This window comes from Acinonyx jubatus, chromosome D4 (assembly GCF_027475565.1).
Source record: "Acinonyx jubatus isolate Ajub_Pintada_27869175 chromosome D4, VMU_Ajub_asm_v1.0, whole genome shotgun sequence".
Classification (NCBI taxonomy): Eukaryota; Metazoa; Chordata; class Mammalia; order Carnivora; family Felidae; genus Acinonyx; species Acinonyx jubatus.
This window is the reverse complement of record NC_069391.1, coordinates 19537655-19679902: the sequence shown is the minus strand read 5'-3', so window position 1 is coordinate 19679902 and position 142248 is coordinate 19537655. Positions and strand designations below refer to the sequence as shown.

Here is a 142248-nt window from a genome sequence, read left to right as displayed (position 1 = left end):
GTTCTTTCCTCCCTTGAGAGCTAGACTTGCAAATATAAGGATTTAATTAGATGTTCCTGGTTTCCACTGGAGCCTATCTGATTGCTTCTATTATGCTTGGTGTTGACTCTAACTCTCAAAATGGAAATGGAAAGTGAAAAGGAGAAAACAGCCCACTAAAATTAATAATTTTCTGAGACAGGCATTCCACTCTGGCCACAGATTCCAGTCTCAGAAATTATTATTAAAAAAGAGCTGAAACTAAAGCCAGTACAATTTACAACCCTCACCCTCCAACCTCTAGTCAAGCCAAAGCAGTGGGATCAGGTGGGCATGCAAATCTGACCCTACAACATATCCTCCCACCTTTCCCCGCCCTACCTTCCAGAACTTTCTCTCCACCCAAAACTTTTCAAGGGCTCCTGAGTGGTTGGCAGCTACACACTGCAGACTGGGAAAGGCCCAGGTCCAGAGAGGTAGGAAGGGCTTCAAAGACACAGAAACAGCACAGGTACAGTCACCGAATGTTAAGTTCTGGGCAGGGACAGCCAGTGGGAATGGCCAGAGATGAGCCTGGAAAAGCTGTAGAGGCCATTCATGAAATTCCTTACAAACGCAGAATTCGTGTGTTTCCTTCCTTAACTGCCCAAGTGTCATTTCCAGGACTTGGTGTTTTCCTAACTGTTCTACATAGAACATCAGTGAATACCAGCTGCAGGCCCCCACTGCAGATCCAAATAGAGCAGAATCCACTGGGGTAGGGTCCCCACCCTGAACTTGGATCAAGTGCCCCAGCAATTTGGATGCTCACTCAAGTTTGCAAACTGCTCCTGTAATTCATGGAAGAGTATATCAGTTAAGACCAAATCTGACTTCAGCAATAGGAACCGAGATGCAGTTACTTAACCCAATAGAGATTTCTTTTCTTTGCGTAACAAGAAATCTGGGGCTGCATGGTCCTGGGTGACTGTGGCTGGTTCGGGAAGTCACTGACTGAACAGGCTCCCTCTAGCTTCCTGCTCTACCAACATTAATGGGTGACTTTCCTCTTCCTGATGTCCAGAGGACTCCTCCTGCAGGCATCAGTCTGTGTGTCAGACAGACAGAGGGAAGAGAAAAAGGTGATTCGTACAGTTGAACACCCCCCTCCTTTTTTATCAGGAAAACATGGTTTCTCTACAAGCCCAGCCCAGAGACTTTGCTTACATCTCCTTGACCAGAACCTGATCACAAGCGTCAAGGGAGACTGGAAAGTAAGATTTTTAACTCAGCATATGGCTGCCTCAAGCAAAATTGGGATCTATCAGAAAAGAAGAGTGGGGAGGAGCATAAGGTTAGGAGGAAGGAGGTGTTTAGGGAGCCATGGAGATGCAGCAGCAGCAGGATAGACCCACAGGTGGATTTTCATTCATCCTCACCAGAGTGGAGCTGGGTTGACAACAGGCAAGATTGCAGCAGAGCCACCAGGGGGAGGGTGATGATGACCGGCACAGGGCCGTGGCTGTGTGCATGGATTCAGGAAATACTTACCAGATCAAATTGACAAGACTTGATTGTATGGGATCAGAATGCGAGAATGGGCACGATGGTGGGTGATACAGGGTAAAGGAAAGGAGAAAAAGGAGCTACCGAAGGTGTCAGTAAGTTTTCTGGCTTCAATTCCTGGAAAGATGATGCCATTCATAAATGAATTTGCAGCCACAGAGAGGGGGCCATTTGGTTTGGGACAAGCTGCATTGCCCAGAGATATGAAATCTTAGCATATTGGGTGAGAGTTCAACCCCTGAGAGCGAATGAAGTTGTCAAGGAGCATAAGGCAAGAAAAGGAGTGTATACAGAGCTTATGTAGCTCACACCGAGGCTGCCCAGGCCTCCAGACGAAAGTAGAACCATTCTGAATCTTCCTTGAAACCTTTGGCCATCAGGGAGTGGAAGCAGAATGCTCCAGCTTCCAAAATCCTTCCCTCTCTCTGGTCCAGGGAGCCACCAAGTGACTGCCACCCCCCATGGGGAACTGTTTAAGATCTTGCCCTCCTTTGGAGTGGAAAAACAATTCATAGTATTAGCTAACTGACTCAGACCAATGTCCTAACTACTTTATATATCTCCCCTTGTTTGATTCACACAACTGCTCTCTGACCTTCAAATTACCAAAGAGGAAACCAATGGGGAATACCATGGCTCAGGAAATGAAATGACTTGCCCAAGGACACACAGTTAGTCAGTGACAAAACCAGTAGGGGCAAACCCAGTTCTGACTCCAAAGTTAGAACTACCATGTAATAAACTTTCTAGCCCTAAGCATTTTCTACCATGAGTTCCGATTCGTTGTGTCTTTGTCTTACTTAGATCCCCTCTTGAACTGCAGATGTCTGAGAATAAATTATTTCAGACCTTTTCTTAATAACTGTCGAATAAAAGAATCAATACAAGCCCTAAACTATGGCCCTAGGTTTAAGGGCAGACATGCTCCCTGAACATCCTGGATTCTTTCATACCCCCTTAAGCCTAAAACACCCTTTGGGACCAGACTTCATCCTTTTCAGTGCATAGATATTTGTGAAAATGCTGTTCATGATTATCTTGCTTTCAGAGATGAGAAAAAGGGCAAATGCCAGTTCGTTAATGAACTGCAGGTACCTTAATGAGAAACCAAGTAGTCACTTAATGTACCAAGTAGTCACTGCTGATTCAAGCGTAAAGATTTTAGTTCTTAGGACAATAAAGCTACTTTTCTTACAAGAGATAAAGCGGTGCAAGGGGGTTGGGCTGTTGCTTCTTAAGACTTGTGCAGGTGTTGGGTTGTGACCTGCCTCAAATGCTGACTTTCCCCAGGTGTCCAGGAGGACCCCGTCAGTGTCTGGTCCATGAAGAGTTATGACCATTGCATCTGATACCAACCACATCAACCCTGAAGGAAGCTGTCTGAAGGCCAGGAGTGGGAAATTAAGGGGGTGGAGGGGCTGAGGCCACTATTTCCTTTGATTCAACTGCATGTCCCAAATAGGTTTGTTTCCTTTTCTTGAGAGCTGAGTTCTCTGTCCCATTTGCCCATATGGTTAGCCTGGGAAGGATTGGAATCAGCCTTTTTCTTTCCTGCCTTGAATTCCTCTAGCCAACTCAGAGACTGACCTCCAGACTCATATGAATTAAACTCTGGTTTGCTCTTCAGAATATCCTTGTTACATTAATTTAGGAAGCATAATAAATCTGGAGTGAGGTATGTTTGCTGCAAATGCTAATTTGCTCGATGAGAATATCAATTAGATCTCTGAGGCATAGAAATTATGGCTGTTAAAGATCTCAAAGGTCATTCTTAGCTTGCTCCCAAGTAAGAGGATGAGTAGTTATCTGCTGGAGAGGTCTGGAGTAGAATAGTAAAGGTACAAATATATAATACCAATGAGGTGTCAGTGCTGTGCTTGAGATCAAAAAGTCAGGAGTTTCACAGATCCCAGAAACCCATCTATAGATCCTACAGTGATGGGAATAGTAATAATAATAATAATAATAATAATAATAATAACAATAATAATGAAGAACAACAACAAAGAGAGAGGGAAGCTAACCACAAAAGACTCTTAATGATGGAGAAAAAACCGAAGGTTGGTGGAGGGAGGAGGGTGGGGATGGGGTAAATGGGTAATCGGTTTTAAGGAAGGCACTTGTGATGAGCACTGGCTATTATATGTAAATGATGAATCACTCAGTCCTAACCCCTGAAACCAATACTACACTCTATGCTAACTAATTAGAATTTAACTAAAGATTTGAGGGGCGGGGTGTGTGTGGGGGGGGGGGGAAGAACAGTGACAACAATCCAAGGAATGGTAGCTTCTACTTATAGAGCAATTACTATGCATTAGATTCAAGTATTCATGCATTTAATCCTCACAACAGCTCTGAGACACAGGCACTATTCTTACTCTCATTTTACAGGTGAGGAAACTGAGTCCTAGAGAATTTAAAAGAGTAAGTTTCCCGGCTTCTACTTCTGGCCCAACTGGAGTAACAGGGATCAGATTTACTCTCCCTCTTGAAATAACTGAAAAACCAAATGACAGCTCTCCAGACTTTGGGTATCTGTGGAAGGAAGGACAGTGAGCCCTGAGGGACAGGAAACAAATCAGGCAAGCTGCAGGCATGCTCCAGCTCGCTGCCTGGGGAGTTTCCAGTCCACGGTGCCGATACGGGGAATCCAGCAGAGCACAGCACATTCTTGAGCCCAGGACAGAGCACCAGGAGTCCAAGGAAGTCAAGGTGGCTCGGGTGTGCAGGGTAGAGCACCAGAGAGGAGAGCTTCACCGGCAGAGAACTCTGGACCTCTGCAAAGGGTCACTTGCAAGTATTCAGTTCACTGATCACTGCCTGTGTGTGAAGAAACTGAGTCTTAGAAAAGACCGCAGAGAACAGGAGGAAGCATTGCCTGCTGAGAGTTCACCCGGCACCACCGGGACTAGTTCCTGATCCCTACAGCCAGTGTGGGAAACTCTCAGCACACGTAGGGGCGGTTAGAGGGCCAGGAAGGGTATTGCCTTGGTAGTGGGGAAAATTAACACTAGAGTAAATACCGCTCTTAGCAAAGAGCTTTGTCTTAGCAAAGCTTAAAAGGAAGCCCTGGAAGGATCAAACTGCTTCCACATCCCAGAAAACACACCTCAAAGATACATTTTAGAGATACGTAACTGTGGCTGGGCCAGAGAAGATGTTTAAGTGGATGGACTAAATGTGCAAAAAGTTTAAAATATATATATATACACCTTTACCATTTGTGGTAGTAAGTGTACTAAATTAAAACGGGATCTATTCAAATTTGTTTGTTTGTTTGATACAACAATGTCCAGCACACAACGAGGTAAAATTTATGATGTCTGGCATCCAGTAATAACCAGCCGCCCAAGAGCAGCAAAATAAGGAGAAAAATCAATCACATGTGACCCAGAAATGACATCGATGATAGAATTAGCAGATAAGGACATGAAAACGGCCATTATAACTTTATTCCATATGTTCTAAAAGCCAGAGGAAGGGTCAGACATATTGAATAGATCCAAGGAAGATATTTTGAAAAACCAAAATACCCCAAATGAGGTTCTAGAGGTGAAAACCACCATGTCAGAGGTAAAAATACATCAGGTGGGATTCACGGGAAGTTAGACGTCAGACATTAGTGAATTTGGTGGCACAGCAGTAGAAACTATTTGACACTAAACAAAGAAAATGTAACCTGATCTGCAGGATAGAAAGCAGGTCGCTGGTTCCCTGGAGGTGAGGGCTTGGGGAGGTGGGAGGGGCACTGGGAAACTTGGGGGGATGGGTGTGTTCATTATCATCTCAGCTGCTGCGGTGATGGTTTCACATGTGTTTATGTGTGTCAAATCTCATAAAATTGTAGCTTTGAGCATGTGTAGCTTATTGTATGTCAATCACGCCGGCATAAATCTGTTACAAAACAAGTTTCCAAAGGTCATGCGGCTAGTACATTGCAGCCTGGCTCCGGTAGCTCAGCACTACTTTATATTGCAAGGTATCTACTGCTATTCCCATTTTATGGATGAAAGAGAGTCGAGGGGATGATGGGCCTTCTCCAGCCACACAGAGGGTAAGTGACAGAGCTAGGATTTATATCCATGTCTGGCTGACTCCAGATCAACTGCTCCTTTTGTTTCACGGTCCACGTTTCTGCTGTTGACTTGAAGTCAGCAGACCCTACGCACACAGCCTCTGCTCTCCCACGCGTCTCTGGGTCACCTCCTCCTCGCTCTGCACCTCTTCCTCCACGTACAAAGCCCACCCTGGACTCCCAGTCCTCACCCATGGATCATTACTCAGCTGCCTATTTTCTGTACCTGGAAACATGGGAACAAATCAATTTGTAAATGCCTGGACCAGAGTGGGGCTGAGTAATTGCCAATGCATCTTTGTGAAAGCAAGAGCTTGCTGGGCACTTGGAAGGCAGCCCCTGCCTGTTTTAAAGAAGTAGGCAGTCTGAATGCAGACAGACAGACGAGCATGCGTGCAGCACCTAGCATCTAGGGAGCCCTTTCCCCTCTCCCATCTCCTTCCGTTCACGGCAGAATGAACATCTGACCACTTTGTCAGCAGATGCATGAACTTTATACAGTCGGAGCTGTTAGAAATGAACCCTAGAACCTAACCACCTGGGTTGTACCTGGGGGGCGGGGTTCATTACAAGAGAGGGTCCAGTAGAAGCCAGATGGCTGCTATCAAACCTTATGCATGGGGTGGAGGCCCGCCCTGACGACTTCAGAGGTCCCTTCCCAGGCAGGCAGTGTGTAACAAGAATTCTAAGCTTACACTCAGAACGCGCGGTTGCTATTATATGTGAGGTTGAGGGTGAGAAAGGATCTCTGTCCTGTTTCCTGCCCTGCCCCTGTCCTAACTCAGCACTTCCTGACCACTGGATTGTCTCTACCTGTCTGGAGCAAAGCTTTAATCACCATGTAAAAAATGTTTTGGTTATAACTGAGAAAAGATGCTACTCTGTATTCTCCGACCATGCACCTCTGAGTGGTTATGAGATACAGGGCAGAGCAGGACACGCCTCTCCCCTTACTCTAAGGATACATTTAATAGAAATCTGAATTGTGTGAACTAGAAGTGTGGCGATATAAAACATATTCATTAAGCTTTCATACTGCCTGCAAAATTTGAAATGATGCAAATTCCCATAAATTGAAAGAAAAAAAAAAAAAAGCACCGTGGAAAGAATGATTTCCAAACTGGAAAGGGACTGGGATGAGTTGTATTCCAGGTTTCTTGGAATTTTGATTCATGGCTGGTAAACTAAAGTACCCATTTTCCTTGCCCAGGATTTGGGTCCTGAATCACGTGAGATCTTCAGGAACCCTGTCCCTTGCACTGCCCTGTTACAGGTGAGAAGCTAAGGCCAACATCAAGCCAGCTCGAATGAGGTGTTGTGTATTTTCCAGAACATGGGAGAACTTGGCTTCCAGAGTAGCACGGCCCAATAGAAATATAATGTGAACATTGTATGTAATTATACTTTTTCTGGTAGTCATATTAAAAGAAGTTAAAAGAAATAGGTGAAGTGAATTTTAATGAGATATTTTATTTTACCCAATATACTCAGGATGTTATTTCAACATGCAACCAGTAGAAAAATTATTTTTGAGATACTTTACCTTCTTTCTTTTGTCCTAAATTCTCAAAATCCTGTGTGTATTTTATACTTAGAGCACATCTCAACTCAGAATGGCCACATGTGGCTGATGGCTTCCATATTGCACAATGCGGGGCTAGAATATTTATGGGCATGGTCAGGGCACTAAAGAAGTTTAGTTGGTGAGGGGCATAGTTGCAGGGGATGGTGCCTTCCAGGAAACAGTGTGTTAACTGTCTCTTTTTTTTAAAATTTCTTTTGTGTTTATTCATTTTTGAGACCGAGAGAGACAGAGCGCGAGCAGCGGAGGGGCAGAGACAGAGGGAGACACAGAATCTAAAGCAGGCTCCAGGCTCTGAGCTGTCAGCACAGAGCCTGATGCGGGGCTTGAACCCACAATCTGTGAGATCATGACCTGAGCTGAAGTCGGACCCTTAACCGACTGAGCCACCCAGGTCCTCCTTGACTATCTCTTTAATGATGCTCTAGAATGCTCTCCCATTCTGGCAGCCATCGTATCATAATTACTACATTTTAAGTCTTTTCCCACCATGTGGTCTGCCCCAAACTCCAGTTTTCAAAGGCATCTCCTCGCACAAGGAGACTGAGAATCATTGGATATATTACACAAGCCGCAAGTCAGTTAACTTTTTCTTTTAACAATAAACCCCCCATCTGTAGAATGGTGATAGGCAAGAATAAAAAGGATAAAAGAAGACAGCTGATGTGAGCGGTACAATTTGATTTCATTCTGAATGGTTACAATCATATTCCTTGGCTTTATTGCTGAGTGTATGCTTGTGTATAATTTCATCTTTCATCGGAACTTCAAAGCAGGTATTTGAACTTAAAGCAACCAAAACATACCTTAACAAACAACTAAGCCAAAGGAAAAAAAATCCACAATTGACTACATATATTTGTTGAACCTCCAAGAAACCAGATCCAAATATTAAAAAAAAAAAAAATTACTTTTTTTTTTTTTTGAGAGAGAGAGAGAGAGAGAGAGACAGAGTGCAAGTGGGGGAGAAGCAGAGAGAGAGGGAGACACAGAATCTGAAGCTGGCTCCAGGCTCTGAGCTGTCAGCACAGAGCCTAATTGGGGGCTTGAACTAACGGACTGTGAGATCATGACTTAAGCCGAAGGTGGATGCTTAACCAACTGAGCCACCCAGGCGCCCCAAACCCAAGTATTTTTGAGAAGCTTAACCGAGAATTGAACCAATCCCTGCAAAACAATAACAGCACTAAAACAAAAGACCCCATTAGTCATTTCCAATAGTCTGATTGTTTCCTGTCCCTCCTCTCTGCTGCGGACCCCAGTCACAGACCCTGGGCCAGGGTCTGTACATTCACCACAAGGCTCCTTGGAGGCATGAAAAAACACTATGGTTCTGGAGGAGGGGTGAGGCATCAGCCAAGTAATCATTATTAGCTTATCATGTGGATGCAAATGCGCATTTGGGGCTTGTGTGTTTATTTCTCAGAATGTGCAAAAAGGAATAATTTCAGAGGAATTTCTAAGCTGCCAGGGCAGGGCAGTCTGTCCTTAGGCAATTATCACAATATGCTCAGGTATGTTGACTGAGAATTTACTTAAAAGAAGACGCTCCAAGTGAGAATCCATTCAGCGGTCTGTTCCACTCTGTCCTGCTCAGAATCAGATTATTTCCTTCCCATGTGAATGATAGGTTATTATTATGTACCCAGGAGAATATTTGAAGCTATGGAACGTGGATGTTGGACAATATTTCACTCAATGCAATTCAATGAAGAGCAACCAGAGTGGCTATGCTCAATCTCCTTTGCATAAATAACAGCATGTCCAAGCACTACTTTCTTAAGGATTATTCTAGGTACAATTTTCATGGGCTTTGGAGGCGGGGGGGGGGGGGGGGAATGCCTGGTTCATACATTAGTTTTTCTCCTTACACTGTATCTTAGTTTTTCTCTTTCTTTCTTTCTTTTTCTTTTTCTTTTTTTTATTTATTTTTGAGACAGAGAGAGTGTGAGCAGGGGAGGGACAGAGAGAGAGGCAGACAAAGAATCTGACACAGGCTCCAGGCTCTGAGCTGTCAGCACAAAACCCGATGCGGGCTCGAACTCACGGACCATGAGATCATAACCTGGGCCGAAGTCGGACACTAACTGACTGAGACACCCAGGCGTCCAGTATCTTAGTTTTTCTATCAGTAAAATAGGATAATCACGGCTGCCCAAAAAGAGCTAAATAGAAGTCATGTAAGTAACTTCTTGGCACACAGAAGGTGCTCAATAAATACTTTTCCTTTCTAGTTGCCAAGGCAGAATTCCCCTCCCAAACTGATCTTTCAAGTAATTGTTGGGTATTTTCCAATTGGCACTGCAGATGATGGAATTTATTGACCCTATATAAGTCATGACCAACTATAAGTTATAGCAGCCCTCGAAATGCTTTCCCCAGGCTGGTGTCCAATAACCAGACTAGGGGAGTTTCTGTTCTTGGCCCCAGATTGGTATGATACCATCAGTGGTAAGATACTATCCGTTCCCGTGACTATAATGTCAGTGTGTTCTTAGAGGCTGAACAATCAATCAGAAAATAATGAGGAATTAATGGGACCTGTATGTGAAGATGCAGGCGTATTACTAATTAACTCCTTGGAATTAAAATTCTAGAAGTAGAATGGTTGGTTATGAGGGGCTGCACATTTAAAAGACTTTTAGAACGTGTGACAATGAGCTTAAGAATATTCCATCAGCAGCGGATGAAAGTGCTCCCTTCCTCATAACCTAACTACAAGCAAGTATTGCCATTTTTTTGTGCTTCCTAATATGAAACATAAAGTGGCATAGTGTTTAATTTGTAAGGCTTTGTTGGACGTTTTTTCCGTGTGTTTATTGGCCATTTGTGTTCATTCTTTTCTGTTTGTGTTTTTAGCCTAAGGTCCTCTGAGGTTAAGTTTTTCCTTATTGGTTTATAAAGGATCTTTGTAATATAGATAGATTAGCTCTTTATCATATCTATAACAACTGTTTGTTTTTTTCCCCAGTGTGTTATTTGCCTTCTAAGGTTTACTATTCTGTTTTTCAAAATTGCCTAAAAAGTAATGAGCAAACATTTATCCATCCAATAAACATTTGCTGAATGCCAGCTATATGCCAGGCTCTGTGCCAGGCATTGGCATTATAAGAGAAAAAGCTCAAATCTCTGCCCTCGAAGAGATAAGAGTCTAGTGGAAAATGGACTTTTTTTTAAGTGCCATGAGCACCGTGTGATAGTTGCTATGGCCAAAGGAAATACTGGGGTCCCTGGGTGCAGAGTGAGGGCATCCTAACCAGTTGGGAGGGGAGGAAAGGATTAAGGGAATGCTTCATGGAGGTGGTGGCATTAGAGCTGAGTCTCGGGGCGCCTGGGTGGCTCAGTTGGTTAAGTGTCCTACTTCTGTTCAGGTCACGATCTCGCGGTTTGTGGGTTCGAGCCCTACATCGGACTCTGCTGACAGCTCACAGCCTGGAGCCTGCTTTGGATTCTGTGTCTCCCTCTCTCTCTCTCTGCCCCCTCCCCTGCTCATGGTCTGTCTCTCTCTCTCTCTCTCAAAAATAAATAAACATTAAACAAAATTAAAAAAAATAAAAATCTGGGTTATTTCAATAGTAAGAAGGGTGGAAGAGAGAATTAGAAATTTCAGGCAAAGGATGTGGCTTTTCAGCTTGAAAGAAGTATTCAGAAGTAAGGCTGGGAAAGAAAATGGAGCCCAATGTGGCAGGAGGGAGTCCCTAGCGATTTGACAGGCAAGCACTGAATGCTTTAGGAGGATGACGCTGGCAGCAGATGGATAGCCTGGGAACCAAGAGACCAGTTAAGAGCTCACTGCAACATTCAGGCTGCTCTGGGTGGTGGCGGTGGGGACGGAGAAGAGGGATTGCAGGGACATTATAAAGGTCAAGGGACCTGAGGGATTCAGGTATGGGGTATGGTGATGCTCTTAGAGAATCAGTTTAGGGAACTGGACAGTTGTTCCTGGAATCCAAGGTCAGACTGAGCCTTCAAACCATGGGACATCTTAACTAGCAGAGCCCTTAGCATTCAGCGTGGTAGACTGTATGTGGCTACAAATTCTTTGACATTCTTCCCATTGACAGGTGGCAACTGTGTGTTCTCCACTTGAATCTGGCCAGGCTCTGTGGCTACTGGGCCAATAGTCCACCACACCACCGTGCCAGCTTCTGAACTCAGGCCTTATGACTCTGACAGCTTCTTCTTCTCATCTGTTGGATGAGAACAACTTTTGGGGCCCCAGCAGCCCCATGGAGAAGCACACATGGAGCACTATGAAGTCCCTGGTCAACAGCCCCACACGAGTTCCCAGCTGACAGCCAGCGCCAACTTGCCAACCATGAGAGTGAACCATCTTGGAAGTGGGTCCTTCAGCCTCCATGGAGCTTCTTCAGCTGAAAATGCCTGGAGCGGAGATGAGGTGTACCTTACGAGTCTCCCAGATTGCAGATGCGCGGGCAAAATAAATGATTGCTGTTTGTTTAAGCTGCTGAACTTTTGAGCGGACTATCACACAGCAATAGACAAAGGAAAGAAAAAAGCATCTACCAGACAGGTGGCAAGCTAGGGCCAGAGAGCCAAATTTGGGCCATTGCCTTTTTGTTAATAAAATGTTATTGGAACACAGCAATGCCCGCTTATTTACATATTGCCTTTTTCTGCGGTTGTGCGTCATCGGAAGAGCTGAGTCGTTGGGAACCCCATGGCGCACAAAGCACAAAATATTGACTATCTGGCCCTCTGCAAAGAAAGTTTGCCAAACCCTCAACTAGTCTCTCCGAAAGAGGCCCAAGGAAGAGAAGTCGCTGCTCAAAGTCTACATTCAAGTTAGGGGCAGAATCAAGACAAAGACCCAGGATTTTTAAATCTCAGTTCTGTGCTATTTACATCATTCCACTAGGATTTATTAAGCACCTACTCCATAGTAGGTGTCGAGCTACTAGGGTGAGGATGATAGGCGTCACAGCTGCTCCCCCAAAACACATAACCGGTGCAGAAGAGTAAAGAAATGGCCATCTAGAAAAATCTATAGTAGAGATGAGCACGGCATGTGAGAGAAGGCAGAGCAGGCACTTTTCATTCCTGCTATGGTGTCTGGGAAGAGTTCCTGCATGCCTTCCCAGCATCTGCTCCCCCGACTTTTTATGACAGCACCTTAAGTTTCCCTTAAGAAGCCATTGCCATCCTGCCAATTCATGTGGTTTGAGTGGAGCTGAACTTTCCTTTCAGCTCCAGGCCCAGCCACTGTGCTTTGCTCCGAAATGTCTAGAAGACACAGCTGCCAATGAGATCCCACCCTCAGCCTTATGCTGGATGTTCTAGGACAAAGAGAAGTGCTTTCCTGGAGAGGCTATGCTGGCAGCCCATCCACCTGGAGCCACAGGGACTGTCTCTGCCGCCATATTGGGTGGGCCTGGCCAAGATCAAAGCCCCCGAAGAGGAAAGCAGAACCGGGAGCTGGAGAAAGATTCCTTAGCTATAACTCTGGGCGCTTTCATCAGTGCTCAGAAATATCCTTTTTTTTCTGAAACCACACAGACTCTGCCATTGTAACTGAACAATTCCAGTGGATATCGTGCTTTTCCCCTAGGCAACCACCACCCAGCCCACTTCTGAACCCTTCCCTTCCCCACGTCATCTCGGGTGCCTGCTCTCTGCAGCCCCAGCCTCCATCTAGGAGTGCAAGTTTCAGAACCAAGCGTGCCAAAGGCACGTCTGAGAGGAGCGGAGCCAACTTTGATAATGAATTCCTGAGCACTGTGTGAGCCATTCCGTGGTTATTCGAAATCCCATTCAATTTTTTTTTTTTCTCCAGTGATAATAAGTGCACTGTTTCTGGTATTGTGTCTGTCAGCCGCTAGATGACAGAGGTATTGCCAGTCAGGATCTCCATAGACTTGTGGCTCTGGGAATGATGCCTCTTGGGGGGGAGGGGGGTGCTGGCAGTGCAGGGTGACACATGCGTGCGAGCTTGGAGGAGCTAGAAACAGGAGATCCACTGCCCTCAGAGGACCTGGCTGAGGTCTGGACCCCATTGTTTTGAGAGATTCTGGCTTCAGAAGGCCTTTTCTTTCCTTTTGAAGTGGGGACTGCCCTCGAATGGGCATCTCCTATACAGGCAGTGGAGCAGATCTGGGTTGGCTCAGATCTTGGACCTCCAGCACCAGCTGCTTCAGAGTTTCATGGAGAGCTTTCGAAAAGTCCAGGTGCCCGTCCCATCCTCTGCAAGATTCTGAGTCAGTAGGTAAGGAGTAAGCAATCCTGATGTTGACAAATCTTTCTGATTCTAGGGGCAGCCATGTTGACAACCATAGGTATGAGATGTTCAGAGGCCAGAGTCTGACTCTTTCCTCTTCTTGGATGCCTCTCATTAGTCCCCCAAGGTGTCTCTCCTCCTGGCCTCTCTAGATCCTTCCCAGAGTTACTTTCATGTGATCAGAGGCTGTTGGGAATAATAGTAAAAACCAGCCTTGTAACTTTCCCTTTAAGGAAACCACCTGAGAACCAGACATGTTTCCCAAGATAGTGTTACAAGATCAGGGCTTAACCAGGGTGCAAACCAGAGAGGCTGAACAGGGGAAACTCTTCTGTGTCTCGTCTCACTCTGAATTATGGGGGTGGGTGCTATCCTCCAATTAGCTCACTCAGCCTCCCAAAGCCGACTCAGCAGCAGCCTGTTCTCCATCCTGATAGGTGGGAAGGAGCTGCCCACTGACGGAGGAGAGAAGAGGGGCTTCTTTCGGATCCCCCCCTCCTGTGTATACACTTTGGGCCATCAGAGGCCACTTGGAACTTAATGGGTAGGTCACCAGCCTCCAGCATCTATAAATAAATTTCCGTTCCCTTCCCCAGGGTTGTGGTAAGTCTGGATGGTGAGTACTGCCTCTACCTCCAGCCCACCTTCCTCCCTCTGCCCCTGCCCTCAGTATTCCATATACCCACACAACCGCTCACTTAGAATCAGCTCTTTCCAGTCCGGTGTGTCAGCAAGAGTGAGTGATGGAGCCCACAGGCCATTGTTCAGGGGAGGATGGTGGTGAGTCATGGTGAGAGACTCTTCTCAGACGGTGCTGGAAGACAGAATAATAACACCCTTTGGACCGGCCTCTTAAAATAGAACAGCTGGAGTCTGTGACCATGGGAGCAGAAGTGGTAAGATTCCAGTGTACTGGATGCTTGGGTGCTCTGCCCAGTCGGGTTACCTTCCTTGTAAGACCCTGGCTCCTGGTGTGCCCCTGGGTAATTGGAGAGTGTTGCCGCAGGCCATTTGAAGCGGGGCTTCCAAGACTTGGTGTTGCAGAAATTTTTGGGATTCCATAGAAACCAAGGACACACCCTACCCAACCTTCATATACACATTTATGTAAAATGCTTCCTATAGTTTCCGGGGTTCATGGAACACTCATTCATGGTCTTCTGGCAAAGAGCTACTGGTCTATGGGTTCTATTTGTTCACTAAGTCTATGAAATACTCTTCTTCCAAATTCTTCTCTCCATACCTTCCATAACACCAAACTTTGTTTTGGTTTGGTCTGGTTGTCTTTTACTCACAAACATTTACGGGGGGTGGCTCCAGCAGCTTATGGGAAGGGCGGTATTCCTGGGAGGGGGAAGAGAGGAGGGGCTTGCACTTGGGATGTCGGCAAGAAGGGTGCAGACATTGCAGACTCAGGGGCACTGAGGGGCTGACTGGTCAAGGTTGGCCATTCCAAGCCCAGTGGCTTTCCCCACTTTCCACCCTTCTCCCTGGGATGTAGTAAGTCCCAGGGGTGAGTCACCGTATGTCTAAGGCAGCCCGGGCAATGTCATCCCTCATCATGAGTGTTTCTGGCTCCAGTTCTGGCCAAAGAGATCAGAGGGGAGGTGTGCTTGGGGCCCTCCCTTCCTAGAAAAAAGGCAGAGCCTCTGAAGGAAAAACCTTGTTGTTTGTGCCAGTTCTTTCTTCAGTGAGATGTTGGTTTGAGGACTTATATATAACTGCTATGGCCATAGTGTGACCTTGAGATGATGCGTGAAAATGGAAAAAGCCAAAAAACAGAAAACAAAACAAAACAAAACAAAAACCCTAGCAACTTAGGAAGGAGGAGCTATAAATTAGGAAGAGACTGGGCTCTTGAAGGATTTCATTGACCTTTGACCTACCCTGGATTCTCAGACTCCTAGTCTTATGAAGTACAGTAGCGTCTGCTTTATTTAAGCCACAGCTGGATGGGTTTCCCGTTATTTGTAGCCAAAAAGCATTCTGAAGGGCTGCAAGTGAACAGTCGCAGGTCTTTAACAGGTCCTGGTCCACCACCAGGGCTCAGAAAAAGAGGGGATCTACTCTAGCTGGAGGTGAAGGATAGACTGAGGAAAGCTGGAAGGAGGTAACAACCTTGGGCCAGGCCAAAAAGATTACCTCTCCTTTCTCTTTCATTAGATTAGATTGCGATTACTGGTGCCTAACACAGGCACGTGCTCAATAAATATTTGTTGAATGAACACATAAATATGTATATGAACGAATGGGTAATTCAATTTTTAAATGTTTATTTATTTTTGAGAGAGAGCAAGCGGGGAAGGGGCAGAGAGAGGGGGACAGAGGATCTGAAGCAGGCTCTGTGCTGACAGCAGCATGCCTGACATGGGGCTCAAACTCACAGACCGTGAGATCATGACCTGAGCCGAAGTTGGATGCTCAACCAACTGAGCCACCCAGCTGCCCTGGGTAATTCAATTTTTAATGCAGGACCCCAGAGCTCAGTGATGTCCCACCTAATGTTTCTTGGAGGCCTCTGTAGAGTCTCACATATGCTTCCTAAGAGACCTGATTAGCTTCAGCCCTCTTCCCTGTGAGCAGGACTCTATGGCAGATGTGTTAACAATGTCACTTGCCATGATACTAGATATGTGTCCTCCTCGGAGTATGCAAGTCCTCACAAATCTTACTGAGAAAAGATGGAATGGGATAGATCCACACCCTCTCCAAGAGATAGAAGAAGGGGACTGAGGGAGGTGGATGTGGTTGGCTTTGTGGACGATGTAGCATTTGGTCAGGGAGACCCTCTTGTTCCCTCCCTAAGACTAAGACAAGCACAAGGCTTTAGGTGGGATGTTTGCCACAAAGGGCATTGGCGTTTTTTTTAATGTTTATTTATTTTTGAGATAGAGAGAGCACGAGTGGGGGAGATGCAGAGAGACAGGGCTACAGAGGATCTGAAGCAGGCTCTGTCCTGACAGCAGGGAACCCCATGAGATCATGACTTGAGCCAGAGTCGGTGCTCCACTGACTAAGCCACCCAGGTGCCCAGGGCACTGGCATTTTGTTGCACAATTAGACATCTATTTAGCCAGCTGGTTTGCAAAACTTCTCATCTACTACCTGAGCAGAGAAAAGAAAATCATGAAGAGATGGCAGAGTCAGGAGTGATCAGATAGAGAGGGTGCCAGAAATGTGACCTTGATTTCCTCCTTCCTAGGAGCTAAAGAAGATGGAGTCCACACCTTCACATGAAACATGGTGAGTGGTGCCTGAGGACGTGTGCAACATGGAGCCTTGATGCATCTCAGGGAGACACGTGACCCCAGGATCACTGTTGCTGTTGCTGAGGGGGAAGGGCGATTTTCGATTTGACATCTGCCACTCAGATGCCAAACCCTTTGTCTGAGACTTTGGGTCTTCTAGAAGGGGTTAGAATGAAAACTTGAAATGGCTGTCTCTAATTCTCTGTCAGCAACTGGGTGTCCAATATTTCAGTCTTATTCTGACATTAACTACCCAGAGCTAGACTCCATACGTTTCAGGGTTCAGTCTCATGAGATTGACTTCCCTTCAGACACCAGTCACAAGTCTGGCGGGTGCGGATTGCCACCCTCCTGGCACGTAGATATGTTCACCAACCCAGAGGCTCCCAAATCTCACCACGTTGGGGTTTTAATGGAAGTTCCACTTTGTAAGTTTTAATGGAAGTTCCATACTTTGTAAGTATGATTGATTAATCATCCATTGGTGATTGAACTCAATTGGCAGCCCCTCTCTCTTTCCCTCTCTTTTTCCAACCCGAGGGGGTCCCAGGCTGAAAGTTCCAACCCTATAATCATATGGCTGGTGTCTCTGGGGACCAGTCTCCATCCGGAAGCTCTCTAGGGGCCCACCAAGCCTCACCTTATTAGCATAAACTCAGCTGTGTTTGAAAAGGGGGCATTATGGATAATAAAAGATGCTCCTATCACTCAGGAAATTGCAAGGGTTTTAGGCTCTCTATGCTAGATCCCAGGGACAAAGACCAGACATTTCTTACTATACCACAGTTTGACCAAATATTTATTAAGGAGTGTCAACTTTGTTGGAATATGAATAGGATGAGTGGAACCCCTTGAGAATAAGAGGGGTCACATTAACCAGGACTACCCTGGGTACATTGGGGTGTGTGGTAACCTTAATATTTTTTTTTTTAACATTTATTCATTTTTTGAGAGACAGGGAAAGACAGAGTGCGAGTGGGGGAGGAGCAGAGAGAGAGGGAGACACAGAATCCGAAGCAGGCTCCGGGCTCTGAACTGATAGCACAAAGCCCGACGTGGGGCTCGAGCCCACAAACTGTGAGATCATGACCTGAGCCGAAGTCGGATGTTCAACTGACCGAGCCATCCAGGTGCCCCAGGGATGTGTGGTAACCTTAATACAGAAACAGCTTTATTTCTTTCAGTAGGAGCTTAAAAACTGCCGTATACCTCTCCTTCCCTCCCTCTCTTCCCCTTTCCCATTGAGTGGTGGTCCCATGATTTCACTTTTTGTGAGATTCTTCAGTTTTACCCTCTCCTTGGGTCAAAGCCATCCATGGCACACCGGCCTCTGAAGGTACAGGGACACTGGACCCCCTGAACCCTCAGAGCAGCCTGGGTGGGTTTCTGGGGTAGTCAGATCTCCTCACCAGTTGCCTTGGGCCATGAGTGATTAATAAATATCATCTTTTTCTGTAAGGTTTGGAAGCGCTTCTTTAGGTCATTAGTAGGGTCTCATTTTGGTGTTTAAGATACACTCTTGTTCATGTAATTAACTCCCTCCAATTCCAAATGCAATGAAAAACTCTCCTGCTTTTTCACAGGCGGGTTCAGGAACTCCCTCCGAGCAGACAGAGCCGTGGGCTTGTCAGGCAGGGGTAGCCCTGGATCTCAGCTTGCCATCCCTCCACCCCACCCCCTGTCTGGAGACAAACCCATTCACCGCTGAGCGGAGCACGGCAAGACTGCATCTGTGCCACAGAGAATGTGGGAGACCCGCATTCCCTGGAATGTGCTTCACTCAAGAGCATTGTTCAGGGGGTGCTCTCTCTCCTAGGAAGCTCCTTGGGGACCCACTGCCGGTACAGTCAGTTCTGCCGTCACATGACGTGTGCTCCTGAAAATCCCGGTGCTATAAAAGGCAGTGCAAGTGCAAACCCCAGGGCCAATGGTGAAAATGGGCTTACGGCCCAATGCTCAAAAGCTTTTGCAGGGACACATTAATAAAAAGAAAGGAACCTGATAGAAATGATGTCACAGTCTTGCATATATTACGTTGTTAAGAAATACATGAATGCCACATGACGCATGGCCCCTTACCTTGAGGAAGACCTGAAGCTGGCTTATACAAGTGAGGGAAAGCTTGCGAGTAATGGTCAAGTGGTGGGAGGGGGTTATCTGAAGCCAGAGGGGCAGCTGTAACCCTGATCTGGGGGAGAGCTGAGGCAGCTGGCGATGTTTGAAGCGTATGCTTGCGTGCATTTTGTGTAATCCTGCCAACAGTGTTGAATTTAACTGGAGTCCTACGATCCTGGGAAACAGGGATGACGAGAGAACCCCCTTCTCCTTTCGGTGTTCCAGAAACAGCTCACTGCAAAGAACCACCCTCCTCATGTGACTTAGAGAAGACTCCCGGATGACCCTTTGTTAACCTGCGGCAAGGACACAGACCCTCCAAATTCCCTTTTTGCTTTAGAAATGATTAGCTGAGTTGTTTTGTCCCACTGATCCATTGGAACAAAATGCTTGTTACCCAAACTTGGGTTAAGCTTTCTCTCCTTCCCCTAGGTGTCTGAGCTTTGTTGGCCCACCCTCAAAAAGTGGAATCCTCTGAGCTACTCTGTCTGATCATGCCCTTCTCTCCATGGTTGGTTCTTTCAGGCCTTGATTAATGCTCTCCATAAAAGAAAAATCCTTTCACTTAATCTTTTTTTTCTAATTTTTAAAAAATATTTATTTATTTTTGAAGAGAGAGAGAGGGACAGAGCGTGATCAGGGGAGGGGCAGAGAGAGAGAGGGAGACACAGAATTGGAAGCAGGCTTTAGGCTCTGAGCTATTAGCAGAGAGCCTGACTTGGGACTCGAACTCACGAACCGTGATCGTGACCTGAGCCAGAGTCAGATGCCTAACCAGCTGAGCCACCCAGGTGCCCCTCACTTAATTTTTGAAAGCATTGCAGATCTCCCAGTGGGAGAGTTTTTCCTACTGTAGTTGTCCGTCTGCCACCATTGCAAAAACCTATCAAATAAAGCGTCTCCTTGTCTCGGTCCAGATTTGTGTTTTATTTGACACTACGAAGTTGGTTCAGGATGGTTCTGCTTGCACCTAGCGTTTCTTGTGGATGAAATAAACATCTGTATTATGCTTAAAGTATTCTCCAGTGCATCCATGGCATAGGAACAAATTCACATTTCAAAACAAGTGTTAAAGCTGAACTCACTACAGATGTCTGGCCCAGACATTCTGAATCTCAACAGTGGAGGCAGCTTATTCACACACTTGGGTCCCAGTTGCGTGATAGTCTTTTAAACTTATGGAAAGATTGTGATAATACTTTACAATTGTTTAACATTTATTCATTTTTGAGAGACACAGAGAGACAGAGCATGAGAGGGGGAGGAGCAGAGAGAGAGGGAGACACAGAATCTGAAACAGGCTCCAGGCTCTGAGCTGTCAGCACAGAGCCTGACTCGAGGTTCTAACCCACAAACCATGAGATCATGACCTGAGCTGAAGTTGGATGCTTAACCGACTGAGCCCCCCAGGTGCCCCAGATTTTGGTAATACTTTAGATTCTTTGCAAAAATCCATGGTATTTCCATTCTCTCTCACTCTCATCTTTATCTTCAAGTAAAGCCTTTCTGTACAGGCCTTCTTCCTAGAATTGACCTCATAGTCATGAAAATCACAGAATTTCAAGGTGAGAAGGGATTTAAATATCTCTTGGTCCAAGACCTTTATCTTATGAAGAAGGAAAATGGTATTGCTGATGGTGAGCTCCTTGGGTCAGTTCCAAGGCTAGTTTCATATCTGAGACTCTCATGCTTAGCTCAGGACCTGGTATGATCAGGTGCTCAAGAGGAATCAAAATTAATGACAAACCCAAAGGGAAGTTTGAAGGAAAGGCATCAAGGCAGGCACCTTACTTGATGGTCTGTTGAATGACACCAATTGACCAAAGGCTCTTCTTTCTTCTAAAACCAACCCCAAATTGTTCTCATTCCCACTCTCTAGGTGTTCCCTAAACCATCAGAAATATAGAGGCAATTTTGTGCTCAGGGAATATTGAATTGAACTTTTTCTATTTTTCCTAGTTGATGGTTTTTGCCCGTATCACAGTAGATGATGTGGATTACGAATGGCCAGACTGCATACTCTAAAATGTGACTCCTCTGGGAGTTTTTAATCTATCCGAGACACAGACAAACACAGCAGGGAAAAGTGAAAATATCTCTGCTTCATTAGTGGATATTTATGAGCTTGTCTAGGGTCGCCATGGTGACCAGAAGACAGGAACTACTTGTAGATGCCAGTACCTGTAGAAGATCTCAGGTAAGGGATGAAGCTATTACTGACAATGAACTATGGACCAGGTTGCTTAGCATCTATTTATTTAATCCTCACACACACCTACAAGGATGTTAGTATTACCCCATTTAACACTGAGAAAACTGAGGCTCAGAGGCACTAGGCCATTTGCTGAAGACCACACAGATCTGAACTTGGCACCACCTAGCCCTGACATCTGTGTGAATTGCACCTCCTGGAACTGTGAGCATCACCATGCTTTGACTCAGGTGGTGGAAGCTGGCATAAAACTGCACAGAGACATGCATGTACCCAGGAAAGCGCATCACTGGGGCTGGTGGAGCCACCACCAGCCTCGCTCAGGATGCCACAGGCCACCATTCACGGGATCCAGCTCCTCTGTTACTGTTTCCTTTTCCCCCCCCTTCGTTTCTTTCTTCTCTGCTCCCTGAGAAAAAGAATCCAGTTGCTTTGCTTAGTCATAATCATGCACACAGTGGAGTTCTGGCCCACGGTTGGTGGCTATCTTGGATCAAGGCTCAATCCTTGTCTCATCAGTTGAACCTGATGGTTAGTGTGGGTTCTCTGGGAAGCAGACCTTGAAGCAATGATTTAAGCCCAAGATTTCATTGGGAAGGTGCAGGGGGGCAGATTGGTAGGGGAATCAGAAGTGACGCAAGGAAGGGGAGGAACATTATTGAGCCAGCGATTGTGGTGGGAGACTATCGTTAATTCCCTAGGGAAAATCCAACACAAAACATTTGCCCCAGAATTATTCCACTCAAAGGTCGAGAGAAAACAGATATCCATACACCAACTCCCTAGTGCCACTGGGTGAGGGTTGCTCCCTGGGGCTGTCAATTCCTGGTCACTTTCAGCTGGCTCTGCACATCGGAAGAAGGGGGTTAGAAAAAGTCTTCAGGCTGAGACATGCAGATACTGACTGCTGGAAATGGGCTAGAGCCCGCCAAAAGGTCACAGGAAACTGGATGGGGCAATGACAGCTGCTGCTACATCAGGGTTGCAGGGTTATGTGAGCAAAAGCATGACAACCTGTGTGCAAGGGTCTGCCTTCTGGCGACTTGGCTCATAAGTGAGCTGAGAGAGTGGCAGACACAGTTGTGATCGGGCATCTTCTTGTAGACAATGACCTCTCCTTTCAGAAGACCAGACTGCCTTCCCAACGTAGCCCATAATAACAGGCCAACGTTTTGGGGCACCTGGGTGGCTCAGTTGGTTGTGTCCAACTTCAGCTCAGGTCATGATCTCGTGCTCTGTGAGTTCAAGCTCTGCATCAGGCCCTGTGCTGACAGCTCAGAGCCTGGAGCCTGCTACAGATTCTGTGTCTCCCTCTCTCTCTGCCCCTCCCCTGTTCACGCTCTCTCTCTCTCAAAAATAAAGATTAAAAAAAATAAAAGGCCAACACTTCCTGCATTATCTCATTGACCACCCAACCTCACCCCTGCAACATTCCTGTAGGGTAGGACTATTATTTTCATTTTACAGAAGACAAAAGCAAGGCTAAGAAAACAGAGATAATAACGCCTTTCTGAAGATACCACTTTCGAAAGGTTGTTGTATAGAAAATGGTGGGGATAACAATTTACTTAAGAAGTAATTGTGTATTGCTCCTGGCAGATTTATCCATCCCACGATCTAGAGCCCCACAAAGTGCTTTGCACGGAGAAGATGCTCAATGAATGGTATGTTCGACTGAAGTTCTGGCTTATGAATGTATTTCCTGGAAAGATCTTGTCAGAGACAAAAATGCACAGGGGAATTATGGAGATATTTTTGTTCAGGTTATCACAGCAAGGAGAGGCATCCAGGTGTGAAGGTCAAGGTATGTTGGCAGGGTGGCTTTACCTTCGACTTATAGGGAGGAGCACACAAGTTCCAGGTAGGGTGATGTAGAGCTAGAATTGTTTTGCAATCAGTGGAAGTCTCAGCTAGCTGAACAGGAAGTGTTTATCTCTGTGTCTGGCTGGTTTTGGAGGGACAAACAATTCTAATCTTTTTTTTTTTTTATTTTTTAATGTTTATTTATTTTTGAGAGAGAGACAGAGACAGAGTATGAGCAGGGGAGGGGCAGAGAGAGAGAGAGAGAGAGAGAGAGAGAGAGAGGGAGACACAGAATCGGATGCAGGCTCCAGGCTCTGAGCCGTCAGCACAGAGCCCAACGCGAGGCTCGAACTCACCAGTGGTGAGATCGTGACCTGAGCTGAAGTCGGACACTCAACCGACTGAGCCACCCAGGTGCCCCAAAACAATTCTAATCTTAATCACTCGTGAGGCAAAGAATGGGAAGTCCAGGGTCGTTGGTGGTTGGTTTTGTTAAGTAAACAAGGGAGTCATCTGTGAATTTGTGGTAGTCATGACAACGAGTGTCCAGGGAGCCTTATGTAAATTGTATGGGAAAGGGGCATCTGGGTGGCTCAGTCAGTTAAGCGTCTGATTTTGGCTCAAGTCATGATCTTGCGGTTCGTGAGTTCAAGCATCCTTTTGGGCTCTGTGCTCACAGCTCAGAGCCTGGAGCCTGCTTTGGTGTCTGTGTCTCCCTCTCTCTCTCTGCCCCTCCCCCGCTTACACTCTGTCTCTCTGTCTCTCTCTCAAAAATAAATAAACGTTATAATAAATAAATAGATAAATAAATTGTATGGGGAAGAGTGGTCCTTTTGGGTAAGTCATTTCTAGGAACACACAAAGATGGGGGGATTTTAGAAAACAAAGGTTAGGGAGACTTTTGAACTGTTGCTGTTTTCCAGGATCACAGGACTCAGAGAAAGTTTAACATTGTCAGTTTCATTGAAAAAATATATAAAACTTAAGCTATATTTAATTATATATTATGCCTCACTTGTTTAAAAGATAAAAAGAGGGGCACCTGGCTGCCTCAGTCAGTGGAATATGTGACTCTTGATCTTGGGGTCGTGAGTTTGAGCCCCATATTGGTTGTAGAGATTACTTAAAAATAAAATCTTAGGGGCACCTGGCTGACTCAGTTGATTAAGCATCCGACTCTTGATTTCAGTTCAGGTCATGATCTCACAGTCTGTGAGATTGAGCCCCACACCAGGCTCTCTGTCGACAGTGTGGAGTCTGCTTGGGATTCTCTCTCCCTGTCTCCCTTTGCCCCTCCCTGGCTCGGGCTCTCTCTCTTCTCTCGCTCTTAAAAAAGTAAAATAAACATTAAATTTAAAAAAATAATAAAAAATGATAAAAAAAAACACAAACTACTCACACATACACACACAGATGCAGCAAGAGTAATTTTTTTTCCAAAGACAAATGCATCCTTGTCACCTCTCTGCTGGCTTCCCACTGTTTACCAGATAAAGATGAAAATTCTTAGCAAGACCTCCAGGCCCTACATGATCTGGCCCCTGTCTGCCCCTCTGGACTCATCTCTGGGCCTTCTTACCTCTCTATCTGGTCATTCCAGTCTCCATTGCTCTTTCTGGAATTTTCCATGCTCTCTTTTGTCTAAAAACTGTTGCCCAAGTTGTTTTCTCTGCCTCAAAAACTCTCCACCCCTCCTGACTTCAACCCCACCCGGGTTTAGACACTTCAAGCTTTTCTGGTTACCTTTACCTTTTCGGTACAGACTAGGTTCCTTATTTATTAAAATTGCCAGAGATCCGTCAACCACCAGAAGTTTATCAACCACTTTGAAGCAACTATCTTCATTTGAATGTCATCTAGAATATGTAAAAAGTGGTAAATAAATGTACCTTCCATGATACATGTGCAATAAGAACTCCTATAACTGTATATATATGCCTTTGATGTATTTTCACCTCAAGGTTATCAACTGTGTGTCTGACAAGTACTATTAAATAAATCTGTAATCTATCGAAATTTTTGGTTATAAACATTGTTAACAGAAATGGTTTCACAAACACAACATGTAATGCACTATTACATTTTGAGCATAACTACTTTAGTGAATAGTTATTCTTTTAAAAAAACAAAAAACAAAAACAAAAATCCATGGAGGTCAAAATTCTTTTCCTTTAGAGCAGCACCAATGGAAATACAATGTGAGCCACACGTGTGATATTAAATGTTCCTCTTGGCAAATTTGAAAAAGTAAAAAGAAGAGGTGTAATTCAAGGTTTTTGTTTTTTTTAATTTAAAAAGTTTTAATTGCCGTGAAATACACATAAAACATACCATCCTAGCCATTTTCAAGTACACAGCTCAGTGGTGTTGAGTACATTCACATTGTTGTGCAGTCAATCCCCAGACCTGTTTCATTCTGCAAAGCCCAAACTGTCGACCCGTTAAACCACACCCCATTCTCCTCTCCTCCAGTCTCCGGAAACTACCATTCTACTTTCTGTCTCTAGGAGTTTGACGACTCTACGTACCTCCCATAAATGGAATCATACAGTATCTGTCTTTTTTTACTGACTTATTTCACTTAATAATGTCCTCAAGCCTCACCCACGTTGTGGCAGGTGTCAGCATTTCTTTCCTTTGTATGGTTTGTTCTTCCCTTCAGGGACACCTGGGTTTCTTCCACATTGCGGCTATTATGAGTAGTGCTATGAACATGGATGTGCAAATATTTCTTCAAGACCCTGCTTTGGGGTTATCTGCCCAGAAACAGAATTGCTGGATCACATGATAATTTCACTTTTCATTTTTGGACAAACTACCATACTATTTTCCACAGCAGCTGCACTATTTTATATCCCCACCAACATCACACATGGGTTCTCATTTCTTTTCATCCTTGCTAACACTCATTATTTTTTATAGTAGCCTCCCTAATGGGTATAAGGTGGTGAAATTAATTTTAATAAGACATTTTATTTATCCCAGTGTATTTGAAATATTATCGAGTCTACCATCAATAAAACAATTATTAATGAGGTATTTTACATTTTTTGGTGCAAAGCCTGAGATGTGTTATATATTTTATTCTGAGAGCATATTTCAATTCAGACTAGCCACATTTCACTGTCGGTTAAGCAACTCTTGATTTTGGCTCAGGTCACAAGCTCACGTTCGTGGATTCGAGCCCCCATTGAGCTCTGCACTCACAGCATGGAGCCTGCTTCAGATCCTGTCTCCCTTTCTCTGCCTCTCCCCCTCTCAAAAAGAAATAAATGTTAAAAAAAATATTTAATTAAAAAAAAAGACTAGCCACATTTCAATTTCCCCATAGCCACATGTGGCTAGTGTCTCCCATATTGGATAGCCTGACTGCAGAGCATCTAACTCAGTTAAATATTATGTATTCATTGGTGGGCATTTTTGTCTGGCTGTCTCCCTCATTAACTCCAAGCTCCAGGAGGACAAAGAATGTGTCTGTTTTGCTCATATACAGTAGCTTGCTGAAGGCTGGCACAAACCAGTGCTCAATAAACACTTTTTAATAAATGAACGAATTAATGAAGAGTGTCTCTATTAATATCTTTTTGTCCTGACTTTGTTCAGACTCATTTGTAGTTAATTTCTAGGAATAATTTGCAATGCTTTGTTCCTTGACCTGCTTTCCAGGCCTGCTTCTTAGCTCCTGGGAAAGCAGAGAAATAAATGTTACCCAGGCAGATCCTAGATCTGTGTCTGTGAAGAGATGGAAATAGCAAGTAAATGCTATTGTAAGGGAGGAGAAATATCTTTCTTCTACCCAACTTAGGTTTTTGGCTGGGTCTTTATAACAAAAGACAGATTTACAAGAGAAAAGCATCCAAATTTATTTAAGGTAAGTTCTATGTGACATGGGAGCCTTCATAAGGAAATGAAGACCAGAGGAAGTGCTTCAAACTGAGTATTTTTACACTTGTTTGATGAAGTGTGGGAAGTCATGGAAAATGTGTTAGGACAAAAGGGGTATGAGCTAAGAGGAGGAAACTTGAGGAAACTTAGCAAGGCCTGTTCGTCCTGATTTCTCTTGAAGCCTCTTGGGGTCCTTGCAGATAAAGATGTTCCTTTCCTCTGGAAATAGGGAAGACATTTTCTACATGAGAGTCTCATGACCTGCTTTAAGGGAAGGCCAAAGAATCCTTCCTGCACATGCTGATTCTCAAATTCTTTCAGTTTAAAATAGTCAATATGTCCAGGTGCCATATTTTTGGTTGATGTATCCTGAACCCTGTAACTATCACAGCAATACACAGCACCTGGGTTCACTGGAGGATAAATATTCTCTCTATAACACCAGTAAAATTTGAGAATAGAATCTTAGTTTCTTTAGGATTATTTTCTTTAATTTTTTTTAAATGTTTTTATTTATTTTTGAGACAGAGAGAGACAGAGCATGAGCAGGGGAGGGGCAGAGAGAGAGGGAGACACAGAATCTGAAGCAGTCTCCAGGCTCTGAGCTGTCAGCACAGATCCTGACATGGGGCTCGAACTCACGGACTGTGAGATCATGACCTGAGGGGAAGTCGGATGCTTAACTGACTGAGCCACCCAGGCGCCCCACTTTAAATTTTTTTTTAATGTTTATTTATTCTGAGAGAAAGAGAGCATGAGCGGGGTAGGTCCAGAGACAGAAGGAAAGAGAGAATCCCAAGCACCTGTCAGTGCAGGGCCGATGTGGGGTTCCCGTGAGATCATGGCATGAGCTGAAATCAAGGGTCAGACACTTAACCAACTGAGGCACCCAGGCACCCCTAGAATTATTTTCAGTGTAAATCAAGGAAGAGTAAGGGTTAACTATTAGTCATCAGTCATCCAAGGTGGAAAATGTATATGCAGAGACCAAGAACCTGTCTCATAGGAGGCCCTATGTGGGAGTGGAGGTAGGGTGGGGCATTTAGTTCCTTTATGAGTTTCCCATGAGGCAAGTCAGGCCCCCCACCCTGGATTTTGTGACAGGACTACTAGTTGGCTACATGGAGCCTTTGAATGAATTAGAGAAAGGTGCTCTCTGTGGGGAGAGTGGGTGGAGCATGAGCTGGTTTTTAGCATAGTCTCACTTCCTTGTGCGGTGAACAACCTGTTCAGCCATAAGCACTGGTCCTGCAAAGTCTCTCTAGAGCAGTCACTTTGTCTGAGGTGAACTTCCATTAACTAAGTACACCAGCTTGATAGATAAAAACAAAAGGCTCACTGATTACCTTTCTTTGAGAAGTCACAGTCACAGGGATTGAGATTTATTATGAGTAGTGAGTACATTCAAAGCTAGTTCCATGAATTAACGAGTTCAACTCTCACAATAACCCTATTATACTATCATTAACTCCATTTTTAACATATGAGGAGTCTGAGGCTCACAGATAAATGTCAGAGCTGGGATTTGAACCCAACTGTCTAGTTTCCTTAGGCGAGGCAATGAGAGGTCACACTTCCCTTGTTGCTGACTTGGGACCCGTAAAGGTCATTATTGCTCCTTCACCTTGTTTCAGACTTGTGTTTGAACAGCCACATATCAGAATGGGCACAGTCTTTTCTTGGATGTGCTGATACATTTCGGGTGCCTGGGTGGCTCAGTCGGTTGAACGTAGACTCTTGGTTTCAGCTCAGGTCATGATCCCAGGATCGTGGGATCGAATCTAGTGTCAGGCTATGCACTGAGTGTGGAGCCTGCTTAAGATTCTCTCTATCTCTCTCTTTCCCTCTGCCCCTCTCCCCCACTTGCTTTCTCTCTCTCAAATAAATAAAATGGAAAAAAAAAAAAAGATGTGATAATACAGCCGCACATCAGGGGTTCAAAGCCTGGGATCCACTCTGTGTCCCTCGGATGACTTTGCGAATCTTTGCTCTGGACTGCTGGCTTAAGACTTCAGGGCTTTCTCTGGAGAGCAATTGCTTCACCCTCATTTCCTAGTTATTTCAGGACATCTCCCCAGAGTACCCAAGTTCTGACAACAAACACCCACTCAGATAACCAGAAAACATACACTAGTCTGAAAATTTCAGTGGATGGCTTGTCTAGTACTGTTCTCCTTATACAATAAACTTTTGAAATGTTGCAAGCAAAAAAAAAAAATTCTGGAATGTGTAGAAATTTCGATGCTTTCAGGAAGCTGGCTGTTAGAGGAACCCTCATGTGAAGGCTTTTGTGAAGTGGAGGACCAGATTTGTAAATCAAACAATTACCCCCTAGCCAGATAAAAACAACAGCTTCCATCTCCTGGCATTGATGACAGACTAGAAACCGTGCAAAAGCTTCACCTCCATCATCATAATCATTTCTCTCTCTCTTCGTAACAGCTTTATTGTGACATAATTCACACACTGTACCATTTACCATTTTAAAGTAGACAATTTGGTATTTTGAGTATATTCACAAGGGTGTGCAGCTGTCCACTACCTCATTCCATAACATTTCCATGATCCCAAAAAAGAACCCCCTTGCCAGTGAGCCTTCACTCCTTGTTCCCTCTCCCCCCTCCCCCCCCCCAGCCCCTGGGTAGCCACTAACCTACTTTCTGTCTCTATAAGATTTGTCTATTCTGAACACTTCAGATAAGCAGACCTGCACAATATGTGGTTTTTTGTGCCCAGATCCTTTCACTTAGCATGTTACTAAGGTCGACCCGTATTGCAGCATGTATCAGTACTTTACTCCTTTTTATGATCAAATAATATTCCATCGATGGGTAAGCCACATTTTGTTTAGTTCCAAGTACTCGTCACTTGATAGGCATTTGGGTTATTTCCACTTTTTGGCTACCACCATCTCTTAATCCTCTTGCCACCCTTAGAAGCATGTATTGTCCTCTGTTGATTCAATGAATTACATTTTCCTAGAACACTGAAAATGACAAATCTTTCCAGGAAATCAATGACTGGACTTAAAGTCCCAGAGACCAGTCAAATGCTGGTTCTTAGATGTTCTGGATTTTAGCTTTCTTTCCAACCCTATCTCTAACGTTAATTCAGTGAACAATGTCCCGGACCATGAATCCAGCTCCTCCTAGAGTGCAGAGATGCTTCTATCAAAAAGTTCTGGCATTATTTTATGTTCCCAGTGCTTGGTGGCTCCAGGAGACCATCTGGTCCTTCCCACAGCCCACAAGATTCCTGCAGAGCACAGTGGATCAGATGTTCCACTTTGCAGGCCTGGTTGGATTCAAATATCCCATCTGATCCCATCTGACAGTTAATAGGGGAGTGACTTTGGGCAAGTTACTTAACCTCCCTGAGCTTCAGTCTGGTTATAGAAAGGGGTTAATAACATTACTTTAGAGTTGCTGTCAGAACCAGTCAAGTGTTAGGGCAATACCCTTCATGTTGTAAACTCAACTACTGGCTTCCTAACTACCAATTTGTGGTGGGAGGTATCTCTGTGCCAAGTTGCTCCCACCAAATCCAGACATGCTGGTTCTTTTCCACTAATCAACCCTAACTCCTCTTCCCACCCCCACCCCACCCACCAATTCTTTCCTGGTTAACTTCTCACTCTTCTGATATCATTCTAATTTTTTTTTTAACGTTTATTTATTATTGAGAAACAGAGACAGAGCATGAGCATGGGAGGGGCGGGGGAAGACACAGAATCTGAAGCAGGCTCCAGGCTCTGAGCTGTTAGCACAGAGCCGGAGGTGGGGCTTGAACTCACAAACCGTGAGACCATGACCTGAGCCAAAGTCGGACGCTTAGCCAACTGAGCCAGCAAGGCGCCCCTCTGATCTCATTTTAAATGCCACTTCCTTGGAAAGCCCTCATGCCCGTCTTCTTAGAGCACTCTGCATTTTCTTTTCATTACTGTATCAGTTTGCCATTTCCTATTTATTTTAATGTTTTTTTTTTTTTTTGTTGTTGTTGTTCATCAACTGTGCACTCCACCAGGGACTCAATCTGGCTCTCTAGTTCCTCAGTACGCACAGTGGTCTAGGATCATGGCAGGCATTCATCAAATATTTATGGCAAATAGTCCACCTCGTTCTTTGAACTGAGGTTCAGACAGGAGGAAAGCATCCTCCTCCAAATCACAGAGCGTAAGTGGCATATCTGTCCCCATGTGTCCCTATTCCCAATCCACACTCTATCCCCTGAGCCTGGTAAGAATTTTTCTAACGTGCCCCCTAATATATTTGAGTGCCAAAGAAAATTCCAGAAAGGGGAGAGTAAAGAAGAGTGCAAAATAAGGGAACATCTTTGTGTTTGGCTTGGCTCTTCCTCTCCCGACCTTAAGGCGCGTATATTGTAAAGCGAGGGATTATAGCAAAAACGACATATCGGGGCAGCTACCACAACCGAACTAGCGAAGGAACAGCCACGCAAGGAGCGGGGGCGCTGAGAGGAGGAAGGGTGAGACAGAAGACAGATCCTGCGCAGGCGCAGCCGAGACATTCCGCTCTTCCTCCCCCCGCCCCTCCCTTCCCGGTCCAGTCACCAGACGCCTTGTGCAGTCAGCTGACGCGGCGCTGCGGTAGTCACGTGGCGGCGGGCGGGGCGCCGCCTCACAGCGCAGGCGCAGATCCTAGACTCCTGGGTCAGCTGATCCGAGGGGGCGATCTCGCCGATCTAGGCCGCTTACCTCGGCCTCAGAGTCGCCACCGCCATGGCCAGTCAGTCGCAGGGCATCCAGCAGCTGCTGCAGGCCGAGAAGCGGGCCGCCGAGAAGGTGTCGGAGGCCCGCAAGCGTGAGTTTCGGGGTGGGGCGGCCAGGCGTGGTGCCAGTGCACGAAACGCCGCCAGGCCGCAGGAGGTCGTAGGTAGATGAGGCCCGAAAAACTGCGGCGTGGAGGGGTGGTGACAATCGCGGGATCTTGTGTGGCTCGAAACTATCTGGATCTGAGGCTCTGGAAGGCTTGAGGGTCGACTGGAAGCCGCGATGTGGGGTAGTAGACAGGGCGTGGAGACAATAGTAGGTGGATGACCTTGGGGTCTTGGGAGGCTTGTGAAATGGGCTATTCAAACGGAACTCGTCTTTCTCCCTGTCACTTGCTCCTTTGGGTTGTTTTGTGACCGTGTACAGAGCTACCGTAATCCATGCTGTTGAACATAGAGTCCTCTTTGCCACGTCTGCTTCTCTTGTTCGTCACGTTTAGACAGTAGCCAAGGTGTATACGCCTGTTTAACTTTTCCCCCATCCCCACAGCTAGCATCTTAGTCCGGGACACTAGGTTTTCTGAGGCTCTGGTACCAGCGTGCTTCGTTAATTCCTTAAAAAAAAAATTTTTTTTTAATGTGATTAATATGTGCCAGACGCATTACCCGGTGTACCGGTGACCGGTGTCTCCATCATCATGGTATTCAAAAGCACCAGTGGAGGAAGCCAATGCTGGGTGGGTTAGTTGCAGGTGAGATGGGGGCTAGAGTTAGAAGTGTAAGGTTGCTAAGGAACTTAACGGGTGGATCCAACCTCCTCCAAGTGCATTCTCCTTCCATCAGAGTCCTCCCTGGGGTGCAGGTAGGACTTCCCCACTTCCTTTACAGTCAGTTTAGCGCCTGCAGACTAAAGACCAGGTTCCTTTTTTTTTTTTTTTTTCTTTTTCTTTTTCTGAGCAAAACAGTAGGGTTTGTTGAGCAAAAGTACAAAGGTCTCAAGAGTGAGAGGGCTGGGTTGCCCAGACCAGATTCCTTAATAGGGTGTAGGCAGTGTTCTTGGATCGGGCTCTAGCTTTCTTCCCTCATCTCATTTTTGGGTTCTCTCCTCCAGCCATCCTGGGCCACTGTGATGCCTTATTTCACCTGCAAGCCTCGGTACAGCTGTTTTCTCCAGTTGAAAGTGCCTTTTCCTAGTTTCCTCTCTCTTTAACACTTAGTCTTTCTTCAGATCTCAAAATTTAGGCAGCATTTCTTCCAGGAAGCCTTCCCTGCTTTGTCCTTCTCTCAAACCAGGCTGAGTCCTTCCTAAGACCTTATTTCTGTCATCGTGATGCGAATACAGGTTTCTTAATAGGGCTTAGTCACTAGACTAAGCTCCTGGAGTACATGGACTGTGTGTAACTTAATCGTATGTATTCATTTTCCCATCTGGTGAGAAAGGTATCCTTATCCCTGTTATACAGATGGGTGATAGGAGGCTTATTGAAATGATTTGACCATACCGTGAGAAAAAGCATAGCGGGAGCCTAGAGGCCTCTTTTCCCATGCAAGGAGTATGACCCTTAGTAATTCTTTGGTGTTTCTCTTGTTACAAGACTTACACTTTTATCCCATACCCAAGTAGATTTCAAGCACGGCTCTTATATTTTCTGGCTTAGAGTATTTCCTATGAAATACTCTATTTCATAGGAAAAGCTTTCTTTGAGGGAGCTGAGGATGATGGGAACAAGCCTTTTATTCTTGCCCTGGTGACTGGAAAGTTTTGTGTTCTTCATAGAATATTTTTCATCATGGTCTTGATGATAAAGTATTTCCAGAATGACTTCTCAGAGTTTGTCCTGTGGTGGCTCATTAGTAACAGAAGTTACTGTTGGGAAGTATGTGAGATTATTTGGGGGAGGTGCAGGAACAAATACTTGTAAAACGGTCAGAATAATTCTGAATGTCTTGGATGTAGGGGTCATGTTATACATTTTTCTTTATCTCATCAAGCTTAGTGCAGGGTCTTGTATAGGTTATATAGCTATTACATATTTACTGAATGAGTTTGTTTTAAAGGACTGAGTTAATGGCTAATATACATCTCAGAATTTGCAGTAATTAGAAACAGAAGTATTGAGGGGTGCCTGGGTGGCTCAGTCGGTTAAGCTTCCGACTTCAGCTCAGGTCACGATCTCACGGTCCATGAGTTCGAGCCCCACGTCGGGCTCTGGGCTGATGGCTCAGAGCCTGGAGCCTGCTTCCGATTCTGTGTCTCCCTCTCTCTCTGCCCCTCCCCTGTTCATGCTCTGTCTCAAAAATAAACGTTAAAAAAAATTTTTTTTTAAAAAAAGAAACAGAAGTATTGACAAGAGCTACAATTTGAAAAAAATCACTGCCTTTTTTGATTTGTAATTATGGTTATCTTGCCCATTTAGGAATTGGGAAGAGGCAGTACATATGTGGCAAAGGGATCCTACTTAAATTTTTCTTGAAATTGTTGCTTTGGACCATAAAACTTAAAAAAAAAATTGTGTTTGGTTTATTTTATTGACGTAGCTGTTTCAGTGATGTTTATTTCATTGTGGGAGCCAATAAAACACTGGCTCCCACAGAAATAAGGTGTAAAAGAAATATGATTTCCTGTTCAAGTATTTATTTTTGGTTTTCAGACAAGGCTATCAGCATTGAACTTTGAAGATATCTGATGGGCAGGGAATGGTTTATCTTAATTCAGAGAACTTTGGGAGTTAGCAGTGACCAGGAGAGTGGTATTGTGAAATTACGTGGACCTAGCATAATGTTTGAGTCATAAGTGTTATTTGTAGATTGTTGGTTTAGAAAAGACCTTCAGCTCTGAAGTATGGGTTTGGAGATGGGTGATAAGGAGGATGGCATGTGGAGGACAGGGGTAGAAGTTAGCTCACAGGGACAGCAGTAGGCCCTAAATAATACTGGAGAAAACATACACTTACAGAAATAGGTTTGGGGTTTTTAGAGAGGTCTGTTGATTGTTTCACCAGAAACATGATGGAGTGTTGATGTGGGGTCATTATACATCGAAAATCCTGTTCTTCATCAGGAGATGGGAGGTTAAATTCACTTTCATTTGTCTACATGGGTTGAGTGGGATTTGGGAAATTGATGTACAAGAATGTCTAATAAAGCTTACTTTTAGGTGCAGGATGTCTTTTGCTCTGGATTAAATAAATGCTCAGGTTGATCATATAGCCTCAATTTGGGTTTCTGAGAAGTTTGATCAGTGAGCAGAGGATCAAAGCAGAGAATATATGCTGGCTGGTCTTGTGGTCTGTTTTCAGGCAGGGTCTGATGGAATTTAAAGAATCTTTTCAGCTGTATGTTTATTCTCTAGAAACCAGAGCCCCTGTGTCTCCTCACTTCTTAGATGCTTGTGCAGTCTTACCGTCCAGTGCTCCCCATTTCAGGATACCTTCCCAGAACCACTTTGTTACTTATTTCCTTGTGCACAGGCATGGTTTTAGTTTCCAATATTACATCATCTGTCTCATTAGTTACATTTTAGGTTACTGTCTCTTGGGAGCATATTCCTCTCCTCACTCAGCTTCTAAGCAGACCTCTAGTTACAATCAACAGCATACTTAGGTGTTTACTTCTTAGGAAGAGCAAGAATTCCCCAGATGGGTAATGTCACCCATTTTATGTTGGTTCTTAACAGTGGAGATTGAGAGAATATTCTGACACATTGCAGAATTGTTTCCATCATTTTTCTGTTTGCAGTTATGGAAGACGGTCCTTTTTATCTAGTCACTTCCTAGCTAAGTACAGCTTGCAGGAGGCAGGAACCTATACTGCTAGTTAGCTTTGAATTCCCCCGTGCATGTCTCTTGGGACTATAGCATAAAACTTTTTTCCTTGTTACCTGTTAGAATTTACTATCTCAGTCTCTGCTTCCTCTTCTACTTGTCTTTTAACCACTTCTTGATGCAGCTTTTTCCTTTGAAAACAGGAAAGAACCGGAGGCTGAAGCAGGCCAAAGAAGAAGCTCAGGCTGAAATTGAACAGTACCGCCTGCAAAGGGAGAAGGAGTTCAAGGCCAAGGAAGCTGCGGTGGGCCTGGTTTATTTTCATTACTGCTTTAGTTTCCTGAGGCTTTCCTCTTCTTCCCTTTTCCCCAGGCTCTCAAAATATCTAGCATAGCTTGGAGATTGTGATTTCTGGCAGAAATTTGAAGGTTTGTCTTTTGGATGCTCAGGCTGAGTCTCCTCGGTGATCAGTTTTTAACTAACATCGAACCCTGGTCTTCACTTAGTCATTTCACAAATATCTGTTAAACATGTTAGCTTGTGCCAGATGCTAGGGGGTCAGCTGTGAGCAGAAGTCGACATGGTCCCTGCCTCGTGGAGCTTACCTCCTATAGTCTGATGGTCAGGGAGACTCGGCAATGAAATGCAAGTCTGGCGGAGTTCCAGCTGTGAGAGAGCCACGGTGGTCGTAAGCATCCATCAGACGGAGCCCCACCTCAGTGTCGTAGAGACACTTAGCGACAGTACAGGCCGGGCCAGGGAGCGTGAGATGCATGAAGTACTAGTACAGCAACAGATCCCAGAGAGGGGAGGGGATGAAGGAGGGCTTTACGGAGAAAAGAAACTGTCAGGTAACAGAAAGCAATTCAGGCTGATTTTAAGGAAAATGGAATTTATTGGCTTGTATAACGAAAAACCCAGGCAAAAGGCTAACTTTATTTTGATCAGGAGCTTAAATGATGCTCTCAGGACTTCATTTCCATCTCTCAACTCTGCCTTGTTTTTGTGGGCTCCATTCTCAAGTTCTGCCCTGTGGCCTGCATTGGGTGTTCCAGGCGCACACCCTCCCAGGCCTGAGGCACGTGCCTCCCTCTGAGCAGTAAGTGGCAAAAGTTCCTTTTGTCTTTGCACTGGGCGGCTACAGTGCTGTTAAAACTTAAAATGTCTCTGGCTCTCGCAGGGGGGTAGCTGGGTGCTGTAAACTGTCAGACCGCCCACAGAACAGTGTGGAAATACTCTTGTCAGGACGACCACTTCATCTTATTTTTACATCTACGCTGCAGTTACTCACAGAGCCTGGATCAGCGCTGTGGTGTAGGCATGAGCCCCGAGGTTTTCCAGCAATGTTTGTGGTAACCCCTTGGGCTTTGTGACCGCGTACCCAGACTTGGCATACGGTGTCTATTCATAGAACAGAGGTAGTGTCCCCCTCTCCTATCCCTTCCCCGCAGTAGGGTTTTTGGACTAAAATTTTAAAAGTAGGAGTTAGCGACTGAGCTAATATGCGATGGCCCCTTATTCCGCTAATATGAACAGTTACAATATAGGATGAAGGGTCATAAGTTTGAACTCAGGAAGCTTGGGTTTGAATCCTTGCATGTTCACTTTGACCTCTTTGAGCCTGGGTCTCCTCATCTGTGAAAAGTGGAGGGATGACTTCTGAACAGGTTTTGGAGGAATAGGTAACATGCGAGAGAATGCTTTCTCGTTAAGCACTGTAGTGTGCATACAGATAGGAAGGCATGTAGCTGTTAACGTACATGTAAAGAGGCAGAAACAGGTTACAAGATAGAAAGGATCAGATGCAAAAAAGCTTTGTCTTCAAGAACCTGATAGGTCTCATTCTAATCAAGTAGGCATACACTTGACAAAAGGCAGCCATACTGTGAAGACTGAGGATAAAGGAAATTTATCCGTCCATGGTGTTATATTGTGACTGGAATTTGAAGGGGTAAGACACGAATATGGTAAAAAAATTCAAGCAGTAAAATAGGGCAACGGTGAAGTTAGTTTCCCTCCCACCCAGACCTGGACTCCTCCTCAGAGGCAGTCACTGTTAGTAGTTTCTTGCATATCCTTCTAGAATATTCTGTTTGAAAGAAAAGATGTCATGTATTCATAATGCTGGTGAATCCAATGCCGAATGTAAGAACTAGAACATTAACCAGTGTTGGTTAATGTAAACTGCGGGTTCCTCCCGAATTGCATCCTGTTGTGCCCTCAGGTTTATTTTTTTTTGACTTTTTTTTTTTTAACATCACTTATTTCTGCCTTTTGAAACCACACAAGGATATGCATTTACCAACCACGCTGACACCATTTTACGTCTTGCTTTTTTCCTCTTAAACTGCATATTTGACAGTTTGTCCCGTCTTCCTGTACACCGGGTCTTAAGGTTCTTTCCAGTCTTTGGTTAAGGCGGTCCATTAGACACTAGAGAGATGTGAAGGGACTGCTCTCCGGGGTAATTTCTGAGCGGTGGAAACGCTGTGCAGTTTACCTTTTGATAGATGTGTGAAGGTTGGCCACCAAGGGATTGCGTCCTTTCTTTGCTCCCAGTAACTGGGAACGCCACCTTCCCGCATGCTCTTCAGTCACGAGGTCACACTGCCTGTAGCTGATTCTTTGTATTCACCGACGAGACTGGGTTTCTCCAGAACTAAGGAGGTTGTGCCAACCAGAGCGTCAGCCTGACCTTCCCTGTGTGTCCTTGCCCCCCCCCCCCCCCCCCCGACTCCAGGCCCTGGGATCCCACGGCAGCTGCAGCACTGAGGTGGAGAAGGAGACCCAGGAGAAGATGACCATCCTCCAGACCTACTTCCAGCAGAACAGGGATGAAGTCCTGGATAACCTCTTGGCCTTTGTCTGTGACATCCGGCCAGAAATCCACGAAAACTACCGCATAAACGGATAGGGGAGGAAGGAGCAGCTCTGCGCGTGGATTGGCATTTTTCGATGCCTTCGTGGTTATGAGGCTTCAGCACAGCTTGAGTTACTTTCTTGTGAAAAGGCATTAAATTATTTCTGTATGTCATATAGTAGATCCCTTCACTTTTTAGAGAATAGCAGATCTAGCTTCTTTGTACAAACTTAGAGCTTATCCAAAGATTTTCTTTTACCTCATATTTCTTAAAATTTAAAGTGTATATGTTGTCTGTTTCCTATGCCTTTTAGCTCAAGCAACATATATATATCAATACTTTTTCTTTCTTAGATGTAGTAAAAAAAAAAAAAAAATTAAATTTTTTTTTTTTTTTTTTTTTTTTTTAAAGAAAGAAAGGGATTAAATATTTTTTTTCCCTATAGCTTTCTTAAAGGTCAGGGGCTTTATCTATGAAAAAGTAGTACATAGTTATTTGTAACTTGTGTGAAGCAGCAGCCAGCCTTAAAATAGTCCTTTCTGGCTAAGGGTTAGAACAATAAATACTAGTATAATTGTTTGGGCTGCTTTTAGTTTCTCTTAATCAAAATTACTAGCTGATAGAATTCAAAAACTTGTTACATCGTGTACTGATAATCATTTAAAAGTAAAGACTTTGTCATGCATTTTCCCTTCTTCTGGTTCATCCTTTTTGATAATGCAAAGTACACTCTGACCCAGATGTTGTGCAGAATTTCACTTAGGAAATTAAATTAGCACATGTATCACGTACCCATTTGCACGCATACTTAGAAAATATTTGCGGTATGTATCTTAGCAGAAAGGAAATCACTTCTGATTTTACCCAACCCACTAGTTTGAAAACAGCATGTAACTAGTAAGTCTGTAGTTTGCCTTTTATCTACTGGGGGGGCCCTATTTCCTCCCTGGTGGGCTACCTGATAAGCCTAATACCTATAGGAACTTCACTCTTAGGAATTAAATGCTCTGTGGCTCTCTATTAGCAGCAAGTCTGGCTGCAAAATAATTTCTAGTAGATGAAAACAGTTGAAAGAGAGCATGATGGGATTTCCTTCCTTGTTCTGAAATAGTAGGAGGGAATTAGATGCCCTTTAAAGAAATCACATTTTCTATGACTCAGGATGGGTTGGTCTCAGGCCACATCCGTCTCCAGTTTCTGTTCTTTTTTATAGTAGAATTCCTCGGGTGAGTTTTCTATACGAGCTTTCCCAGTTTTTACTGTTCAAGCACTCCCATCAGGCTTGCCACCCCACTGAAGCCGCATGTCAAGGTCAGCAGTGCTGACCACATTGAGAGGTCCAGTCTTCTACTTAACCTTCAGTCCTGTTTGACAGGTCTGACTATTCCTTCCAGAACCGCTTCCTTAGCCTTGTTGTGCAGTGATGTGCTACCCTGCTCCTCCTCTGTCTCTTGCCAGTTCCAGCTCCTCTTTTCCCAGGGATTTGTTCTTGGACTTGTCTACACTCATTCCCTTGTTGAAACCCACCCACTTTTCATGGCTTTGAATACCATCTATGTTGAAGACCCTAATTTATATCCAACTTCTCTCCTGAACTCTAGAGTTGTCAGATTGCTTGTTTGCTATTTTGATTTGGATCTGTAATAAACCTCTCCATCTTAATGTGTTCCGTGGTGTACCCGGTTTTGTTAGGACTTTACTCCTGCTGTTGCTAATTGCAGCAAACCCCACACCCGTGCCTACCACAAATCCAGATTTCCCAAACTGGAGGACCATGAAGAAGCAGCACCTGCATTCACTGGTTTACACCCAGTATTTAACCTGGTTGCCACCAATATTTTCATCCTGGATTAATAGGGTTGTACTCACGTATATTTTTGCTGGACTCTGCTTCCAGCCCACCAGCTGAATGTTGGTAAAGTTGTAGAAGCAACATAAGTACTTCAAAAGGGGTGTGCTGTAGGGTCAGTTGAGAGGAAAGGTAAGATGTGAAAAGTTCGAGCTTGGTAGTCTGGGAAAGAGGAAACTAAATGGTCTGAAGAGTGAATTGAATGTAACGTGAGTGAGTGGCGAGACTTGGCTGTTCTAGAAGGGGGAAGGGTGGCAGTAGTGGCTGATGGACGAGGTGGTGTGAGGGAGGTGAGAACACGTTTAAATGCCTGTGGGGAAGGGGGAATAGAGTGAGCGAGACTGGAGACTCGGGTGGAATGAGATCCCGAGAGAGCCAGGCGCAGAGGGAGGGACTAGCTGTAGCCTTCAAGCTTGATGGTACTCAGGGAAAATGGTGGGTATGCAGGCCTTCCCGGGCCAGTTGAATCTATCGATTTCTGGGAGTGGGGCTGGGACGAAGATAAAGCACCCCTGGGGAAGGCCTTCCATTGTGCCCTGATGTGAGAAATCAGCATGTTTGGTTCTTTGAGCACTAAGGCAGATAGGGTTGGTTCTGACACGGAAAGAACGTGAAGATACACGTGTAGAACAGTGTGCAATTTGTCCCCACTGAGCGTAAAGGATACAGGTGTGCCTGTGTGTACGCGCAGGAGATTTCTGGAAGATTGAGGACACTGGTGCTCATCGCAGGAGACAGTGCCTGGGCTGCCACAGGAGGGTTTCTTTGTGCACTTTTCATCCACATACAGGGTCATTCAGCGTCCCTGGCCTCTACTCTGGATGCCAGTAGTAGCCCTTCGGTTGTGACAGTCAAAGATGTCTCCATTGTCAGATGTCCCCTGGGGGCCCAAACCTCCCCCAGTTAAGAACCACTCTCCTGTAGCAACAACAGAATTATTAAAAACAAAGTACTACATGTAATTTCTGGAAAGGTCCAGGTGCTCAGCAAATGTTTCCTAATTTTCTAAAACTCGCTGCAGGGCAGCTGTTCATGTGGTGATCCGGTGACTCAGTTTACTTCCACTTTGCCGCTCTACCATCTGAACACACGGTTTCCCTGACGGCGGGGGGTAAGGAAAAGTTGGCAAACACGCACCGACTCTTCCGTGCTTCAGTCCTGAAATGACACGGGCGCTTGTTCTCAGCCCACTGATGGGCGTGGGTCACATGAGCCAACCTAACTGCAAGGGAGTCAGAAGGGATCGCCCTGGGGTATTTTGGATCTTGGGTGAGTAAAAACCATCTACAATTGTTAATAGCTTTCTCTATGCCGGCTGATGTTCTAAGTACTTTTGCATGTATGTTAACCTATCCTCAAAGCACTTGATTTTGCAGGCGATGAGGCCGAGTTGCAAGGATGCGCCATAGTAGAGCCAAGATCAAGACTGGCAGTCTAGCCAAGAATCTGTGCTTAACCACTGCATGCGCTCAGCACGGAGCATATGTGGCTCCCCTTTTATGTTTCTCACCTGTGTGATTCTTTTCTTTACCGCTCTTGAATCCTAGATTAATTGCTCCACTGGGCAATTTCTTTTCTTTTTTTTTTTTTTTTTTTAATTTTTTTAAGAGGCTGCTTGAACTCACAACCCTGAGATTAAGAGTTGGTATGCTCTACCAACTGAGCAGCCAGGCGCCCCTCCTCTGGCCAATTTCGTGACACGTGACCCCTTTGTCTAGAGACAAGGATGCCCTCAGTATTGTCCATTACTGAAGCACAGAAACTCTTTGGCCATTCTATTTGATGCCATGGCTCAGACCTACTGACGTTCTCCTTGATAGAAGACGTGAAATAGCTTACAGAAAGTCAGACCTTGTGTGTAATACCTACAAATTCCCGAAGATGTGCTATTCCCGCTTTATGGGTGGAAAACAAGCCCTGAATTGCTGAAAGGTGAGGCAGTTTGTTAGAGGCCAGTCACAGAGTCTCTGCATCCTTCAAGTGAGGGAGCCTGTGTTCCAGGCACTTGTGTAACCATACAACAGCCCTGCAGTTTAGGCACAGGATCTCACTCCCATGGATGGGAAAGCTGAGGCCCGGAGAGGTTTATCGAATGCTCAAGGTCACAGGGCAAGGGAGCCACAAGAGTGGGCATCAAGTCCAACCGGATCAGACTGAAGGCTGCAAGGGAAAACCTACCGTGCCAGGCCTCCAGGCTTTTCCTGAGGTGTGTGGTGGGTGGAGTACTCAGCCTCGTAAAGCTTCAAAGCCTGTAGCTAACATTCTTGGCACGCTTGGGCTTCCCCGCTGGAAGACTGATGGCACCAGAAGTCAGTGAAAGCTGCTCGGTGGAAAGGACCTGCGCCCATGAGCCTCCCATGCTCCTCCTCTTTCACCTCTTCTGTTTTTCTTTCCTTGAGGGGTAGTCTGGGAGATGGCAGAGGGTTTTGTCCTGTCAGCTGCTCCCGTCACTTCAGTGGCTCTGAAATTCCCGAAAAAGCTTGCACACAGGCAGCGGTTCCGGTTTTCCTCCCTCCCACTCCCCTTCCCCTGCGTAGGCTGGTCTTACGAGGCAGGAGAGGCACATTCTTAATGGCGAGATTCGGCCAGTGGTTCTGGGAGAGGAAGCCGCCAGATCAGGTCAACATCTATCTTCTCTGGCTTTTCAAAAACTTCAGATGACGCCGGCTCGTGGGTCAAATGTCAGCTCAAGGCCATAGCTCACTGTGTTTGGAGGGGATAAGCGATGGGGATGGGTGGGCTTGGAGGGTCAGGAGGTACACAGCCTGCCTTTTTCTCCTACTTGAAAGTAAGGAAGGGAACAGTAGCAACATTCTGGAACACATGGCAGCAGCTGAAGATAAGATAAAGGGAGAAGCTAGGCTGGTTGTTCCAAGAACATGATTGGTGTGTTGGCTACCACTGTCTTGTGCGGTTTTTAAAAATAGAAAGACCAGAGGGTGGAGCTTTCTAGTTAAAAGCCTGAGTATTTTTTTTTTTTAATGTTTATTTATTTTGAGAGAGAGGGCATGTGCAGGTGCATGAGCAGGGAAGGGGCAGAGAGAGAGAGGGAGAGAGAGAATCCCAAGCAGGTTCCCTGCTGCTAGCCTGGAGCTTGACTTGGGGCTTGAACCCACGAACTGTGAGATCATGACCTGAGCTGAAGTCAAGAGTCAGACGCCTAACCGACTGAGCCCCTCCAGGCACCCCGAAAGCGTGAGTACTTTCAATTGCCCTTCCCTCCTCTCCCAGACACGTTTGTTCTCGTTCTTGAGGCCTTGCCCTGTTTTATTCTCTTCGTACCTGTCCCTGGCTCTTGTCTTCCTGCACACTAGAAACAGCTCCCCGACACTCCAGGCCTTCCTGACAGGAATTCAGAGTATTTCTTTTGGTTTTGACCCAGTTTCCTGACAAACAGCATGTGACTTGTCTTATTGCCCACACACCTCCTGACAAGGACAGCTGTGTGTTCAGTCCAAGCTCTCATGTGCTGTTAACCTATATTGTGTGTATCTCACATTGGAGGGCCCACTGTGCAGTGTGGCGTCCACGATTTCAAATCAATGTAATGGAAAGGAAAATTCTGTGGGACATGCTTAGGAAGTGGTTTCTAAAATAGATCACATTTACTAGGGTGACTGGGTGGCTCAGTTGGTTAAGTGTCCGACTTCTGCTCAGGTCATGATCTCACGGCCAGTGAGTTCGAGCCCCACAGCAGGCTGACAGCTCAGAGCCTGGAGCCTGCTTCGGATTCTGTGTCTCCCTCTCTCTCTGCCCCTCCCCCACTCATGCTTTGTCTCGCTCTCAAAAATAAATAAGTGCGTAAAAAAAATTTAAAATAATAAAATAAAAATAGCTCACACTTACTAATACCAACTTATACCAGGAGCAATTCCAGGTGTTTTACATAGTTGAATTCTCCCTCTGTCTCTCTGAGATATTATTCCCATTTACACATTAGGAAACTGAGGCACATGGCAATAAAGTCACTTGCCCAAGGTCACAGAGCCAATTGGTGGCTAAGTCTGGATTTGAACCTGGGTCTGTCTAGCTTCCCAACCCGAATCTCTGCACGATTCAATTCAAATTGTTCAGACCATGGCAACGTTGTAAGTGGTCCATTTCTAAAGGAGTTAGAAAGTGAATCTGTAACTGGCAGACCTGTTTCAAAGAACAAGATGGAATCACTTATTCGGCAGTTCTGAGCCCCCCCGCCCCCCACCACGTCCCATCCGCTGCCACACTTGGAGATTCTGCCAGGCTGGGAAGAACTTCGTTCCCTCTCACTCCATCCAGGTTGCCAGAGTGGGCAGCCAGCCCTCAGACACGAGTCTGTAACCCTTGCAAACATGACGGGGCAGAGCGTAGAGCTGCTGAGCAATGGTGGCTCTGGCCGGAGCCTGTGGTTTTCTGGATTTATCTGTAGCTGAAGCCCTGCTGATTGCATTCACAGCTTTTCATTCACTACTTCAGATGCAGGTAGCAAATACCGAGGGCGGGGTGGGTGCTGGGGGACAGCTAAGAGCACGGGCAGAAGCCGCTCTATGCGCTAAAGGTTTTTTTTTCTCCTTTGGGGGAAGGGGACATTGAGCGATGACCACATCATGTGCTGGGGTCGGCCTTAGTTAAACAAGAATACCTATGAGAATGGGGCACAGGAAAGGGTTCCCAGAAGAAGGGCCCTTTCAGCTGAGACCTGACAATGTGACAGCTGATGATGTGGAATGGGGTTGAGGGTTACCCTCCAGATGGAGAGGAATGGAGACCACTGAGAATGGGAAGTGAGCAAGGGCACGGGGGTGTAGGAGGAACTGAGAAATGTTCCGTGTTCTTGGACTTTGGGGTTGGGGGAGAGCCTAGTAAACATTAGGTCAGGGTAGGCTGGGGGTGGAGAGGGGCTTGGGCTTGCCACCTACAGCCTTGTGAATCCATCAAGATATTGCTAGCTAAGTCTGCGAATGTGACTAGATTTTACTCACCTTTTACCGGATTTGAGTCACCATTCTCTCTTCTAGGTGGGGCCCCTGCACCCTCATGCCATAGAGCCAGCAATTAACCATGTGCTGAAATTTCAGAGAAGCACGAGGCGCTTTGCCTTGCTGTCCAAGAATGCAGCTCACTCCCACTGGAGACTTCCCATGAAGCACTTCATCCATCGTCTCCCTTAAGTCTGACCATCTCTCAGTTTAGCAGATACTGTTACCTTTCTTTCATAAAGGAGGGAACTGAAGCTAAGAGAGGTGAGCCCACCTGTGCAAGTTCGTCTGCCAGGAAGGGGTGGAGCTTGGTCAGCCAGTTCCAAAGGCCCAGGTCTTCTGTGCCTCCCTAGCAAAGGGGACTAATGCATCAACACGTTTAAGTTCATGCTGGAGCGACAAGCAGTGGGAGTGGGAGTGAAGGGAGCCTGGCAGGAAGGGCAGGAGTTCAGTCCCCGGCTTCATGCAGGGGGTGAGCCTTGCCAGACAGGTAGGATTTGGACAGGTGCTGACCTGGCCACACACCCACCAAAGGATCCCTTTCGACATCCCATCAGCAGTTAGTAAAGTTCCAACATCCCACGGGGCTCACTCCCATGTCCCCAAATTGTGTTTTCAGAAATTAGGCAAACTAAATAGGGATCTTGTGTATCTTGTTCAGTGTTGCCCAGTACAATGGCCTGGCACTTAGCAGGCAACCAGTGTCCTTCGTTGCTGAATAAGTGAATGAACTTCATCTCTAGTTACCTACTGCCTGGATCTCTACTTGCCTGGTGAGTGAAGGCACCTGGCCAGTATCTACTGCTCTGTTCCTCAATCACTGCTCACTGCCCCCAAGCACTCCACCTCGAGGCCGAGCACTCAGCCAACTAAGTCCTGTGGCCTCAGAGGCCCCCGGCAATTTGGCAACATCTGTTGAAATTAAGAATGCATCCATTCTGACTCAGCAAGTCCACTTGGAGAAATGCAGGCTGGGGCATGTACACAGCAACGTGGCTAGGACCATCCCAGCAAGGCCTGGGAGCCAGTGGGGACACCCCCCTCACCCCCCATGTGTCCTCCAGGGGAGAGGGACAAAGGAAAGAGTCTTCCTACAATATTTGGAGATTTATGTCTCCCTTCGAAAGGAGGCAGAGCGGAGTGTTCTAGCATGAGGTGAACGCCAGGGAACTCTGTTGAATGAAAACGCAGGGTGCCCAACAGAGTAGAACAGGCTCCCTTTGGTAGAAATACACAGGCGTGTTCGTGTGTCCATATGGGCCCTATGGAGCAATACGCAAGGTTCGTGCGCTCCCGGGGCGGGGGGGGGGGGGGGGAGGGGGGGGGCACTTTTCCCTGTAGACCCCTCTGAGCCCGGAGTGGGAGGGGTGCGGCCAGCAGCCAATGTCTGGTGAGCAGCTCTGTGTCCGGCAGTTGTGAACACTTCATACAGACTATCTCATTAAAGCTTTACAGTCCCATGAAATGATCTGTTCTGTCCAGAAAACGAAGACACCGAGACATGAACCACTTGACCGGAGATGATCTAAAAAAGCCCAGAGAATTGGCTGGGAGCTCAGGTAGCCTGATCCTCCAACAGATGCTCTTAGGGTTTTAGATGCACCAGATGAGAAGCTTCTGGTCCCCAAGACGGCCTCATCCGCCCCATCCGCCCTGGGGCCGCGCCTGTGTTAGATGGGCGGGCGGGAGACTCAGGTGCGGAGGCTCGGGTCGGGCGGCCGGGTCCCCGCGGGCCCCAGAGGCGTGCACGTGGTCTGCGGGCGCGGAGGCGCTTCCCGGCGTCCCGGAGGGCGCCTGGCTGATGCAAGGGAGGTCACCCTCTGGGCCCCAGGAGCCGGGCGGGCGGCCCCTCCCGGTGGGGTGACGGCGCGGGGCGGCCCGGCCGGGGGCGGGACCGCGGAGTGCGGCGGGCGGGCGGGGCGGGGCGGGGCGCGGATGCCGGAGGCTGTGGCGCGGAGGGGCTGCGGCGGCCCGGACCTTCCGCGTCCCCGGGCGGCGGCGGCGGCGGCGGCGGCGCGGGCGGTGAGTGTGCGCGGCTCGGGGCGCGCGCCCGGGTGGTTGCGCGGGCGCGGGAGGCCGCGAGCCCAGATTGGAGCGGCGCGGCCGCCTGGGCGTCCTCTTTCGGCCTGGGGTCGGCGGCGCGGGCGCGGCCGGGCTCTCGGTGCGCCCTGGGCCCCGTTCCCGCGCGTGTCGTGCGTGGGAGGCGTTCTCGGGCGGCTCCTGGGGGCTGGGGGCCGGGGCCGGTGGGGGGGGGGGCTTCCGAGGTGAGGAAGACTCGGTGGACAGGACTTGAAGGCAGAGACTGGAGCAGGACAGCTGCCCAAGGCCAAGGCCAGGTGTGGCGGGACATCCACGGTCCGAATGAGCCCTGTCCTGCTCGGACTCCGTCCTGCACTGGCTCTTTGACCTTGGATAGTTCACTTTCATTTCTGGGTCTTAATTTCCTCATCTGCAAAATGGAGAGCTTGGACCCATTGTCTTTCAAGTCTTTTCCACCCTAAAACTTCTGTGACAGGCCCTCTTAGGGCCTTTTGTTGGGGCTTTCCAGTGTAATGAAAACAAAACCTGACTCGAGAAAACTGTTAAGCTCGCTCGCTCTCTCTCTCTCTCTCTCTCTCTCTCTCTCTCGTCCACCTCAGTGAGGCACAAGGTTCCTGGGGAGCCTGGGCATTTTGTCTGCACAAATGGAGACCTTTGCTCAGCGGGACTTAAGGATTCTCTTCGTCTGTAGGGGCTCACCACCTAATTAGAAAAAGACGTATGACTGGAAGTTCTGGTTAAAATGCAGCATCAGCAAAGGAAACTAAGGAAACTGGGGAGTGGATGACCAGTTAGTTGCTGGAGCCCCAGGGCTGTGCTTATTCGCTGGCTCTGCCTCCACCCTGGTGTCTGGGTCTCTCTCCCAGGTCCCTCTAGGGCTGGTGCGGGGCTGAGCAGAATGGTGAGCCCAGGACATGCTGGAAGGTGATGGGTCCATGTCAGCCCTTGGCCAGTGTCGCTAAAACCCCTTCCACCCTCTGCAGCCTCCAGGTTGGACCAGGGGCTGCAGGGTGAGGGCAGAGGGCCCTGGTGGGGCCCATCCTGGCCTCTGGTCTATACCTCTCTCTGCTTGGCAGCCCTTTCTCTCACCGCCACCTCTGCAAAGCCTTTCCCCCACCCCAGGATTCTGAGGCCCCCCATGTCCTGCCTCCTCCCTTTGCCTGCCTAGTTTGGTCATTATTTATTTCCCTGAGTTCAACTTTCCCACCATGTGGGATTCCCCAGCAGGGAGGGGTGACCAAGGATTTAAGATTTTACTTTTGGTGTTAGAGTCAAGAAAGCACAGGGCCTGACATTTCAAGGTTCTTAGGGAATGTTGGTGGAGTAAAAATAGTGATAGGTGTATTCCTTCGGTGATGCCTATATGCCCTGTGCTGCTCTGAGTGATTTACATGCACAAACAGTTTTAGTCTCAGTTACCATTATTATCACCCTTTACATGTGAAGAAAGTGAGGCAGAGAGAAGTTAAGTGACTTGCTCCAGGTCACACAGGAGGGAAATGGTACAACTATACAGGTACCTTTTAACCATTACACATTATCAGGCAAATGAATGACTTCTGATTGAGACTTTGTGGGAAGCTAATTGGGACAACTGGGATGCTGGGATTGCTTCTCAAAGACAATGCCAAGTTGTGGGATTTTGCAACTAATGGAAACTTTCCATAGGGGAAGAGTGTCTGGGCAGCTCCAGCTTGTGGGTGGTCCCTCCTGCCTGGAGGAGGGAGGGCAGGCTCCTGGGTCCCACAGGCCTTTCTGAGACTCCTGAACAGCTTCTCTGGGCTGCAGGCTGCTAGCTATGATGGCCCCGGGTTTCTGGTCTGGGAAATGGGTCTAAGGTTTATGTTCGCCTCATGGGCCCAGGAGATGATCAGAGGAGATGGGGAAGGGCTTCAGAAATTGCCAGGTGCAGGGCAGACTTCCTTGGGCTGTTGTTGTTGGTTTTGTGCTTCTGGGGCATGTAAGATAAGAGGAAGGAAGTAAGGGGTGGTGCCATAGTCTGATTAATGCAGAGCAGTATTTGGGAATGCCTGCTGTGGGCAGGCATTGGTGGTGGTGGTGGGGGGCGGGATCAGGATCTCAGAAGCCAGCAGGAATTTGTTGTGCATGATGCCTGGGAGACATAGCCTCCCTGGACCCACTCTCTGTCTTTTTTTCTTTTCTTTCCTTTAAGGTGCATTAAAGAACAGGCTGAGAGATGGCCAGACCTGGGTCCTGAGGCTCAGGGCCTAGGAATTATGCGCTTGGACTTCGGTTCCCCTCTTGGTCCTACCTGCATCTTCCAGCCACCCTGTCATGGGCAGGTCTCTTTATATCTTTGACTCTGAGTTTTCTCTCTTTCTGAGGAAAGAGGCCTGCTTGGTGAGCAGGGTCCTGGATGTCATGCCTGTATCTCTTTCTGTCATCCCTGCAGCAGCCATGCCAGGGAGGAGTCCCTGTTCCCATTTTACAGATGAGACAGCAAGGCTCAGGGAATTAAGAACCTTGCCACAGAGCATGTGAGTGGCTGAGCAGGGATTCAAATCCAGGCTCTTGGGTATTCAAGTCATTGCCTTTTCATAACATTTTGTTACTTTGTGGCCTCAGAGCTGGGTACAGGGCAGGTTAGTGACCCCAAGTGATCTTCTGGAGCTTAAAGTCCCTGCTGACTTGAGGTGCCTGCAGCCTGCTCAGACACATGGCCCCCCACTTAGAAAGCCCCCCGCCCCCAACCTGGGTTAATGCTCTGCTGTGACCATCTTGAAATTCTTTGTCATTTTTGAAAAGGGGACCCCACATTTTCATTATGCAGGAGGCCCCACAAATTATGTAGCCGGTCCTTTTTAAAAGACCGAGAGAAACGGAGGGCAGTGAGGGTGTGGGAGTCAGCCTCCCCTCTTTTGGAGATCTGAGCAGTGGCGATCCACCCTCGGGCCAGCTTGGAATTAAGCAGATGTGTGCCCCCGACAGGGGACACTTGTTTTCACCAGCATCAGGAACCATGGCAGCAAAACCCGACGCTACTGGACTTTCACCAAGATGGTTAGCAAGGCTGGGGTGTCATCCCAGGGACGTAGGCAAGGTTTTCCTTGGTGATGGGTAATTTTCAGGGCCCCCGGCAGACACAGAGAGAGTAAGTGCGGGCTCCAGCCAGTGTGTGGCACTGAGGACTCTGCTTTGGCTTCAAGAGAATCCCCATGAAGGACATTGCTGCTTTGTTGACGACAGTGACTTAGGGTCATGGCCATGCCCACTGTGCTGTCACTGACCCAACTCCTGAGACTTTGGAAGTGTTTCCAAGGTCTTTTAGCGCTAAATGCCAGGAGAATGCATTGCCTTCTTCACCCTCCTGTTTCTCATCTCCTAATAGAGAACAGGAACTATTTAACTGACAGTATTTCTGTTTTAGCTTTGGCCACCTGGAAGCTCAAAACCAAATTCTTGGCTCAGGCGTGACAACTGTGCCAAACCTCAAAGCAGCAACAGTGAGAGCTAGTATTTGTGGGATGTGTCCTTTGTTCCAGAGGCCCTTGTCTGCCCTTTATATGTATTACCGCACTGATTCTTCGTGACAGCCTTGTGGGGAAGGTACCATTGTTTGAGGATAGGGAGCTAAATCTCTTTGAGGTTAAACCACTTGCCCAAGTTTACTTAACTCGTAGGTAGTAGAACCGTTGTTTAAACTGGTTAGTCTGAACCTGGAGCCCATGCTCTTCAGCAGAAACTTCCACTGCCTCTGCTGGGGACCTTGATTGCCTGAATATCTGGTTATTTTCGTTCTTCATGGTTCTCATTTTCTTTCTTTTCTTTCTTTCTTTCTTTCTTTCTTTCTTTCTTTCTTTCTTTCTTTCTTTCTTTCTTTTTCTTTTCCTTCCTTCCTTCCTTCCTTCCTTCCTTCCTTCCTTCCTTCTTTTCTTCCTTCCTTCTTTTTTTCTTTCTCCCTTCCTTCTTTCTTTCTTTTTCCTTCCTTTGTTCCTTTTTTCTTTTCTTCTTTCCTTCCTTCTTTTCTCTCTTTCTTTCTTTCTTTCTTTCTTTTTCTTTTCCTTCCTTCCTTCCTTCCTTCCTTCCTTCCTTCCTTCCTTCCTTCTTTTCTTCCTTCCTTCTTTTCTTTCTTTCTCCCTTCCTTCTTTCTTTCTTTTTTCCTTCCTTTGTTCCTTTTTTCTTTTCTTCTTTCCTTCCTTCTTTTCTTTCTTTCTTTCTTCTTTCTTTCTTTCTTTCTTTCTTTCTTTCTTTCTTTCTTTCTTTCTTTCTTTCTTTCTTTCTTTCTTCTGTATTTCCCACCATCCTGATTTTTTTTTCCTCATTTGTATTTTGCAATGTCTTCTGGAAAGCTGTTTGAGATCCTTTGTATAAATAAGGCTCCCCATGATGAATATACTGGTTCTGTGCCTGGTTGCCTGGGTGCTCTGAATAAGGGAACAGAACTCCCAGATGCCTGGGAGTGGGGCCTGGTCACTTCATGAGTTCCAAGTGAGTGTCTAGATGTGTCTGAGCTAGAGAAGACCCAAGACCACAGGGAAGTTCTCAGTTCTCCCTTGGAGGGTTTTATTTCCTCCTCTTCAATCCTGAGAATGTTCCTCAGCAAGACGGAAAGAGTAAAGTCAGTGGAGAGACTCCTGGTGGCTCTCTCTGGTTTGGGATGACTTTGGCCTTGGCAAGGCCAAGAAGCCCTGCCTGCCCAGGCCTGAAGTTCTTTCCTGTGCTGTTTTCTGAAGGCAAGTGAAGCTGAGTTGGCCGCTCCAGAATGAACCACAGCTCCCAGATGGGGAAGTAGAAACCCAGCTGGCTCTCTGCCATGGCCTGCGAACCTCAGGTGGGCCCCAGCGGGGCAGCCGGCCCATTGCCCACCTCCTCTCCTGGCTGGAATGCCTTGCCTGGAGGGCGTCCCCCAGGCTGGGGGCAAGGTAAGGTCATGACCCTTTATTTTCCTCCCCTCTCCCCAGGATGCTGGGCTGGACTCACATAGCACAATGGAGGGGAGGGGAGTGAAGGACACAGGAGAGCCTTTAGCTAGGGGTGGGCATTTTAGGATACATTTCTAGGCCTGTCTGTCATTTCTCCCCATTCTCTCTATCACCATCTTGTTAGACCAAATCGCTGTCACCTTCTGCTTGGATCCCTGCTGTATCTTCCTAGCTGATCTCTCCTTCTTGCCTCTTCCATTTACGTGACATTTAGAGTGACCTTTTAAAAATGCAGAACAGACCATGTCACTTTCTGCTTCAGTGTTTCCTATGGGGCTTAGTGTGAAGATCTGTCAATCGCTGGCTTGCAAGGCCTGCCTTAGTGGCTCCTGCTACCCGTTCTGTGTTCCTGCCATGCTGTCCTGCCTCAGGGCCTTTGCATCTGCTCTTTCTTCAGCTTGTTATGCTCTTTCCCTACCTCCTTTCTTCTGATTAATTTCCACTCATGCTTCAGAGCTCAGTTCAAATATCCCTTCTATAGGGAATTCTCTCCTGATGCCCCAGCCTAAGCCAGGACTCCCTGATATATTCCTGCTTCTCCCCATAGCACTTAGCATAGTCTGTAATTAAACGCTGACCTGTGTGATAAAGTGTTGAATCTCCAGCTTCTCTACTAGAATGTAAGTTCCACGAGGGCAGGGGCTCTGTGTTGTCTTGTTCATTCCTGCATTTGCAGTACCTAGCACAGGCTTGGCCTGTCGTAGATGCTCAGTACGTATTTTGTTGAATGAACAGGATGAATGGGTGGCTGGGCATTGGCATTTTGAATTGCGGCTGGTTACTTAGATGATTTGAAACTTGACTACTTAAAAACAAGGGTTTCTTCTACTACTGTTATTGGTAAAACAGTTTACACACACACACACACACACACACACACACACACACACACACCAGTAGGATGGAGTGGAATGAAATAATTTTCCTTTAGAACTTTGAAGACATCGCTCCACTGGTTTTTGGCAAGCCAGTTCTTGCTTCTTTGTAGGAAATTCCTCCTTGCTACACACACACACACACACACACACACGTGCGCGCACACACACACACGTGTGCACACACACACGTGTGCACACACACCTGTGAATGCCCATTCTTTTGGTCACTTTTCAAGTTCTTTTTCTTATCTAGGTGTAATGAAAGTACTTCTAAGTAGAGACTTACTGTTCCCACTCTAAGGAACAGATGAGAGAGATTATTGCCAGGAATCCAGGAACTTTTTTTGAAAGACAAAGAGAGTCATCCTGCAGAGTCTTTGGTGTGCAAAGAGCCAGTGTAGGGAAGCAGCTGGTGTTCTCCATGCCTAGCACCCTGGTCCACATGGGTTTTCTGTGCTGTGCCGTGAAATGGGGTGCTGGTCTGTGGCCCCACCCGGTGAGACTGCCTGGGTTTTGGGCACTGCCTTTGCCCCTGTTTCTTACTTTCATTTCCTCTGGTGACTTCGGGCAGGTCTATTCGCCTTTCAGAGGCTCTGTTCCCTTTTCTCTGACAGTGGTACCCACCTTTTAGGGCTCTTGGAGGATGAAATGAGATTAGGACCATGAAGCCCCAGCCCTGTGCCTGGTGCCTGGTAAGGGCTCAATACTTAGAAGCTATCCTTATTGTACCTTATGCAAACTCATTTCTGCCTTTATTTTCTTTTTGTCTAGTTTCTCTCGCTTGCTTATTTTTATTTTTTTAATTTTTATTATTATTATTTTTTAAATCTTTATTTATTTTTGAGAGAGAGAGGGAGAGCAGGGGAGGAGCAGGGAGAGAGGGAGACACAGAATCCGAAGCAGGCTCCAGGCCCTGAGCTATCAGCACAGAGCCTGACATGGGGCTCGAATCCACAAACCACGAGATCATGACCTGAGCTTAACCAACTGAGCCACCCAAGCGTCCCACACTTGCTTATTTTTAAATCTAATTTTATCTTTTCATATTTTATTATTTATTTATTTATTTATTTATTTATTTATTTATTTATTTATTATTTTTGAGAGAGAGAAATAGAGTGCAGGTGGGGGTGGGGCAGAGAGAGAAGGAAACACAGAATCCGAAGCAGGCTTCAGGCCCTGAGCTATCAGCACAGAGCCCGACGTGGGGCTCGAATCCGCAAACCACGAGATCATGACCTGAGCTGAAGTTGGATGCTTAACCAACTGAGCCACCCAAGTGCCCCACACTTGCTTATTTTTAAATCTAATTTTATATTTATTTGTGTATTTATTTATTTATTTATTTATTTATTATTTTTGAGAGAGGGAAACAGAATGCAGGTGGGGGTGGGGCAGAGAGAGAGGGAGACACAGAATCCGAAGCAGGCTCCAGTCTCTGAGCTGTCAGCACAGAACCCAATGCAGGAGTTGAACTCACAAACCGCGAGATCATGACCTGAGCCAAAGTTGGACGCTTAACCAACTGAGCCAACCAGGTGCCCGTTTTCATATTTTATTTTTATAAAGCCACCTTAAATCCAGGAGTGGGAGGGTAAGAACGAATACAACTAAATCCATGCATGGGTTGCTTTACTGTAACTTTTGAGTCCCAACAAGCTTGCTTTTAAATTGGCAACGACAGCGGCCAGTTATTCAACCCCTGTGTTTCTCCGAACATTTATTTTCATCATCTCTGCAAAGCTGCGTGTGGTGATATGATCCCCCTCCAAGCGAGGAAGCAGGCCAGGGATTTAGATCACTTTTTCTTTTTTTAAATGTTTTTTTAATGTTTAATGTTTATTTTTGTTTTTAATGTTTTAATGTCTCTGACAGAGAGAGACAGAGCATGAGCAGGGAAGGGCAGAGAGAGAGGGAGACACAGAATCCAAAGCAGGCTCCAGGCTCTGAGCTGTCAGCACAGAGCCTGACACGGGGCTCGAACTCACAGACCGCGAGATTGTGACTTGAGCCTAAGTCAGACGCTCAACCGACTGAGCCACCCAGGTGTCCCTAGATCACTTTTTCATGGCTACTCTGTGAGCGAGAGGCTGGGCTACACTTTGACTCCTATAGCTAGCTGTCTAGCTTATACTTTCCTTGGCTCCCCACCTTGCCTCCACACCCCTTCCTTCTTGCAAAAACTTAAAAAAGAGAGGAAAAAAAAAGAAAAGAAAGCAAATAAAGTTCTTTTTGGCAGGGCATCCAATGCTCTTTTACCCTTGAGATGACAGATGATTAAAAAAAAAAAAGACATAAAAAAAGACATAAAAAAAGGACTCTAATTGGGGGTTAGGGGCCAGGGTTCTGTCGTGTCAATTCATTTATACATCAAACATTTATTTAGTGCCTACTGTATGGCAGGTATGAACCCAGCTCCGGGGATTCGGTGTTGAGCAGAACCAGTGTGGGAGTACATAGTCTCCCACATTGGGGGATAGACTTTAATCAATTAGTTGAAAACCTATGTAAGCAAATAATTGCAAGCGTATGTACTTATCTTTGAATATGTACTCCTTTGAAGAGCAGTTCTGAGTAGGTTTAGCAGAAGGATTTGATCTGTTAGGAGTGTAGTGTCAGGGAAGACTCCCTTGAGAGGTGGTTAATGAGCTGGAATATCAATGATGAATAGGATTTCACTGGGTGAAGCCCAGTGGAAGTGTTCTAGGGAAAGGGAACAGCATTTGCAAAGGCCCTGGGGTGGGAGTGAACACTGCTTGTTCCAAGAACGAAGGACGCTGGCCTTCCACAGAAGGAAGCTGAATGGCTCGAGGTGAGTTTGGCAGGAGGCTGGTTCTTCAGAGGGCTGGGCGAGTGTGGTAAGGAGGTTGGTTTTTGTCAGTAGAACACCAAAAAGCTATTGAATGTTTTACTCAGAGGACTGATAGCATCCAGTTCACGCACTGGCTGATGCGTGGAGAATGCATTGTAAGCGGGTAGGTTTGGAAAAACCAGTGAGGAGGCTGCCAAAGGGCATGAGGAAGAGGTGAAGGTAGCCTGGCCTGGGTTGTGGTGGAGATGCCAGGAGGTGCGTGGAGTTGAGAGACATTTTGTTGGCCCAGCTGGCAGGGCCCGGAGAGGGGCTGAGTGAGGAGGTGGAGACAATGGCGGGGGTGGGGCACAATTGTCAGGAAGGTAGGGCTAGTCATTTGGTTTTAAAGACTCAGGGGCGCCTGGGTGTCTCAGTCAGTTAAGCATCCGACTTCGGCTCAGGTCATGATCTCACAGTTCGTGAGTTCAAGCCCCGCGCCGGGCCCTGTGCTGACCGCTCAGAGCCTGGAACCTGCTTCGGATTCTGTGTCTCCCTCTCTCTCTGCCCCTCACCCTCTCATGCTCTGTCTCTCTCTCCTTCAAAAATAAATAAACATTAAAAAAAAATTAAAAAAAAAAAAGACATATTGCCCAGAGCTAGGCTCAGGTGACAGGAAGTTTGGGCCAGCAGATAATGTATTTATGGTTTAATCTCTTCGTGCTGCCCCATTTTCTAAGCCTCGCCTACAGAAAATGTGCCAGCATATATCCAGGCCCAGCCTCGCATGGCTGAACACTGGGGATCCCCCCTCTCCTGCCCACCCCAGCTGCGTGGCTGCTGACAGGGTGGCTCACGGGACCTCCTGCTGTGGTGGAAGGACATCTGGATCCTTCTGTCCAGATTCTCTCTACTAGTAGCAGAAGGTAGATTTAGCTTCATTCCTTGGCTGTTCCTCCCTGGGCCTGAGGGGTTTCAGTCCCCAGGGGCTTTCACCCCAGCAGACCTCACTGGGCTGGCCTAGTCGCCGTCCTGCCTGGCTTGTGGCCAGACTGAGTTGATGTGTGGTGTTTTGTGAGGTTACGCTTAATTCAGTTGGTGCTTTTGAATTGTCAAGTGAGTTGCAGATACCCTGGGGAGGGGTTACCAGTAAGTCAGTGTCTTCGTTTTCTGTGGCTGCCCTAACCAATTACCGCCCACACAGTGGCTGGCGAAAGATCCGTCCTCTGACAGTTCTGGAAGCTGGAAGTCTGACGCTGGCTTCCCGGAGCTAAAGCCCCCGTGTCAGCAGGGCCGCCTTCCTTCCGGAGCGCAGGGAGAATCTGATTCCAGCTTCCAGAAGCCACACATACTGCTTGGCCCGTGAACCTTCCTCCACCTCAAAGGCAACAGTGTTCCATTTCTGTCCCTTTCTTCCCTGGTCACATCCCTCCTGACCCTTCAGTCGCCTCTCTCTTCCAGTTTTAAGGATGCTTGTGATTACATTGGGCCCACCCCAACAGCCCAGGAGAACCCCCCTATTTCGGGCCTGTGGATTAGCCACTTTAACTCCGTCTGTAACCTTAATTCTCCTTCGCCGTGTAACATAACATATTCATGGGTTCTGGGGAGTATGGCGGGGACATGTCTGGGGTTCATTGTTCTGCCTACCACAGTCAGACGGAGCCCGCTGGGAATGTAATATTTGGGTGAGCTTCCTGTGTGGTGGTGTTCATACAAATGTCTGAAACATCACCTTCTCCATGTACTTAGTTGTATAGTCTGCTTAAATATCTTTTCTGGGGCTCCTGGGTGGCTCATCTGGCTAAGCATCTGACTCTTGATTTTGGCTCAGGTCACGATCTCACAGTTCGTGAGATGGAGCCCTGCGTCGGGCCCCACTCTGACAGCTTAGGGTTCTCTCTCTCCCTCTCTCTCAGCTCCTCCCTTGCTCATTCTTTGCTGTTTCTCTCTCTCTCTCTCAAAATAAATAAACATTAAAAAAAAAATCTTTTGTGATGGGGAGCTCACTACTCCCAATTCTTTGTCTGGACAGCTCTCATTCTTGGGAGGTTCTTCCTTTATAGGGTCTTGCGTTGTGTCCGGGTAGCCTCCAGGCTCTGGTCTCAGTTCGGCCTCCTCAGGGGTTCTGGTCAAGTTCGGTCCTTCTCGCGTGGGGATTCGAGGACCGCCACCACGTCCCTCCTTGCCATGAGATGGTTCTCGTGGCCAGAGGAGGTGATGCCATTGGGCTCCAGGCTCGTCCACAGTGGTGCTCGCTCAGCCAGGTGAAGCTTCTGGTGTGCTTTCAGAGCTCCGCAATGGCCAGGTCCTCACGGTTCTGCGGATCGACAACACCTGTGCGCCCATCGCCTTCGATCTGGGCGCCGCAGAAGAGCAACTGCAGACCTGGGGCATTCAGGTGAGTGCGGGTTTTATTGACATGCTGCCATTTTTCCCCTCCTTCCAGCCACCTACCTGCTGGCCCGTCCACCTATCCTTTCATCCAGTTGTCCACAAAACATTTGTTAAACGCGTACTCTGGGCTCCGTATGGTGGGAGGTATAAGGAAGATGTATTAGGAGTGTCTCCTCCTCCCAGTTACTTCACTTAACAGGTGCGTGTTTTGGGGCGCTCGTTGTTTGCTAGGCACTGCGCAGGGCACTGGGGTCCATAGAGGTGGCCAATACCCAGCGCCTGCGCTCACACAGCTCATGGGGCCCAGCACAGGAGGTGGACTCGCGCCAGATAGATCAGGTCAGGTCAGCAGGGTATGAATGCCGCGGCAGAGGCATGTACAAGGCACCGAAGACCTTCACAGGAGAAAACGATGAACTCGCCTGGGGGAGCGGTGGTTTCGAAAGCGTCACACAGGAGCAGATGCTTGATCTGGGATCTTGAAGGAAAAATAGGGGCTTGCTGGGTAGACAGGAGGAAGGGCATTTTAGGAGAGGGAACTGTATATTCAACGGAAGAGTACGTGAATTTATTAGATAATCATGCAGTGCTTTGAAGCACGGTGATTTGAAGCCTAGGCTTCTCAGATCAGAGATCTGGATGCAGATCTGTCTGGGTGGCTTTCAGCAGGTGAATTAACCTCTCCGGGTGGCCGTTTCATCCTCTATTAAATGAGGGCCACATTAATACCTATCAGACAGGGTGTTTGTGACGAGTAAGGAAAATAATGTGGACTAACCGTGGACAGGAAAGATACACTGCTCATTTTGCCCTGCAGATTTTAGAGTTCACTTCTTTCGGACTGAATTGCATTATTGTTTAAATCAGCATGTTATCACTTGAAGGGAAACTTTCCACATTGACGGTACTCACCCCGCGTCACCACAATGGCTGGTTTATCACACCATGTTTCCTGTCAGCCTTTGTACAAAAGAACATTTTTCTTCAACAGTTGTCTTCAGATGGGGTTTTCTTAACCAGGGAAAACAGTCCACATATTATTCTGCCATGTTCCCAGACATCATCTTTAATGGTTCGATTCTGTTTTCTTGAGCAGTCCACTCTCGCAGGGCCTTTACGTGCTATGCCATTTTTGTTTGGGCAGAGAGATGCGAGTTTTCAGAGCCTTGGGCGGTATTTATCGTTATTGGTGTTGCAGTGTTGGTACCTGCTCACATGTATCGAGTGTCCATACGGACCGGACCATACTGGGCCAGTGTGCATGTGCACTTAGATATGACACACATCTGTCAAAAAAACACATAACCGCTGGAGGCAGAACAGAGTCCCCCCCCCCCCCCCAGATGTCCGTATGTATCTACATGGTACACATATACTTATTTTGCAACACACACGTTAGTATTGCATATGCATCATGTTATTTCATATGCACACCACTCCTACAAGTGTGTGTTCTTGTTGTCCACACTTTATAAATGAGGAACCTGAGCTCAGAGAAGTGGGGTTACTTGGTACGCGAATGGAAGAGCCAAGGTTTGGACCCAGCCTACTGACTCTAGGGCCTGTGCCTTAACTGTTAGGCTCTCTTGGGTCTGCTGTGAGGTCCTGTGCCTCGGGCTGCAAGATCCGCACCCCCCCTCTGCCCCCACCAAGGGCGTCCTCCTGGGTCTCGAGTTACCCCACCTCCCCAGGGCACTCTTCCTTTCCTGAGCTGCATTCTGTGATTACCACTCCTAGTGCTCCGAGCTCCTCAGTCTGCCTTCCGGGGCAGCCTGGAAGGTGCCTGGTCCCCCTCCCATGTGACAGTCCCATGAACTGGAAATGACATGCTTGCATGCAGGAAGGAGGTGGGAGTGGTTCCCCGTGGCTGATTGGTCTCTTTCCCTTGCATGGCCAAGCAGGTCCCCGCCGACCAGTACAGGAGCTTGGCTGAAAGCGCCCTCTTGGAGCCCCAAGTGAGGCGATACATCATCTACAACTCCAGGCCCATGCGGTTGGCCTTTGCTGTGGTAAGGAGGCAGGGGGGCCTCACACTGACCTGCCGCGCCCACCCCCGTCACACTGCTGAATTGGGCATTGTGCTCTGGAGCCTCTTGGTGTGGGTAACGGGTCTGGGGCTGGTGGCCCGGCCGCCTGGGATAGAGCAGTACACGTGTACCTGGATTTGGTATAAGAGGAAATGTATGGGAGAGAGTCATAACCAGATTCCCAGGGAAAGGATTGGAGGCAGGGTTTACTAAGGGCAGGGCTTGGGACCGGGAATCTACAGACCCACCACTGAGACTTTGGACTCAATGTCTGGCTTTGGTTAAGACTTGTCTTCTCTCTGGGGGGCACCTGAGTGGCTCAGTCGATTAAGTGTCTGACTTCGGCTCATGTTATGATCTCACTGTTTGTGGGTTTGAGCCCCACATTGGGCTCTGTGCTGACAGCTCAGAGCCTGGAGCCTGCTTTGGGTTCTGTGTCTGCCTCTCTCTCTGCCCCTCCCCTACTCATACTCTGTCTTTGTCTCTCAAAAATAAATAAAATGTTAAAAAAAAAATTAAAAAAAAAAAAAAAAGACTGTCTTCTCTCTGGGACTTGGTTTCCCCATCTGTTCAACAACAGGTAGGTCCATTCCAGCTCTCACCATAAATACATGGGTGTGTATAAACATATATGTGTATGTGTATATGTACACTCATCGAAGACACATACGTATAAATATCTGTGTACACCTACACACACACACACACACACACACACACACACACACACACGGAAGAACCAGTACTTGAACCCAGGCAGTCTGGTTTCAGCATCTGTGCCCTTAACCACTCTGATTTACTGCTTCTCTGTATATATAAATGGTCAAAAAGCACTCTTAAAATTTTTTTTAATGTTTATTCTTTTTTGGGAGAGAGAGAGACAGAGAAAGAGTGGAGGAGGGGCAGAGAGAGAGGAGGAACAGAATCTGAAGCAGGCTCCAGGCTCTGAGCTGTCATCACAGAGCTTGATGCAGGTCTCAAACCCGTGAACTGTGAGATTATGACCTGAGCTGAAGTCAGATGCTCAACTGACTGAGCCACCCAGGCACCCCGCCGCCAAATGGCACTCTTGACTCCCACGTCTGCTTCTAGAAAAGGAAAAGGAATGGCTACTGGCATTTGTTAATTCTTCAACAAGTGTTGAGCTTATATATGCTATCTGATTAACCCTTATAACAACCTGTGAAGTAGGTATTATCCCCATTTTACAGTTGAGGAAACTGAGGCTTAGTGTTGTTAATAACTTGTCCAAGGCCACCCATAGCTGTTGAAGGATCGCTGTGGACTTCTAACTCAAATTTATTTCACTCCCAGGCCTTCTGCCCTTTTCTGCTTTATTTAAAATCCGGGTGACCCAAAGTTTATGGTGGTGCTATTGACAATAGATAAAGTATGGAATGAGCCCAAATGTCCATCAACTGATGAATGGATAAAGAAGATGTGGTGTATATATATATATATATATATATATATATATATATACACACACAATGGAATACTACTCGGTGATGAAATAGAATGAAATTTTGCCATTTGCAACAACGTGGATGGAACTAGAATGTATTATGCTGTGCGAAAGAAGTCCATTAAAAAAAGACAAATGACCTCACTCATTTGTGGAGTTTAAGAAACAAAACAGATGAACATAGGAGAAAGGAAAGAAAAATAAGATAAAAGGAGAGACAAACCATAAGAGACTCTTAAATGCATAGAACAGACTGAGGGTTGCTAGAGGGGTGTTGGGTAGGGGATGGGCTAAATGGGCAAGGGGCATTAAGGAGGGCACTTGTTGGGATGAGCACTGGGTGTTATATGTAAGTGATGAATCACTAAATTCTACTCCTGAAATCATTATTATACTATGTGTTAAAAAATTTGGATATAAATTAGAAAAATAAAAAATAAAATCCAGGTGAGCAAGAATTCAGAGTAACTATCCTTTTTTCTTTTTAAATTTCTTTTTATTTATTTTGAGGAGAGATAGAGAGAAAGCATGGGAGGGACAGAGAGAGAGGGAGACAGAATCCCAAGCAGGCTCCACACTGTGGAGCTTAAACTCATGAACCATGAGACCATGAACTGAGGCGAAATCAAGACTCTGATGCTTAGCTGACTGAGCTACCCAGGCGCCCCCAGAGTAGCCATTCCTAACCCCTTTTCTCTACTGTTGCTTATGGACAGGGAACAAGGGCTCCTTCCTACAGACCCTGATCAGTCCCTTCCTGGCCCTGTGAGCTCTTTGACTCCAAGGAGGGCGTCAGACATGTCCAAAAGAGTGTGTCCCTTTGAATGGAGCTGCTTTATTCCAGGACTGGTATTCCTGACCACGCTCTTTCTCTGGCTTCTCGCAGGTGTTCTATGTGGTGGTGTGGGCTAACATCTACTCCACCAGCCAGATGTTTGCCCTGGGGAACCACTGGGTAGGTGTGCTGCTCGTGACCCTGGCTGCCATGAGCCTGACTCTGACCCTCGTGCTCATCTTCGAGAGACACCAGAGGAAGGTGAGATGTTCGGAGACCCCAGGCACGCTCCCTCCAGAAAGGGTGTTTCTGGCAGGACAAGCCCAGGTCTGATCTTTCTCTTTTCCCTGCCTCAAAGGATTTCTGCAACCATGCGGGCCCATGAGTCCAGTGACTGAAAGAAATGAAATCACATGTGTGATTAATTCCTTTCTGTCTTTCCTATCTAATCCCCGTGGGTTGTTTTTCTGGAAGCAAGCTGTGTTTTGAGAGTCTGGAACAGGGGAGGAGGGTGTTTTGGGTTTACGGAGCCCTTTCACACTAGTAAATGGCCGAGTTGGGATTCAAGGCCAGAGTGCTCAGGTCCCAAGCCATGTTCTCAGTCAGTACCCTACTGCACTAGTGTTCTACGGCTCCCTATCACACTACCATAAACACAGTGGCTAAAAAAACATAATGTATTATCTTATGGTTCTGGACTTCAGGGCTGCATCCTTTCTGGAGCCTTTAGAGGATAATGAAGTTTGCTGCCTTTTCGAGGTCCTGGGGAGCCACCCGCATTCTTTGGCCAATAACCCCCCTGCCCATCTTCCAAGCCAGAAATGGCGGGTCTAGACCTTCCCATATCTTTGATTCTTTTGGCTCCTTCTTCCAACTTTCATTTATTTTTATTTTTTTAGTTTTTTAAATGTTTCTTTATTTTTGAGAGAGCCAGAGCATGAGTGCAGGAGGGGCACAGAGAGAGGGAGACACAGAATCTGAAGCAGGCTCCAGGCTCTGAGTTGTCAGCACAGAGCCCGATGCGGGGCTCGAACTCATTACCCCCGAGATCATGACCTGAGCCGAAGTTGGATGCTTACCTGACTGAGCCACCCACGCATCCCTCCTTCTTCTACTTTTAAGGCCTCTTGTGATTACATTGAGCTGCCCGGATTATCTGGGACAATCTCCCTTTTTTAAGGTCAGCTAATTAGCAACATTAATTTTATCTACTACCTTAATTCCCCCTTGCTTTTATATATTCACAGGTTCTGGGGAGTAGGACTTTGGCACCGTTGAGGGCCGTCACTCTGCCTACCACACCTCCACTGTCTTTCCAGCTGCTTTAAGAAGCTCCTCCCAGTACCTGGCACAGAGTTGGATTTGGAGATCCATTCTGGCTTGACTCCGGAGGAGAGGGATGCTGGGAAATGTGGTCAGAGTTTGGGGTGTGAATTCCATTTAGTTCTTGTGCTCAGAGGGACAAATAGGAACTTTATGGCTTAATCATTCTGAAAAGATCTTTGTTGGGCTTTGCGACAAGGCTGACGAAATAATGCTGCCCTTGGGCTCTGTTGAAGCTTTCATGGCTCTGGTGCTTGGCATATAAAAAATAAATTGAACTGGCTGCTCTTGCCGCAAGAAACTTCTCTTGGGGCAGGGAGAAAGTAGACTATTTTGCTTTAGCAAGAGCCAGCGAAACTCCTGGCAGCTGGCAGGTGCTTCAAGGGTGCAGATGCAATTCATGCAGTTTACAGAATGCCCACAGTGGCTATCCACCTTCTTCTCTCCCTTCCTGCCTTGCTCAGTGTTTATGAAGCCCCTGCAAGTACCAAGCAGTGTGCTAGGCACAGGGCACAGGGTTATATAAGATCCTCTGTCTTTACTCAGAGGTAAAGCATGGGGGCCCCAGGTATGCAGTGGCCCCCCTGCCGTCAGTGTTTGTTCAGTCAGGGAACCTTGGGGTTCCTTCACTCCTAATAATGACCACCATTTAATGAGCACCTCCTGTGTGCTCCTTGTTTGGCACTGGCTGTCTACACCCGCCAAGCATATGAGGCGGCAGGATATCTCTGCCGTTGGCTAGCTCTGCAACCGGGGCTAAGTTATTACTCTGCCTCTCATGGCCTTAGTTTCTCATCTGTAAAATGGGATAATAATTGTAGCTCCCCTGGGGCACCTGGCTGGCTCGGCTGGTAGAACATGCAACTCTTGATCTCAGGGTCGTGTCTTCAAGCCCCACTTTGGGCGTAGAGCTTACATTAAAAAAATAATAACCGTAGCTCCCTCAGAAGATTTTGGGGAGAATTAAATGAGTTAATGTATGCAAAGTACTTATAATAGTACCTAATATAATGTAGATGTTCAATAAGTATGAACTGTTATGATCGTTGCCTCTGTTTGCCTGTGGGGAAGCCAAAGCTCAGAGAGGTAGAGTAACCAGTCTGTGGTCACACAGGCTCCTCTGGTCTTGCCTCAGCTCAAGGATTCCTTCCTCCTCGGATCCCTCAGCACTCAGGACCACGCAACTACCCCTTCCCGACCATCACTGTCCCTCTTCCTGTTAGTGTCCTTGTACCATAGCAGCCTTGAGAGCCTTAGCATTTTGCACACACTGCCTTGTTTTCACCTTGTTTTGGGCATTATTAGCCTTTCTCAAGACTGGGAGGTTTGTGAAGGCACACAAGAGTCTGCCTGGTATCCCGGGCGGAGTAAAGCAGGTTGCTAAACCATGTGGGAAGTTCTGAAAAATATCTGTGGCCAACAAAGAACAGGGGAAGACAAAGTTTGCAACTCAGTATTGTCACTGAACTGATATCATTAGTTGACAGGCATGGAGTGTTCATTCTTGCAAGTGTTCTATGTGGGTTGACTCATTCCATCCTTACTATAACCCTTGTTATAGGGAGGTGTGATTTTCTCCACTTAGGCAATTTTTTTTAATGTTTATTTATTTTTGAGAGCAAGCAAGAGAGAGACAGAGCATGAGCAGGGGAGAGGCAGAGAGAGAGAGGGAGACACATGTCCGAAGCAGGCTCCAGGCTCTGAGCTGTCAGCACAGAGCCTGATGCAGGGCTTAAACTCACAGACTGTGAGATCATGACCTGAGCTGAAGTCAGGCACTTAACCGACTGAGCCACCAGGCGCCCCATCTCCGCTTTTGGAGATGAGGAAGTGGGGGCAGAGAAGTGGGGTGTAGTTTGCCCAAGGTTGTACAGGGGGTGAGAGACAGAGCCAGGATTTGAACTCTTGGTGATACAGGTTAGGGTGAATAACCCTTACTAACACTCTAGGCAAAACAAAATATAATCACCCCATGTTTTCATAGTCATAGCATTCCTAGAAAATTCAGTATATTTTAGACCCATTTAAAAACAACAACAACAACAACGTAAGGGGCATGGGTGGCTCAGTTGGTTAAGCATCTGATGCTTGATTTTGGCTCAGGTCATGATCTAATGGTTTGTGAGTTCGAGCCCCACATTGAGCTCTGTGCTGACAGCATGGAGCCTGCTTGGGATTCTCTCTCTTCCTCTCTCTCTGCCCCTCCCCCACTTGCTCTCTTTCTCTCAAAATAAATAAACGTAAACTTTCAAAAAAGAAAACAACACTGTAGGTTTACATGTCAAATAGAACCTGGTTGGCCGGTCAGAATTACAAGTAGCTTATTCACCTATGTTCACATCTGGTGGGGAATGTGGAGTTTGGTTAGGCCGGGAGACCCCTCTTCCGATTGTGGGATTGCCTCTCATGGGACTTTGTCATCAGTGGAAGGCATCCCCAGTCCTTGTCCCTAAGTGCCAGCATTGCCTGTACCATCCCTGTGACAACCAAAGGGCTTTCTCACATTTCCAAAAGCTCTCTAAGGGAGTCCTTAGACTCCTGGGGACCTTGACTGTCCTCCACCTGGCTGTCATCTGGTTGCCTCTCTAAATCCTTAGAGAGTCTCTTCTCCAAACCAGCACTTCGGTCTTGACACGCTTCTTCCTCCTCCTCCCCCCTTCCCCCGGGCTGCTTAACATCTGCTTAGTCAACTCGATCCATGGCGCCAGATTGGCTTGGGTAGGAAAAGAGGGAGCTGGATTCCCAGAGTCCCCTTCCAAGGGCCAGGCACTCTTCACAATAAGCGCTCAAACCCATCCACCCCACCGCCAGCAGATATCTCTGTCAGCACAGCGGACGGTGTCCCAGGCACTGGATTAAGTGTTCCACACACACAGTCCCAGTTCAGTCTCACCATGTTCCTAGGAGGCAGGGACATTGTCCGTATTCTACAACTGAAGAAAGCAGGACTCAGGGAAGGAGCGTCACTTGTTCAGGCCCACCCAGCTGGGAAGTAGCAGGGCTGGGCTTCTACCCAGAGCTGTCTGACACTATTGAACTTATTGGCTGCAAACCCCACAACCCCATTTTATAGGGGGAGCAATGGATGTGTCTCGATGCCAGGATTGCCCCCATGGTATCTAGAGGTGGACAGCTGCTAGAGGTGGGTGTGGCTCAGGGCCTGAGAGCTCCCTGGCAGCCCGGAGATCTGACCGTGAGCCTGGCGTTTGTCTTCTAGGCCAACACCAACACGGACCTTAGGCTGGCGGCTGCCAACGGAGCCCTCCTGAGGCACCGGGTGCTGCTGGGGGTGACGGACACGGTGGAAGGCTGCCAGAGTGTGATTCAGGTACTGTGTCTGGCAGCGACCTCTGCTTGGGGGCCCACGTGAGGGCTGGGTTGGTGGGGGACAGGGCCCCATGTTCCCCTGGGCAGCATGGTGTCTCAGAGTCTGCTAATGGGATGAGCGTGGCCAGCCCTGCTCTTTGTCCCTGCGTCAGCACTTTGTCCTGGAGACTCATCTCTGGGTGGTGGCCTGCAGCCTAGGACCCGCATGGGGCAGGACTATCTCAGCCACACTCCTCATTCAGCATTTATTCAGCAAACAGAGGGGGCCTCTTCTGTGCCAGGCCCCTGCCTGGGCGCTGAGGAGCCCATGCACGGTTCCTGGAGAGGCAGGCCAGACCCTGAGGCCTTGTCCACTTGGCTCGGTCATTTTTCTTTGGCCCAGGTGCCCTGGGTAGACCTTAGGTGACTAGTAAGAGGTCACACAGTGGGTCTGGGACATAGCTGGGGCCCAGGTCTCCTGGTCCTGGCTGGCCTCTGCCCAGTGGGATTGATAGATCTCAGTGCTACCTCTGCATTCTCACTGGTCCCCCTCGCCTAGTTGGAGTTCAGGAGGGCGCGTGAGGGCGGGACCTGGGAAGAAGCTCCTTGTGCACATGACCTGTTCATCCTACCAATATTTATCGAGAACCTAGTATGTGTCAGGCCCTGTTCCAGGTCCTGAGGCTGCAGCAGAGAACAGACAAGCGTGGATCCCTGTGTCATGGGCCCCGCACACCTGAGATGGTGTAGGATACAAGGGATCTTGCCTGACACCAGGTGTGTGTGGGGGGGTGGTGGTGGTGAACTCAGTGACATCACAGGACTTCTGGCAGTTCAAGTGTGACATCATAGACTGGGAGCTCCTGGAATCTGGGGGTCTTCAATTTGTCCGTGAATCCTCTTAGATTGACACATAGGAGTGACTTGGAAAGTGTTAGCTGAATGTATGGATGGATGAGTAGTGAATAGACACACCTTTCAAAATAATTGGGGACATCTTTTATTTATATATTTATTTAAAAAAAAAATTTTTTTTTCAACGTTTATTTATTTTTGGGACAGAGAGAGACAGAGCATGAATGGGGGAGGGGCAGAGAGAGAGGGAGACACAGAATCGGAAACAGGCTCCAGGCTCTGAGCCATCAGCCCAAAGCCTGACGCGGGGCTCGAACTCCCGGACCGCGAGATCCTGACCCGGCTGAAGTCAGACACTTAACCGACTGCGCCACCCAGGCGCCCCGGGGGGGGCGGGGGACATCTTTTAAAATAAATAATTTAAAAAATAATTTCAGTCTCAAAGTACTGTGGTATCTTAGGATGAGCTGATACAATACCTTGGATTTTCTCTAACATCCGGGATGTTAGACACCCAGGTGTCCTGGGTGAGTAATGGATGGGGGTAAAGATAAATAAAACAAGTGTAGCCATGAACTGGGGTGTCTGGGTGGCTTGGTCGGCTAAGTGTCTGTCTATTGACTTTGGCTCAGGTTCGTGAGATCAAGCCCCACATCACTCTGTGCTGACAGCTTGGAGCCTGCTTGGGATTCTCTCTCTCTCTCTCTCTCTCTCTCTCCCTCTCTATGCACCCCCGAACTCTTGTGCTTTCTCTCTCTCAAATAAATAAAACATTAAAAAAAATAAAAAGAGTAGGCATAAACTGAGAACCACTGATCCACCCAAGATGATGGGCAGCTGGAAGTTAATTATTTCATTAAAAAATTAAAAAAAAATTTTTTTTAACATTTATTATTGAGAGACACAGAGAGAGTATAAGCAGGGGAAGGGCTGAGAGACGGGAGACACAGAATCCAAAGCAGGCTCCAGGCTCCAGGCTCTGAGCTGTCAGCACAGAGCCCGACGTGGGGCGCAAACTCGCAAACCGCTCGGTCATGACCTGAGCCAAAGTCGGACGCTCAACTGATGGAGCCACCCAGGCGCCCCAATTAAAAAAAAAATTTAATGATTATTTTATCTTGAGAGAGAGACAGAGCATGAGCGGGGGAGGGGCAGAGAGAGGGAGACACAGAATCCAAAGCAGGCTCCAGGCTCTGAGATGTCAGCACAGACCCTGATGCGGGGCTGGAACTCATGAAACGTGCAATCATGACCTGAGCCGAAGTCAGAGGCTTAACCGACTGAGCCACTCAGGTGCCCCATCATTTGCTCCACCTTTGTATCTGATTGGAAGTTTTCATAATAAAAGGCAAAAAAGAAATTCATTTTGAAAAGCGTCCCTTGATGTTAAGAAAGTGGAGAGACTCGTTGGCAAGGTGATGTGACCTTGGGTCTCATGGGTCAGTAACTGGGAGGAAGGAGGTCTGGGATTCAGAGGAAGTGGTCAGTGGCTGGAGGCATTGAGGCAGGGACTACGAGCTTCTTGCAGAACTTCAGTTGTGATGTTGGCAGGTATGGAGTCGACAAGATATCGTAAGTGAACTTGGAGGGTTTTGGCCTGGCTGTGTTACACTTGACCTTCTGAGGACTGTTGAGGTTGAGGAGGAAGGGGAGATAATGGTGAAGTAATTTTTACCCTGCCCCCCTCCTCCCAGAGCACCCCAGTTGGATTTCCTCCCTCCTGGCCTTGAGCAGTGGGGGTGGGTGACTGAAGGGTTTCACTCCTTTGTATGTGGGGTTCCAGACAGCAAGGCACCCCGGCCCCTGAGGATGAAGGTGGTAGCTCCAGGTGGATACGCGATGTCTGGGATGCTTTGGCATCTCTGTGGGATGCTCAGTGACTTGTAGGAAGTGGAGCTGCAGCCATTTTGAACAGGGTTTGACATTTTCCAAATGTGCACACAAAGCCATCTTTCTCCCGGCTGTACAAAGGAGACTTCGCTAGTCTGAGGAGAGAGCAGAATGGCACGTTCCCGCCAGAGAACATGCTTGTCCTCAGAAGGGCCGAACTCCAGCAAGGAGGCAGGAGGTGGAAGATAGTGTCAGGGATGGAGAGTTCAGGGTCGGGCTGGCTTTGAGCCTCAGCGGTCATGGCTTCTCTCCCCAGCTCTGGTTCGTCTACTTCGACCTGGAGAACTGTGTGCAGTTTTTGTCTGACCACATTCAAGAGATGAAGACTAGCCAAGAGGTAAGAGGCCTCAAGTGAAAAAACAAACACACAAAAATAAACCAGGAGGCCACATTGCGTAGATTGCATTTCCTCAGTGTTGGAAAAATGCCTAAGGAAAAGTTACTTGGAAGGAAGAACACCCATGTAGAATCAGTGGTTGTTTTTGCTTAGGGAATTATTACTTTTTAACTAGATCTCAATTAGTCTCCTTTTCAGCTAATTGCACTTTCTACATTTCCTAGAGTGAGCATATATATTTATTAATAATATAGCAATTAGATTAACAATAAATGGTAATAACAATAATACTAATAAAGGTTCTGGCAGTGGGAACCTTGGGGAAAGTACCAGGTATTTAGACGACTTTCCCATGTTCAAAATGCCTTCCTATCATTTGTGATCAGGGCGTTCTTGCTCTGATCTGACACATGAGGAAACCGAGGCTCTGAGAAGTCTTGTCGCTGCCTGAATGCAGTCATGGGGCCAGTTGGTGATGCCCAATTTGGAGCTCAGCCTTCCTGTCTCAGAGCCCTGTGCTCCTTCCCTGGGATCAGCCTTGCCTGGAGCCCTGGCAGTGCTGGCGTGGGGTCTTGAAGTCAGAATTGTGGTGTAGCCCGATCCCAGCCCACTTGTTCCTGTGTGGCTTTGGGCAAGGCCTTTGGGCTGCACTTGACTCATCTGTAACATGTGGATAAAGATACCCATGACCCAGGGTGCTTTGAAAAGCAAATGACAGCATGGAAAGAAAAATGCTTTCGAAGCCATTAAAGACTGTAGGGAGCTTTGTAGGTAATTATCTGATATGTCGAATGTGGCTCAGTTCCAGATACTCCTGAGGTCAACATCTGAGTCTGTAGATGAATCCATCCGTCCTCTGTGGGGTCTATTCAGGGAGTGACCCAACCTGCTACATACCACCCAACTCCGGACATCATCCAAGCCCTGTCTCTCTTTCTTCTGCAGTCCTTGCTGAGAAGCAGATTGAGCCAGCTGTGTGTTGTCATGGAAACCGGAGTGAGCCCCGAGACAGCAGAGGGGCCTGAGGACCTGTTGGAGGAAGCCCCTCTCCTGCCCGGCAGTCCTCATTCGGAGGAGAGGCCACTCCTGCAGACTGAGCTTCGCCAGCTCGTGCCTGAGGCTGAGCCAGAGGTAAGGGGCACTTGGGCCCGTCAGGGCCACCGTCCCTCACAGGGTATTTGTGTGGAGTCCGTGTGGGGCCTCAAGTTGTAAATCCCAGGGAAGATGGCTTCACTGAGTAGGTAGAGGCCATACGTATCTTTTAGCTTACTAGTTTTCAATATATGTTTTCCTTACTGTAGCATTTTTTTAAGTTTATTTTTTGACAGAGAGAGAGAGCATGCGCACACAAGTGGGGGAGGGGCAGAGAGAGAGAGGGGAACCAAGGATCCAAAGGAGGCTCTGCGCTGACAGCAGAGAGCCTGATGCGGGGATTGAACCCATGAACCGTGAGATCATTACCTGAGCTAGAGTTGGATGCTTAACCGAGCCACCCAGGTGTCCCTCCTTACTCTAGCATTTGAAAAAATAATTTTTAGGAATCATTTTCTGCTTACTGGGTTCCGCCTCCATCTTTTAATATCTTGGGTATTCTTTTTGGTAGCTCCACAGAATGTCTGGTTGTTGCATGTTGATCGGTTGGTCATAGCCTACCTAGCCATAAACATGTTAATGAGTATTCAGGTCATTTTTTAAATCTATTTTTCAATCAGTCTGGCATCTATCCATCCATTTACTTAAATTGCAGTTGGATGTGTAACTCTTATAGGCATCTCTCTTGAATTCCAGTGCCCCTAGCCCGAGTTCTATCAGGCCCTGCCACCCAAGCTGTCGGTTTGATATGACCAGAAATCTGATAGTGTGGTTTTCAGCTTGTGTCCTCCATGAGGTTGGACCCACTGACTGGGAGACATGCAGAGAGGGGTGACCTCAGGCATGCTGTGATGCAGGGAAGCACCTGAATTTTCTTTTCAGGGAAAGATTAAAGGTGCAAACCAGCCCAGACTTTCCCTTTTGCATCGGTGGGGAGTAGGGGGACTGGCAAATGGGACTCAAGAGAGAGAATGATAAATATATTAATGTCTTCACTTGAATCCCATTGACTTTTTTTAGAGCAGAAAAGATTGATAAGGTCATGTACTTTACTGTGGCATGCCTGGGTTTATATGACATAGCCTGTTAAATCTGATGGGTCTTTTAAATTATTTTTCCAAATTCATTCGAACCAGTAGTAATACAATTTCCTGTCATGAATATCAAGCGTGTATGCACATGTTTTTAAAGTAGCTACCTTTTGTAACTTGGCTAGGGAAAATATAATCAGTGCCCAAGTCTCAGCATAGCCAGATAGACCATCATATTTCAATAGGAAACCAACGCCTGTGAAAGATAGAGAAATAGTTATAATCACCTCTTACATTTTAACAGATTTCTTATTATGCATAAAACTCTTTAGCATACCCTGTGAGGCGTGGATTATGTTTCCTCTTCCTGGTCGGGTGAAATGGGCTTCCAAGAGGTTATCTGACCTGCCCCAGGTCACCGAGCAAGGGAGAATGTGGCAAAGCCAAGGGCAGAAGCCAGCCCTCCTAATTCTAAGTACAATTTTCTTGCCACGGTTCTTTGCTCCTTATGCTGTTGATTTTAGAGTAGATTGGCAAGGAGACCAATCTGAATTAGGGAGTGGCAGACTATTTGAGGTTTTCAGTATTTTCTAGCACCAAGGATGACTCAAAGGAAACACCAGGAACACTAGGTGGGGGGCTTTCTATCAATTAGCCCATTTAATCCTCACTCCAGCTCCCCCAAACAGGTGCTGTGATTTTCCCTCTTTTCCTGTTGAAGAAAAAGGCTCGGCAAGGCAAAGGTCCATCGTCGGGGGCTAGGCTCAAATTCCCACTTGGTCCTTTTGATTTGAGAGCCTGTTCTTCATCACTAGTTCTACTGACACGAATAGCTTTGATGTGACTCATACCTTACTTTATTACATGCTGACCGCTCATGGAGATTGTGTAAGCCTTCAGTGTTGCACCTACAGGACCGAAGCATTTCCCCTGGAATCCCAGCTGCCAGTCCAATTAATGGAACTTTGGAGACAAATGTGTTAATAAGAGCATGCATTAAATCCAATTTTTTACATTCTTTTTTTTTCTTTTTTACTGTTTAAGTTTTTTTCATTACAGAAAATATAAATAGATATAGATATAGATAAAGATATAGATATGGATATAGATATAATAGAAAGTTTGCCCCCTTAACCATTTTTAAGCGTACGATTCAGGGGCCTTAAGTACATTCATATTGTGTAACCAACACCGTCAAACATCTCCAGAATGTTTTCATTTTCCCCAACTGAAACTCCGTATCCACAAAATGCGAACTCCCCCTCTCCCCCCTTCCCCAGCCCCTGGAAATCACCGTGCTACTTTCTGTCTCTATGAATGCACTACTCTATATGCCTCATGTAAGTATTTGCCTTTATGTGATAAATCTGCTTTTTAAAAGCAAACTTTTCATATAGTAGGAGTACTTGTCTAAAGAAAGCCAGCAGGTGCCTTGTAGGAATTGAAGAATCCTGCCGTCATGGGGATGATCCCCTAACCCCATCCTCATTTACTAGTGATTTTCAAGTGCATTACTTTGACCTCATGCGTTTTATAGTCTCACTGACATTTGAAACTGGAACCAGTGTGTGTGTGTGTGTGTGTGTGTGTGTGTGTGTGTGTGTGTGTGATCGGTTGCTATAAATCAGTGGTAATGTCTCTAGTGCTTTGGCACTCCAGAGCTTTTTTGTTCAGGTAGGTCACCTACTTTGGAGGTAAGGAAGCTGAGGCTGCAGGAACCCCACGGGGTGAGCTGCAAAGCTGGGGTTCCAGACCAGGCCACACATCTCCCAAGAGCCCCAGGTGAGGACCTGGTGGGGTTCTTCCCAGTGAGCATCACTGCTGGTCCAGGGGTGTGAGGACCACTTGGCTTTCCCCTCGTACATTAGATGCTTCTCTGTGGCCTTCATTCTGCTTCCCTGCCTCTTCCAGGAAATGGCCCAGCAGCTGTTGGCGGTATTTGGCGGCTACTATATCCGGCTCCTGGTGACCTCGCAGCTTCCCCAGGCAGTGGGGACACGACACACAGACTCGCCAAGGATTCCGTGCCCCTGCCAGCTCATAGAAGCCCACATCCTGGGTACTGGGTGCTGCCCATTCCTGGCCAGGTGACCTAGGGAGGAAGGTACTCCGCTTCCTGCAAGACTGAAGGTCCTCAGGAAGGCTCAGGAGCACCAGGCGGCTGACGGTGAGCCCCAGGGGAGGAGAGAAGCATCTGGGAGCACTTGGAAGACCGTCAGTCATGTCAGAGCATGGGTATCGTGCTTGCTTCAGGACTCTGCACAGGAATACCTTTCCACATCCCATGCTGACCCCTGGCCCTTTCAGAAGCTGATGGTTGCCAAGCTGGTCCCACTCCAAACCAGTCTCTATGCTGCTTAGAACCATGGGCATGGATGGAAGGCCTCTCCCATGCCCTTCATTGTCTGGAGAGCCCAGAAAATGTGAAGATGCCCCTACTGGGCCAACCATGTGTCCAGAGCTCAGTCTCAGGTGATGGTCCTGTCCTCAGCTCCTTCTTGTCAGACAGGAAAACTGAACCTCAGAGAGGACTCTGCTCTTTGTAGCATTGTCTTGGGCCTCCAGAATTCCTAATCGGAAGGAAAGAAGTCAATTCTCAGAACGTTCTCCATTTGTAAGTTTCTCATGCCCTTTGTTTTATGACAAACAATGGCCCTGTGTTGTCTGCTAGCACACAGACTTCTAGGAGGCAGAAGGGAGAAACCAGCGGCATGTAACTGATAATGGGACTGTTTGGGAAAGATTGATTCTGTCTGATTTGAGGATGTATTTCGTTTAAAGGCATGCATGCCTGTGGTTGTGGTTTTATACTCCAGACCGAGAGCAGCAGTCCTGTTTTCTGACGCTAATCTGTCACTCATGACGTTCCATGAAGAGGTCAGGGGTTTTCAGGTTCTCTGCTCCTGAGCAAGTTTGAAGACCAATTATTCCATAGGCACAAATCCAAAAGACCTGGCCTGGCATTTAAGGGCTCCCAGCCTGCAGGACCCAGCCCTCATCTGTGATTTTGGCTTCATCTCCCACAAAACTTCTTCATAAGTTGAAACTCTTTCCTGGACTAATGTACCTACTCGATCTCATCCTTTGAACTCCTATGCATGCTTCAAAGCCCAGCTTTACTTACCTCTCCTTCAGGAAGCCTTTCAACATAGAACATGCTCTGCTTCTCTGCCTCCTTTAAATTCTTAATGTAGCTGCTGTCTTTATTGATGTTTTACGTTATCAATTCTGTTTTCCTGTGCACATGCGCATTTTTCTAGCTAGACTCAGTTTCTGAAGGACAAAATTCTCACCTTATAATTTTTGTGCATGGCCTAGGCCTGCTAAGGGGAAAACAGACCAACCCAGTGGATTGAGGGCTTTGTCATCTCTAGAGTAGCCTTTGCAGATTGCTCTCTATGCTCAGTTGAATGTGGTTGGCACAGACCTGGGTTCTGGTCCTGCTGCTGACATTTCTAGCTGTGTGACTTTTGGCCAGTCCTCAGTTTACTCATCTTTATGTAAATGAATACATAATGGGTAGTTGGATGATTCTTAGTTTCCCTTCTAAAGCTGAAGTTCTGGCTTTTTCTGTTCCAGTCTAGCCCTTGGCCTATCTGTTATGCCTTTATCCACATGTAGAAGGGTCCTCCAGCCTTACATGACTGAGGTGTCCCAGACCTGTCGGACCTGCGGACGGAACACTGGCCTAGTTAGCAGGAGACCTGGATTCTCGTCCCAGATATGCTGCTTCCTTAGAAGCATGACCTTGGCCAGGTCACGTAACCTCTCTTGAGTGTCCGTTTACTTCTTTCTAAATGGATCTGGTGAACACGAAATGTAATCCTGTGGGTGACTTACTGTGTAAGAGGCCAGTCTGACTGTTTGCTTTCTCTGGGCCCAGAGAAGACAAATTGTGTACATAGACCCACCCCGGGAAATGGCTACCTTAGGCATTTCTCTTTAGCCAGCTCTCAGGGCCGCTGTGCTCCATCAGAGTAATTCATGAAGGCAGTCGCTGTCTCGCTCCCCTGCCACAGAAGGAATGTGGGCTGTGAATGGGCTCCTTAGAAGCCCGTATTTATCATCCAACTGGAAACCCTGGTAAGTATAGTAACAGAATAAACATGTCTGTGTTAAATGATGAAAGGCTAACGTCCAGATGCTCCTTGAGGTGTTCTTCCCTGCCTTTTCCCGAGTTGCTGGTAGTCTCACCTAGTGGGCAGAGCATTCACGTGTGCCCCCCCCAGGCGCTTTCTTTGCCTTCACCACCAGCTCTCCTCCTTTAGAAAATTCTGTGATCTCTGTCTTGCCTACTTCACAGGGTCGTGCGAAGCTCAGAACCCATACCTGGACACGCACCCTGCTTTAAGGCTCTGTGTTGAGGACAGGCACGGAGACAGTGCAGATGGTGGGTGCGGAGGGAGGGGCTCAGAGCCTGGATTCTGGAGTTCCTCAGATCCAGGTTCCGCTCCTCGGAGCAGCGTCCCTTGCCACCCTGGGGTGTCACTTCTCGTGCATGGAATGAGGATTTAGCATACGCAACCGGCAGGTATTGTGAAAATGAGATAATATAAAGAATGGAAAGTGCTTGCAACTTCGAGCTACAAGCTTGAGTCAGAGCACAATAAATTGTTGCTGGTTTTTTTGTTTTGTTTTGTTTTTTTGATCTCTCACTATGGCTTCTACACCGTAGGAACCCAGTGTACGTGTTTGCTGATGTAGTAGGTCATTAACAGTTCACGTCGATTCAGTCTGCCTCAGACGGCATTACTCCAGCACCACGGGGTGTGTTTATGGGAATAAAGATTCTAGTCAAACCTCTCTGAAATTCAGTCCCTGGAGACAGTGTGGCAGGGAGGTCAAGAGCAAGCTGGTCACTTTGGGCCAGATGCTTACCCTCTCTTTTCTTCCTGTACCTCTATTTCCTCACCCATAAGGGGGTGTGTGATGATAAGGGGGGTTTAGCTGAGGCGTTGCATGGGAAGTACAAGGTCTGGTCTGTCGTAGGGTCCAAAGCCAGGGCTCCATCGACGGCAGCATTTCTCAGCTGCTCCATGCTGTTTGCTAGCTGAGTCCATTTGTGCAGGCTTTGACCTGTGTTGTTCACATCTGTATCCTTACTGATTGGGGTTGGTTTGTCTGTCAGTGACCGAGAGTGGCAAACCTCCAACTATGATTATGCATCTTCTGTTTTTCCTTTTACTTCTGACACATTTTTGTATTGCATAGTTTTGATATAATTCACATAGCAGAAAACGTACCACTTTAAAGTATACAGTTCAGTGGTTTTCAGTGTATTCGTAGGATTGCATGACCTTTACCTCTGTTTAATTGTAGACCACTTTCATAACCTTTTCCCCTCCCCCGCAAAAAAACCCATCCCCATTAGCAGTCACTCTCGATCCCCCCCCTCCCCCTCAGCCCTGACAACCACTGACCTGCTTTCTGTCTCTGGATTTTCCCCTTCTGGACATTTTATGTAAACGGAATCCTACAGTATGTGGCCTTTTGTGTCTGGCTTTTCTAACATTAGCACAATATTTTCAAGATTCATCCATGTTGGAGCACATATCATGATTTTATTTTTTAGTATTAATGATCAATTCCTTATTATTCCGGAATAATATTCCATGACATGGATGTATCCCATTCTGTTTATATTTCTTCAGCTGGGTTGTTTCTACTTTTTGGTTTCGTGAATGATGCTGCTATGAACAATTACATACACGTCTTTGTGTGAGCATATCTCTTAGTTCACTTCTGACAAGTTTTGCTCTATTATGACATGCACACGAATACAGAATTGTTAAAACTTCCAGATGGGTTGAAACCCTTTCATCTTTATGGAATGTCTCTTCTTATCTCTATTAGATTATTGCCTTAAAATCTACTTTGATACATTAGCTTTCTTTGGATTAGTGATTACCCAGTATATCTTTGTTCAGATTTTTACTTTCAACTTATCTGCATCTCTGTATTGAAGGTGCCCCTCTTATGGGCATGTGTGATTAAAAAAAAAATCTGGGGGCTGCTGGGTGGCTCAGTTGGTTTGGCATCCGACTTCAGCTTAGGTCAGAGCCTGGAACCTGCTTCAGATTCTGTGTCTCCCTCTCTCTGCCCCTCCCCTGCTTGCATGCACTCTCTCTCTCTCTCAAAACTAAATAAACATTAAAAAATTAAGAAAAAAAATCTGTTCTCTGCTTTTTAACTGGAGCATTTCCTATGCTATGTCTAATGCATTTGCTGATGTGTTAGATAGGTCTGGGCTTACTGGTACCATCGTATGGTTTATTTTCCATTGGTTCTTTTTTTTCTGGTTTTTTTTTTTCTGTTTTTTTCTGTCTCCTTTTGCATTGAGATTTTTTTCTTTCATAATCTCTCCTCTAGTAGCCTAGGACGTATGTAGTCTGTGCTTTGAGTGGTCACTGCAGTTAGGCATGTGTCCTTGACTTATTTGAGTCCAAGAGAGTACTTTCGCCACTTTCTGGACAATCCAAAGACCTTAGAACCCTTTCGCCGTTCTGCCTCTTGTGCATTGTTATCATGGGTTTCAATTCTCTCTGTATTTTATTTTATTTTAAAGTTTTATTTAAGTAATCTCTACACCCCATGTGGGGCTCGAACCCATGACCCCGAGACCAAGAGTCACACAACACACTCCTCCGACTGAAACGGCCCTTCTCTCTATTTTAAACCACAACAGGCATTATTTTTTAAATTTGTTTTAATGCTTATTTTTTTTTTTTTTTGAGAGAGACAGTATGAGCAGGGGAGGGGCAGAGAGAGAGGGAGACACAGAATCTGAAGCAGGTTCCAGGCGCTAAGCTGTGAACACAGAGCCTATTGCAGGGCTCGAATGCACAAAGCATGAGATCATGACCTGAGCCAAAGTTGGATGCGTAACCAACTGAGCCACCCAGGCACCCCCACAACAGGCATTATTATCAGTGCTTTATGCAGCCAGTATTCATTTAGATCTATCTACACTTCTATCTATCTACACGTATACTTTCTATTATTCTTTATTTGTTACCTCTTTATTACTTTTTGTGTCTGCCTGCATCTCTGCACATTTACCTGTGAATATTCCCCTTTTCCTGGAACTAACCTTTGGCATTTCCTTTAGTATAGCATAGTACCGAGCGCATTTGGAAGTACCGTTCGTTAGCATTTTCCTTCCAAGACCAATCCTCTGGTGACAGATGGAGCTTTTGTTGGCCGGAAAGCCTCTGTTGTTTTGAATTCTGAAAGGTATTTTTGGTCTGTCAAGAATCCTAGGGCACTACAGTTAATTTTCTTTAAAACTTTGGAAGACATCCTTGGCTTTCATTGTTTTCTGTTTGCAGAGTCAGCTCTCAGTCCCTTGGCTGTGATGGCTATGTCTCTGCTGTGGGCTTGCGGTGTGCGTGTTGATGCCTCCTGGTGTCGCTTCCTTTCTGCTTCTCCTGCTGGGGGGCTCCCAGTGCCTCTTGAATCTGTGACACGGCTTCCTTCAATGTAGCCTCCGGCCTCCCCTCTCCCCTCTCCTTCTGAGGCTCTAACGACAGGCTTGCGAACACCTTTTCGCTGCATTTTTGTGGCTCTCTGTGTTTCGTGTTCTTCTGGCTCTTCCTGATTCAGTCTGAAGGTTCCCTACACATTCTGCTTCATGACTCTTGCCCTTATTTGTGTCTAGTTGATTGTTAATCCTCTCCACAGAGTTCTTAATTTCAGCCCCAGTCCTAAAAATTTTTAATTGACTTTTTAAAATACAGGTTACAGTTTTCAGCTGAAACGATCCATTTTCCTGTCATCACTTTTCTTCGGTGTTCTGAAGTGGATGTTTGCTGACTCCAGTTTCTGGTTCTTCTGTTAGATTGGTTTTCTTTTGCTTTTCGGTCAGTTGGTCTTCTGGTATTCTTGGTATTTTTGGATTGAATATTAGACTTTTTTTGACAAATGAACAGCTGAAGAGATGTACAAGACTCTGGATATTCCTTTATTTTAATGAATTTTTTTAATGTTTATTTTTGAGAGAGAGAGAGAGAGAGAGAGAGACAGAGCATGAGCAGGGGAGGGGCAGAGAAAGAGGGAGACACAGAATCTGAAGCAGGCTCCAGGCTCCGAGGTGTCAACACAGAGCCCGATGCGGAGCTTGAACTCAGGAACCGTGAGATCATGACTTGAGCTGAAGTCGGATGCTTAACCGACTGAGCCACCCAGGTGCCCCCACTCTGGATATTACTTTAGACAGGATTTACTTTTGGTTCTGAGAAAAGTAGGGGTGGGATAGATTTGACTCTAGGTTTCAGTCCTAGTGAGGCCTGGTCCATTTCTGGTTAGCCCTGACTACCTCTTCAGGGATTTTAACTGAAAACCTGTTCAAAAAACAAAAAACAAACTTTTTGAAACCAGGACTCCTCCTGTGGGGTGAATCCCTCCTTCAGGGTGAGCCCTCAACTTCTGATTTTTGTTGCCCCAAGCTGTGAGTCTGCTAAAAGCCCGCCCCCCTCAGTTTTTCAGCCTCTTCAACCCTGCTTAGGAATTGGCAGGTGCCTTGAGAAGGTCAGAAGACCTCAATGTCCCTTTCAACTCTCTGCACTCTCTGATGCATTCAAACAGATTTAAGAAAAAAAAAAAAACCCCAACAAACTACAGCTTTTTAAACTGCTCTCAGCAGGAGGATCATTCTGATACAATCTAGTCTGCCATAGTTAGAGGGAAATTCCAGCTGTGGCCTCCGTTATTATTCTTATTGTTATTGTTCGAAAATCCTTCAAAGAAAGATCCTACCCTGAGGCTAAAAACCCTTTGGCAAACTCATAAGATGTAAGCCTCTTCCCATCCCTCTGTGAAGTGGCTTCTAACTGAACTGAAGCAGGAAGTGACATTTAAGGAGCATCTTTTACGTGCAAAGCACCTGTTATATCTGCTGCAGGAAATGGTTCCAGCACATTAGGAATGTGGGGTTCTCTGGGGAAGGAGAGTGGGACCTTGGCATGGGAGGTAGTGAGGAATGCATAGGATAAGAAGGATCTGGGTCAGAGGATGGGTCCAGGGCATGAAGCAGCGTGACAACCGGCAGCAGAAGAGGACCAAAGATAAAGAAGCCCCGGGGAAGTGTCCTTTCCATTCACCTGACTGATGCTCCTGGGGGGGGGGGGGGGTGTCCCCCTGAGTCAAAGAGGCGCTACAGCCTAGTGAACTGATCATGCACACACGATTAGCAAGCCCTCTTGCTTCCTTCCAGCCGTTGTTCCTTTACCCTTTTCTGCTACATATTTCCAACCTCCTTCTGGATATGGCCACCCAAACATCCCATGGGCTCCTCCAACTTGGCACAGCCCAAGAGGAAATGATCTGTGTGTTGTCAGCTTGGCCTCAGGACCACCTCCCTTCTCAGCTCTGGGTGTGGCAGAAGAAATCAAGAACCTCCTTTCCCAGAATCTTCTCTGTATGGTTGTGAGTTAGGAACCGGCCAGCTTTGCCTGAGAAATCTATAAGTCGGGGCTCTGGTCTCTATCCCAGTGTTGCCATCCTAGTTCATGCCTGTATTACTGGGTGTCCTAACCTCCTCGGAGGCCTCTTCTTACATGTTGTGTCACTCAGGATCCAATCAGAAGGCAAAAGCCACATGGTAATTTGACTATGGGAAGTTTAACATAAAGAATTATTAAGTATAACAAGGAATTTGAATCATGGATTGGAAGTAAGAAGTAAAGAGACTGTAAAGAATACAGGAAGAGCATGGGGCGCCTGGGTGGCTCAGTTGGTTGAGCGTCCGACTTCGGCTCAGGTCATGATCTTGCAATTTGTGAGTTTGAGCCCCGTGTCGGGCTCTGTGCTGACAGCTCAGAGCTCAGAGCCTGGAACCTGATTTGGATTCTGTGTCTCCTTCGCTCTCTGCCCCTCCCCTACTTGCGCTCTGTCTCTATCAAAAATAAAGTCTAAAAAGAATAAAAAAAAAAATACAAGAAGAGCACCACATGTAAGGAGCAGTCATTACCCCTAGGGCTGAGATAGAGCCCCTCAAGGAAGATCTCTCTGCCCCATCCCCAGCTGAAATCTGGATTTTGTAGGGAAGGACATGGCCATGGCTCACCGGATGCAGAGAAATCTCTTGAGATGCCGTGTTGATAGGATGTTCTAGAAATCTGCACTTTAAGGTGCCAGGGAAAGCTATCTCAGAGATGGAGGCACTTCCCAGTTTGATGGTGGGCACTGGGAGAAGCTGTTGGCTGCTAAGTACTGCTTACTACCATGCAGGATCCAGGTGCTGGAAAGTTGTCTACACTGCAGGAACCTGATTTGGAGAAGTTTCTGCGTGGCAGGAACTGGTGCTTGAGAAGCCGTGTGCACTGCCAGAGCCAGATAATTAGAGGAACTTCTTGGGCTGTGGGATCCTGCTACCAAGAGCTCACCAGAACCAGGAAGGAAAGCCCTCTTCCTCCAATATCTCCAGCACCCCCTACTGACAAAATGTAACATTATACCAGCTGCCAAGAGGAAAAGATTTAAAGGGTCCATTTTTGAAGAGTAGTCAATGAATAGTCAATTTGGAGCAATAAATGAGTGTCACTCTCCTATCGTTGTGAAGGGCAGCATAACTGGTTGGTTAAGAGTGTCACCCCTGGAATCAGGCTTCCTGGGTTCAAGTCCCAGCTCTGCCACTGGTATTAGTGTAACCTTCGGAGACGTATAAGCTCTCCGTGTCTCAGTTTCCTACTTTGTAGAACCAGGGTAGTAACTGTACTAACCTTGTTGGGTTATTATGCTAAGTGAGTTGATATTTATAAAGCACTTAGAAGAGTAAGCGATATACCGGAATTTACACACTCCTTCAAACTGCACATCCTCTCACTTGTAGCCAGACTGGGCTTCTCATCATAGGTATGAGTGTTAGTCGACAGTACTATGGCATAAGACATCATTTTTCTTTCCTCCTCTCCTTTCTGAGGTCAGGGATGACACAGGGAGTGCTAGGAAGAGAAGTTGTCTTCTTAACAACTCACCATGTTCACCTTGCAAACACTGGAAATCGGGCTATGTTGTTTTGGTTGCCTGAAACTCACCTGGGCCCTCCCCATCACCTTCAGGATAGGGTCCAACCTACTCTCCTAGAATATAACACTTTTGACGACCCTCTGCACCCCTCACCTCCCATCACACTCTGAGTCAGGTTTTTATGTTAGTCATTCCAAACATTGGCATTTGCCATCCTCACACCCCTCCCACGTTGTGCCTCTGTTTTCCAACTTTACTTATTTTGTTCCCCCTTCTGGAATACCATTTCCCCTCCTGTTTCCTCAGCCAATTCCCTTTCAACACTCAGAAAACTCCAGCAAACATCTCTTCCAGGAAGCCTTCCCCAAAGCCCCAAGTTGGGTGCAAAATGCTTCCCATTCTCTTGCTCCCCCGAGTTGTCCTATTATGTTGGAGTGATACGCTTCTGTGCCTGGTTCCCTGGCTAAAGTTGAAGCCACCTGGGATCTCCTGCATATTATCATGTTTGCATGCTCTGCATTTTATTTTATTAAACTTTTTTTTTAAGTTTATTTCAAGAGAGTTGGAGAGGGGCAGAGAGAGGGAGAGAAAGAGAATCCCAAGCAGGCTCCACGCTGTCAGCACAGAGCCTGATGTAGGGCTCGAACCTGTGAATTGTGAGATCATGACCTGAGCTGAAATCAAGAGTCGGACACTTAACCGACTGAGCCACCCAGGTCCCCCCCTACATGCTCTTCTTTTTAGCAAACAGCTCTGTATACCTGCGCCGGCTGCACATTCCATCCCCCTAGGGCTGCTGTTTGCAGAGTTTTGCACAACCTGCCCCACTGGTCACTGTGGCCCTGAGCACCAAATGGAGGCACCCAATAGATGAGCAGAATTGTGCCCTCAAGCTCTAGGCATTTATTACAGCATCCATTTATAGCCACCTGTTACACTCACCAGCCTCTCCGAAGCACTTCCTCATTAGGTTGGTTAGGAGTGACTGAGAAGGCTTTAGAAGGATTAAACCACATTTCTCTATAAGCAATGCCGGGTTCTAATTGCTCCACATGCAAGGGAATCTCAGAAGCAGGGCTGGGGGAAGGGACAAGAAGAGGGACCCAGTCCTGTGATGCAACCAAGGACTTTTAATTGGAGGCAGCTCCTCCCGCCGTGGCCAGAGCACCTCTTGTTGGTGGCACAGGGGTGGCTCAGATGGTTTCTTCTCCAGGGGAGTTTCTGAACCCATCTTCATAGCTCCTGCCCACCACCCTATTCGGGAGACGCTCGGGCAGCCGCACAGCATGGGGGCTGCTGACTAGAATGCTCAGGGTCTCCCAATAGTGCAAGTTTTTAGCGCCCAAATATTGGAGAAGTGGTGTGGTGTCTCTTTTTCAAACCATTTGTGCGAGGATCCGTGTTCAGATCTGAAAGAGTGAAGGAAAATGTTTGTCCTTGGTAAAGGGTTTGAATTACACATGAATAAACAGTCTTGGTCACATCCCACGTGGGGACTGCTCGTGTTATTAAATGGCTTGAAAACAATTCTGGCTTCAGCTAAAAATAACCCCACACTGGGTCAAGCGATCGAGATTTTATAGTTTACTTGTTACGTCAGCAAAGCCTTGCTGGTCCTGACCAGAACACATACACAGTTACCGCCTCTGGAGAGCCTTCTCCGTGTGGGGCCATGTTCTAGGCACTTATGTGTGCCTCCCCAATAACCTGAGAAGTAGGTAATGTACCAACATTATCCCTGTTTTATAAAGAAACAGAGAGAGGTTCGACGACATGCTCAAGCTTAGTAAGTGGTTGAGGCAGAATTTAACAGGTATGTAGGACACAAGCCAGGGATCTTAACTACTATCTGGTATCTAATAAATAATATAGTCATTAGGCTAAATTGTTACAGGCTTGGGTAACTAGTCCCACACCCCTGAAAGGCTTGAAAGAAATCTGAGGTGTGCCAGCAGAGGGTGGCTGGGGAGACTGAAATCCAGAGAGGTGACTCCAATATTCTTGCCAACTACACACACCCATGCCTGGGACCTACTGAAGAGCTGTGGCTGGTGCTTCTGGGATATTCTTGGACTATTAGGTGAGTCAACAGTGGAAGAAGGCCCCTCATTGGCCTGGCAGCAGCAACAGAAGACGCCATGTTTTGGTGGGTCATGGGAAGAGGAAAGGGCATTGGGGCATCTGGCCCTGTAGCCTCAATCCCAGAAGCCCATTGTTATTTCAGCGGTGGGTCATACTGGGCCAGCCTCTCCCAACGTATCACACCCCTTCCCCTCCCAAACCTCTCGTAGCTCCCTGTGGCTGGCATGTCCAGGCCCACCTATGTGGGCCTACCTCTGACTAGGTCTTCTTCCATTCAAAGTTCTCTCACCCATGGAAAGACATTGGAGCCTCTACTCTGCCAGTCTTTACCTGCAGGGGTACCTCGTTGAATCAGCAGATCATCTGATAACACAGCTCCACCTTTCTGTGTGGCTTTGGGCTCATCTGTTCCGGACCTAGGCTCCCATCTGACAGGTAGCGGTTGGGCTGTACCGTGTCTCCAAGGATCAGACTTCCAGGTCTGATGACTCAAGGTTGTGCATCCTTATCTTTCTTATTCCCAAACTTCTTTGTCTTTTCCAGGCCTCTTCCCAGCTCCTGTTCTCACTTCCCTTTCCCTGTGGCCAAAGCCCTACTCTGGGAATTTCCATCATGGCGGCAGTATTCCCTCAGTGCACACTGGGTTCACTCCAGGGCATCGTCCTTGGGCACTGGCTTCCCCCTCTCCCGGCCACCACCGTGTCTCACCTGGATCACTGCGATGGCCTCCTAACTGGTCTCCCTGCTTCTTCCACCCTCGTCTTCATTGGTGTCAGCACAGCAGAATCCTCTTATGATGTAAGTCACATCACATCACACCTCTGCTTGGAGTCCTGGTGCCCTATCACGCAGAAGAGAAGCCAAAGTCTTTCTCTGGGCATCCCCTGAAAAAAATCTGTAATCTCAGCACTACCTTTGCCCATCCCTCCCCTGCTGTCTCCTCCTGCCCTCCCCTTCACTCTGTTCCAAATGGACAGAACATGGCTGCCCTTGCCTGCACTTTCTGCCTGGGATGCTCTTCTCTGGAGACTCAGGGAACTCCTCCCTCCCCTCCTTTAAGGCTTTGTGTGAAGGTCAGCTTTTCTTGTGAGGCATTCCCCCCCCCCCCCATTTAGGCCTCTCCCTCTATTTAATTCTCCCTATTTATTCCCTCTACCACTCAATTCCCAGTTTACAGGACTGTCCCTCCCCCAGTCCTCCCTCTTCCCCATCCCACCTCCTTCTTCTCCATAGCCCTTGTCTTAGAGCACACCCCGGAGTTTATTTGCAATTTTCCTGCTGTGGAACACATGGAGGCAGGGGGTCAGCCTCTTAGGTTCACTGCTGGGTCCCCAGTGCCGGATGCCAAGCGTGCAGTTAATAAACAGTTGTGGGAGGCTGGACGAACCTGTACTTTGGTTGAACTTTGGTCCTGCGTATGAGCAGATGCTGTCACCGCCCCAGGGGTGAGATAAGCCACTATTCCAGGGACATGAAGGCTGGTGAGACACTGTTGGTGTCTCACTGCTGATGAGACACCGTCAAGCTGACTGATGGCTTTAAGAACAATGGATAGGTTTGCTTTTGACTGCTGATGGGGCCATCTCCCTTCCCCACCCTTTTCAACCCAAACCTATTTCCTTTCCTTTCGTGTCCTATATTCACTTTGGGTCTGGAGTCAGAGTTGGCGAACCCCTTCTCCTCCTGGCCCCTGCCTCCCTTTCTCTACCCGTTCAGCCATTCATCAAGGCATTGTGATTCTACCTTATAAACATCTCCTCCACCCTCCAGCCCCTGCCCTCGGCCACCCCCCTGGCCACAACTTCCCTGCTGGCCCCTGGCTCACTTGCAGGCCCATCTGCCTGCAATCCCATCACCATGCTGTGCCTCAAACCCTCAGCGGCTCCCTGTTGCACTGCTGAAAACTGCTTGGTAGTCTGGCCCTGCCAGCTTTGCCAGCCTCATTCCCTCCCAGCCTCGCCTGTTGCCCTCTGGCCGTAGGAGCTGCCAGCAGCGCCCCAAACTTGCTCTCATTGCGTTACCACCATGCATTTGTGCCAACTCTCTCCCCCACCCCCATGTTCTCACTCCCTCACCCTTCACACTGGAGACTCAGCTCAGGGACTGCTCCTTCCGGGAGGCCATCCCTTACACCTGGGAGGAATTAGGGGCCTCTCTAGTGGTCCCACACTGGGTCATGGCCAGTGCCTGGCATTGCACAGCATCTGCCTAACCCTATCACAGGTGCTTGATAAATATTTGTTGAGCAATATTTCACAGCCTGCCTATGATTTGCCTATGAGAGTCCACTCCATAGTCTGGGTCATTCCAATCTGTGATTTAAAAAATTTGTTCAGCATGTTTTTATTGAGGACCACTGGTGCCAGGCACTAAGTGAGGGATCTGGCAGTGAACATGAATGAGAGATTCCTGGTCTCAAGGAGACAGGGATGGGTCCAGTTCACCTTCGGACCCCAGCAGTGGGCACCGGGATTTGCACAGAGTAGGTTCTCTCTCAATGTCACCTGAGTAAATACACAAGCCCTCTCTCTGACTGTTGGGCAACAATGGACACAATATCATCCCTATGCTCCCTTCCACTAACAGGTGTTTTACTCCCTGCTCATAGAAATGGATAGAAACATCCCGATTCTATACTTCCCTCCTTCTCCCCGGTGACTTCAATCTTGGAAATTAACAGGGTAAGAGAGACAGCCACGGTGTCAAGGGCACACTGACCTTCATCGAGCTTCTTGGGTAGGTCCTTGGACATCTCTGAGCTCATTTAGCTTTTCAGATGGTGGAGCTGAGCCCCAGAAAGGTGACTCCCAGGTCTTATGGCCAAGAGGAGCAGCCGGGATTGTAACGCAGTTTTGTCTGGTACCTGAGCCTCTGCTGTCCAGGGCCTCACCCTACAGGCACTTCCAGGGGCAGAGAGATGTTCAGAAACACCTTCTGCTCCTCAGAGAGTTGATGGCAGGTGGTTTTGAAATGGAACGACCCCCATGAAGCTTGGCAGAGCAGCACAGAAATTAAGAGCATACATTGTTAGTACTTAGACAACTTGGGATGTAATTCTTGTTGCACCATGATGGGTTATTTAGAGCAACGTAAAGTCTGTGAACCTCAGTTTTTCTGTCTGTAAAATGGGGATGGCAAAACCTACCCCAGAATGTTGTGTGAGGGTTGGGTGGCATAAAGATGTGAGGTGCTTATCGTGGTGTCTGGCACATGGTAAGTGCCTAAAAACGTGATTAAGGGTGATGTAGGAGAGACGCTGGCTGGGGCGAGGTGGATGTGGTGTTTCTTGCACTACCAGTACTCACCTCTAGATGGAGGCAGGAGCCAAAGAAAAAGCCTCTTGGGTTATGCCCAGTGGGCTGTGAGCCTCAGGTCTCCAGTGACCCACAGCACTTGGACCAGAACAAGAAAGACCCAGCGAGGTCAAACAGGAAAGCTTCTGGAGCTGGAGGAGCCCTTAGAGGTCAGTCGGCACAGGTGGGGAGACTGGGGCCCAGAGACAGAAACAGTGGAGTTGAGGCAAATTAGGGGTAATGTCTGCTTCTTATAGCAAAGGTGTCCGGGAGTGATGGAGACATTGTCCCTTTAAGTACAGAAAAAATACTCCGTCCTGCTCTGAGGTCTGACCTTTGAGGCTCACTCACCTGTAACTGGTAGAGAAGAGAGGAGGCTGTGATGTCACAGAGACAGGGAAGCAGAGAATGTTGGGGGTTTGCCTGGACCACGATGTCAGGGAGGAGGGGGGAGGTCTGCTGACCCTTTCTCCAGTGGTCTGTCCTTCCCTCTGTGATGATTCCATACTCTCCACCACGCCCATCAGATCGGCTGGGGTGGTTCTGCCTCATGTGTCTCTTATCCTTCTTGGAATAGTATGTTAGCTGGGCATGTTCTTCTCGGGGTTGGAGGGGGAGGTTTCGTAGACACTTAAACTAGTGAGTGAAAATTTGATGAGCAATGGGCTGTTCAGAGTCTCTCCCCAAATGACTTACTCATTCCAAAGGGGAAAATAGTAATTTGCAGTGGAGAAGCCTGGCAGCAAATACCAGCTTAACCAAGTGATCTGATTACCGTCACCAATGGCAGGACCTACCTACATCACGTGTCCCCTCATATGATGCACTGGGGAGGATACAGTGTTGCTTCTCTGATCTTCCTGCCAAAAAAAAAAAAAAAAGCAAAATTGGAATTATAAACACAAATTGAGCGACACCTTATAAGACAGTTGTGCCTGTATGCTTCAGAAACGGGAAGCTCATGAAGATAAAGACAGAACCGTTCCAGATTAAAAATACGCTCAAGGGACGTGACAATGACGTGTGACTCGCGATGTCGGATTCGATCCTGCACTTGGCAAGAAAGCAGCTGGAAGACATTTTCGGGACAATTGATGATACTAGTGTATCAATATTGAGTTTCTTGTTTCTAGTAACTGTCCTGAAGTTACCTAAGAGAATATCCTTGTTCTTAGGAAACACAACAGGGAGGTGTTCAGGAATAACGGGATTCCTGTCAGATGGCTCAGAAAACACAGGGAGAGAGAGAGAAAAGAAATGACAGAGCAAATGGTGGAGGTGTACACAATTGTTGAGTCTGGGTAAAAGGTAACTAGGAGTTCTTTGTTCTGCAACTTTCAGTAAGTTCAAGATGGTTTCAAAATGAAAAAAAAAAGCTATAAGGTTTAAGTTTTTTGTTTTAGGTTAGGGAGACAGGATAATACACGTAAAACCAGTGAGGCATTTGGAAGATGCTCCCTGTAAGGAAGGGGAAAAGAGGAGAGATACAGTCCTGCGATATCACCAAGGGCTTTAATTGGAAACAGCTCCCTCCACAGTGGCTTTTTCAGGAGCTGGAGTGACTCCTGCTGGTGGCACAGGGGTGGCTCAGACGTCTTCTCCTCCCGGGGGAGTTTCTGAATCCGTCTTCATGGCCCCTGCTCACTGCCTCTTCCTTCCGGAGACACCCCAGCGGCCCGCAGCCTGGGAGGCCCGCGTGGGAGCGGCGGTCTAGAATGCTCAGGGCCTCCCGATGTGACACGGCTGGAATGGCCAGCGGTCCCGGGAGTAGCGGTTTAGGTTTCTCTTGCAGAAACCTCTTTGGGAGACGTGTGCATTCAGTTCTGCAAGCAGAAAGGAACCGGTTACGATGCCGGGTGGAACCTTCGCACTGGGCTTGGATGCACCGCCCCAGTCACCTCCATCCCTGATCATGGTCGGGTCCTGGAATACCGTGTGAGCCACGTGGACCCCCAGGCCGGACTCGCAAGTCCTTGGTGGCAGGGCCATGCCAGTAGGTTCTGCGTTTGTAATTCATTGGTGTGTTCAGTGATGGTCGGGGGCCTTGCACGGAGCAGAGGCCTGGAAGGTAAGAGGATCGGGCCCAATCTGCTTCTAACACTAACCTTACTTCCTGGGTGGACTTTGGGAAAGTCCCTTTCCCCTGTGGGCCTCAGTTTTCTCTATACAATGAGAGGTGGCTTATTTTTTCAAAAATTTTTTAATGTTTATTTTTGAGAGAGAGAGGAAGTGAGCACATGAGCAGGGGAGGGGCAGAGAGAGAGGGACAGAGGATCCAAAGCAGACTCCAAGCTGTCAGCATAGAGCCTGACACGGGGCTTGAACTCATGAACTGTGAGATCATGACCTGAGCCGAAGTCAGATGCTCAACCAACTAGGCCACCCAGGTGCCCCAAGAGAGGTGGGTTTTTAAACTGTGTTCCATGGAGCCCCGTGGGGGTTGGGAGGTGAGAGGGAGCGGGGTGGTGGAGCTAGTGGGGTTCCCGGGCCTGACCCTCGATTCAAGTGCAGAGGGAGCCCTTCTGTCTTTTATAACAATGGGACTTTGTGTGAGACTTTGTTTGCAAGGACGTTGTAGCTGTTTTTGCGAATCCTGAAATGCGGGGGCTGGGCTGGTCCTTAGCTCTTAGCAGCAGCCTCAGAGGGTGCTTGTGAGCTAAGTGACATCACCCGGGCAGTGTGGGTGCCCAGCAATGTGGCGACGTCTCTTCTTCCTGGACTGGACTTCTATCCTTCTTCCATGACCCTGAGGCGTTTCACCCCCAACTATACTCAGCCCGCAAGCATTTTCTGGCCTTGTTTACTTGCCATGCACCTTGTGGGGTTTGGGGGAACACAGCTGTCCTCCTGGGACTTACAGTCTAGTGGCCAAAGCAGACACAAAAGCAACAGCCACACAAAATAGACGTGTAAGATAAGACCCCAAGGGCTTAGAAGAGAAGCGTGGATGTGTGCTCTTTCCTCCCAGACCTATTGCTCCTCACGTAATTCCTAGCAGACTCCTGGAATTGCTCCAGTGTGTTCTAGAATGACCGAAGCTTCCTGGAGGGCGTGGTCCTCTCTCTCCTATCACCACACTTAGTTTAGCTCAAAGATCAATGGGGCTTGGTCATCAGGACAATGGGGTTCCTGGTCAGTGTTAGGACCCCAATGTGGAACTCACCTTCATACTCATTGTTGCTGGTGGTGGAGGCTCTCTTTTCTGGGTGGATCAGAGGTTGTCCCAAAGGCGAGTGGGAGGCTTCATTAGCATGCTTCGAATTCTTGCTGTCCAGCCCCTCCTTCTGCAAACCTGGCAGTGATAATTCCACACAGTCAGGTGGGGAGGCTCAGGGGAGGTGATGGAAGTGAAGGTACGTTGCCAACCTTGAGTCAGTGCATGAGAGCCAGTGGTGGTTGTCATGGGGGCGGGGACCACCTGGATCTCCCTCCTCCAGTCTTCCGAGTGCTCCCCCTAAGCACACGCTGGGTTCAAACTATGTATTCTTTTTAAAACACAAAGTTTACCTCCCCCCACCCTGTTTATAAATGCTAATGCATATCCATTATAGAAAAGCTAGGAAAGATTGAAGAATATGAAGTAGAAATAGAAATGACCCAAACTCCTGGCCCCTCAGATGCAATCACAGTTCCGGTCTTTTCTCACACATACTTTTACACAGTCCATCATATCTTACATGTCATGTATGCATTTTCCTTTTTTCATACACGTTATGTCATAAACATTCTTCTCAGGCCACTAAATTTTAACAAATGATGGTTGTATAATATTCTATTTTGCAGATAATTCAAGAGTTATTTAATCAATATTCTATTGTTGGGTGTTTAAATTGTTTTTCACTACTATAAATACTATTATGGTGAACATTGTTGTATATAAGGCTTTGTTTTTATATAATTCTAAATTCTTTTTTTTAATGTTTATTTTGAGAGAGAGCACACGCTTGAGAGTGGGGGGAGGAGCAAGAGAAAGAGGGAGAGAGAGAATCCCAAGCAGGCTTGATGCACATCGCAGAGCCTCATATGGGTTTCGACCTCAAGAACCATGAGATCATGACCTGAGCTAAAATCGAGTTGGACACTTAACCAACTGAGCCACCCAGGCGCCCCATAATTCTAAATTCTTAAAGGTATAGCATAGGAGTCTGTCAACAGACTGAACTGTGTTCTGTAATAAATACCTCTGTCCTTTGCTAGCTGCACAAGTACAGCAAACTGCTCCCCTCCCATGCCTCTGTTCTCAGAGCTACAAAATGACACATCCATTTTGGATAATCATGTCCCCTTCTTAGAGTTATGGTAGGGATCAGATAATATCGCTTTTCTTCAGTGTCAGCTCTGATATAGTAGGGGACTTATCTGATCACAGTGGGCTCCCTAGTGCCTAGACAGTGCTTTGTAAGTAAGAAGGTCTCAGTCATTACCATTATTATTATTAAAAAAATTTTTTTAATGTTTATTTATTTTTGAGAGAGAGAGAGGGAGAATGAATGGGGGAGGGGCAGAGAGAGAGAGGGAAACATAGAATCAGAAGCAGGCTTCAGGCTCCAAACTGTCAGCACAGTGCCTGACACAGGGCTCGAACCCACGACCCACAAGATCATGACCTGAGCCGAAGCTGGATGCCCAACAGACTCAGCCACCCAGGGGCCCCACCATTATTATTATCTTGGAAAAATGGATTGACATTTTTAAGGTCCTCAGTTTTTATTGTGAAATTATTTCCTGGGGGAGTATTTTAAAGACCCTCACCATGGATTTTCTGGAAGAATATGCCATGAGAATTTTTCTCATGCTGTTAAACTGCTCCATTTCCTGATGGGACCGTGACAGACACCTGACCGGCCTCCCTGCCTATTGTTTATTGGTTTGAGTTAGGAAGCCACCCAGTTCCCACTTAATTTTAGGTTGGAATTATCACTCAAAGGCTGAAGGAAACCTGAGGGTATCACAGCAGAAGGGGGATGAAAAAAACTGAGGTCTAGAGAGGCTGGACGGTGTGTCCTTGTCTGGTACCTACTGCAGGTGGATGGCTGCTGATCCTGGGGTTCACTGGGGGCCTTGGGGTCATCCATGGCCCGGGGGTCCTCACAGTCTCTGCAGCACAAACAGAAGATCTTCGAAGCCAAGTTTTGGTGGGCTGCTGTAAGAGGTGAAGGAATGGGGGCCATGGTTTCTGGGATCTGAACTCCAGATGCCCACTGGAAATTCACTGTGATGGGGGTCATTACTGGGTCAACCTCTCCCAAGATATAATAGCCTTCCTCCCTCCCAAATCTTGCATAGCTCCCCATGGCCAGCAGATCCAGGCCCTTCTGCCTAGGCTGTCCTCTTTTAAAATTATTTTTCCCATTCTATGCAAAATTTCCTTACCCATGGAGAAGAGTTGAAGCCTTTACTCTGCCAGCTTCGCCTGTAGGGGCGCCTTGTTGAGTCAGCTAACCTTGAATTTGAACCCAGTTCCCTGGGCAGGGCTGTTTCCTAAATAAACATAAGACTGTGGTTGAAAAATGCTAGTCCTTTATCTGTGCTCACACTCTAGATAGGATCCCCCTACCGTAACATCCAGGCTCACGCACACGAGCATCCAGTTTTTAGGTTGATCCATGTTCAACCCCAGTTCTGGGTGCATTCTCTTGGGTAGATTCCTTAACTTTCTTGAACCTCAATTTTTTCATGGAGAAAATGGGAGTGCAGTGCCTACTTGCAGAAAAAGTAAAGGACTAAGTATATGAAAAGTCACAATAAGTGTGCAGTCAATGATTCCATTTCCCTTCCCTTTATGTGGCTCACTGGCTCCAAAATACTCCAGTTGGCCCAGGTCCCAGGGGAACATGGCATGAAGCACAGTCTTGCAGGTTTAGGTCCTGGTCCTGCCACCAACTTGCTCACTGGCTGTGGCTAAGTCCACATGTGTCTCTGCATTTCAGGAGCCCCATCAATAATAACAGGAAGTTAGGCTAGACGATATCTTCAAGGATCTTTCTAGTTCTGATGGTCCAGAATTATAAAACCTTGCTTTAGTCACCAATTCCTTTGTCTCTGAATGCTTCCAGTTCTCACTTGCCTTTCTGTGGCAAGACCCCCTTTTAGGAAATTCTTTTTTCAACATTGCTACCAGATCTTTCTTTCTTTCTTTCTTTCTTTCTTTCTTTCTTTCTTTCTTTCTTTCTTTCTTCTTTCTTTCATTCAAAATTTTTTTTTCAACATTTATTTATTTTTTAGAAACAGAGACAGAGCATGAGCAGGGGAGGGACAGAGAGAGAGGGAGACCCAGAACTTGAAGCAGGCTCCAGCTGTCAGCACAGAGCCCAACGCGGGGCTCGAATCCACAAACTGCGAGATCAAGACCTGAGCTGAAGTCAGACACCCAACAAAATGAGCTGCCCAGGCGCCCCCGAGGAAATTCTTATCATGGTATCGGCTGATGTCCCTCACAAGCCAATTCTCTATGTGAGCTGCCACACTTATGAGTGTTTGCTTCTCACTCTCTCTACTGCTGTCCCCTGGCCCAAGCCACCATTATGTCTTGCGTAAAGCAGAACAACAGCCTCCTAAGTGATGTCTTTGTTTCTTTTACCCTGGACCCCTTCAATTAATACAAAATCTTTAACTTCTGGCATGTACTGTATTTGATACAGCACAATTTATATATTGTGGCTAGATACATCCAGCAGCCTAGACACATACAAATATCTCCATTTTGTGGGATTCTTGGACCAAAGTAGTACTCCTTGGGGCCATTTAGCCCCCATCTCTAATAGCCTTTTGGATTTTCTGCCCAGTGAGTTTTTCCACATGATTTGAGCTCTGATATATTTCCTTGAGCTCTCTTTAATTAATTTGTTGTATCTTCTTAGGATTTATGAACAGATAGAAATTTACAAATCAAAACCACACTAAGATACCACCTCCCACTGGTCAGAGTGGCTAAAATGAACTAATCAGGAAACTACAGATGTTGGCAAGGATGTGGAGAAAGGGGAACCCTCTTGCACTGTCGGTAGGAATGCAAACTGGTGCAGCCGCTCTGGAAAAGCGTGGAGTTTTCTCAAAAAATTGGAAATAGAATTACTCTATGACACAGCAATAGCACTACTAGGAATTTATCCAAAGGATACAGGAATGCTGATTCAAAGGGGCACAGGGACCCCAATGTTTATGGCAGTGTTATCAACAATAACCAAAATATGGGAAGAGCCCAAATGTCCATCTACTGATGAATGGATTAATATGATGTGGTATATGTACACAATTGAGTATTACTCAGCGATGAAAAAGAATGAAATCTTGCCATTTGCAACAACGTGGATGGAACTGGAGGGTATTATGGTAAGTGAAATAAGTCAATCAGAGAAAGACAGGTATCATATGTTTTCACTCATATGTGGAATTTGAGAAACTTAACGGAAGACCATGGGGAAGGGAAGGAAAAATAAGATACAAACAGGGAGGCAAACCATAAGACACTCTTAAATACAGAGAACAAAATGAGGGTTGATGGGGATGGGGAGCTGGGGGATGGGGAAAATGGGTGATGGGCATTGAGGAGGTCCCTTGCTGGGATGAGCACTGAGTGTTGTATATAACTGATGAATCATGGGAATCAACTCCTGAAGCCAAGACTACACTGTATGTTAGCTAACTTGACAATAAATTTTTTAAAAAGAGAGATTTATTTAAGGCAATTAGGTATTTTGTTTAGGAGATGCGCCATTTAGCAAGTATGCTTGCCATTAATATACTTATTCTTCTGCTGTTTGCTTTCGTTTCAATTTCCTTCATATAAATTCTTGCCTCGTGGGGTTTTGCTTTGTTCCAGATTGCCTCATGTATGTTGAATGTAGAGGGAGGTGTTTCCTAAGGAAGGAGTGAAAGCAGAGGTGTGGCAAGCGCTCACCACAACCCTCAGCCCCAAGGACTAACGGTTGGAGGTCTGTTAGGTGGTGATCAGTTTGTGTGAGGGTGATTGCTAAGCCTCTGCCTCGGGTCCCTCCAAACCTTCACGAGCACGTGTTCTGTCTTGTTAACCTAATGAAAGTAGCTAATGTCACTTTACTCAGCCTATATTCAGGAGTCAGTGACTTCCAGGTTGGTGATCAGATGGCCTCTTTTAGGCTCTGTGAGGCCACAGAATTCAAGACACCATGTATAACTGTGGTCAACTGTAATGTGATCTCTGCTGTTTGTCATGGTCTTATCTACCTTAAAGTTGCTGCCTTTTCCTGAAAACAAAACAAAACAAAACAAAACAAAACAAAAACAAAACAAAACAACAACTCCTGCTTCACATATATACCCTCAATACGTGTACTTTCATGTGTGTTAACGTTTATGTTAATAGATGGGAAAGTTTAACCAGATGACTTGGAATTATGGGCACTAAGGGAAACCTTTCATGTCAAAAGTATGAGATTTAAGAGGGACTCTAGAGAAGAGAGAAGACAAAAACACCACATTTTCAGTAGAGAGCGTCTTTGATTGGTATGTTCTGGCCTCAGAAAGAAAGAAAGAAGGGGGAAAAAAAGACGTACTCCTACTCAAACCTTCTGAAACCTGCTTTCTTTACATCTCTTTCTCTCTCTCCACCCAGCTTTATCGTTACCACCTACTTACACTCTTTCTATTCCTTCCCGTGACTGCTTAAATAAATTCCCTTCATTTCTGTAGAAAAGAACAATCAACACTGCACAATATCCCCTGAAAACTCCTGTACCAGGAGGTGGGTCCAGAGAGGTTGAATTCAAACCCTGCATGAAAGTTGAGCTGAGGGTGAATATATAGGATCACCCCAAATTTCAGAATGACAGAAAGCTGCTGTATAACTCAGCTAGTTATCCTGCTACTTATTGACTCCTGTGTCTGTACCAGTCAGTTCACTTAATGGTTGACCTTCAGTGATGGGGAAAAATGTTTAAGAGCAGCAGGATGGAAAAGACCAGAAGATTTAAATAACCCACCTACACAGAATTCAAAAAAGTGGACTTGAGAAGAAAAATAGAAAAGGTACCACATAAAACTATTTCAAAAATCTTTTCCCCAAGGGTAGATCGGGCAAAGATCCAAAATTGCAAACAAAATCAAGATGAATTACCAGGAGACTTTAATGGACTTCAGGACACTTTCAAAGAGCATTCTAGGGCAACCAACAGCTTAAGTAAAGGAGCCTTTTCTTCTCTCTTTGCGAAAGGCTCAGACTTGAAATAGAGGACTTAGATAAAATAAATTAGGAGGTGAAATGCCAACTTAGATCTCCTGATCATTTTCAAAGAGCCCTAAAAAATCAACCAGAAATGGCCTTTTGGAGAAAACAACTGACTTCTAAAATAAAAACAAGGTCAAAACTCCTCTGTCCATAACAAACGTGGAGCCTGTTGATAAGGACCCTCGTATTTACGGTAAGCAGGAACCCATTGGAGGAACTCATGTTCCATAATGGTAGGAGGACAGCTCTCCAAGTCTGTCCAGTGATGCTACTCTGAGGAGATCTTAACACTCAATACATTCTTATCCTTCCTCTAAATTCTCAAGGGGAATTGTTGATAACTACAGACAGACAACAATACCACTGGTTGACGTGATTTGTTTCCTATGTGGAAACCAGATTCTTCCACTCCAACTAGAACTGAGACTATTCTGGGTGATGAAGAGTTGACCATTCCAAGTGTACAACTCCCAACGCCCTCAGCAGACTGTGTTGTCTTACACAACACTGGAAACAAGAAAAACTTGGATGGGGCTATCAATACCAATAGATGGGCCTATTCTGAGGACAGTGAGGTCTCTGTACGGGCTGGACAACTCAAGGTGCTCATTTTCTCTCATCTTGGCTGACATAGTAAATTAAATAATACAGCCCACGCGATGGAACACCAACCAATCAATCAAAATTCCTTAGCTCAAGTAATTGTGGGTATTAGAACACCTTTGGATTTTATTTGGCTAATCAGGGAGAGCATGCACCTTTGCTAGCTCCTCATGGTGTACCTGGATTCATACCACAGGTGAGGTTTCTAAGCCCAAAGAAAGGCAACCTGACTATCTAAAGCAGACACAGAGGATGATTTGGAATTTCTTTTCTCGGTCATGCCTAGGAAATTGTGGATGATAATTCTGGAATGCCTTCCAGATCCTTCTTTTAATTGATCTAATGATTTGATCTAAAACTTAAAATCTTTTAATGATTGTTGTTTGCCTCACAGTCATTTACTGGCTGCTGTCCAGAGAGTCAAATGATTTTATGCGGCCACTGGCCCAACGTAGAGCTCCACGGATGATTCAAAGACAAAACCAAAAGGCATCAGGCTGGCTAATGCTCAAACTGAACATCAGATCTCTGTAGGTGGAAAGGTGGAACTGTGTCTTCAAGGAAAGTGGACAACAGTGGTGAAGATCTGCACAATTCCTGAGGGTCTCTCCTGCAGCTTTGGTTGAGGGAGGACCAAAAAGGGGGAGACTAAGAAGAAAAAAGAAGGTCCCAGTCTCCTAAGTAAAGACCGATTGCTCTGTAACCATGGTAACAGGTAAGCCCCAGAACCTGTTTTAAAGTCATTTACTCTTTTAACAAAACTTTGCCTCGGTGACCATTCTCCCCAAAGTAAGAGACACATAATAGTAGGTGACACTTTCGCAGTTCACAGTCTACCATCCCCAAGCACTCCTGCCTCTGAAATGCCACCTTCCGTGAACGCCACACCCTCCCGCACTTGTTACATATTAGCGCTTAGCTTTGTTCCGAGACTTTGTCCTAAAAGCTCAAGTCTCCCTTGTTTAACCCAAAATAAATTCAGTTTTTGTTCCACACATTGAGTGGGGGGCTCTTTCTCTGCAGCAGCTTACAGACATACAAATAGCCTGGAGCCTTACATACGTACAAATACATACATACAAAATTCCATATTAGGTGTTCGCCAGGGGCTGACATGTAGGTCTGTCTAAATCTAGTGTCAATACTTTCCGTATGTTTACTCTGGCCAGAAATTTCATGAGAAAAAGAGGGGAGTAGAAAAACACTTTCTCCTTTCAGTCTTAGTAGCAAAGAGTGTTGAACTTTTGAGCCCTCTTCAGAAATGGAAAGGCTCTTAAGGGAGGTATTGCAGCAGCGACAGGCACATTCTTTGGGGGATAATAATTAAAGATCCCCTACTTAGTAAGCTATGAAATTTAGAAGAATTTAACTCCCTTGAACCTCAGGTTTCGTATCTGTAAAATGGGGATGACGATAATAGCATCTACCCTAAAATGTGGTTGCGGGGATTAAATAATGATGGAAAGTGCTTAGCACAGCTGCCTGGCATATTGCCAAAGCTCCACAAACATAAATGCTGATGCGAAGAAATGAGTTGAATTGACGCTGGCTGGGGCGGGCCAGGAGTGCGCGGTTTCTTGCACTACCAGTGCCTGCCTCTAGATGGAGGCAGGAGCCAAAGAAAAAGCCTCTTGGGTTATGCCCAGTGGGCTGTGAGCCTCAGGTCTCCAGTGACCCACAGCACTTGGACCAGAACAAGAAAGACCCAGCGAGGTCAAACAGGAAGGCTTCTGGAGCTGGAGGAGCCCTTAGGGGTCAGTCGGCACAGGTGGGGAGACTGGGGCCCAGAGACAGAAACAGTGGAGTCGAGGCAAATTAGGGGTAATGCCTGCTTCTTATAGCAAAGGTGTCCGGGAGTGATGGAGACATTGTCCCTTTAAGTACAGAAAAAACACTCCGTCCTGCTCTGAGGTCTGACCTTTGAGGCTCACTCACCTGTAACTGGTAGAGAAGAGAGGAGGCTGTGATGTCACAGAGACAGGGAAGCAGAGAATGTTGGGGGTTTGCCTGGACAAGGATGTCAAGGAGGAGGGGGGAGGTCTGCCGACCCTTTCTCCAGTGGTTTATCCTTCCCTCTGTCCACGACGCCATGCTCTCTGCCATGACATCCATTGGGGCACTGGAACAGAAGTCCTGATGTCTTCTGTGGAAGCGTCTTGAGGAAGGCTGGGCCAGAAAGGGGCAGAACATCGCTGAATGTAAAATGCCCGCGTCCGCATTCTGTCTCTGCTCACCAGCTGGGTGCTAACCTTGGGCAAATGGACTTCACCTCTCGCTTTTCTCCTCTGAAAAATGGAAATGTTGCTAATTACATGTCCTAGATATACTTTTAGGATGAAGTGAGATCAGATAGATAGAAAACATTTAACATGGTGCTTACAAGGTAGAGTAAGCATTCAAGAAATAGTTGTTGATAATGTGCAAAAATAAAGTGACATCTTCCCAATCTATCTTCCAGATAAAAGGGGAATTGCTTTATATTTGTGTTCTCACAAAATCTCTCACCTTAAGGGACACTCTTTCAATTCCTTTATTTAGAACAACCAGGCACTATTTGGGGAAGCTAAATTAGGTTACAAGGTTCTCCATCAGTGCTATCCTTGGATGTGTATAGAGGTCACCTGATACACAGGGACGGGAAGAAAGCAAAGACATTCTACAGTTTTGTAGTCAGGGAGTCAGTTGGGTAGGGACTTAGGTGGGGGGAGGGGGGGTGAAATGTGACCTTACTGTTCTAAGTGTTTGATGGTGGTAAAACAGTCTTTTAAACTGTTTATACTTATTGTGAGTTACAGTTTATTACCTGTTTTTATTGGTATAAAGCAATACTCTTAAGTGGCAGTGTTAAAGGTTCTCAACTCTGGCTGCTGATGAGATTCCTCTGAGGGTTTTGGAAATGTAAGAATGCCCGGGGGCCTAACTAAATTAGAATCTTTTTAGTGGAGCCAGAGCTTCAGTATTTTTACAAAGCTGTCCAGGCAATTCTTGTATATTAACAAGACTGAGAACCACAGAGTTACATTGTAGAGATCTCTCATTATACCTGCAAGGAACTGGTTCTCAGTTCAGCCCACGCTTGGAATCACCAGAGGAACTTCAAATAATGCCACACCCAGTGTCCACTCCAGGCCAGGAAAATCACCATTTCTGGGCATTGATAGTTTTTAAAGCTCCCCAGGAAATCCCACCAATTAAAAAAAACTGAGATATAATTGACATACGAAGCTGTGTAAGTTTGAGGTATAGAAAGCACTAGTTTGATACATTTGTATATTGTAATATGATTACTATAGTAGCTTTAGCAAATGCTTTTATCACATCACAAGGTTATCATTTCTTTTTTGTGTTGAGAACAATGAAGATCTAGTCTTTTAGCAACTTCGAAGTTTATAATACACTGACTTAAATTCTCATTCAGTGGTGAGAACCACTGACCTACAGAGCAAATTTTAAAAAAACCTTAATTTTCTTTTTGCTTTATGAGTGGATCCTTTTAGCTTTTCAGGGGCAGTGTCATATATGGATTCAAAAGCACTATTTTTCAAATAACTTTGAAATTGAGATAATATACTTTGAAAGCCTGTGTTAGATGAAAACTACTGTTAAAGATGTCTGTGAAGAATTTACTTTTATTTTTAGTTTTTTAAATCACTGTATACATATAAATATAATGTATATTTTAAATATGCATATTTTATATTTTAAATATAAATATGTATATTTTAATTTACATCCAAGTTAGCATATAGTGCAACAATGATTTCAGGAGTAGATTCCTTAATTCCCCTTACCCATTTAGCCCATCCCCCCTCCCACAACCCCTCCAGTAACCCTCAGTTTGTTCTCCATATTTAAGAGTCTCTTATGTTTTGTCCCCCTTCCTGTTTTTATATTATTTTTGCTTCCTTTCCCTTGTGTTCATCTGTTCTGTGTCTTCAAGTCCTCATATGAGTGAAGTCATATGATATTTGTCTATCTCTGACTAATTTCGCTTAGCATAATACCCTCTAGTTCCATCCATGTAGTTGCAAATGGCAAGATTTCATTCTTTTTGATTGACAAGTAATACTCCATTGTTTATATATCCCACATCTTCTTTATCCATTCATCCATTGACGGACATTTGGGCTCTTTCCATACTTTGGCTATTGTTGATAGAGCTGTTATTAAACAGTGGGGTGCATGTGTCCCTTCAAAACAGCATACCTGTATCTCTTGGATAAATACCTAGTAGTGCAATTGCTGGGTCATAGGGTAGTTCTAGTTTTAATTTTTTGAGGAACCTCAAGACTGTTTTCCAGAGTGGATGCGCCAGTTTGCATTCCCACCAACAGTGCAAAAGAGATCCTCTTTCTCCGCATCCTCGCTAACATCTATTGTTGCCTGAGTTGTTAATGTTAGCCATTCTGACAGGTGTGAGGTGGTTTTGATTTGTATTTCCCTGATGATGAGTGATGTGGAGCATTTTTTCATGTGTCAGTTGGCCATCTGGATGTCTTCTTTGGAGAAGTGTCTATTCATGTCTTTTGCCCATTTCTTCACTAGATTATTTGTTTTTTGGGTGTTGAATCTGATAAGTTCTTTACAGATTTTGGATACTAACTCTTTATCCAATATGTCGTTTGTAAGTATCTTCACCCATTCTGTCAGTTGCCTGTTAGTTTTGCTGATTGTTTCCTTCACTGTGCAGAAGCTTTATATTTTGATGAGGTCCCAATAGTTCATTTTTGCTTTTGTTTCCCTTGCCTCCAGAGATGTGTTAAGTAAGAAGCTGCTGTGGCCAGGATCAAAGAGGTTTTTGCCTGCTTTCTCCTTGAGGATTTTGATGGCTTCCTGCCTTACATTGGGGTCTTTCATCCATTTTGAGTTTATTCTTGTGTATGGTGTAAGAAAATGGTCCAGGTTCATTCTTCTGCATGTCACTGTCCAGTTTTCCCAGCACCATTTGCTGAAGAGACTGTCTTTATTCCATTGGATATTCTTTCCTGTTTTGTCAAAGATTAGTTGGCCATACGTTTGTGGGTCCATTTCTGGGTTCTCTATTCTGTTCCATTGATCTGAGTGTCTGTTCTTGTGCCAGTACCATACTGTATTGATGATTACAGCTTTGTAGTATAGCTTGAAGTCCGGGATTGTGATGCCTCCTGCTTAGTTTTTCTTTTTCAAGATCACTTTGGCTATTCCAGGTCTTTTCTGGTTCCATACAAATTTTAGGATTGTTTGATCTGGCTCTGTGAAGATTGCTGGTGTTATTTTGATAGGGATTACATTGAATATGTAGATTGCTTTGGGTAGTATTGACATTTTAACAATATTTGTTCTTCGTACCCAGGAGCATGGAATATTTTTCCATTTTTTGATCTCTTCTTTGATTTCTTTCATAAGCTTTCTATAGTTTTCAGTGTATAGATCTTTTACCTCTTTGGTTAGATTTATTCCTAGGTATTTTATGATTTTTGGTGCAATTGTAAATGAGATTGATTCCTTGATTTCTCTTTCTGTTGCTTCACTTAGTTGTATAGGAATGCAACCAATTTCTGTGCATTGATTTTATATTCTGCAACTTTGCTGAATTCATGAATCAGTTCTAGCAGTTTTTTGGTGAAATCTTTTGGGTTTTCCACATAGAGTATCATGTCATCTGCGAAGAGTGAAAGTTTGACCTCCTCCTTGCTGATTTGGTTGCCTTTTATTTCTTTGTGTTGTCTGATGGCTGGGGCTAAGACTTCCAATACTATGTTGAATAACAGTGATGAGAGTGGACATCCCTGTCTTGTTCCTGACCTTAGGGAGAAAGCTCTTAGTTTTTCCCCATTGACGATGATACTAGTGTTGGGTCTTTCATATATGGCTTTTATGATCTCGAAGTATGATCTTTCTATCCCTACTTTCGTGAAGGTTTTTATCAAGATGCTGTCTTTTGTAAAATGCTTCCTCTGCATCTATTGAGAGGATTATATGGTTCTTGTCCTTTCTTTTATTGATGTGATTAATCACATTGATTGTTTTGCAGATATTTAACCAGCCCTGCATCCCAGGTATAAATCCCACTTGGTCATGGTGAATACTTTTTTTAATGTATTGTTGGATCCTGTTGGCTAATATTTTGTTGAGGATTTTTACATCCATGTTCATCAGGGAAATTGGTCTATAGTTCTCCTTTTTAGTGGGGTCTTTGTCTGATTTTGGAATCAAGGTAATGCTAGCTTCATAGAAAGAGTTGGGAAGTTTTCCTTCCATTTCTATTTTTTTGGAACAGCTTCAAGAGAGTAGGTGTTAACTCTTCCTTAAATGTTTGGTAGAATTCCTCCAGAAAGCCATCTGGCCCTGGACTCTTGTTTTTTGGGAGATTTTCAATTACTAATTCTATTTCTTTACTGGTCATGGGTCTGTTCAGATTTTCTATTTCTTCCCGTTTAAGTTTTGGTAGTGTATGTTTCTAGGAATTTGCCTAGAAAAAAAATTGCCCATTTTTTTTTTTTTTTGGCATATAATTGCTCATAATATTCTCTTATTATTGTTTTTATTTCTGCTGTGTTGGTGATGATGTCTCCTCTTTCATTCTTGATTTTATTTATTTGGGTCCTTTCCTTTTTATTTTTGATCAAACTGGCTAGCGGTTTATCAATTTTGTTAATTCTTTCAAAGAGCCAGCTTCTGGTTTCATTGATCTGTTCTACTGTTTTTTTTGTTTTTTGTTTTTTTTTTGTTTTTTTTTGGTTTCGATAGCATTAATTTCTGCTCTAATCTTTATTTTCCTGCCTTCTGCTGGTTTGGGGTTTATTTTCTGTTCTTTTTCCAGCTCTTTAAGGTGTAGGGTTAGGTTGTGTATCTGAGAACTTTCTTCCTTCTTTAGGAAGGCCTGGATTGCTATATACTTTCCTCTTATGACCTCCTTTGCTGCGTCCCAGAGGTTTTGGGCTGTGGTGTTATCATTTTCATTGGCTTCCATGTACTTTTTAATTTCCTCTTTAACCTCTTGGTTAGCCCATTCATTCTTTAGTGGGATGTTCTTTAGTCTCCAAGTATCTGTTACCTTTCCAAATTTTTTCTTGTGGTTGATTTCGAGTTTCATAGTGTTGTGGTCTGAAAATATGCATGGTATGATCTCGATTTTTTGTACTTGTTGAGGGCTGATTTGTGTCCCAGTATGTGATCTATTCTGGAGAATGTTCCGTGTGCACTGGAGAAGAATGTATATTCCACAGCTTTCGGATGAAATGTTCTGAATATTTCTGTTAAGTCCATCTGGTCCTGTGTGTCACTCAAAGCCATTGTTTCCTTATCGATTTTATGATTAGATGATCTGTCCATTGTTGTAAGTGGAGTGTTGAAGTCTCTTACTATTATGGTATTATTATCAATGAGTTTCTTTATGTTTGTGATTAATTGATTTATATCTTTGGGTGCTCCAATGAGGATTTGGGTCCAAATGTGAATTTGGAGCATAAATGTTTACAATTGTTGGTCTTCTTGGTGGAAAGACCCCTTAATTATGATATAAAGCTCTTCTTCATCTCTTGTCACAGTCTTTATTTTAAAGTCTAGATTGTCTGATAGAAGTATGGTTACTCTGGCTTTCTTTTGTTGACCATTAGCATGACAGATGGTTCTCTATCCCCTTACTTTCAATCTGAGCGTGTCTTTAGGTCTAAAGTGGGTCTCTTGTAAACACCATATAGATGGATCCTGTTTCATTATCCATTCTGTTACCCTATGTCTTTTGATTGGAGCATTTAGTCCATTGACATTTAGAGCGAGTACTGAAAGATATGAATTTATTGCCATTATGTTGCTTGTAGAGTTGAAGTTTCTGGTGGTGTTCTCTGGTCCTTTCTAGTTTTTTTTGCTTTTGGTATTTATTTATTTATTTATTTATTTATTAATCTTTTCTCTCTTCAGAGAGTCCCCCTTAAAATTTCTTGCAGGGCTGATTTAGTGGTCATCAACTCCTTTAATTTCTGTTTGTCTGGAAAACTTTTAATCTCTCCTTCTATGTTGAATGACAGCCTTGCTGGATACAGAATTCTTGGCTGCATATTTTTCTGATTCAGCACATTGAATATACCCTGCCACTTCTTTCTGGCCTGCCAAGTTTCTGTGGCTAGGTCTGCTGCAAACCTGATCTGTCTTCCCTTGTAGGTTAAAGACTTTTTTCCCCTTGCTGCTTTCATGATTCTCTCCTTGCCTGAGTATTTTGTGAATCTGACTATGAGATGCCTTGTTGATGGTTGGTTTTTGTTGAATCTAATGGGAGTCCTTGTGCTTCCTGGATTTTGATGTCTGTGTCTTTCCCCAGGTTTCTGCTATGATTTGCTCACATAACCTTTTACCCTTATTTCTCTCTCTTCCTCTTCTGGGACCCCTATGGTTCTGATGTTGTTCCTTTTTAATGAATCACTGATTTCTCTAATTCTTAAATTGTGCTCTTTTGCCTTAATCTCCCTCTTTTTTCTGCTTCATTATTCTCTATAAGTTTGTCCTCTGTATCGCTGATTCTCTGTTCTGCCTCATCCATCCTTGCCTCTGCTGCATCCATCCGTGATTGCAGCTCAGTTATAGCATTTTTAACTTCATTCTGGCTATTTTTTACTTCTTTTACCTCTGCAGAAAGGGATTCTAATCTATTTTCAACTCCAGCTAGTATTCTTATTATCATGATTCTAAATTCTGGTTCAGACATCTTGCTTCTATCTGTGTTGGTTAAGTCCCTGGCTGTCGTTTCTTCCTGCTCTTTCTTTTGGGGTGAATTCCTTCGTTTTGTCTTTTTGAAGGGAGAAAAGGAATTAATGAGGTAAACAAAATTAAAATAAAATAACTAAAATAAAAAATAAAATAAAAAAATTAAAAACAACAACACACACACAGACAATCAAATAAATGATGCTAGATCCCAGGTGTGTTTTGGTCTGGGTGTTGAAAGGAGCTTGATAGATTAGAGAAAAAAGGAGAAAGGAAAAAAGGGAAATCATTTGAAAAATTTAAAAAATTGAATACACTGAGATAGAATAAAATGAAATGATGAAAGTAAAATAGAATTTGAAAAAAATTTACACAAAAGTAAAATATAGTAGAGAAAATGAAAGAAAAATATTTTTAATAAAAATTGAAAATAAAAATAAATTTTTTCTTTCTGTATTTAAGAAAAAGAAAAGAAATGAAAAAGAAAAAAAGAAAATTGACTATATAGATTGAAATTACTTCATTTTCCCTTAGAAGTCAAACTATGAAGTGCTTTATAATCCGTAAACTAAGCAAGCGGAGAGATTTGTGTTTCTGAAGCGCGAGGTTGGCCCCGTTGGGCGGGGCTTAGTGTAACCGCTCCGTTCTCCACTAGATGGCGCTGCAAGCCTACAGGGGTGGATTGTTGCTGCGCTCGTAGGTGCGTATGCGCATGCGCGGGAGCGGTGAAAATGGCGCCACCCACCTACCCAGTCTCTAGTATCTCATCAATCGTGTACCTGTCCTTTGTCTTCAGCTTCTGACCCTCCTGCTTCCACACTGTCTGTGACTAAGCCCCGGGCGGCACCTCCCTCCTGAGTTTTATCTCAGATGCGGCTGTTTTCCCCGGCCCCTTACTTCTGAGGGACTGCGGCTTTGACCTGCTCAGACTTTCTCGGGGAGGGTCTCCCCGAGCAATGGCCGGGCACCGGCCGCACCCAGGAACGTTTGCAGGGACCCTGCTGCTGCCGCTGCCCAGAGACTGCGGCCAGGTGCCAGCCCACCCCAGAAAAAGTTCACGCGATCATATAGCAGCAGCATTTCAGGGATTATGGAAAATCACAACTTGCATCTGGCACCAGCCTTCACCTTTAAAGTCCTTGTTCCAGCACCAGCGAATGTGGTTTCTCCCAAGTCCACTAGGGTGCTTGCCTGTGGAGGGGGAGCCACGCAGCTTCTACCAGACGTCCTCCCAGCAGGGGAACCGCCCCTGCCGTCTGGACGGAAGACTTCCGGACCCCACTCGGCTCCTGAGGATTCGCCCTTCCCACCGGAGCACTGCCAGGTATGGAGCTGCGGCATTTCAGACTCTGCGCTCCCCCTCTTTATAGAGTCTTAATGGAATTTAAACCCTCTCCTTTTTCCTTTCTCCCTGTTTAGTTCAGTCCCTGCGGCTGTTTCCACTTTTCCACTTTCTCTCCAGCTGCTTTTGGCAGGGGGCTGCTTTTCCTGTATTCTCCCCTGTCTCCGTCCTCTGCAAGCAAAAACAGCTCCGGCCCCCCCGCGGCTTCTCTCTGCCCCAGTTCACCTCTCTGCGCCGCGTACCTGCTCAGTTCTGTGGTTCAGGTTGTGCAGGTTGTTGTGTTAATCCTCAGATCAGTTTTCTAGGTGTGCAGGATGGTTTAGTGTTGGTCTGGTTAATGTATTTTATGTAATATCCCATTGTAAACACATATCATACTGACTGTCTATAGATAGAGCTTTGTTGTTTCTTTATATATATTTTAAAGTTTATTTATTTATTTTTCTTTTTGAGAGAGAGACACACAGAGAGAGAGAGAGAGTGCATGAGCGAGGGAGAGGCAGAGAGAGAGGGAGAGACAGAATTCCAAGTAGCCTCTGTGCTGGCAGGGGCTCCATCCCATGTACTGTGAGATCATGACTTGATCCGAAATCAACAGTCAGATGCTCAACCAACTGAGAACCCAGGCGCCCCTAGAGCTTGGTTATCTCACCCATAGCACTGGACATTTATATATGCAAGTTGGTAAAAATACTGTAAAAAGTCTTTGCACAGGAGATTGGGGGATTGTCTTCTGTTTAGGGTGGTTTACCATTCAAGGATATATGGTTTCATTGCTTCCTTTCCTTTGGGTCTTGAGTAGGAGACGAGTCAGCAGGCTCCTGTACTAATTTTTGGTCCAGGCAGAGAATAATGAAATCTTGAACTGAGGCACTGGCCTGCTTTGACAGGGTGGACTTTGAATCTGGTGATTCCACAGTTCATGGTCAATAGAGTCAGACTGCTGGGGTGAGAAGCCTGCTTTCTTTCTTAGTTTGCTGTACTACCATGGCCATACCTATCAGCCCCTCAAATCCTTATTTCTTTACCTTTAAAAGGGGATAATTTCAAAGGTCATAGAGTTGATGTGAGGAATAAATTTGACCATGGATACCGTAAGTAGGAGGGTAGAGAAGAAGCATAAAATAAATGTTGCCTTATTCTTTTCATTATCACCGTTATTATTTGATGTTGAGAGGGAAGGATAAGGAGGAGCATAGGCTGATGCCTTTGTGCCTCACTTGCCTGTCTGTGGGTGTGAAATGAGAGAGTTCAGAAAGAGAAGCACATGTTGGTTGAGGACACATTTAGGCTTTTAAAAACTTGTTTGGAAATCATTACACATTCACAGGAAGTTGTAAAGAAATGTGCAGAGTGGCTCAGCAAACCCTTCACCCAGACTCCCCCAGTGTTAACATCTTGCCTCACAAACAATATCATCACAGGGAAATCAAGGCTCCTGTGTATTGCTTTTTACCGTCACACCCACCCTCTCTCCCCACCATCTCTAACCCCTGGAAACCACTAATCCTTCTCCATTTCTATAATTCTGTCATTTCATGAATGTTACATAAATGGAAACATGCAGTATGTATGTATCTTTTTGAGGTTGCTGCTCTTTCCCCACTCAGCATAGTTTCTTAGAGGTTCATCCAAGTTACAGTGTATATTAGTAGTTTATTCCTTGTAATTGCTGAGTCATAATCCATGGTATGGATGGACCACAATGTGTTTAAACATTCACCCATTGAAAGATGTTTAAATGGTTTCCAGTCTTTATTACAAAGCTACTATGAACACTTCAGTACTAGTTTCCAAGTGAGAATAAGTTTTCATTTCTGCAGGTTAAATGCCCAAAGAGTGTGATCGCTGGATTGTATGGTAAATCCATTTTTTGTTCTGAAAGAAAGTGCCAAATTATTTTCCAGAGTGACTGTCCCATTTTTCATTCCTATCAGCAAGGTACGAGGGATCCTATTTTTCTGCATCTCCTCTGGTAGGTCTCCCCCCCCCCCCCCATTTTTTATTTTAGCCATTTAGCTAGGTGAGTTCTGGTATCTCATTGTGATGTGAATGTGCCTTTTCCTAATGGCTAATGATGTGGGATATCTCTTAATGTGCTTATTAGTTATTCCTGTATCTTCTTTTGTAAAAGGTCTCTTTGTGCTTTTTGCCCATTTTCTACTAAGATAGGGTTTTTTTTCTATTTGTATTGTTTTTTTTAAATTCAGTTTTTTTTAAGGATGGCTTTATTGAGATAGAATTTGTATACCACAAAATACACTCTTTTAGAAAATTCAGTAGTTTTTAGTACATTCGTAGAGTTGTGCCAGTATCCCCCACCATTGTCTAATTCCTGAATATTTCACTCACCCCCAAAGGAAACTCCGTATCCATTAGGCATTGCTCTCTCTTCCCCCTTCCTTCCAGCCCCTGGCACCTACTAGTCTACAAGGATTCGCCTATCCTTGATATTTCATATATATGGAATCTTATAATATGTAGCTTTCCGTGTCTGGTTTCTTTCACTTATCACAACCTTTCAAGATTCATCCATACCATAAGATGTATTGGTCCTTCATTTCTCTTGTCAAATAATGTTCCATTGTATGAATATATCACATTTTATCTATCCATCTGTTGATGGGCATTTGGGTTGTTTCCACTTTTTGACTCTATGAATAATGCTGCTAGAAATATTTGTGTACAAGTCTTTTAATCAGCGTGTTATCATTTTTCTTGGGTATCTATATACCTGGAAGTGAAATTCCTGAGTCATACAGTAACTCTACATTTAGCATTTTGAGAAATTGCCAACCTGTTTCTAGAGTGGCTGTATTGTTTTGCAATGCTTCCAGCCATGTATGAGGGTTCCATTTGCTTTATATCCTTGACAACACTCACTATTGTCTGTGTTTTATTTTAGCCATCCTGGTGGGCACGAAATAGTGGTATCTCACTATGGTTTTGATTTGTGTTTTCCTAATGGCTAATGATGTTGGGCATCTTTTCATGTTTATATTGGCCATTTATATATCTTGTTTGCAAGAATGTCTATTAAAATCCTTTGCCCGTTGACAAATTGGATTGAGTTTTAAGAGTTCTTTCCATATCCTGGATATCAGACCATTATGAGATATATACGATTTGTAAATATTTCTCACATTCTGTTGATTGTCTTTTCCCTTTCTTGGTAGTGTCCTTTGAAGCGCAAAAGGTTTTAGTTTTAATGAAGTTCAATTTAATTATTTTTTCTTTTGTTGCTTATGTTTTTGATGTCGTATCTAACAAACCAACCACCAAACCCAAGGTCACAAGGATTTACTCGTATATTTTCTTCTAAGAGTTATATAGTTTTAACTCTTACACATAGGTCTTTAATCCATTTTGAGTTAATTTTTTTGTATCTGGTGTGAGGTAGGGGTCCAACTTGATTGTTTTACGTGCAGATATCCAGTGATCCCAGCACCTTTTGTTTAAAAGACTGTTCTTTCCCCATTGAATGGCCTTGGCACTCTTGCTGAGAATAGGTTGACCACAAGTATAGGAACTTAAATTTACTTCTTTCATTCCTTTTTTAAAAAATGTCTACTTATTTTGAGAGAGAGTGAGAGAATGAGAATGAGCTGGGTAGGGGCAGAGAGAGAAAGAGAAAGAATCCCAAGCAGGCTCTGTGCTGACAGTGCAGATCTGATGTGATGCTCAATCTCGTGAGCTGCAAGATCATGACCTGAGCCAAAATCAAGAGCCGGACGCTCAACTGACTGAGTCACCCAGGTGCCCCTAAACTTAAATTTACTTCTGAGCATGTTGCAGTTAATATTGTAAGGGGCAGTCAAATGAATATTTCCAGAAACATTAAATGAGAGATGGAATGTGATGGGTGGCACTGTGGTTCCAGTTCCTTACTCCTGCCTATAGTCGTCCTTTGCCGTAGCACCAACACAGCAGAATATGTTTCCTTGATTTTGACTTTGGACTTGACTAAGTGACTTGCTTTGGCCAATGATTTGTGTTGGCAAATGGGACAGTATTAGAATATTACAATTTTGAGCGCAGGTCTTAAAAGGCCTGTCTTGTTGCCACTTCTGTTCTAGCTCTTCTGCCTTTGACACAAAAGAATATGGCCCCATGAGCCATATTCCAGAAGCCATATTTCATAGTCCAGAAGGGAGCGGAGAGACATAGATCAGGGCCACGCCAGACAAGCACCCCAGCTAAGCCCAACTGAGACCAGCCAACCCCTATGCAACTCCCACACAAAGAAATGATAATAGGTGATTGTTACCACTGAGTTTTGGGGTAATTTGCACACAGCCTTGGTTAAGTGAGACATGGGCATGAGATCTCTCTCTCTCTTTTAAAGTTATTTATCTATTTTGAGACACACAGAGAGAGAGAGAGAGCGTGAGCATTTGTGCAAACACACGAGCAGGGGAGGAGCAAAGAGAGAGAGGGAGAGAGAGAATCCCAGGCAGACTCTGTGCTGACAGTGGGCTCTGACAGATGTGGGGCTCAATCTCATGAACTGTGAGATCATGACCTGAGCAGAAACCGAGAGTCAGATGCTTAACCAACTGGGCACCCAGGCACCCCAAGATCTCTTCACATATACAAAGCACTGTCCCCATGAGAGTTAAGATGGAGATTTCTCACTTCACTTTGTTTTAAATCTGCTTCTGTTTGAATAGAGATCCGATCATTTAGAGACCTCGTGATGTTTGCTAGGTGTGGGCATTAGCACTATATTTTCCCGAAGTGTGGGGCAAAGCCCCCTGGTGGGAAGTAGGATGATGTAAGCTTGAGCATGGACATGACCGTATGTAGCCCTAAATCCCATCATGAGAGAGAGGATCCCTCTTTCCCTTTTACTTGTATTCATTTTCATTGAGGCATAATTGACTATATTCGTTTCTTTTCAGGTGTACAACATAACAATTTGATATTTGTATACACTGTGGAGTGATCACCCCAATAAGTCTAGTTACCATCTGTCACCATAAATAGTTACAAAAATGTTGTGTGTGTGTGTGTGTGTGTGTGTGTGTGAGATAAGAGTTTTGAAGAATCACTCCCTTAGCAACTTTCAAATATGCAAGACAGTGTTAACTGTAATAACCATGTTGTACATGGCCTCCCATGACTTATTTATAACTGGAAATCTGTACCTTTTGACATCCCCCTGCCATTTTGCAAGCCCCCTGTCCCCCTCACCTCTGGCAATATGTTCTTTGTACCTATGAGCTTGTTTTGTTTGTTTGCTTCTTTTGACTTGTTTGTTTTGCTGTTTAGTTTCCACATATAAGAGAAATCGTAACTTTGGAAGTTTTTCAATTACATAAAGGGAGAGGTCACAGGTGCTACCCACTCCATGAGGCCTACAAATGGTTGATGATCTTACCCCCTCTTTTTTAAAAACTTTTTTTAATGTTTATTTTTGAGAGAGAGAGAGACAGAGACAGAGACAGAGACAGAGTGTGAGTGGGGGAGGGGCAGAGAGAGGGAGACACAGAATCTGAAGCAGGGTCCAGGCTCCGAGCCAGCAGCACAGAGCCCAACACGGGGCTTGAACTCACAGACCACGAGATCATGACCTGAGCCGAAGTTGGATGCTTAACTGACTGAGCCACCCAGGTGCCCCTCTTTTTTTTTTTTTAAAGTTTATTTATTTATTTTGAGAAAGAGAGAGAGTGGGGGAGGGGCAGGGAGAGAGAGAGAGGGAGAGAGAGAATCCCAAGCAGGCTCCTCACCATCAATGCAGAGCCCGATGCAGGGCTTGAACTCACTAAACCTGAGATCATGACCTGAGCCAAAGCCGGCTGCTTAACCAACTGAGCCAGCCAGTGCCCCACTGATCTCCCTTTTTAACAAAAAGAAAATAGCTTACAGGCTCAGAATCTTTGGCAGATGACAGCATGAGACCAGGATTTAATCACCTTACTTTGTTTCTATTGTATTTATTTTAGTGTTGAACTTTTCCACTTATGGTAGTGATTGTACATTTGTTTTAGTGTAAAAGAATAAGATGGTTTAAAGAAAAAAATCAAGGAAATGATAGTAGGCAAATTGGTGGAGTCACAACGATGTGAGAAAACATGGAGTTTAGGAAATACAGGTTTATTGTATGACAGAGATCTGTGACCCATAATAAGCGTTATGGGGTAAATTTAGGTTTCCCTTCTACAAAGCTTGTGCAACAGTATCCTTCTGAATGTGAATTCATATCTTTTCCATACTTTTTGAGCTGGAAATTTGTTTTATTCTTTCAAAGGGTTTGGGCTTCTCAATTTCCAGGAATCCTAACCCCTGGACCCCCTTCAAAACCCCAAGGTGATTGTCGCAAATAAACCCTTTGGTGACTCTTACACAATCAATACCCAAGAACCCCTTGGAAAAAATCCTCTGTAAATTCACATTCTAAAAATAGGCTTGACTTTTGGATTGCTTCTAAATAAAAACATATTTTTCGATTACACTGGAGACAGAGAAAAAAATTTCCAGTATCAGTTTGAGACTTGTGGGAAAATGAAGAGAAGAAAAGTTTCACTGTTCTCGGGGAAGGTTTTGGTATTGAGATTTTGTCACGCTGGCTGACTTCTGAGTGTGGGGGGGGGGTGGTGGTGGGGAGGAAGGAAGGGTAAGGACTGTCACCAGTCATTTAATATGCCACTTATTACTCAGATGTGACACCAAGTACAAAAGAGGCAGCAGGAAGACAGAGCTCGCATCCCTGTACATGCTGTGGTTCAGGGGCTCGTCTCTGAAGTCCTATGGTTTCTCTGAGTCATTACTGAATCATCTCTTTATTACAGTGAAACTTCACAGTGGCATCACTTGCCGTGGTGCAGAGCCAGAGGGCTTCATTCTGGGTCTTTTGGGGCAGCCGCCAAGAGGGCTTAGCTTTGGAAGAGGTGATGCATGCCCTTGGCAAGTGTCTGTCACCTGGGACAGCTGTGCAACAGTGGCAGAAAACTTCTCAGGAACTCCTGGTGGGCAATCCCTCTTGGTGCTGAGCTGTATGCTTCCTCCCTCCTCCTGCAGGAGAGTGGGTAGAGTCAAAGGAGTCCTGGGTAGTGTAGGGTAGCATGTAATGCAGACACAGATTGTGGGCTTCCCCCATTCCTTCCAAGATGTTTTCCCCTTAACACCAAGTAATCTGGGAGGTCCATGGCCCCAAAGATTACTCATCCTTAGGTGGATTCACACTTGTGCTCTTCCCACTCAGGGCAAATCACTTCCCTTCTCTGTGTCTCGTTTGCTCGTGTCTAAAATGGCACCCACAACTCCCGCCTTGCCCAGGGCAAGAGGAACCGGTGTGGATGAAGTTGCTACACTGTCCTGTGTGGTGTATTTTGGAAGGAGATCTGCACCTTCCCTGATGTCATACCAGGCTGCCTGTATGTGGCCACCCACATCTCTGTGCTCCCTTTGTGAGCTTTTATGCTCACAAAGCTCCATCGTTTTACCTGACCCGGAAGGGAATGGGGTAAGTAGACTGGATGATAAACAGGCAAGCTCTTGGCCTCTGAACAGCAATACCGTTTATTCTGTCTCCTTAGAACACATGCAGATCCCAGCACAGTGCCATATATGCATGGAAGATGGTGCATCAATATAACTGGGTTTGAGTAAGAATCTATACTTATTGTTGCCTTGCTGCTTGAAAGATGTAAACAGAGGGGTTGTAAGGAAACGTACTCTCACATAGTGCTAAGCTATATGAGGACAGAAGATAAGGCAAACACCAAATTCTTACAGAAAAACAAATTTTTTTTTTTTAAGAAAGAGATTCAAGATTCCTAAATCAGTAGATTTCTCCACTGGTGTATCCACATCCATTCTTCCAGTATTTTCTCTGTCTGCTAATAGGCAAAGTAGCACCATCAAAGGGGTGGTGCCTCTGTATGTAACATACAGCAACTTTTCCATTTCCATCATCTTCCCCCCCCCCCCCACCCCGAATGTGCTTTATCGGTGGCCTCAGTGGATAAATGAGAAAGTGCTCTTTGTGAAGGAAGGTTTGAGACCACAGACAGTTGGCATCCTTTTCAGGATGATTCTTTCCTTAGCCTTATAACTGACTCACAAGACAGTTTGTTAACTCCCTGGGGATATGGAAGAGATGATTTCTTAAGACCGTTCTGATGAAGTGCATCTCAGGAACCAACAGCAGAAGACAAACCCTCTGGTTTTGGTAGGGGGTGCTGGAACCCCACAGGAGAGCTTATGGGCTTCTCCCACATAAGTCAGTTCGACATGAGGGGTTGAAGTCCACCTTGCAACCACCTTGCCCAAATATGGGCAAGGATACTTTCAAGGGGAGTCAGCATAATGACTCACTCATGAGTCTTAACTGTGTGCTAAGTAGTGTACTCAGTGCTTCGATCTGGAGCAACTACCTAGGATGAAATCCCAACTCAGCCCTCTGTCGGCTGTGTGACCTTGGACCATGGCTTCTCTGAGCTTCAATGTCCATGCCTATAAACGGGATCATAACTCCTCTCTGAGTTTTTTAAGGATTCTTTAAGATGTTGAACCCAAAGTTCTGGGTAAACACTCAATACCTAGTGTTGCGCTTTGTTTTTGTTATTCGGACATTTTATACAAAATTCAGGACAGCCATGAATTTTGTGGCAGATGGAGCATTCTCCTGGTGCTGGGCTTCAGTGCCATGTTTGGATTTTTTTTTTTCTCCTAAGGGGAGAGATAAATACTTGAATCTCAAAGTAAGAGGATTTCTGAGTTGGAAATTGAATGAGTCAGATTTATAGAACTTTGGTTGCAAATCCAGTAACAATGATTTCCAGGTAGATAAAGGCAAAGTTGTTGATCTAGGCATTTTTTGAAAGAAGCTGTTCTTATGTATATTAAATGGAAAACACTTTTACTCTATAAAATTTGAAAGCCTTGAGATCTTGTCCCAGCCTACAAGGGAGTAGGCAGTTTCGTCACAGAACAGTTTCGTTATAAAGTAAGGCTTTATAACACTGTAGAAGGCCTAAATCAGATTCCGAGCAAACGTTTCTTCCCTGTATAAAGTGCACACATAGGCTATATAATTTGATGGTGGTAAATTAAAATGTATTTTCTCTCTTCTCACTTTAAACAGGGCCACATAAACGTTGCCTGGCTGGATTTTGGGTATCTGACTGCTTCCTTCTTATATCTTTTTGGGTCATAAGCTTCCTTGTCCTGGGTCCAGGGCAGGAGTCAAGTAGCATAGTTAGATCTTTGTTCTCTGACCATGACTTGGTGCCTGAAGGTTATAGCTCAGGTCAGACTGAGAAGCTTCCGGCCCCCAAGACAGCCACTTCTATATCACTTGAAGAGCAGCAGTGAGAGAGCTTAGATAGCTCTCTCTCTATGTATCTGACATTGGTTTGTGCTTCATGTGTGTCTTTTTTTCCATAAATGCTTCCAGACTGAAGGGGAAATGTCACCTGGGTGTATAAACAGGTGTATCTCTGCCAGCATCTGATGGAAGGCTAACCCCTTCAGAATCTTCACTGTATGATCCTGGAAAAGGAAAGTGCCAGAAGGGACTTAAGAGGACATGCAGACCTACTCTTTCCCTTGCTCCATTATATAGGTTGGGATGCTGGTGCCCAAAGAGGCGGCTATGAGACTAAGTTCTGGCCAATGACATACAAGCAGTAGTGTCCTATGTGACTTCTAGAAACATCCTTTTGTTCTTCCTCCATCCTGCTGGCTGGAATGTGAAGGTGATAGCTGGAACTTGAGCAGCCATTATGGATGATGAAGTGAAAGCCATTTTGAGGATAGTGGAGCATCCAGATAAGGACCCTGAGTGCCGGGCTTTGCAGAACATTATGCAACTCCTGGAATGCCCACCTCTGGGCTTTGGATATGAGAGAATAAAGCCATGTGTTTAACAGGCTTTTTTTTTCCTAAAAAATGATTTTGTCAAATGCACCCGGATCTTGTCTTTAATGATATTCTATCTCATTCTGCCTTCAGATCAGTTTTCTTGTTGTTAAGAGGACAGAATTTAGGTCTTAGGAATTCTGGTTAGGGGATGGTAGGACAAGGTCCTCCTAGATAAAGCGGTGGTCTGTGTGTCATTTCCCGTAGACTGGGACACCAAGAAGAAGACCAGGACTGAGTTTCCTCTGTAGTTCAGAGTTCAGCATAGGAAGTATAAGACACTGGTAAATGTTGTTGGGTCTTGTATCAGTTACTTATTGCCACAGTAGTGCTCAGTAACAAATAGCCACAAAACCTCAGTAGCTTATGACGATGCCTGTTTATTACTCGTGTCTGGGGTGCTCAGCTAGTCAGTTCTGTTGAAACTGGCTCAGCCTGGTCACACATCTGGGGAGTTGGCTAGCTACAGGATGAGTTTGGGTGGCCATGACTATATAGCTGGGGTCACTCGACTCTGCTTCACATGTCTCTCATATCCCAGCAGGCTAGCTCTCACTTGTGGAAAAGGCCACAAGTAATGAGTGAAAACATGCAGGCAATTTTTCTTGCCTCTGCTTGTGATGTGTCTGCTAATATCCCATTGGCCAAAGCAAGGCCCAGGGCAGGACCCGAAGACAGAGTGGGAGAGCACTCCACTGTTATAATGGCAAAGGTATGAGCATAGAACAGGATGAGAATTGGGGCCTTGATGGATCCAATTTACTCCAGATGGACAACTGAAGGGATAGAGGGATGGATGGAAAAAGAGAGAAAAAAGGCAGACAACGGGAGGAAGTTCTATTCACCTGTGTCCATCACACGGGCAAAGGAGGCACTAGAGGGCACTTTCCTAAGTCTCTAATGCTCTCTCAGGTTAGCCACTCTGGGGCCATCTTGGTTTGGGGACTGCCCATGGCGCATAGGGGCTGGAGCTTTGTCACAGACCCAGGTTGTGGGGTGTTTATATTATGACTTGCTTCTCCACCGGGGAATCTTTGCTTCTGTGTGAGTCATTATGAAAGGCTTCACAAGCTTTACCTAGGGGTTGGGAAGAGTCTATTTTGGAGACAAGAAGCCTTTTCAGAGAGAACAATTCATAACACGAAGACAGTTGTGCTGTGGCCTGAGAACTGAACTGAGGAGCAAAGGACCTGGGTTTCAGTGGTGCCTCTGGCAAGTCAGACAAGAGCTTTTCTTGGGTAATTTCTAAGTACTACAGTACTTGTCAGTAAGAGAGGAGGCTACATTTTCTCTCAGTCTTCATGTCTGAGCTCCTGATTAATATATTCTTTAAGAAGATGAAAATTCCCATACTTTTAATAAATTTGGTAATTTAGTTTTCTGTTGTCAATATATTGAAGATCCTTTACCGTTAGTTGTTTCAAATACTTTCACAATAGTGCTTAAATATTTGTGTAAGTCATAAAATGATGGCAAGACTAAAAATGTAAAGTCATAAAATGATAGTGTGGACATTAAAATAAAACATTGCTAATGTGGAAATTAATGATTTTAAATTTCATAATAGTCGATGCAAGAGATTTAGCAGTTAAACGTGACCATGTTTTCCTCAAAGATGGAGAAAAATTTAATTTGTTTTGATGGTGTTAGGATGAACACACTTGGTCATTTTCTTTCTTTTGTAGAAGTGATTCTGGCAGTTTCCGTGAATCTTCAACCCAAAGTGAATGCTTTGTTTGCTTAGTTAGTTTATTTATTTATTTTTAATTAATTAATTAATTAAAAAAATGTTTCTTCATTTTTGAGAGTGCATGAGAGAAACACAGAGCACGAGTTGGGGAGGGATGGACAGAGAGGGAGACACAGAATCCGAAGCAGGCTCCAGGCTCTGAGCTGTCAGCACAAAGCCCAATGCAGGCTCGAACCATGAACTGTGAGATCATGACTCAGCTGAAGTCGCATGCTAACGACTGAGCACCAGCACCCAAAGTTATTTATTAAAAAAAAATTTTTTTAAGTTTTTATTTTGAGACAGAGAGAAGAGCATGACAGGGAAGGCGAGAGAGAGGAGACACAATCTGAACAGCTCAGCTCTGAGCTGTCAGCACAAAGCCAATGCAGGCTCGAACCAGAACCGTGAGATCATGACCTCAGCTGAAGTCGCATGCTTAACCGACTGAGCCACCCAGGCACCCCAAAGTTATTTTAAATGCAAGTGAAATTAAATCCAATTCCTTGGCATCTGAAGATCCTATTGGTTTTTCAGGGTCAATGTCAAGAGCACCAAAGCAGGACGATTTCTGAGTAGCTGAATTCTGAATGCCTGAGATAGGTTTTTCTGATCCTTCCCTAACCCTTAAATTTTGGGAAACACTGAGGCCCAGAAGAGGAAAGAGATGTGCCCACCTGCATCTCAGGGGTCCACCTGGAACACTGGATCCTCATCTTGGCCCTCTGCGCATTGCATCAGATCACCACCCTCCATCCTACACAGTTCGTGTCCCTTTAAACTGTGACTTGCCAGTCCCTAGAAGACTAATTCCCAACATATTTCTATATCTGCTTTCAGAAGAGAGGGGGAAGTGGAGCAATAGCTATTTCATTTCTTCATGGCTGGCTTTGGAATGTCGAAGAGATGCCTTCTTTGTCTTGGTGCACAGTTTGTGATTTCACGTTATTACGAATGCAGGGTGGGGAAGAGATTGAAGGTGTCCACACCCAGCGCTGACAGCTGAGAGATGGAGGGGCCCCCGGGACTGCCTCAAATCTTTGATCAGAGGGCAAATAGATCCTAAAGGAGTGTGGCCCAGGGACTCTGGCCCTGTCACTTTGTTTCACACGGGACAACAATGCCTGTGGGCAGAACGATGCCTTCTAATACAGGAAATTCACCTGCTGGTTCCTTGAGTTGAAACCTTGCCTCTGGAGTTTTACTTCTTCAGAGAGAATCTACAGTCCCGACCTTGCTTGCTGACAATGGCCAGGACTAGGCCTCTGGGATCACGGTTCACAATGAATGACTTCTTTTTCTGTATCTTGTATTCTTCTAAATAGGATGAAACTTATTGCCTCTCGAGTACTGGTTTGGAAGGCATCTGGGGCGCTGGGGTTTGGGGTGAGTCTTCAGAGACCCTGAACTCGCATGGCTTTCTCATCAGAATCTGTACAATCACTTTCCCTTCTTTGACCTCAGTTTCCCCACTGCTAGAGATGATACCCATGTAGATATCATGCCAGGAGACTAGAGAAAGGCTGAAAAGGAAGAGCTCTGGCTCTTGTACATGCTTCAAGCAGAACAGTAAGCTGGAAGCAGCTCGAATTCTAATCAACTTTCTAAGTTGAGGATACATGCAAGATTGTGCTCAAAGCATTCTGCTGTTGCAAAGGAAGCCTAAACTCTTTCTCACCTCTTACAAATGTGGTCTATCCTGAGATAGGTCTCAGGTCTATCCTGAGATAGACCTGTCTGAGAACTTCTGTTCCTGAACATTCCCAGGGACATGCGAGGGGGCAGTGAGGAAACATAATTCCCCAAACCCTTCCTTGTCCATAACATCTCAGCAGTGAGTGGACTTTCCTTCATCCTCTTACATGTGAATCCTTTCTTCATATCTCAGGTTGTTGGCCCTGGTTTGAACCCCTGAAGATCTCCCGAGTAGTAATTAGTCTCAGGAGCAGACTTGTTTTGTCCAAACTCATAAGAGACTGATGTGTAAACTAGATGCCATGGTATCAATTTACAATCTATATAAATAAAAAAATTGTCAATTTTTTATTATACTATGTAAATAAAAAATTGTCAATTTTTTATTATATGATATGAAAATATTGATTAAATTTTGAGATTAGGTTTTAGATGGAATACCCAAATAGCAGGCAGGGTCTGTATTTTATTATTATTTTTGCTCGATAATGCCACAGAGCAAATACCCTCCTCTCCCCATCAGAGGCTTATAATAACATATTTTTCTTACAGATTTGCAGCCAGTTCATGTGGCTCTGTTGGGCTTAGCTTGGACCAGCAGTTGGGGTCTGCTTTCCATGTCTTCATTCTAGGCACCTGAACTGACGGGGTAGATGTTACTTGGGGCAACTCTTATCATAACAAACAGCAGGAGCATAAGAGATACGAGTAGAGGCATATGATGCCTCTTAAGGCTCTTGTTTGGAACTGGCACTCTGTCACTTTGACCCATGTCCCATTTGGCTAAAACAAGTCTTATGGACAAGTCCAGTGTTGATGGGCTTTTCTACTCAGAGGTGACATCAAGTCACAAAGCAAAAAGGATACATAGTCCTAATAATAATTATAGGGCAAGGAAGAATTGGGAATAGCCATCCACTCTACTACAGAGAACTATGTTATGTTCACATAGTGGGAGGCACTGGGGAGCCATTCATCTCCCAGAGTAGCCATGGACTCAAGCTATGAACTTTGGTTTCTCCAAGAGAGATCGGAATTCTCCTAAAGATGGCAGATCTCAGGAGCTGAAAGTCCATTTGTCTTCTTATCAGTCTTAGGGAGTAGACTGAGCTCTAGATTTGACAGTTTGTGCCCCTTTCATGGTCTGCCTACAGGAATGCCACTCAATGCAGGAGAAAAGGGAGTGAAAATAGAGTCTGGACAGGGACAGGAAATCGAGAGTGACCAGTCCACCTACAGTACCGATGGCAGACACCGCCCAGCAAGTGTCCTGTCTCCTGTTGAGCTCCTGGTCCCCATGGTCTTCTCAACAAGGAGCTCCATGCAGCCATTGCGGACCCATCCACCTGAGAGGAAATCTATTTGCCGTCCTTGTGCTAAGAAGAAATGTGTATGGTGCCACAGATAGAATGTATGTTGTGAGAAATCAGCAAGGAGAGAGGCAAGGTGGTGGAAAGAGAACAGCTTGGACCTGGGAGGGATGTGGGTGCCAGTCCCAGCCCTGCCGGTTCCCTCCCGTGTGCCCGCAGGCAAGTGGTCTTCCCTTCTCTGACATCAGTTCCCCCTTGCTGCAGCTCACATCTATGATGGAAGATGTGGGGCTTACTCTTGGCTTAGCTGTGTGTCCCCAGTCAACTCGATGGGCTTTCAGATCTGGCATGTTTTCTCATCTGGCAAAATAGGGTCAAATTGTCTCAAGTGGTTGGGACAAGAAACCGCTCTGTAAACTCCGAAGTGTCAGAGAAGGGTGAAGGGCGTTCATCCCAGTTCTCTGTTTTGATCAGTCCTGGAAAAGCCAGGACTCTGCCGGCAGTCGGTTTTCCAGTTGAGCCGGCAGAAGCCAGCCGACTGGATCCCGAAGCTTTTGGGGGTCCCTTCCTGTCTGACTTTGATGCTTTTGCCAACTTTCCTCCCAGAGAAGGGGAAAGGCCCCACTGCACATTGGGGTGAGTGTGCATGTTGGAAAAAAGCAAAACAAAACCCCACCACTTTCTAGCCTGGGGCTTCTTGAGAGGGAAATCAGGGATGCCCCGAAATTGAGAATGTGGCCGAGAACTGAGGCCGAGTTGCTCAAAACACGGTTATGTGACGGATGCTCAGTCATATCAGGACCCAGAAGACGCACAGAGCCCTGCCCTGCGGGCTGTTTGAAGGTCACAGCAACTTTACCCTGCTGGGAAACGGACTCAGTGTCTCTGTTTGTGGGTTCCCTGTGCCGAGGGCTCTGGGTCCCCCGTTCCCACTGCTGCCCAGCCGTCTCTCTCACCCACCGTCTTGACACCTGCCCCAGAGCCCCTCCTTGTAGGGACGACTTTTAAACGTAATTTTTTTGTGTGCTCTTTTTTTGTGTGTTCTCCTTAAAATCAATTTTAATGGGCCAACTCCGCACAAGGAAATGCAGCTGTAGCCTGGGGGCCATTCCAATCTAATCGAATCTGGGCTAGAGAGGAGCCTATGACTCATCTTGGGCAAGAAGCTGGTCTTTCTATTTTGTTGCAACCCCTCAGGGGTAGTGAAAGCAGAATGGCTCCTGTCACTGCCCTGGGGTCACCAGGCCACTCAGGAGGAGGAAGGGAAATGATTTCAGCGGAGCACCTGCTATGTGGCGTTGAATCTAAATCATGCCATTTAAACCTCACATCACACAGCACAGGAAGGGAGGTGTTATTACCACCCCTGTTTTGCACATATGGTTGAGGGAGGGAAAGAACACAAGAAGGGGGGAAGGGATCCGGGGGTTCCCCTCCTTAGGACAGGGGGAATGAGTAGCCCCTTGGCATCTTCTTTGTCAACCCCTGTGCCTTAAAGAGTATATGTGGTAGAAGATAAGGTGTCATTCCCACTCTGCTCTGTCTTTGGGAAAAACCCTTTCCTCTCTGGCCCCAGTTTCTGCTTTTGTAAGATAAAGTCCTTAGTATTGGAGTTCTTCTAGCTCGAGAATCCTATACTGCACACCTTTAGTGCTTACATCCCTCCTCCGGCTCCAGAACAGCCTGAACTTCCTGGAAGGCCGGCCTCCATCTCAAGGGGTGATCCCACCATGAGAGGTATGACCTAGATGTTGTAGGAAAGATAGTGAATGACTCTGACATGGACCGAAAAGATTACTGGGTGTCTGCAGTGGAAAACTAGGTGTCTCTATGAGGCCTCTGTGCCTTTCACTGCCTTTGAACTATTTCACAACTCTTTCAAAACAGGAGCAATGCGAAAGGTTCTTGTCCAGGGATATGCAAATGATTTTTTTTTCCGGTTGGAAATTCAGTTGGCTTACCACACCCCCTGTGGAATAAGCCAGTTGTGTATCTATTTGTGAATTCACTGCAGCATTTCTGGTTTGTGTATATGTGATTCTATAAACCAGTCATGGGCTCCAGCTGGTTTCCTCACTAATTAGTGAAATAAATAAACAAAATCTTTGATACATGTTTATTTTATATTTCTGTGAGAGTTATGATTATATATCTTTAAAACAGAGATTGCCCTTGGATGCCTGGGTGGCTCAGTTGGTTAAGTGTCCTACTTCGGCTCAGGTCACAATCTCATGGTTCATGAGTTCCAGCCCCATGTCAGGTTCCGTGTTGACAGCTCAGAGCTTGGAGCCTGTTTCTGATTGTGTGTCTCCTTCTCTTTCTGCCTCTTCCCCACTCTCTCTCTCTTGCTCTCTCTCTCTCAAAAATAAATAAATATTTAAAAAGTTAAAAACAAAGAGAGAGAGAGAGAGATTGTCCTTAAATGATATATAGCTAACTATAATACAAGTCTCTTTGGCATTATTGATGGGTAAGGGCTGAAAGTGAGGACGTATAAACCTTTCTCTACTTCCAGCCTAGAAGCTGATTTTCTGGTTCAAACTCTTTCCCACGAATACTCTGTCCCCTGGTTTCTCTCTTTGTGTTCCCTGGGAGGGGATCCATCCTTCCTAACTCTCCACTTTGAAGCTACCCTAAAAGCCTTGCTAACCTACTACCTACTCTGTGTCCAGATCTGACTCACTGTGATCCCTTCCATGGGACTGTGGTGAGGTTTCAGTTAGGTTGCACCTGCCTGTGGGTACTGATCTGCAGTCACTCTAGGTACCACCTGAGATGGTCCCTCCAAGGGTGGGTGGCTTGTGCCTGTGCCATATTTGTTTATGAGAATTGGGCTCCTCCAGCTCCAGGCCACCCCAATTCCCCTATGTGGTCCTTAGCAAGGTGGATGGAACTCTCTACAACTTAAAGATGGAATCTGGACCTGAAGAGCCAACCAGACCAGGGTGTTAGGTGTTTCCGTGTCTGAGACTAGGTAGTGGTACTTTATGAGGCCTCCAGTCTTTCCAAGAACATTCTTCTGCATTCTTTCCTGCTTATGAAATATATTTCCAACTATTCTAAGTTGGGCCCGACAAGTAATTGCCTTGAACGAGGCAGGAAGAGCTTGATTATCTTCCACTTTATACACGAGGGATATGAGCTTCAGAGAGAGGAAGTGACTTGCCTGCCCAAGGTACATGTAGCAGGGAAAGGATCCACCCCAGGACACAGCAGACTCCCTGTACCTCTATAGCTATACTTCATTTTGATCTCAGGCTGCCAGCTTCCCTGAGCCTTGGCTGTTTAGGCTTTTGTATCCTTGGTCCAAGAGAATCTGAGCGAGGGAGAGGACGACTCCATTCCACTCTTCTGTTTCGGATAGCCTTCTACGCTGCTGTTACCTGATGTCCTTTGAGATGAACATAAAAGGAGGTTCACTGCTTGAATAGGATCCCTGGGCAGTGGGAGCTCTGGGGTTCTCCTGATCACTCTCTCTGGTAGTGTCAGCTGGGATGCATTTGGCTGCAGGTACCAGAAAACTCCATTTACAGTGACCTAAAAATTAGGGACTTAGTTTTCTTATATAATGAGTTTGGAGGTAGGTGGCTCATAATCAGGGTCAGAGATCCTATGATTCTAGCCTCGCTGCCCAGTAAAGTAGCCCCTAGCCACAGGCAGCTGTTGAAATTTAGATTAATCAGAGTTAAATAAAAATAAAAATTAAAAAGAATTCAGTTCCTCAGTCATGTTAGCAGCATTTCAATGGGTAGTGGTTACTGCATTGAGTCAGTGAAGACAGAACATTTCCATCATTGTGGAAAGTTCTACCCGGCAACCGTAAGGTGGCTCCTGAAGGGGAGCTATAGTGTATGTGTTCAAAGAAGGAAGAAAAACAGAACGTGGTGGTGCTAGCCATGTTTGTACCTTCTTATCAGGAGAGAAATGCTTTTCTAGAATCCCTACAAGACTTCTGCCACTGTCTTACTGACTGGAACTGTGTCTCCTGGACCTTCCTGGCTGCAAGGGCTTGTAGGAAAATGAGGATCTTGAACAGGGTCAGGTGCTTTGTGGCCCCAAACAGGACTGGGGTTCTGAGGGAAGAAGGAAGGGGGACAGGATATTGAGCACGTGATTCTGCGGTGGGGAGGGGCTTCTATTTTCCTGGCCACCTCTCCTGGGATTCTCTCTGCTCAATTTGTTCTTTCAGCCCTTGGATCGCCTCTGTGTGTGCTGACTTAGTCTACCCGCTCTCCCCTGCCCATCTTCTTCAATCTGCTCAAAAGACAACAGCAAAAGCGCTCATACGAGGCTTTTGTGTGGAGCACACTCTAGCAGAGGTGTGAAGGAGGTGAACGGGGCTTGGATCCTATTAACACAAGTCACTCAATGCTAACATTGGACCTTCTTGATCTCACCCTTCTGTCTGCACCACGTTGTCCGTCTGCTCTCCTGTTTCTGCTCTAACCCCCTCTTTGTACCCATCCTTAGAACCTGCCCCCACCAACCCCTGATTCTCTCTCTCTTTTTTTTTTTTTTTTTATTAAGTAGAGCAATTTAGGCCTGGGGAGGCGGCGTCTCCCTTTGCATAAAGACTGTGCAGCAATGGCGATCTTCCTCAGCACCCTCCATACCTGCCTTTTCACTAGTGCAAGAAAATCAGGAAAGGCTTTGAAATATCAGTCTATCCTTCCTCTCTCCCTACTGACTCTGCCAGAGAACAGGGCCCTGCACAGATGTATCTTTCCTCTGGCAGGAATGTTTTCACCTGTCTTTGGGAGGAGAAACAACCACAGCTAGTTTCGATTTTAAATAACATGTTTTTCTTCTATTGCATCGATATATAGCGTTTGTACTATTAAATATTGAAAATGGAATGAATCAATTATTTTGGTTAAGAACTAGGGGTTAACAGATTTTTGAAGAAATAAGAAGAAAGTATTCTTTTTTTTTAAAGCTTTTGTTTTAAATGTTTATTTTTGAGAGACAGAGCATGCACAGGGGAGGGGCAGAGAGACAGGGAGACACAGAATCCGAAGCAGGCTCCAGGCTCCGAGCTGTCAGCACAGAGCCCGATGTGGGGCTCGAACTCCCAAAGCACGAGATCATGACCTGAGCTGAAGTCGGATGCTCAACTGACTGGGCCACTCAGGAGCCCCTAGGAAAGCATTCTCAGTTCTAGAGGCACAGGGGCGCATGAGTCAGATCCGAGTGTGAGTGACAGTCCTGATTGCTGAGTGACCTCGGACAAATGTACTATAGGCTCTTGGGACCTCAGTTTTTCTATCTGTACAACGGGAGGGTTGGATGAATCTGACATCACAGAGCATGGCCTTGTGGGCTAATTCTGTCAGAGGCCCGTTTGTGTGTAGCCTTGAGTAAGAATGATTTTTATAATCTTCAAGGGCTTTTGAAAAATAAAAGGAGAGCGAATGCAACACACCAAACCTGACATACTTATTACCCGGCCCTTCACAGAGAAAATTTGCGCATCCCTGGTTTAGATGGGCTCTGGGGGTTTTTCCCACCCTCAGAAGTCTGGGGTGCTGACAGCCTAGGCGTACAAGGCCTTGTGGGGCTCCAAAAACGCCAGCGGTTTCCCCTATTTCTGGGGTCAAAGGGAAATGGGAGGGGACATGACTAATCGGGGCCCGGGGCTGGGAGCTACAGAGGATCACTTTACGGTAAAGCTGCTGACAAGGTCTGCGCAGAGAGATCTCCCCCAGCAGGTGAGCGGCTGATGGACACGTCAGATCCTGGAAAGTGTGGGGCAGAACATCCGGGCTTTCGAGCAGCAGCCGGGCCTGCCCACCTTGAGACTGAGATCAACTGGGCCGCGCTGCGTGTGGGGAGCAGGTTGGAGGTGGGTGAGTCGGGCCAGGGGAACTGAGTCACATTCACTGTCCCGTGAGGAGAATGAGGTCTTGAACTCCTCCCCAAGTAGTGGATTCCATGTGGGGACTTGCACCTCTGGCCTCCCGCTTGGAGGCCTGTGGAACCAACCTTTTTGGGACACGAGTCTTCATTTGTGTTCATCCCCAGTGTGACTGGGTGGGCAAGTGCCTGCACTCCTCTGAGACTCCATTTTCTCTACACTAAGCTGGTGTGAATGAATCTGTAGACCTTCTTGGGTTGTGGAGAGGCCAAAGGGAATATCAGTTACAATCAGAAAAGTCCACCAAGGCCTCAGAGTTTCTGGTGGAGATTTCTTGAGCGCTTACGATGTGCCAGGCACTTGGGTAAGCTCTTTATTTGCATAGATATTTATTTAACCCCTGAAACGACCCTATGATTATCCTTGTTTACGAATGGGGCGGCTCTAGGTCACTTGCCATTTAAACCACAGCACTGGGTGGGGCGCTTGGGTGGCTCAGTGGGTTAAGCGTCCACTCTTGATTTCATCAGGTCATGATCTCATGGTTCTTGGGGTCGTTCGAGCCCCACATGGGGCTCCATGATGACAATGTGGAGGCTGCTTGGGATTCCCTCTTTCCCTGTCTCTCTACTCCCCCCCTGCTCAATCTCTCTTTCTCAAATAAACAGGTAAACTGAAAATTTTTTTTTAAAAAATTAAACCACAGCACTAGGGTTCAGTCCCAGGGCCATGTGACCCAGAGTGTTTTGCTCCTAGCCACTTTTCAAGACCTAGAAAGACAGTACATTTCTGGAAGTGATGCTTACAGTGGCTCTGGAGTTTCTTCTCCTACCCACGGGTATGGCCGGTGTTGCTTCATACCTCATGTATGTTGTCTCCTAGGATTTTATCTTGGCTCCTGACAGATCATACGGATGATTAGGCTCATACACTTATTAAAGCTCTTAACCGGAATGTTTACAGTGTTTAGTAATTTGAGAGAAAAGAGAAAAGACAGATGTTCTTGGAAAATAAACACACACACACACACACACACACACAACACGGAACGCAATGCAACAAAACAAAACCAGCCTCAGCCGAAAGAGAAAGATAGCAACACGAAGCCAGTGCAGATGAAATTCTGACGTTCTACCTCAAGTGAATTTTATGCCAGTAGAAGCTTTTAAAATCCTTTGATTTCCTGTTACCTTTCTCCTAGCTAATTGTCATCTCTTTTTCTGCCCATTCTGGGTGCTGGTGGGACGAAGGCGTTTTCGCATCACAGGTGTCCTGTCTCATCTGAACAACGATCATCCCCCCCCCATGCAGTCATGCCACAGACTCTCCTGACTGCTTTTATTTCCATGATCTTCCTTGGGTTTTACAGAAGCCTTCTGAGATCTGGAAAGCATTATGTTTATCGTCCATGAGAGGGAAAGGGAGGCTTGGGGAGGTTAAGTGACTTGCTCAGGACCACACGACTATTCCACAGCACAGGCAGAATTTCTAGGACTCACCACCGCCCCCCCCCCCCCCCCCCCCGGGGAAGACAGCCTTCCTGAATTCATGGCATGTGGTCTGCCAGCAGCAACCACCACAAACGCTGGCCGACTGTGCTTTAGTTACTTCTCCTCTTTTAAATTTCCTGACAACCCGGTGAAATAGGTATTTATTGTTCCTGCAGGTTAACAGATGGGGAAACGAAGACTTAACAGATATGGACAGTTGGCCAAGTTTACCCAGCCAGTTAGAGGTGGAGGCAGGATTTGAACCTCGAGCTGCCTGACACCAGAACCCATGCCCTTGCCCGCTGTCTTCTGTGCCGTTATTGGCACAGTGGCGGAGGTTTAAACGAGGGGGAAGGGGGAGTCTAGGATGTCTTGGTTCCCTAACGGACTGAGATTTTATCTGGTCTGTTGGAGAGCTGGGGACTGAGTCTGCTAAGTGACCTTCAAGACTGAAGCTGTGTCCAGAACCTTCATGCGTTCAGAAGACCCCTATGTATGACGGCGGCTGGAAGGACGGTCTAAAACCAGCAGCAAGTCTTGTCAGTTTGGGCACAAGGTGTGTGCGTGCATGTGTGTCTTCTCCCTTTGCTTTGTTCAGCTCAGGATTCAGGAGTTAATGGCATTCATTAAGGCCTTCTTCCAGATCTTCAGCTCTCTGCAAGATGCATATTTATGGTCTACGTTTTAGAGAGGAGGGGCTGGAAGCTTAGAGGCTTGTGTGCCCAAGGTCACGCCGCTGGAAGGTGCAGAGCGGGGATTTATACCCGCGTCTCTCTGGTGCTGCGCCATGTCCCCTGCTGCCTTTCTCTGCCTTCTCTTTCAGTCCAGGGCCCCCTTCTGTCTCAAGTGGCGTGCCCACCATATTGCTAATCTGACTTGTCCCCAGGCCCAGCTTCTGGGGAAGTCCCTGGTGCACCCAGACAGGAGAAAGCTCCATTCCCAGAGACCCAGATGCTGTTCCCGTGCACACGATGCCAGGTCGGCCAGCTCCTGGCTTCCAGTCCTCATTCCCTCCCCAGGGTCGTGTGGGACCTGGGCAGGCCGTCCCCTCCAGGGTGGGTGGCAGTAGCAGCTAACACAGATGCCCAGCCCTTCACCCTTCCATTCATTCTCTACCTGAACCACAGGCTCAGACACCTCATGGGTATTTCCCCTTCCGGGTGGGGCCCTGGGTTCTGTTCCCAGCTCTGCCAATAATCTTTGTGTAATCTTGTCTCCACGCCTTCCCTTGTCTGGACCTCAGCGTTTCTGTCTGCGTTAAATGAAGGCACTCCTTAGCAAGTTTCTAAGGCATGAAGCTGAGGCTTCTGGCCTCTGCATAAAATTCTGACTTCCTCTGTCCTTTCCATTTTGATCTATGTCAACAAAAAACAGCTCTCTCAACCCCCATTTTGCTGCTGTTGGGGGGGGGGCGGTATTTTTTCTTCTTGTAGTGTGACCTGTGCCCAAACATAATTGACCACTCTCCTCTACTTGGCCCCCAAAAACGGGGGAGTGAAATTCAGTTTTGAGGCCACTGCGCCTAACCAGCAAAGTCTCCCCCCACCCATGGGCACCAGCTGAGTTCCTACCAGCACACAGGAATGAAGACACACACATTTCCCACCCAGGGGACTGTACCTATTTCTGTCACCAACCTTGTCCTCTCCCTCTAATGAGTGCTCAATTTGTGAACAATTTCGAGAGCTTATTTTAGGGAAAAGCCCATTTTCCACCTGGCACAGAGCTTTCTTTTGGAATCAGCTTTGGAAACTACAGCCAGGGGGAAAAGACTGCTCTCTTTGCTTTGCCAAATGCTTGATCTTTTCCCTAAAGAGTGTGGCTGCAAAAGCGTCCCTGTAGCTGCCATGACCCCACCCTCACCTCTGACTGGAAGCATGGGTCTGAGATGGTAAATGGGACATCAGACTTGGAGTAATCTTACCAGGCTGCAAGAACAGCTGCTACGTTAGGGGCGTGTGGTTCCATTCTTGGCCACCTGGTCCTTTACGCTGCACAGCATCTCCTGGCCGGGATGGGGATGTTTTCCTCATCTCCTTGGAAGCAGCATCCATCAGCTGCTCCTTTCCTCTGACCAACTGAGTTCTGGAGGTTTGCAGAGAAGCCTGAGGTCTACTTTTTGTCCTCAGGGGGTGTCCCCTTGAGACAAATAGGTTTGCTTGCAAAAAGTGCAGAGTTCACCAAGCATGGTGGGCAGAGGCTGCACTGAAATTACTGACTTGAGCCTGCCCCGCCCACAAAGTCTGGGGCTGCAGGCTCTTCTGGGTTTGTGCTAACCACCTAAGGCTTTGCAGATCAAAAGTACATTCAGCTATTTGGCCTTTGGGGGCTACGGGGTAGCCTGGTAAAGATCCCACTTTCATGGTGTCTCTGCCTTGCTCCAGAATGCTCAGTGCTTCCTTGTAATTGTTTTTCTGTTTCTATGTAACAAAATTACTCCCCCAGCCAGTGTTGGAGGAGGGGGGTGGGGTGGTTGGGAGCCTCTGCAGCTGGGTGATTCTGGTCCCCGAGTTGTATCCGCACACCTCAGCAGGGGAGACAGATTTGTTCACAAACACGGTAACTGTGATTCGAGCCCCCAACTTTGGGCATAAATGTGGTGCACAGAGAAATATTAGGAAATATATTTTAAAAGCAAAAAGGCCCAAGAATCCCCTGAGATGGGTGTATCCAGTTTATCCTGAGAAACAAAACATTTCCAATACTGTGGAAACCCCTGGGTATTTGTTCCCTATTACATCTCCCCATCACCTCTTCACCCAACAAGAAACCAGTTCCTAGAATAAGGTCTTTATCAGCCCCAGTCATTTCTCTTATACTTTGACTGCATCAGCATGTATGTATCTACATAGCATTGCTTTGCGGTCCTTTATGTGAAATTATGTCATGCTGCGTGTGTTTTTCTGCATGATATTTTACGTAGGAATAGCTTTGTTCACCCATTTTTAGCTGCTGTATAGTATTTCACCACGTGGATATACCATAATTCATTCATTCTTTTGTTGATGGACACTGGGTTGTTTAGAATTCCTTCTGAATTAATTGCAGGAGCACTCCTTGTCCTGATTAGCAGAGAGTTTCCTATCTCCCTTTTGACTCTCTGTGTTACCTCCCACAATGGTTAGGAATCTTTGTGACTTTCTTAGGTGTAAGGCAGCAGCGATGAGTTCTGCTTTAGAGCTCAAAGAATTCCTGGCTGCCCTCGCTTCTGTGATAGTTATGTGATGTCACTACTCAAAACTTGTTCTGTGTGGCTCTTTGTGTCCTCGTCGCTGATATGAGGGCACCCTAGAAGCACAGCTGAGCTGGTGAGTACAAGCTGAAGAGCCAGAGCCTGGAGTGTGAGCCTGGGCCACTGCTGGTCCCACACAGGGGCCCAGTCATCAGCAAAGCTGTCCCTGCAGTGGGGCACAGGGACAAAGGGCTCTGATCATCTACGAAGAAAGCCAACTGAACCAGCAGACCCTCTTTAAAAATTTTTTTAAATGTTTATTTATAACCCTCTTTTAAAATAAATAAGAGGGGTGCCTGGGTGGCTCAGTCGGTTGAGTGTCCGACTTTGGCTCAGGTCATGATCTCACAGTTCGTGGGTTTGAGCCCCGCATCAGGCTCTGTGCTGACCGGTTGCTCAGAGCCTGGAGCCTGCTTCGGATTCGGTGTCTCCTACTCTCTCTGCCCCTCCCCCGTTCACACTTTGTCTCACTCTGTTTCTCAAAAATAAATGTAAAAAAAAAAAAATTAAAAAAAAAAACAAATAAGAGAATTCAGCAAGATCGCCAGACGTAAGATCAACTACTAAAAATCAGTAACATGTCTCCATACCAGCAAATACCAACCATAAGATACAATGGAAAGGATGATGTCATTCATAGGAGTTATCAAAACTACCTGGGGATTCACTGATTAGGGAACCAACAAGTCCTCTATGGACGAAACATTTAAATTTAATTCAAGGACATAAAAGGAAGTCTTGAACAGATGAAGAGATATTTCATATTCATGATAGAATAATGTATTATCGCACAGATGTCAGTTTTCCTCAAATTAATTTATAAGTTTAATGCAACTTCAGTCAGAATTCCAGACAGATATGTTGAGAAGTTTGACAAACTTATCCTGAAGTTAGTAAGTATAAAGGTCTGCAAATAGCTGAGTCAGCTTTTAAAGAGAGGAGGGACTTATCTCCTAGACATTAAAATATATTAAAAAGTCATAGAAGAATTACTGGGTTCTGACTGAAGGACAGGGAAACAGACCAATGGAAGGTGGCAGAGAGCTCAGAGATAGACCACGCCTAGAGGGAGCCTGATCCACAGATCAATGGGAAAGGCTCCAATGACTTCTAGATGGCTTTGGAACACTGGCTGACTACATACATCAGCATAAAACGGGATCTTTACATTCCCTGGAACATAAAAGTTAAATAAAGCTGATTGGATAAACACAGGTGAAGATTTTTGTAACCTAAGGGTGACGAAGTCTTTTCAAACAAAACCCACACAACACAAAGTTGAATGAATTTTATGTTTTTAATCAAAATTATGGATTTCTAATCAATGGGATTAGAATCTAATGGAAAGAACCTATAGACCAGTGGTTCTCAATGGGGGGAGGGAGGGTGATTTTGTTTCCTTCCCGAGGACATTTGGCAACATCTAAACATTTTCGGTTGTCACAGCTGGGTGGGAGGTACTACTGGCATCTAGCAGGTTGAAGCCAAGGGTGTTGCTAAACATCCTTCAATATATAGAACAAACCCCTGATGAACATGTATCTGGCCAAAATGTCAATGGTGCTTAGATTGCAAAATCCTGTTGTCATAAGCAGGTGCCACCTCTAAAACCTACGTGTGACTAAAACCCAGAATATTCAAGTAGTCCCATAAATTGTTAAGGAAAAGACAAGGAACCCAACAGAATTATTGGGCAAAATGTACAAATAAGCAATTCACAGAGAAGGAAAACTTAATGGCTCATAAATATTTGAAGATTTGCTCAAAGGCACTAAGGATTAGATACGAATTAACACAGCAGTGAACTGTTACAAATTAACATAATATTAAGCTGTTTATTTTATACTGGCTGGACTGGCAAACGTGGAAAGTTGGATAAGGTCAAGTGTTCCCAGGGCTGTGGGGAACCTGGGACTCTCGCACACCATTGGTGGGGTGTAGACTGAGACCATGATTCCGGGAGAGCTGCAAGGCAGAATGTAGATGAGAAATGTATCCATCTGCACTGGTGAGCTCCTAGGTCCTCTACCCAGGTCCTTAAGGGGCAGACTTCAAACATGTTCATGGCAGCATTGCCTTTGGCAGTCGGATGACTGGAGCTCTTTGGGGTATACCACTGCGGAGGATGGAAAAGTTAACTATGGTGTAGGCACAAGAGAAAATATTATGCAGTGGCCAGAATCCACAAACTAGTTATACATACACCAACGTGGATAGATTCTAAATAATTGTAAGAATGACTTGAAAAAAAAAAAAAACAAACCAGAAATGAATTGGAACATAGTTAGCTTTGAATGATGTCTTTGCACAGGCTGTTTGGGCAAATTGAAAACATGTGTGCACAGATTTTTTTTTTTTTACCAGAACGTGCACACCTGTGCTTTAAATAAACCTAAATCCATTCTGTGTCTTGCTTTGTTCACTCAGTGCTGCCGTATCAGTTAATGCTACTTCAGATCTTCTTGTGTGTCAGGCACTATTCTTTTTATTACCTTCCTTCTTATGCCACAGTAGGTAATTATTTTAAAGAGTTTGGTATACAACCATGTGGTGGGGGGATAATAAAAAGTAATAAAAAAATTAAATAGGAGAGAGGCGTTGTATTTATGAGTCTTCTTAGGCTGTCAAAACAAAATACCGCAGACTGAGTGGATTAAACAGTAGAAATTTATTTTCTCTTACTTCTGGAGGCTGGAGGTCCAAGATGGAAGTGTGGGCAGGTCTGGTTTCTCCTGAGGCTTCCTCCACGGCTTGTGGATGGCCACCTCCTTGCTTTGTCCTCACATGGCCTTTTCTTTGTGTGTCTTTCTCCCCAGTGTCCCTTTGTCTTCTTATAAGGACCAGTCCTATTAGATTAAGGCCCCACTTTATAACCCATTCAACATTAATTACCTTCTTTTTTAAATTTTTTAATGTTTATTTATTTTTGAGAGAGAGAGAGAGAGAGAGAGAGAGAGAGAGACAGTATGAGAGGGGAGGGGTAGAGTGAGAGGGAGACACAGAATCTGAAGCAGGCTCCAGGCTCTGAGCTGTCAGCATAGAGCCTCACACAGGGCTCAAACCAATGAGCTGTGAGATCAAGACCTGAGTCAAAGTCAGACACATAACAGACTGAGCCACCCAGGCGCCCCACATTAATTACCTTCTTAAAGGCCCTATTTCCAAATCCAGTAAACCTGGTGGTTAGGGCTTCAACATATGAATTTGCAGGGGAAATTACTCAGAAGCTAATAGGCCTGTTGGTTTTGAAGGGGGCTAGAGGGCACATCTGGGATACCTGTACATTCTGTCTCCCGATTCCAGGTGCTCATTGTGCAGGTGTGTTTGGTTGATGGAAATCCATTGATGGCACACTTATTTTTTTTTTTTAATTTTTGTTTACATTTATTTATTTTTGAGAGACAGAGAGAGACAGAGCACAAGTGGGGGAGGGGCAGAGAGAGAAGGAGACACAGAATCCGAAGCAGGCTCCAGGCTCTGAGCTGTCAGGACAGAGCCCGACGCAGGGCTCGAACCCACAAACCTCGAGATCATGACCTGAAGCCGAAGTTGGACGCTCAACCGACTGAGCCACCCAGGCACCCCGACAGCACACTTATGATTTGCATACTTTTCTGTAGGCACATTATCCTTCAAAGAGTGTTTTAAAAAAGGGTTGAGTTTTAGTGATTGCTTTTACTGTATTTGCTGACATGTTTATATGGATTTTCTACTTCGATCTTTTACTGTGATATTTATTATATGAGCTTGCTAGGGTAGCCATGACAACGTCCCACAGATTGGGTGGCTTGAACCACAGAAATTTATTTTCTCACAATTTTGGAGGTCAGAAGTCCAAGGTCAAGATGGCAGTAAGGTTGGTTTCTTCTGAGGTCTTTCTGAGGGCTTGTAGATGGCCTTCATAACTTCTTCCCTCTGTACCTGTGTTCACATTTTCTTTTCTTTTCTTTTTTTCTTTTTTCTTTTAATTTTTTTTAACGTTTTATTTATTTTTGAGACAGAGAGAGACGGAGCATGAACGGGGGAGGGTCAGAGAGAGAGGGAGACACAGAATCTGAAGCAGGCTCCAGGCTCTGAGCTGTCAGCACAGAGCCTGACGCAGGGCTCGAACTCACGGACCGCGAGATCATGACCTGAGCCGAAGTCAGACGCTTAACCGACTGAGCCACCCAGGCGCCCCTCTTTTCTTTTCTTATAACATTACTGATTCTGTTGGATTAGGACCCACCCTAATGACCTTATTTTAGCTGAATTGTCTCTTTAAAGACCCTATTTCTAAATACAGTCACATTCTAATGTCTTGGGGGTTCGGGCTTCAACATGTGAATGTTGGGGCTTGGGGGGCCCTCAGTTCATCTCGTAATAGCTAAATTACATTCATGGATTATCTGAAGGAATATGTTTGTGGTAATATTTAATCATAAGGGATTTTAAACATTGCTGAATCCAAATTGCTAGCATTCCATGTAAGATTTTAAAAAGTCTGTGGCCACATTTAAATTTGTCTTACATTTTATATTATGATAGGTAATTTTTGCTTTTCATTATCTTCTGCAAGACAGCTGTTGGAACTTCATTTCATGTGTGCCTTAAAGGCCTGATGAAACTGAAGAGTAAAAATCTTTCACCTCAACAAAAAAGGGGACTCAAAACGGGGGGACCTCATAAAGGCGGATGAGGAATAGTGCCATGAATATGTTGCCTACACGCAAGGTCTCATTGCCACCTCCTCAAAGCATACAAGGTAAGAACAAACCAAGCCGGATGAAGCTACTTTCCCGCTCAAACTCTATAGTTGCTTCATTGCCCTCGGGAAAGAGTCCACTCTTCACCACAGCCTTCCGGGCTCTATGGGTGTTGGCTCGGCCAGCCTGCCTTGTCTTCCACCCTGAACCTGGAACAGGCTCCAGTGCATGAGTTTTTCTCTCACTCCAAGGCTTTTGCTTGGAATCCTGCTCCCCCCACCCCATCCTCTCCCCTGTAGAACTCCTCCTCTAGTTCCCAACTCAGATGTCACCTCCTCCGGGAAGCCTTCCAAACCTGCCCTCCCACCCACCTACCGGCTCATTGAGATGCTCTTCTTCTGTGCTTCTCATGCCCTTCCAGTTCCCCACAGCCTCAACCCTGCCCACCCCATCTCTCCCATTGCTGAGGCCCTTCCATGGCCTGGGCCTATAGTCGTGGGCTCCAGACAGACTCTGCGGGATGAACAACAGCCTGAGACCCACAGAGTCACATCAGGGAAACAGCCTTCCCCTAATTAAACATGCAAAGAAATGAGCGTCAGTCTTGGCTCTGAAGGCCATTTTTTTTTTTTTAGAAGACAGTGGCTCTCAAAATTAAAGTTAAACACCACCCAAACACATTCTTATTTTGCAGTGAGGAGTTGGGTGTGTGTGTGGGGGGGGGGGCGGTGGGGAGAAATGCACCGTCCTGCTCCCCCTCCCTCAAAGCACAGAGCCTTCGGGAGGCAACTTCTTCCGGTGGGCCCCAGGGGCCAACTGAGACCGGCTCCCATGCTCTCAAGGGAGGGCTCAAGCCTCTAAACTTTGCCCTACCTCCTTCCCTTCTTTTTACCTTGAGTGGGCCTGTTTGAAAACAATCAGACTCTTTTTTGAGCCCCAGAGGCATTTATCCCTTAGGTGATGGCCTGGTAGTATCCTGGGGATCTTGTAGAATCGGATCCCCTCCTATCCCTCCTGCAATGTAGATACACTGAAACAGACCAGAGAGGGGAAGGGCCTTGTCTCTTCCACCTCCTGGAGGCGCAGAGGCAGAGGTCTGGACACAGGGCTCTTCCTGCCAGGTGGAGACTCTTGGTAGTGTGTTCTAGGTCCAGTGTGATGCCAGGATTTCCCACCTGAGCCACTGGCTCCCCTCTTTCATGCCACGTCTACTTTCCTGCTCTGGACTGAATGATGTCCCCCGGCCTGCCCCACTGATATGTTAAAGCCCTAACCCCCAATGTGACAGTATTTGGAGCCAGGGCCATTAGGGAAGTAATTAGGTTAAATGAGGTCTTAAGGGTGGAGCCTGGATCTAATAGACTTAATGACACTAGCAGACTCCACCACGTGAAGACACAGCAAGAAGGTGACCCCTCTGCCAGCCAGGAGGGGAGCCCTCCCCAGAACCCCACCATGCTGGCACACGGACCTCAGATGCCAGCTTCTAGAGCAGTGAGAAAACAAACTTCTGTTCTTTAAGCCACCCAGCCTGTGGTCTTTGTTCCAGCCCCAGGGCTGAGACCCCTCCCAGCCCCTCTCTGCTCTGCTCTTCCCCTCGCCCCTGCTGCTTCATCTGTCAACACTCGGGTTCCTTTTCTTCCTGAGATCCAGAGTGTTAGCCTTCTCGGAGGTTTCCCCCTTTACTCCCTGTCCTTCCCCTCCTTTTCTCCTGTTCCCCCTCTTTCCTCTCTTTTCTGCGCTCTCTCATTTCTGCAATTGTAGCCTCATCGTTTATCATTTTCCTCTGACCCCTACCCAGCATCTCCTGCCACCTCCTGGACTTTTCTACTTGGACATTCTGCTGTCAGAGACGGGCATCCACTCTTCCCTCCTGGACCAGAAAATTCGTGCCCCCTCCCGACTTTCCAGTTCACACCGTTGGCAGCCCTCCCCCCTCCCCGCAGCAGCTGCATTGCTTTGGAATAAATTCCCCAGCCACCTTGGCCCTCCCCTCCCTCTGGGCCAGAGAAGAGTGGGTGTGAGGTGCAGCCTTAGGGAGTGGTTAGCAAACTTGGTGGAATAGTCAAAATGCACAGCTGCTGAAGCCACAGGATTTGAATAGCTGGCGGGAGGGGCCTCTGTGAGTCATGAGGGACGAAACCACACGGCCCCCACCTCTTGTGTTTCTTCTTGGAATCGGCTGTGTGGGTGTGAGCACCCTCTCACGAAGACCTCTGACGCGATGCGTCCTGAAAGGAGACGACCAGCTGACCTGTACAGAGCACTCTGCACTTACAAAGCAGGTTCACACATCTTGCCTCATTTCCACCTTACGATGACCCTGTGGGGCTGGGATTGTTATTCCTGGTCAAGAGCTGGAGCGAGGAGGCCCTGAGAGTGGCTGGCCATTATGGGTAGGTGGCCGGACTGGTCTTCCTACTTAACAGGAGGAGGAAAGAGCTCTTTCCTGGTCAGGGTCTTGTCAGTTGTCATCTCGATACATGAGGGCAGTGGAAGCTTAGCTCTGTGGGATGATTTGCTCAGTTCTTCCGCTGCTCACTGCTGTCATGAGGGTCCAAACCCACATGGTTCTGACTCCAAAGTTCATGGATGCACAAATTCATTAGGTGCCTTGACTTCCAAATCCCAGGACTTCCCATTGACTCAGAAGGACTTCCCAATGGCTCCTGAGCTGTGTCTTGTCACCCTGTCACAGTGGTTCCCAGGCTGGAGGGTCATTGTTTCTATCATCACCCTCACCTTTGGTACTGCTTCTTCTTCTTCTTCTTTTTTTTTTTTTTTTAACATTTATTTATTTTTAAGAGAGAGACAGAGAGACAGAGCATGAACGGAGGAGGAGCAGAGAGAGAGAGAGAGAGAGAGAGAGAGAGGGAGAGAGGGAGACACAGAATCTGAAGCAGGCTCCAGGCTCTGAGCTTTCAGTACAGAGCCTGACTTGGGGCTTGAACCCATGAACTATGCAATCATGACCCGAACTGAAGTTGGGTGCTTCACCGACTGAGCCACCCAGGTGCCCCTGGGACCACTTCTGGAGTGCTCACTAATGCCTAACACTGCACCAGATGCATGATATAACTGATGTTCTGGGGTGAGGTTGATCCCCCCCACCAAGCTTGTGTGTCAAAGTCCTCACAGCCAATAGCTCAGATTATGACTATATTTAAAGATAGGGTTTAAAGGGGTGCCTAGGTGGCTCGGTCGGTTAAGCATCTGACTTCAGCTCAGGTCATGATCTCGAGGTTCATGAGTTCAAGCCCCACATCAGGCTCTGTGCTGACAGCTTGGAGCCTGGAGCCTGCTTTAGATTCTGTGTCTCCCTCTCTCTCTGCCTTTTCCCTGCTCACTCTCTGTCTCTCAAAAATAAATAAAAATGTTAAAAAAAATTTTTTTTTTATGGTAGGGTTTAAAAAGAGGTAACTTAAAATGAGGTCATTAGGGTGGGCCCTAATTTGATATGACTGGTGTCCTTACAAGAAGAGGGAGTTAGGACACAGACATGCACAGAGGGAAGACCACGTGAGGACAGGGAGAAGATGACCATTTGTAAGACCAGGAGAGGGTGTCTTCCTCAGAAGGAACTGATCCTGCGGTCACCTTGATCTTGGACTTCTGGCCTCCAGAACAGTTAAGGAAGAAAATGTGTGTTGTTTAAGCCTCTGGCCTGTGGCGCTTTGCTCTGGCAGCCTTGAAAACTCCTATACCTGGTCTCTGTTAGTTCTCAAAGGCATTTTGGGGAATAGGGGTTGCAGTCCCAGGGGTGCCCAAAGAAGGCAGGGGTGCAAGGAGAATGGGCCTCATGAGGCATCCTGGGAAACCTGCTGACAGCCAGAACAGGGCCCACAAAGTGGCAGTTATCTGGCTGAGATCTCCATCTTGGGGGCTGGTGGCCTCAGCTCTGTGAGGTCAGAAACCCCGGGGTCAGCCCACTGAGAATGGAAACCACCCACCTGCCCCTGCCCGGGCCCTGCCTCTGTGCCAGGCACCTGCTCAGTGCTATACACGGCAGCCCCCACCTTCTCTTCACTTTACACGCGGGGCCAGGGAGGCTCATGGGGTTTCCCTGGCTTGCCCAGGACGCCGCCGCTTGTAGGGACTAAGGTAGAGTGTGAACCTGGTTTTGCTCGCTCCAGAACTGAGTCACGCCGGCCAACTCAGAAAGAATGGTGTGTAATATATATACACACACAGCTGATGTGAAGGGGCGTTCATCATGAGAGCACTCCCCCTC

At 46.1% G+C, this 142248-nt stretch overlaps 3 protein-coding genes across 11 annotated transcripts; 2 read left to right on the top strand and 1 right to left on the bottom strand.

The window, feature by feature from the left end:
- Positions 1-31334: 31334 nt before the first annotated feature.
- ATP6V1G1 (ATPase H+ transporting V1 subunit G1) lies at positions 31335-39701 on the top strand. The gene is made up of 3 exons (XM_015076268.3): positions 31335-31502; positions 35378-35478; positions 37915-39701. Exons 1-3 carry the CDS (start codon positions 31421-31423, stop codon positions 38086-38088), a joined length of 357 nt encoding a protein of 118 aa, XP_014931754.2. The 5' UTR covers positions 31335-31420; the 3' UTR covers positions 38089-39701.
- Positions 39702-41507: 1806 nt separating this feature from the next.
- On the top strand, positions 41508-99119 carry TMEM268 (transmembrane protein 268). 9 transcript variants are annotated; one of them, XR_008291021.1, is made up of 12 exons: positions 41508-43079; positions 51574-51762; positions 57738-57889; positions 59787-59894; positions 62264-62413; positions 66693-66803; positions 69783-69863; positions 70809-70994; positions 73898-74600; positions 84846-85468; positions 85577-85831; positions 98529-99119. XR_008291021.1 is itself a non-coding variant. In XM_053204722.1 (12 exons), exons 5-12 carry the CDS (start codon positions 51654-51656, stop codon positions 74075-74077), a joined length of 1077 nt encoding a protein of 358 aa, XP_053060697.1. In that variant the 5' UTR covers positions 41508-43079; positions 44160-44342; positions 44879-45103; positions 46322-46398; positions 51574-51653; the 3' UTR covers positions 74078-76123. The 9 variants fall into 9 exon arrangements, 5 of the variants coding, with proteins under 5 accessions (XP_053060697.1, XP_053060696.1, XP_026890729.1 ...); XR_008291022.1 differs by lacking the exon at positions 98529-99119 and having other exon boundaries at positions 84846-85031; positions 85314-85468; positions 85577-87323; XM_053204722.1 differs by lacking the exons at positions 84846-85468; positions 85577-85831; positions 98529-99119 and adding exons at positions 44160-44342; positions 44879-45103; positions 46322-46398 and having other exon boundaries at positions 73898-76123.
- On the bottom strand, positions 84064-93840 carry TEX48 (testis expressed 48). The gene is made up of 8 exons (XM_027034930.2): positions 93700-93840; positions 93347-93469; positions 91490-91618; positions 88339-90149; positions 87752-88023; positions 86421-86569; positions 85742-85874; positions 84064-84360 (listed from the first exon to the last, which is right to left on the bottom strand). Exons 1-4 carry the CDS (start codon positions 93701-93703, stop codon positions 90046-90048), a joined length of 360 nt encoding a protein of 119 aa, XP_026890731.1. The 5' UTR covers positions 93704-93840; the 3' UTR covers positions 84064-84360; positions 85742-85874; positions 86421-86569; positions 87752-88023; positions 88339-90045.
- Positions 99120-142248: the final 43129 nt, after the last annotated feature.

What these genes read in the sequence shown, in the direction of transcription:
- ATP6V1G1 (XM_015076268.3), top strand. Translation starts at nt 31,421, where the DNA reads ATGGCCAGTCAGTCGCAGGGCATCCAGCAGCTGCTGCAGGCCGAGAAG. An exon ending in GGTGTCGGAGGCCCGCAAGC is followed by an intron (nt 31,503 to 35,377) that starts GTGAGTTTCGGG and finishes CTTTGAAAACAG; the next exon opens with GAAAGAACCGGAGGCTGAAG. An exon ending in TCAAGGCCAAGGAAGCTGCG is followed by an intron (nt 35,479 to 37,914) that starts GTGGGCCTGGTT and finishes CCCCGACTCCAG; the next exon opens with GCCCTGGGATCCCACGGCAG.
- TMEM268 (XM_053204721.1), top strand. Translation starts at nt 51,654, where the DNA reads ATGGCCTGCGAACCTCAGGTGGGCCCCAGCGGGGCAGCCGGCCCATTG. An exon ending in TCGAGAGACACCAGAGGAAG is followed by an intron (nt 62,414 to 66,692) that starts GTGAGATGTTCG and finishes TTTGTCTTCTAG; the next exon opens with GCCAACACCAACACGGACCT. An exon ending in TGCCTGAGGCTGAGCCAGAG is followed by an intron (nt 70,995 to 73,897) that starts GTAAGGGGCACT and finishes TGCCTCTTCCAG; the next exon opens with GAAATGGCCCAGCAGCTGTT.
- TEX48 (XM_027034930.2), bottom strand. An exon ending in TCAGCAGCCATCCACCTGCA is followed by an intron (nt 91,619 to 93,346) that starts GTAGGTACCAGA and finishes TATCACTGCCAG; the next exon opens with GTTTGCAGAAGGAGGGGCTG. An exon ending in CAGCAACAATGAGTATGAAG is followed by an intron (nt 90,150 to 91,489) that starts GTGAGTTCCACA and finishes TTCTGCTTGCAG; the next exon opens with AACTGAATGCACACGTCTCC.